At 45.2% G+C, this 143558-nt stretch overlaps 2 protein-coding genes and 1 long non-coding RNA gene across 7 annotated transcripts; 2 read left to right on the top strand and 1 right to left on the bottom strand.

Moving 5' to 3' along the window:
* Window positions 1–24271: 24271 nt before the first annotated feature.
* On the top strand, window positions 24272–28498 carry P2RY1 (purinergic receptor P2Y1). 2 transcript variants are annotated; one of them, XM_069865264.1, is made up of 2 exons: window positions 24272–24294; window positions 25440–28498. In XM_069865264.1, the coding sequence occupies exon 2, from the start codon at window positions 25508–25510 to the stop codon at window positions 26597–26599; it is 1092 nt and encodes a 363-aa protein (XP_069721365.1). In that variant the 5' UTR covers window positions 24272–24294; window positions 25440–25507; the 3' UTR covers window positions 26600–28498. The 2 variants fall into 2 exon arrangements, with proteins under 2 accessions (XP_069721365.1, XP_069721366.1); XM_069865265.1 differs by lacking the exon at window positions 24272–24294 and adding an exon at window positions 24379–24395.
* A 2926-nt stretch (window positions 28499–31424) lies between these two features.
* LOC138724914 (uncharacterized) lies at window positions 31425–82176 on the bottom strand. 4 transcript variants are annotated; one of them, XR_011338126.1, is made up of 5 exons: window positions 82145–82176; window positions 81413–81475; window positions 59880–59973; window positions 46160–46274; window positions 31425–31463 (listed from the first exon to the last, which is right to left on the bottom strand). It is a non-coding gene; the product is annotated as an uncharacterized lncRNA (long non-coding RNA). The 4 variants fall into 4 exon arrangements; XR_011338125.1 differs by lacking the exon at window positions 31425–31463 and adding an exon at window positions 32953–34065; XR_011338124.1 differs by lacking the exon at window positions 31425–31463 and adding an exon at window positions 42546–42847.
* A 544-nt stretch (window positions 82177–82720) lies between these two features.
* On the top strand, window positions 82721–85048 carry RAP2B (RAP2B, member of RAS oncogene family). Its single transcript, XM_069864574.1, has one exon. The coding sequence runs from the start codon at window positions 82853–82855 to the stop codon at window positions 83402–83404; it is 552 nt and encodes a 183-aa protein (XP_069720675.1). The 5' UTR covers window positions 82721–82852; the 3' UTR covers window positions 83405–85048.
* The last annotated feature ends 58510 nt before the right edge of the window (window positions 85049–143558 follow it).

Here is a 143558-nt window from a genome sequence, read left to right as displayed (position 1 = left end):
GGGCATTTGCAGGTGTGGTTGCCAATTGTGTGGAGGCTGCAAGCTTCTTTTTTTATTGTTTAAACAATAAAAACTACGTGCTTAAAAAAACAAAAACCAAACAAACCACAACCCCAAACAGATGCCATTAAAAGCCCTCCACCTGGGTAACAGGGAGATCAAAGAGCAGAAAAGCACAAAGACTCTGGTTTGGCTTGGCTCACCCCTCTGACTTCAGAGCGCCGGGAGGGAGCGGGTTCTTCTGGAGCAAGAACTGGTGGGTTCTCCACTGGCTGTAATTACAGGTCAGATTGAGCTTATATGCGTACGTAACGCAGTTCCCAGCATTAATTATGCGTCGTCACAACCAGCATGTTTAGCAGAAAAGTGGTTGGGATCCTGAGGGTCCTGGGGAGAGGGATGTGAGGGGAGATGCCCTGGCAGGGGCCTCTTGTCTCAGCACGTGCTGTTCACTGAGGCTGGCGTTGGGCTGCTTTGCTCCTCTTTCTGCATTCAAACTGGGCTGAAAACATTGGTCTTTGGTGATGGTGTTTTGAGCGAGGGGACGGTTGGGGTCTAATTACAACCAGACTTGCAGAAAGCTTGTTTGCAGTGGGTTGAGTGCCATGGAGTTCATACGCCTTGGCCAGGCTCTTCTCTGTTAGATGCATATTAAGTAATTGCACGCTTGACTATGTGCTGCTTACTGGTGTAATGCACTGCTGAGGATTGATTTTGATCCCACGTTGAAGGACTACATTCATTTTAGGGGAATATTTCCCAAGGGTTTTTTGTTTGGTGCCAGCTTGAACAGAGAACAGAGATGCTCTGGAGGGACCAGGCTCCCTGGGGGAGACCTTGCCTGCCCTCCTTTGGTGTTCTTCCATTTCAAAGAGCAGAAAATAACTGTAAAGCAGTTGTGGTCAGGCTCCAACGGCAGCAGCAGACGCCAGATAGAGTCAAATCTGCTTCCTGCCTGGTGCCACCCGGGGCAGCCCCGCTGGCTCCGGATGCTCCTGTGGCTGGAGGAGCCGTGGGGTCTCTCGGTCTCAATCTAACCCAGCATCCAGCTGGGTGCTGCAGCCCTCATCCTGTCTCTCGCCCCTCCTGGCACCCGAGTATGATCTCCAGGGAGAACCCCAAAGAATTTGGCTACACACACTCTGAGGACAGCCAAGAATGGTTTGAATGAGCTGATAATGCTGCTTTGGTTTAGTGGCAGGTAGGAATGATTAGACTCGATGATGTAAGAGGTCTTTTCCAACCTAGTGACTCTATGATTCTACAATTCCTTGTTTTCAAGCTGGTCTTCTGATAGGTTTTTCCTCCTCTACTTCTTTTTGACTTCTCCTTATTGATCTCATTTGAAAAGTGGAGAGTATCATGGGCTGCTTGGGTGGTAGGTGAAACCCTACCACTCAATCCCAGTCTACGTTTGCAACTCTTAACTCTTGGAACATAAATAATAACTATTGATTGTTAAAGTTCTACTATCCCTCTGCATTAGATTTAGCTCTTTTGCAGCACATTTGCATTTCTAGAGTTCTAAGTGTTTTACCCGGGTGGTTAATCCTGAGTATCCTCATTTACTGTTGGGAAATGGAAGGTGGGACAAACTTACGGACTTGTTCCCTGTCAGAGCTGGTCCCAGCTGAGCTAGAGGAAAATCCTGGGCTCTGGTTGGCAGCTTCCTGCCCTCCCACTCACGATCTTGCCTCCACTTTTCTCTCAGAAAAGCCCCGCATGGCCAACCACACTGGCATTAAGTCTTCTTTTAAATGAATCATGCTAAGAAATTCATGGCTTGGGAGCAGAAGGATTAGTTTTCAGAAGCCTTGCCTGCAGGAGGCATGGGTCCTGGTAAAGTAAACCTTGATCTTCCCAGCCTCCTGCAGCAGGTAGAACCCATGAATAATGAAAAGCCACTTCTGCTCCCCCCAGGCAGGGCTGGGAGCGCCCCTGCCGTGGCCACAACCTGACACGCTCGGTGGGGAGAACGGCCTTGGGAAGGGTCAGATCAGCAAAACTCATGTTTTTTTATTGCCCACGGAGTATAAGTGGGAATGAAAGGAAAATCCACCTGCCTGCCAGCCCCAGCTGCCCCCTTCGCCTGCACACCTCGCTGCTTTAGGTCCCTGCCCATCGTTGCGCTTAGCTGCTTTCCCTCATTGCGCTCTATAACTACCTGAGAGGAGGTTGTGGAGAGGAGGGAGCTGGGCTCTTCTCCCAAGGGACAGGGGACAGGACGAGAGGGAATGGCCTCAAGCTCCACCAGGGGAGGGTCAGGCTGGACATTAGGAAAAAGTTCTTCACAGAAAGGGTCATTGGTCCCTGGCAGAGGCTGCCCAGGGAGGGGGTAGAGTCCCCTTCCCTGGAGGGGTTTAAGGGACGGGTGGACGAGGTGCTGAGGGACATGGTTTAGTGTTTGATAGGAATGGTTGGACTCGATGATCCGGTGGGTCTCTTCCAACCTGGTTATTCTGTGATTCTATGATTCTATGAAACGCAAACCTGGTTTTGCACTCCTTGTGGCCGAGTGCTTCCCTGCCACTCTCGATGCTGTAAGCCTTGTTGATATCAAACAACTCAGACAAGACCTTGAAACAGAGAGCTGAGACAAAACCAAGAGCTAGTTCGGTGGGAACAAGTGCCAACTGAGAGAAAAACCAAAGAAGAGAAGTATCAACATAGTTAATCTTAGCGTAACTTGGTTTTTTAGCACGCACAGCAGTTTAGCCAATAATAGTAATAGTAATAATAATAGTAATAATAATTATTAATAATAAAATAATAATATTAGTAATAATAATTAATAATAAAAATTAATAATAGTAGTATTAATAATAATAGTAGTAACAATAGTTAGTAGTAGCTTTATGGACAGCTACCTTTAGCCAATAATACACTGTAGATACCCCTGTGGGCACCCAGTTATGTAGCCAAAAAGGGTATATAAAGAAACAACTAACTCAATAAAGGGTCTTCAGCCCTCAGGTTGAAGTCCATGCTTAATCCCCTCAAGCAGTAGGAGCCCCTCACTGCTCCTGTTTATTGGCTTTTCAACTTAATCGTCCTCCAGCCACGGGGGGAAATGAAGGGAAGCGCCACTTGACAACCCGTCGGAGATACTTCAGCAGGGAAGCACGGGGCGGCTGCACGCCAGCAGGCATTGGGAGGGATGGACGGGTGGGCGTTTGGCTCGGAATCTATAGGTGACTCACAGTTGCAATGTATGCACGGAAGGCTGTCCGGTTCCTTCCTTTATGTCATGCTCGATACGTTCTCTGCACCTTGGTGCCTCGGTCTTATCTACTAAATGCACCCTCCTACAGCGTACGGTGAGGCTGGGGAGTCAGCAGTGGAATTCCAACAGCAGCATTATCTTAGTGACCACGTTGCTCTATTTCTTCGCTGCTTTGCAAAAATTAGGGCAGCCAAAAGGCAGGCTTGCTGAGTGCTGGCTGGCTTTCCCGGGGCTGCAGCCCATCTCCAACACGTTGCCAAGGGAAAATGTGGACTGTGTGATTCAAATACAACTTTTTCCAAATCTGCCCTAGGAAAGAACACGGGCTTCTAACCTTTCTTTTGAATCGAGGCTTAAATGGTTTCTCCAATAAAGCATGTTGTCTTTAAGGTAAAATAAAGAACAACAAAACCACCTCCAGAAATCCTCTTGCCTAAGGGGTAAAGAGAATCATGTAGTGGTTTGTTTTCATAGGAAAATCAGTCTTTGTTTGGCAAATGAATCAAACATGCAGGGACGTTGACTTGGATGAGTTAACCAGGCGTTTAGCAATACAGTTTTGTAATATTTGTGTGATTTCTAGTGAACTGCATGACAAGAGGTGGCCAAAACTATGACCAGCAACAGCAGGACTGTGTTTGGTAAAGAAGGTTGGCTTCAGTATTTGGCATGGTCCTGCCCATGACTTGAGACTCACTTGCTTATTTCAGGAGCTTATATGACTCTAAAATATGTAGATTTGTGCAGTAAATAACATCATCTCCTTGGAAAAAAGAAGATGATGTCTGTTTTATATTTACCTCAGATGTTCCCACCAGTATTTAATGGGAGATTGCTGTATGGATGTGCCTCAATTGGGTTGCACGCCACCTGATTTGAGGCTCGTGTGAAAGGTTTTTTGTTGGGTGTGCTGCTTTTGGAAGCCACTGTTGGAAGGTGTCTGTGTGCTGTTACTCATCACCGCAGCAGGTCCTACCTGCTGTATTTTGATCCAGCTGGGAGGACGGATCTGGTGGAGCTGGCACCCAGCGGGAGGGCACCTGGGCAGCTCTGGGTGTATTTCTTGGTGCTCTTCTGCTATGAGGTTAGTTCCCCTGTTTCTTGGCTGTGAAAAGCATCTTCCCAGCAAGGCTGTTGCTATGATTGCAGTCCCTTTTCTGCTCATCCAGACCCTGGAGATTCCTTTTCTCTCCTTGGTGCCCTGGAGATGCTGCTCCCCTTCCTCCCTGCCCTGGGGAGAGCCCACATGTGGTGCTCTGAGCTGGGTGGGTACCCCCAGGGACACCAGAAAGGCTGAAAAATTAGCTTTATCTTGGCCATGATGCTGGGGGGAGGGAGGTGAGATGGACTCCTGACTGGAAAATGCCTCCTCTGCCCTCCTCTGTTGAAAACCACCCTACTGTGAATGTAATGCTTTTTCCGCGGCTCTAGGAAATAAAATAATAGATTGCACATTCAAACCAGCTGCTCGCTTATTTTTTCAACTGCCTCTGAAAAATGCCTGTAATTAGGAAAAATCTATAACAAGAAGTACAAACAAATCAAAGTCTGTCATTAGCCAGAAAGAGTCGGCTCTCTGCCTTAGCTATGGTTTTATTAAATTAGAATAATGAAGCAGAAGCTATACAAAGAGAAACAAGCACTTTGGAAAGGTCTGAAAATATACAGCCATCAGTTTAGAAAACACATTTCCAAGTTTAAACGTGAAACTGTAAACACGTTGGCTTGTGCTGTGCTAATACCTCCTCTTGTAAGGCTGAGTGAACCTTAAAGAAACACCCTGAAAAGGGGAAATAGGAGCAAATCTTCTGTACGGCTTTAAACTGTGGAACTGGTAGAACCAGTCTCTTAGCAGATCCCTGCAGGATTTGGAGGTGGCCCTGAGTGTCCCTGTCACCAGTGGTGCCAGCAGGGCTCTGGTTTGAAGGGCAGTGTGGAGGAGGCTGTGCCACGTGGGGCTTAAAGGTGGTGGTGGTGGCATCATGCATTTTCCTCATCTCCTTTGGGAGATTTAACCCCCCTGCTCATGCACCGGGGGCATCGCGAGCAATGTGTGCTGGAGCAGCTGGGACGTGGGGCAAGGAGAGGAGGGTTATCCTGGGGCAAGGGGATGGTGCCCCCAGGTATCTGCACTGTCTTACACCCACAGCCAGAGCTTCCAGATGGAAAAGTGCTTCTGTAGGTTTGATTTCTGCAGGAGGGATGTTCTCCTGGCTGTGGTGCAGGCTCAGAAGCTGTAGCCTGCGCATCTTCCTAGCAGTGCCTGCTTCTGTGCTTGCTTTGTATAGTTTTGGGTGCACACAGGAGTGCTGAAGACCTCTGTGGCTCAGGGACAAAATGCATGCAGGCTGCTTGAGGATGCTGCTCTCAGAGGACCTGCTCTCTTGCAGCCATGAGAATATGCCATTTTTTATGCATTTCACTGTTCCAAAGTTCATTTTTTCCCATCCATTTCTTCTAGTAACAGCCATATGGTAGCTTGTTGCTTTCAAAAACAAAATAAAAATGACCTTGCCACTATAAGCAGAAAAATACTTTCAAAAATCTTCACCTGTGTGTTTTCTAATGTATAGCTATGAGCTGGAAGAATAAGTCTTGCCTTTAAAGTCTTGCCTTGAGTGGAAGTGCTGTGGGGACCTCACCAGATCCTTGCCAGGGTCCAGGGTGAAGCAGGATCCCACAGGCAGAGATTTCCACGATTAGATCCAGATGACAGCCAAACTTTCCATCATTAGATCCACGTGACAGCCAAAGGCAGACATGGGGCTTGTTGGCTTTTAACAGCATCAGCTCTGAGGACGTTGGTCTCACCCTTGCACGTGGAGGCAGGCAGGCGTCCCCACGGGCACGTTGGTGCCACCAGAGAGTTTGGGTTTGAGAGGTAGTTTTTAATGCTAACTATTTCTTCTTTATTTAAGCTGTAATTTCTGAAGCTTCTGTCTGTGGAACATATTTTATTTGTTGGGAGTGGTGTTGCAACTTGCTAACAACCCATGTGCATGCAGATATCTACGATGGGTTGCAGTCCTGCTCCCTTGCACCAACAGGATTACTTTAGACCAGGGCATTTGGTGACCTTAATGAGAAGCATCACTCGTGGCAGGGCTGAACAGTAAAAATTCAGAGCCCACGCTGAGTGCATAGATCCATACACTGGGCCCCACCATCTAATTTGTCATCTAAACAATTTCTGGTTGTTTGTTGACTACAGGCAGCACCAGTCACACTCTCTCCAGTTTAGCGCTCCCGAGGAAACCTCTCTGAGAACAAGAGTAGGTTTTGCTTACAAACTTTTCTACCACTTCCCACAACTTTTTGTATCCATGCCGCCAACGCAGAGGTGAGGGTTTGCTGGCTGGAGCTGCTGGGCGAGCCCCTCCAGGCTCTCCCGTGCTCCCTGGAAAATCTGCTCAGCCCTTTCTGCTTGCCAGTTCTGCCTGGGCAGCTGGAAAAGGGACCCTGGCCCCTGGGAGCCTCCGGAGCGTGGGGCATCGCCCAGCTCCATCAGGCCCCGGGATCACACGGTTCTTGCCCTTCATCCAGCTCCCAAAGTGGAGCAAGAACTGCACCGAGCAGGGATCTGCCAGCAGACAGCACTGCTGGAGTCAGCGCTCTGAAGGAATGTTTGCTTGTTGCTTCAGCACCAGTCACAAAAAAACCCCCTAAACCCGGATAATTGAATATTCATCTTCTGTGAATTCTATTAATTCTGTGTTTTGTGTTCTGAAGAGGAAAATAATTGCCATAATTTCATTTCAAAACCTAAAGTAAATAACCACGAGCCTGTCATTTTTCTGTTTTTTTCACTGAAAGGAAATTCATCTGCCTGTCTGCTTTCATTATGAAACGATCAGTGGGGCCACTAGAAGAACAGCATATTTATTTTTACATTTATTCTATTTATTGCCTATTTATTCTAAGTGGCACAGTTAACATTGCCAGTGATTTCTTTGTCCTGATTTTAAACAGCCTTTTAAAACCCAGAATTAATTTAAACAAGATAATATAAGTTTAAGTGAGCAATTGGTGCTGTTCGGTGTTTCCCCCCTTCAAAGGCTCTGCCTTTATTTAACCAACCCCTAAGGGGTGCGCTTTAATATTCAACAGTGCTAAAAAATAATAATAATAATTTTGTTAAAAAATCAGGTTTTATCCACTAGAGAAAAGCACAGGGAGGAGATGAATTTTGAATATAGAGATCTGGGACCTGGCAGGCAGGAAACCTGCAGCTTTGGGGAGACGGGCAGGGGCTTGGGGTGGGGAGTGGGTGGAAGTTATTGTGAATCCCACCTGGAAAGGGAGGCTGCCAGCAGGTTTTCCCAGTCCTTCAGCAATGTGCGTGGCTCAGGCTGGTATTGGACAGGGTAGCAAACCTTTGCTTCTGCTGGCGCAGCCTCACCTCTGTCCCCGGCTCCCTCCGATGTTTGTTAGAACACAGGACCCCGGTCGGTCCTACGGTGGTTGGTTTGGCTTACGGTGAGAAACCCTCCTGAGCCAAATCTCACTGCGTGATGGGCCTCTCACCACAAGAAGGATGTTGAGGTTCTGGAGCGAGTCCAGAGAAGAGCAACAAAGCTGGAGAACAGGCCTTATGAGGAACGGCTGAGAGAGCTGGGGGTGTTTAGCCTGGAGAAGAGGAGGCTGAGGGGAGACCTCATTGCTCTCTGCAACTACCTGAAAGGAGGTTGTGGAGAGGAGGGAGCTGGGCTCTTCTCCCAAGGGACAGGGGACAGGACGAGAGGGAATGGTCTCAAGCTCCACCAGGGGAGGGTCAGGCTGGACATCAGAAAAAAATTTTTCACAGGAAGGGTCATTGGGCACTGGCAGAGGCTGCCCAGGGAGGGGGTTGAGTCCCCTTCCCTGGAGGGGTTTAAGGGACGGGCGGATGAGGTGCTGAGGGACATGGGTTAGTGATTGATGGGAATGGTTGGACTCGATGATCCAGTGGGTCCTTTCCAACCTAGTGATTCTATGATTCTATGACTCAGTGAGACCAGCAACCTCTTCTGGGCTCCAAACCCCTGAGAGCTTGTGGTCCTTTCCAGTGCAAACCAATGCTGCTGTTTAAGAAGAGCTGAATTTGATCACAGGAGTTCCCAGCGTCTTGGTAGGGACTTGGGACTCTTGGAGAGGGCAATGTTGTTGGGAGAAGCCCTGCGGATGCGGTGCTGTGGCTGTGCCGTACCGCACTCCCAGCGAGGAGCTGGGTGTGCAGCCATGGTGCTCTGGGGACATGGCAGCTCGCCAAACCCTTACCCTTGCTCCCTCCTTGCAGGGATGGATCCATTCCTCACGTCCATGGGCCCGTGGCTTCTGGGGAAGGGGACAAGCGAGACCCAGCACAGCGGTCTCACCAGAACTGCCACATCTCCTGGCTACAGAGCCTCTTTCCTGCTGTTGACTTTGGCATCCCCGTGGCATCCTGAGGCGTGTGCCAGGTGCAAGGGAGGGGAGTCAGCATCTTAGGGAGCGAGTCCTCGTCAGGCTGCTCAGCCCGGGCTGATGTGCTGGGCAGGGAAGCTGATGCCATTCCAGCCCCTTGCTGCTCAGCAGGCAATAAGCAGCTTATGGAGCCGGCACCAGGGACCTCTCACAATTAAGTATTCTCCTGCTGGACCCAAAGGCAGCAGGTTCCTGCAAAGAAAGCACTTGATGTGTTCCTCATGCAGCAAAGGCCACCACCATGAGACTTGTTGGTAGAAGCATCTCAGCAGGTACCTGGGCAGCCTCAGGACAAAGGGTGTCTAGTTGTTGGTGCTGGAGGACTCTGCAAACCCCCCTGGTTCTGGAGCAGGCTGCCGGGCAGCTGCTCCCGCATTTTTTTTCTGGAAATGAGTCCAGTAATTAGACCCGTCAGTTTACATAGAATTAGCCCTGTTCACTTAACCACAAAATTACGACTTCAGAGATTCAATCTCATTATTTGGCCAGTCAGCTTGGCAGGATGATCACTCTTCTCTCATTACCTTACAAAAGTACTAAGCCTTTGCCCTGGCTGCGATTTTCTCCGCTGCAGCAGAGACCGGGGGGATTTGGCAGGGTTCCTGCAGCAGCTGCCTTGGCCAAACAGATGAAGCCTCATTAGCACCTGTACCAGGGAGGTATTTATTTCCATTAAGACAGCATGGAGGGTGCCTCCCTGCCAGGCACAGCGCAAACACAGCGGGAGACAAAGTCCTGCTCTCCTTTCCTCGAGAGCTCCCTCATCACTTAGCATCTATTTAAACCGTCTGCCAAAATCAGATGGAGCCACAAACGAGCTTGTCTGCAGCTCTGCCTTCCCCTCTTGGCATCTGGAGCTGGCACTGTGGCAAGCCCAGGAGCACAGGGTGTCTGTGGTTCCTGAGGTCGGGGCTGAGATGATGCAGCCCACCAGCATCGCCAGGATGGTCTGCACGCCCTGGACACGGCTGCGAAAGTGCTGCCGTGGGAAGCCTTTGGGGCTGGTGGTGTATGTGCCGCCTCGCACGGCACGGGTGGAACCCATGGTACCGATGAGCACAAAAACCAAGCTCCTCTCTGGGGTCTTTATGCCCAGAAGGAGGTTTGCTGGCATCCTGCCACCAGAAATCATGAGTCCCGTAAGCCTCTAGGGGTTGTTTTGCATTTGCTGGAGAGAGAAGGCACAATCTTTATATTCCTCCCACACTTGCAGAGATCTGGGCTGACCGGAGCCAACCCTCTGCGCTGGGACAGGCAAAGGGGGACACATTGAGCCCCGGGGATGGCAGGCAGAGGAGCCAGAGCAGGCACAGCCAGGGATGCAGCAGGGCAAAGGGCTCGGCCTTCTAGCTAGCCGGCTGTCTTGCTGCTGGGGCTCACAGCAGTGAAATATGCCTTCTGCCTTCTTTAGAATCATAGAATCACCAGGTTGGAAAAGACCCACAGGATCATCAAGTCCAACCCTTCCTAACAAATACTAAACCATGTCCCTCAGCACCTCGTTCACCTGTCCCTTAAACCCCTGGGCTCTTCTCCCAAGTGACAGGGGACAGGACGAGAGGGAATGGCCTCAAGCTCCGCCAGGGGTGGTTTAGGCTAGACATCAGAAAAAAATTTTTCACAGAAAGGGTCATTGGTCCCTGGCAGAGGCTGCCCAGGGAGGGGGTAGAGTCACCTTCCCTGGAGGGGTTTAAGGGACAGGTGGATGAGGTGCTGAGGGACATGGTTTAGTGATTGATGGGAATGGTTGGACTCGATGATCCGATGGGTCTCTTCCAACCTGGTGATTCTATGGTTGTATGAGGTGGCACAGGGGGAGCAGTCTGCCACAGAAAGACCTGGGTGAAGGGTAAAGGCTGGGCAGAGCCACACCTGGACATGGCTTGGGGGCAGCGGCGTGTTTTCTGGGATAAAACACTGCTTGGTTGTAAATCTTTGCACCAGGGCTACACAAAATTACTCCAAATACAAAAATTACTCCAAACATCGCTGAGTTTAATCAGCAGACCTCTCTCTGTCTCCAATTATCCTTTTTTCTCAGTGACTCAGGCTGAAGGAATTCCTTTCCCTTTCTGTCCCCTTGTCTCTTCTCATGTAGAGATAAGGGGAAAACTAACCAGAAGAAATGCCTGAGCTGTTTCATAGAAAAGGAATGATCACCAGACATATCTCACTGATGTTTCCTCTTCCAGACAACGGGAATTCAGTAAATTGTGTTCCCTGTGGTTGTGCAGCAATAGGCTAGCACATAAAAGGGCACCCCAGGTCTGAAGCAATTTGTATTTTCTGCTTAGTCACATCTCACTTGTTTCCTGTAAAACCACTCAGCGTCTTAGCGAATGGACCTTCCCTTTAACATTTACAACTGTGTCAAATCAATATTTTAAAATTTGATTAGTATGTGTGGTGATGCCATTTCTTAAAGGTAAAGGATACAGAAAGGGAAAGGCAGGCAGCTCTGGGCAGTCTGGGTGCCTAAGCCAAGTCAAAGAGGCTCTAAAAGCAGGCGAAGTCCATCCCTGCCCTTTCCCTAGCTGGATGTGTCCTCCTAAGAGCAGAAATCACCCAAGCAGGCAGTGGGAGGTACAGGGCGTGGGACAGATTCCTGGGAATGGTGCTTGGGTGATCCCAGGTCCCCACAGAGCCACAGCTTCCACCAACTCTTCCCCTCTCTTCTTACAAAAAGAAGCTACAGCAGATTAGAGTAAAATAATTATCAGTGGGGACAAAACGCCAGAACACAAGTGAGAGATGTAAGAACAACTGAAAAGTATTTAAGAAGATACGTCTTTTGCAAGAGTTTACAAGAGGAATTTTAAAGGAACTTTTAAAAAACAGCTTTTGCAAAGTGGCAGTAGATTACATGGGATTGCACTGGATCAATTATATGGGATCCACCACGGCTGCACACTATCGCTTCCCAGCAAGCTCTGTGCAATGATGCAGGTCCTGTTCATGAAGGATATGTTTCTCTTAAGAAACCCCATATTAAATATCAATATATTTTGGGATCGATCCTTTTTTGAGAAATCTCTGCAGTTCTAGAGTACAGCTTTTCTATCTGCCCCCATTTATATTTGATTTTGATTTTACTTTAGAAATCAAGTGGCAAATAGAAAGTCACAGAGGACTTTTTGCCATTCACACGTTTGCTGTGGTTTAAATAGGTGCTGATCTTGCCCTCTCATTAAATGTGAGGCATTAAATCAATCATTAATAGCTTTAAAAGGTTCATATAACAACAAACATACTCAATCGTGTTTGAACATTAACGGAGGTATTTTTCCTTAACTGTGGGTTTTAGATAAATTCTAGAGATTACAAAATGGATTATATATGCCAGTGATATTTTTTTGGACTATCTCCTAAAATAAGCTCCTGAAGCCCAATTGTAAAAGCCAAAAGTTAATCCCTCAAGAGCTCAATAAGCAATCATTAAGGGAATGGAAAGCATTGGTGCAGTGGGAGCAGAAGCTGCAGGGAAGAGGAAAGAGCTTCAAACTCACCTAAGAGGAAAGAGGGTCTATCTGGCCCATGGTTTGGAAGGCTCCATCATGCTGCATTTATCTCCATCTCCCAAGGAGTCTCCGTGGCCAGCGCTTGGATTTGCTCACCTGAATCTTGGCTGGGAGCACCCGTGCCTGGAGGGGGCAAGGTTGCACAGGAATGAACGTGTGAAGCACAGAGGAAAGTGGATGCTGGGATGACTTTTGCCTAAATTTACCCTTGAAGTAATGTTGGTGTCATTGGATATGAGTGTAGCTTGTTCTGTGTAGGGTCTGTCTGGGAAAGAGTCAACAGCCGCCAGGCAGCAGAGACATCACTCAGTGTCCACCCAGGCGGGCACCTGGAAGGTATTAAAGTGCAAAATGCTTGCACGCTGTTGGTGGTACAAAATCAGAAAAGCGACTAATTTGGTATGAAACAGGAGACAAAAACAGAGACATAAGGAATGGAAACTCAAATAAACCAGATATGACGAGGGACCTGATCCCAGTGTGATTTGCTGGAAATAGGGGGTTCTGATGAGGTTCTGCAGGGGCTGATGCATTCTGTAATGGCACGGTACAAAGCCATCTGAACATTCATCAGCTGGTCTGAAACTGGTACTTGATTTCCTGAGGGAAAGTAGAAACTTGTCTGGTTTAGCCAGGGCTTCCCACCCACACTGCGCTGCGATCTGCACCTTGAGAGCAGCTCTGCCTCGTGTCCGTGTACACACATCACCTGAGGCATGGGCTAACTTTGCTTCACAGCACCTCAGAACAGATTTACATGTGTGTTTTTAATGGTTTTCCTACAGTCAACACGCCTACTGTATTTTGGATGGGGCTTCAAGCCACCTAATCCAGTGGGCGGTGTCCCTGCCCATGGCAGGGGAGTTGGAACTGGGTGATCTTTAAGGTCCTTTCCAACCCAAAACATTCTGTGATTCTATATTTGCTTCATAATGGCTCGGATACAAACTAGTTTTTTGTGTTCGGAATTTAAATAAGGACAGTGGGGACTTGAGGGCAGAAGAGTCCCTGCAGCAATGCAGGTTCTGACCCAGCCTCAATGCTTCGGCTTTTGCAGCTTGAACTGAAGCTGTTGCTTCAGCAACTGCACATTGAATTAGAAATAGCCTTAATAATGATTGCCAGGGTATTTGTTTCCAGTAAGAGCTGAGCTGGCATCTCTTTGTACTAGAGGATTAGCTTTTAATTAGGTTTTTTATTTCAGCTACTGATGTATCTGTTTATTCCTGAGCATCACCTCCTTCCTAATTGTTAATGGGAGCTGTCGAATTTCAGCTTAAGTAGTCAAACGCACACTGAAGTTTCACCAAGTTACAGAGAGAGGATAGATGCTGGGGTGCTCTGAGACACGGCCAGGAAAATGTTCAACAGGCTCAGTTTCAGCGCAGTGGCAGGACAGAAGCCAGCTGAGAGCATCCTGATAATGAGGCAACCGCAACCCACACAGCAGCAGGGAAAAGGCTCTGCCAGAGGAACAGCTCTGGGAGGAAGGAGGCCAAGGGGCTGGGAAAGAGAAGGAGCTGGAGGATAATGAGAAAGGGAACAATAGCTGGAGGAGGCATGAAAAGGGTCTGGCTGTGGAGGCATCGGTGCAGAGATACTTATTGCTCAGGGTGCTCCTACCCTGATCAGCTTCAAACCCATCAGAAGAGAATCCAAACGAAAGGGACTTCTAATATTTAGTTTGAACTCCTGACACTTCTTTGTCATTACCATATTTTCAGATGTTCATAAAATAAAATAGAGTACTGGCATCAGGACAGCTGAAAGTCCAGGATTCGTTATGCGGCAGCACTGAATTATTTCATTTCCATTTCCATGACTATTTTCAAAGCCCTTCCTTCCCCAAATTAAACCGTTTTGGCAGGAATGGGAGGGAGAACAGTTTGCAAAAGGCAAACTGCTGGGAAGAAGGGGCAGGCAGGGCCTGGGGGCACCACCACCTCCCCAGGCCCCTGGGGCTTCACCACTGACAGTGAAGCTTAGGTGAAGATCACACCTTGCTTGTTCTTGCTGTAAAAACAGCACAAAACTAGATCCTTAGGATCTATTAGAAGAACCATTGACTGGTCAGTACTGGCAACTTTGGATCCTCGAATTCAAGAACAGCTCCAGTACAGCCAGACTCTAACGTGGACCACAGTTAAGTGGAGCTTGTGCCATTAGAAGGGATCTAGTGAACAACATCAGGTTATGCTAACGGCCTTTGAAAATGCAGTCCTAGGGTTAGAAATTCAATATGTCAGTGTTTGAACACAGAAGCACGTAACTGCTGCTGCGCAGCAAAGCAAGATGGATGTTGATTTTTATCCACATAGAAACATTCCATCAGAATTCAGAAGTTATGGGCATTACTTCCATTCAGAGAAGGCAGTAGCTACAGCTCCTGAAGCAGCGAAGCCTGGAGAAATGGGTGAGCGTTCTGACAAGCCTGGCACAACTGCTAGGACAGTGCTCGCCCTCGGGCATGGCCTTAATCAGGGCACGGGCACCACCAGCACCAGTCCAAGCCCTCCAGTGCAGCAAAAGCCCAGCAACTCCCATCAGCTACTCCAGGGCTGGTGAAAGCCTCTGTCACAGGTGCCCTGAGAGGCCATCGGGTGCTCTGCACCGCAGCCCATGAGATGCCACCGTATGGGAAATGATGAGTCACCCACTTAGGCTGAGGATAATAGCACAGGGCAAGATTTCTGCAGGAAATGTAACACCTGATACGCGGCATGTTCTTCCTTTTATCTAGATCAACTAATGTAGAACTGACTAGGAAAGAAAATGTGGGTACAGAATGCAGAAAAGCAGAAGGATAAAAGCTCAGAAGGGCTTCAATAAGTGGTTTTTGCTAACAGCAGCAAGAGGTCACTTCCACAGCCATTAAATTGTGGTTGTTACTCCCTCCAGCCTGTAAAACGGCAATATGCCAGACTTTCACTCATTATTACATTACTGTTCTCTGATTTCTTAATCTTGGCTTTTAAAAATTTGTTCCAGATCACTTTTAACAGCTTCTTTCAGCATTTCTTGCACAGTAGGAAAGTTTAGCACCTGAAAACATCATCTGATTTTAGATTTCCTGTATTTTTAGCGCTGACAAAATTCATTTTAACCAAAGAGATGACCTGATCAAATACTATATTAAAATGTCAAGATACAATTTTGCCTGCATTTAAACTTGTTTATAAAGAAATGTGGGAAGAGAAATTCAATTGAAAATCCAATATTACTCTATTTTCTGATATCTGCTAAGCGGTAGCGGGTGATGTTTACCATTGATGTGATTTGCCAGTGATGCGGTTTCAGGTATTTTCTAACTAATAGTTGGCTTCTCCGTTCCAGAACTGGCCGCTGCTTGGGTGGGAGTCCAGGATTCATCCCTCCCCACATCCACAGTGCAATCCCATGGGCATGGAGTGAGGTAGGGCCAGCTCCGGCGTGTCTGGGGTTCCCTGCACAGCTCGGGGTCATTGCCAGGATGCCTCCCTACACAAAAGGTAAGTCAGGACAGTCAGCTCTGATTATTCAGCAGTGTGAGTGTGTTTTCCAGCAAACACACCATTTACCTTGGTCGCACTCTGAGGTGCCCTTGAAGATACATCACTGGCACCCAGGAAGCACAGGGCAGAGGGGGTCTGCACAGCAAACCCAGAGAATGTAGAGAGCTTTTGTTCGATCTCTGCACCCTGAAGAACACACCTGCTATGCTGATGATGCTGATACCAAATTCTTGCTGTCAGTATGGGTGCCTAACCATATCCTGAAACCTGAGCTGAAGCCTGCCCTGGAGGTGAGGAATGAGGACATATGCAAAGCGCCTGAATTCTGAAGAGCTGTTCTGAGGAAACACGGTGTTTACACCCATTTCCATCACTTCAAACAAGATCTCTGCTGGGATCACTGACACAGATCATAGAATTAACTACACTCTTGAAACCACCTAAAAACTCCTTGCAGCAGCAGGGCTGTGTGTAGGTGGTGCCATGCAGCTCCTCAGAGCTCAGGCTCCCTCCGCTCCATCCAAGTCCCACTTACTTGATGCCCTTGCTGGGCCGGGAAAACCGAACTCCCTTCTCTACTGAGAGATTTATCCAGATAATGGAGAAAAAGGCAGAGGTGGCTTAAAAAAAAGCAGCCGACCTGGTATGCAGATATATATGACCAGACATTTTATTTGCAAGCCAGCTCCAGCGGAAATCAGAGTTAGAGCTCAAAACAACATTAGGGTGAGATATAGTTCTGCCACTTGGGGCCTCTGCTATATGGGGAAATCCAGCTTTGCTGCGGTGGCAGGAGGGATCTCAGGGTTGCAAAAGGCTCTGGGGGAGCACGAGGAGAACAGGCTGCTGACCCCCATGGCTTCCCTGCTAGCCAGCTGGGTGGCCACGGGGAGACGCATCCCCGCAAAGAGGAAAGCCTGTCCCTGTACCCCACCAAGATACCCTCATAAGGATGCTTTGCTTATGGCACCTCAGAGGGGCGGCTGTGTTCATTTGCCTTCATGGATTAAGTAGCAAGTACTTAATTGAAATACTTAATTTTGTCTCCCTTGGTATGCGATCTTTACTGTTCCCTGCCTGTTTGTTTTCTTGGCCATTTGAGGAAACAGTGTAATGTGAGTATTAACACACTATTAAACCTTCTCTGTAGAATTGTCTTGCTTGGCTGGTAGCTGAACAAAAGATGTTTTCTACTGAGAATAGTAATTTCAATTTAAAACGGCAATCTAGGAAGGAGGTGAGATGCTCCCTGCTGTAATTAGAACAAGTTTTTCAGTATTCTGCGTTATCTTTAGGCTCTGCAAGTGTAGTTGCTCTACTAGGATTAATAAGCCACCTCCATTAACTCTATTTATTGCTGTGTTGGTATCACAGGGTCATCACAGTGGCAGTGCTGATCAGAAACCATTTGCATCTTCTGAAAGACAGGACTCTGAAACAGCAGTTTCGTTATTCTTGTAGGTTTATAGTACTAAAAAAGGCAAAGAAGGAGAAGAAAATACATATAGTATTCATCCCTGTGGGAGTATGTGCCAGTCATATCAGACACTTACCAAGGCCTTATGGACCACGCCCTCTGATTTCACACGCTATCCACTCACTTTAGCCACTATTGATTATAAAACTACAATCTGGTGTGTGCACAGTACTGTGTCATTCTGTCTTCCAAAGTGCACACCCTGTTGGGACTCTGGCACTCCTTGGGGCTCCCATTACGCCGTGTGACAATCAATTTAATTAGCCCATGAACAGCTTTTGTTTTCAAGACAGCAAAATGTCAGCTCAGACATTAAAAATGCACACAGGCGCATGCTTCTCTCGCTCTGGGGTGGGGGGGAGCAGCTTCTCATGCTGTAGCAGCAGGCATTGAGGGGTTCTCCTTGAGCACCATAGCACAGCAGGACTCAACACCCCCTCAACAGCAGGTTGACAGTCTTCAAGTCCAGCAATAAGCAGAGCAAATTCCACTCTGCAGGGACAGCAAGCACAGGAGGGCAAAGCAGTGGCAAAGCAGAAACTTTGCTGGCACTCTTGGAGCTTTGGGCATGTAATCCGCTGGCAGTTTTCATGAGCAGGCTGGGAACTCAGTTAAGACTTGCTTTCAACCAGCAGCACATGTCATATCTGCAACAGACACGTCTAATTACTCTTAGACACTCTCAAACTGTCATTTCACAGGTTTGTTTTCCGAGGAAAGGCAACCAGAGGCAGCCAAGGCTTGCAGCAGTGAGCAGGTCCTGTGCTGTGCCAGGTTCTCTGTGGTGAACTGGGATGGGGTGATCCCTGCTCCCTGCTCCCTGCTCCCCCACCAACCTCCTCACTCCCTTCCAGGCTCCCAGGGGGACATATGCTCCTTTTCCACAGTCGCACAGCTCCTGTGGTGTCCCTGTCATCAGGATCCCTGGGGCTGGTGCAGAATCACAGACCAGAAACCCACCCTGTCAGACCTTCACAAGGGAGAAAACTGAATACTGGGCACCTCTTGTGGGAGATTTCACACCCCTTCCTGATTTTCTTGACTGTTACAGACATTTTTGTCTTGCACACCATTTTCTTGCCAGCATTCTGCCTTCCACCTCGGTTGTTACGGGCCACAAGTTCTTGCAAGAAGGTGACAGGAATTGCTTATTGCACAAAAGCAACTTTGCACATACCTGTCCGCTCGCCCTCACATTTGCCAAACAGATTTTCTCACAAGTCGAAGCCAAACCTGGGCATTTTCAGCATGTGAAGCTAAAGCTGGAAGGAAAAAAAAACCAGGGTAAATAGCCATTGTTAACAGTCCATTTACTATATAATTTTAAGTAATAAGTCAAAAAAGAGGTTTTTTTTGTATAAATGTTTAAAGCAGTATTACCTTGGTTCTCATCTGTGTGCACGTGGCCATTGGAAGTCCAGCTGAGGGATCTCTTAGAGCTTTGGAGGTGTAGTATTTTAAAATAAATTAATATTTCAGGCTCACTGTGGGAAGTCTGCATGGCGTATAAGGGTCTCCTCTTGTGACAAATGAAAAAAAAAGAAGCTACAAAATTGTAGAGCCTGGAGAAAGAAAACACAATGTGATAAAGCATTGTTTGACCTAGAGAGTTTCTAAATGAAAAGAGGAAACGAAGCTCACCAGAAGCCAATAGGGAGATCACAAGCCAATTCAGGTAGAATGTGAACTAGCCAGTTTTGCAGCAGATAAGCTGTCCTGCAGCAGGGAGCAGCTCTCCCTCCGAGCTCTGTGCTCACCCGTCCTTTCCTGCAGGACTCCCAGGTGAGACATACAGTCCCTTATCTACATGTCTATATACATCTATGCATTTCCCTTCGCTTTGCTATGATAGATTATGGGTATCCTTTCTACTATCTATCTACTAGGGTATCCTATCCACTCCTCAGTCTGCAGCCGGTTTGGGTCCGTTGTTCATAGCAGCAGCCTTTGAAATATCAAAATCTGCTTTTAAGTCTTCCTGATAACTAAAGCCAACAGGTAGGAACAGCTGGATTTATGTCCAGGCCATTCCCTTTGCACACCCACACGCTGTAATAGTTCAGCACTAATTGGACTGACTGGGAATTTCCATTCGCTCTCAGGCACGCTTTCCTTTCTCGTTAGGGATATATCATCCATTTGAGTTAAATCAGCTGTTAACAGAACAAAACATTCAGTTTAAAGGAAATCAGTGGTACAAAATTCCAGATTTTTTAGCAAGTGCATTAAGAGTCAAAGCTGAAATGAATTCACTCTCAGCTATACCAGACAGAAAGCTATTCATCTACAAGGCATATGCTGGAGCTATGGAGGAAAAGGTGCTAATCCAACGCGCTTCATGTTTGTGGTCCAAAATAAGAACCAGATCGGTGAAACAAGCAGGAAGACAATAATTTGCTGGCTGTGTATGAAGGCATGTAACAGTATGGCTGCTAAAAAACACGCCTTGTTCTTTACTCGTGTAAGTGCTCAGACCTTGTGCAGCTGAAGCGTTGCAGTCAGAATGCACAAACTGTTAAAACCAGTATGTGAGATTTCCATTTCCAGTACTGGCAGGCTCCGAAGGGCGGTGCTGAGACTGATAAAGCATCAGGGACATAGCTGCTTATACAGCACAGGCTGCACATGTCTGGCTGCAGCAGGCAGGCGCTTTCCTTGGCAGGTCCAAAGTGCCACTAAAGCAGGCAAGGAGCGAGGGTCCCTGCCATTCACATGTCCCTTCTGCTCTCCATCAGCAGCTCCTTGGCTGATACCAAGTTGTAGGAAGAGGGGAATGTAGTGTAGGCAGTGATAACAGATGAGATTTGCAAGGTGAGGCGAAGGATGAAATATTGAGCAGTCACAGTAACTGGGGTATAAAAAAGGAAAAAGGATGCCTGGATGAAGTGAAGTATGTGAGGCAGGAGCAAAAGGAGGCAAGAATGCTAGTGATATAGAAAATGTGCATAAAACCACTCTTGTCAGGAAAGTTAAGTGTGGTTCAGGTACGATGCTGCTGTTTGCAGCACCAGATCTGATAGTGGAGAAGCCAGGAGACAACATATGAGTGTGATGTTACACCCATGAGGGGCATCATCAGAAACTGCTGGGGCAGCGAGGCAGCTTGGTGCTTGTAATCCAGGCCAGCAACGTCGCAATGGTGCCTGCTTTGGGTGGCCGTCCTTCCAAAAAGCCGCTGAAAAATGAGAGGTCACTCAAAAAAAAGGTTACAGGGATGATTCAGGTATCTTGGAAAATCCTGCCCTGGCACAGAAGACTGAATTAATTGAAGTCTCTCCGAACAGATTATAAATCTGACCTTGGAGCCTTTAGTAACGGATCAACAGGACTGCAGCCGAAGGATGTGAAGCATGGGTTTGGTACAGATTCACTGCTGCCTGCGGATATTTAGATGTTTATATTCAACCTTCAATGTGCGCATTAGACCCACAAGAATGTTACGTCAAACGAGGTGCCACGTCCCTGTGCAGCTGCGGCTTCATGTTGGATCAGGAGTTGTCTCCAGCCAACGTCATGTCGGCATGAAGCCTGGAGCTGGTGTCAACTCTGCCAGGGGAGCCTGGGCAAACCCAGCACATGCAGCCGCCTGCTCCTGCTTGTGCTGGTGAACTCATCCTTCTCCGGGTCCCACATTAATGAATTGCAGCCCTGTTCTAGAGAAATAACCACCGGCCCCTGTGCCTGGTGTTGCTGCCTGCATTTCAGCCTTTCTCAAGCATGAGCACACATCCTAAGAAATGCCTCCTTCCTGGGCAGCTATGGGCTCCCTGAGTTACTGCTCCAACCTTTCATCTCCGTGGTTCAGATTTACGGCGCTGCTTAGGTAACCAAGGAAAACAGGCTGTAGTTCATAGTGCATATTTACTGATGCTATCTAACGCTGCTTCGACATGACTCAAAATTTGCTCAAGACAGGAAATTCAAGGAAGCTGCCAAGAGAAGTTACGTGTCAGCAATGGCTCTGAGAAAATCACTAATGAAATAACAATTGTAAAGGTAAAGATAAACTAAAAGACCTCTCACATGCTAATAACGTTGCTTTGTATCTTTCTCTTTTTTTGTTGTTCACAATAATCCAAATCCTTAATTAAAGGAAACTCTGGGTTTGGGCCACGCAGCCAGCTCTCCAGGGAGCAAGATGGCTTTTTCGTAAACCAGTACGGTGGCCTTGATATTATTATTCTGTGTTCACCAGACGTCTGGTTTGTGGGTTGAGTGTTTTCTCTTGTGGGAATGCCAACGCTAAGGATTAATTTTGCTCGCACTTTCAAATCCTAGAGGGCACCACTGAACAGTTTTGCAAACGAGGCTTTGCTTTCCAACAGATTGTACAGGTGTTGCTATTCCTGTCTCATTTTTCACTTTTCTCTCTTTTCACGTTCAGTTTGTTATTAAAACTAAAATTAAAAAGACTCTACTAAGTAGTAAATATGCAGCTAGTGGGTAAGTACAAAAAGAAAAAGCCTAACATACAGGAATACAAGATCTTATATTTACAAAATTCAAGCCGTGGCTTCAAAGTTTTAGTCTGAGTAACTTGCCTTGAAAGAGACGCTAAGCTGGCAACTCCATCTGCATCCACTTGCATATTCCTACAGGGGTACAATATGCAGCTGATTTCCCAATTAAGCTTTCCCAACAAAGTAGTTTTATAATTTAGCCAGACTCAAAAGTTTGAGAAATGAATATTCATGAGGTACTGATAATCCTCCGTCTAGAACACAGCTTTTCGCTGAGAGCAGATATGACTCGCTCGTGTATCACTCACCACACAGCCGAGCGAAAATGTGAGCGGGGAAGAAATGGCTGAAACCAGCAGATTGTGTTTTGCTAAGACAATAAATAATAATCGTATTCTGACTCAAGTGCCAAATGTATAGCGCTTAATTAGAGGTCAGTAGAGCATATTTCTGCTCAGCTGTTTCATTTACAGCAATTAACATGTTCGTGTAGCTTAAACTGGGTTGCAGAGCAGATTTCAAAGGGCTGACTGAAAGCAGAATCAGGGAAGCGTTGCTCAGCGCTCGCAGCAGCTCAGGCACAGCACGCTCGGCTGTGGGACGGCGCTGGCAGCCCCCAGGGAAGGTGACAGACAAAGGGGGCTTTGGCATCCCCCTTGTCCGTCGTCGTTGCGGAGGGCTGGAGGGGGCTGAGCATCCCGCAGCTGGTGGGGGCTGCCGGGAGCATACAGAATCAGAGCATGACTTCAGTTGGAAGGGAACCACAAGGATCGTCCAGTCCAGCTCCTGTCCCTACATAGGACAACCCTAAAATTTACACCGTGTGTCTGAGTGTGTTGCCCAAATGATTGTCGAATATTGTCAGGCTTGGTGCTGTGACTGTTTCCCTGGGGAGCTGTTCCTGTGCTCTAGCACCCTCTGGGTGAAGAACCTTTACTTAATATCCAACCTAACCCTCCCCGGCACATCTTTCTGCCATTCCCTCAGGCCCTATCATTGGCCACCAGAGAGAAGAGATCAGCGCCTGCTCCTCCTCCTTCCCTTGTGAAGAAGCAGTAAACTGAGGTCCTCCTTCAGTCTCCTCTTCTCCAGGCTGAACAGACCAGGTGACTTCATCCGCTCCACATACAACTTCCTCTCTAGACCCTTCACCAACTTCGTGGCCTCCTCTGGATGCTCTCCAGTAGCTGTAGATCCTTTTTTTACTGCAGCACCCAGAACCACACGTAATACTCGAGGTGGAATCGCACCAGTGCAGAACAGAGCAGGACAATCCCCCTCTCACCCAGCTGCAAAGCTGTGCTGGAGGCACCTCAAGACACAGTTGGTTGCCCTCTTGGCTGCTAGGTTGCACTGTCGGCTAATGTTCAACTTGCTATGAACCAGAACACCAAGATCCAGAGAAGAGCAATGAAGATGGTTAAAGGGGAGGAGAACAAGGGTTATGAGGACGGCTGAGGGAGCTGGGGCTGTTTAGCCTGGAGAAAAGGAGCCTGAGGGGACACCTTATCACAGTTTACAACTGCCTGAAAGGAGACTGTGGTGAGGTGGGTGTTGGTGACAGATGATAGGGTGTGAGGAAACAGCCTCAATTTGCGCCAGGGCATGTTCAGGTTGGACATCAGGAACAATTTCTCCACCAAAAGGGTCATTGGTCACTGGAACAGGCTGCCCAGGGAGGGGGTTGAGTCACCTTCCCTGGAGGGGTTTAAGGGACGGGTGGATGAGGTGCTGAGGGGCATGGTTTAGTGTTTGATGGGAATGGTTGGACTCGATGATCTGGTGGGTCTTTTCCAACCTGGTGATTCTATGATTCTATGAATCATAGAATAGTTTGGGTTGGAAGGACGTTAAAGATCATCTAGTTCCAACCCCCCCTGCCATGAGCAGGGACACCTCCCACTGATCAGTTAGTTCACTAGACACCTCCCCAGTTCTCTCAGCCTGTCCTCCTACTGGAAGCACTCCAGCCCTTGGATCACCTTTGTAGCTCTCCTCTGGACCTGTTCCGACAGTAAAATCCCTGGAGGAGTTTAAAAGATGGGCTCGGGGGGGTTAGTGATGGGTGGGCACGATTGGACTCGATGATCTTGGAGAGAGTTGGGGCTGTTCCGCCTGGAGAAGAGAAGGCTCCAGGGAGATCTTAGAGCGACCTTCCAGTGCCTGAAGGGGCTACAAGAAAGCTGGGGAGGGGCTTCCACAAAGGCTTGGAGTGACAGGATGAAGGGGAATGGGGATAAACTGGAGAGGGGCAGATTTAGACTGGACATAAGGAGGAATTTCTTCATTATGAGAGCGGTGAGGCGCTGGAAAAGGTTGTGCGAGGAAGCTGTGGCTGCCCCATCCCTGGAGGGGTTCAAGGCCAGGTTGGATGGGGCTTGGAGCCCCTGATCCTGTGGGAGGTGTCCCTGCCTATGGCAGGGGGTGAGGCTGGATGGGCTTTGGGGTCCCTTCCAACCCGACCCCCTCCACGACCTCAGGGGCTCCCGCCGAGCCGCAGGGGCCGCTCCCCACGTGCGGCGGGGGGGGGGGGGGGGGGGGGCGGGGGGGGCGGCCCCAGCACCGCCCGCCGGGGAGGGCGGCGCGCGCGGGGCTGGGCTCGCGCCTCGCGCCGCTCCCGCCATGGACGGGCCGTGAGGAGCTGCCCCCCGGGGGAGCCGCGGGCCCCGGCCCCGACCCGCAGGTGCCCGAGCGGGGACCGAGGGGGGGAGGTGCCGGCTGGGGTGGGATGTCCGAAGGGAAACGGGAGCGCTCGGGTGCCCGCAGAGAGACGAGAGGGATGAGGTGAGCTGCCGCGAGGGCTCGGATCGCCGGAGGGAGCCGCGAGGGCTCGGATGCCCGGAGGGAACCAAGAGGGTTCGGATCCCGGAGGGAGCCGGGTGGGATGAGCTGCCGGGAGGGGTGCGGTGACCGGGGAGAACGGGGAGGGCTGTGGGGCGCGGAGGGAGCCGCGGAGGCGGCCGGGGCGGCGGCGGCGCTCGAGCTGCCTGTCCTGCCGGTCCCGTCCCCGCTGCCCCCCGGCACGGTCCACGTGGCCCCTGGTCCCCCCTCCGCAGCCCCCGCATGGTCCCGCTCCCTCTTTTTCTCCCCAGTTCCTCTTACCTCCTCCCTTCCGAGTCCCTTTTCCCCCTTTCTTTCGCCTCAGTCCTTCTTTTACCCCCTCCCCAGTCCTTCTTTTACCCCCTCAGTCCTTCTTTTACACTCCTAGTCCTTCTTTTACACCCCTCCAGTCCTTCTATTCCCCCCCCAGTCCTTCTATTTCCCCCCCCCAGTCCCTCTTTTACCCCCTTAGTCTCTCTTTTTCCCCCCCTCAGTCCCTCTTCCCCCACTCCGTCTATTCTCCCTCCCCAGTCCCTCTATTCCCCCTCCCCGGTCTCCTATTCCCCCTCCCCGGTCCCTCTATTCCCTCTCCCCAGTCTTTCTATTCCCCCTCCCTGGCCCCTCTATTTCCCCCTGGCCCAGTCCCTCTTCGCCCCCGCCCCAGTCCCCCTTCGTCCCCCTCCTGTCCCTCTTCATCCCCCCCCCGTCCCTCTTTGTCTCCCCCCATCCCTCTTTGTCCCCCCCATCCCTCTTCATCCCCCCCGTCCCTCTTTGTCCCCCACCCCGCCCCTCTTCGTCCCCTGCCCCCAATCCCTCTTTTCCCCCCCAGTCCCTCTTCCCTCCCTCCATGTGCCGCTGCCCCTTCTCAGCACTTGCCCCACACCGCACACTCTGCCAGCTTGTGCAGGCGGGCGAGGCTCAGCTCTGCCCCTTGAGACCCCCCCCCAAGGTAAAGCAGTGTAGGTTTTACCATCTAGTGAGGTTTTCTTTGTGCTTTTCTTTCTTTAGATGCATTGCTATTCCTGCAGAGACTTTGTTGCTTCACGTCGGACCTATGTGACTCTTCTGGAAGGATCATGACCGAAGTCCTCTTCTCTGCTGCTTTGAATGGAACTGAGCCCAACCTGTTATCCAGCAGTGGCTGGTCTGCTGGAAATGCCACCACCAAGTGTTCCCTGACTAAAACTGGCTTCCAGTTCTATTACCTTCCCACCGTCTACATTCTGGTCTTCATCACTGGGTTTTTGGGCAACAGCGTGGCCATCTGGATGTTTGTCTTCCATATGCGGCCTTGGAGCGGCATCTCGGTTTACATGTTCAACTTGGCGCTAGCCGATTTCCTGTATGTCTTGACTCTGCCTGCCCTCATCTTCTACTACTTCAATAAAACAGACTGGATCTTCGGCGATGTCATGTGCAAGCTGCAGAGGTTCATCTTCCACGTGAATCTGTACGGCAGCATTTTGTTTCTCACCTGCATCAGCGTGCACAGGTACACGGGCGTTGTGCATCCCTTGAAGTCGCTGGGGAGGCTGAAGAAGAAGAACGCGGTGTACATCAGCACCCTGGTCTGGGCCATCGTGGTGGCCGCGATTTCTCCGATACTCTTCTACTCGGGAACAGGGATAAGGAAAAATAAAACCACGACGTGCTACGACACGACAGCCGATGATTACCTGAGAAGTTACTTCATTTACAGCATGTGCACCACCGTGCTGATGTTCTGTATCCCATTCATACTGATTCTCGGTTGCTATGGGCTAATTGTGAAAGCTTTGATTTACAAAGATTTGGACAATTCTCCTCTCAGGAGAAAGTCGATTTACCTGGTTATTATTGTGTTGACGGTCTTTGCTGTGTCTTACCTTCCCTTCCACGTGATGAAAACCTTAAATCTAAGAGCCAGGGTGGATTTTCAGACTCCACAAATGTGTGCCTTCAACGATAAGGTTTATGCTACTTACCAGGTGACGAGGGGTCTGGCTAGTCTCAACAGTTGCGTCGACCCTATCCTTTACTTTCTGGCAGGTGATACCTTTCGAAGGCGGCTTTCCAGGGCGACCAGGAAATCATCCCGAAGAAGTGAACACAACGTGCAGTCCAAAAGCGAGGAAATGACTCTCAATATTTTAGCTGAGTATAAACAGAATGGAGATACAAGTTTGTGAACGAATGCAAAAGATTTGGGAACGGTTTGGAAAAATCCTCCGCTTTGAGACAGTAGGATGCTGTAGTGCTACAAGCGTGTGAGGAAAATCTATCAGTCTCTCAAATTCCTTTTAGGCAAAGCCTCATTTTCTGATCCTAGAGAAAGCTTAACAGAGTAAGTGGAAGAATTTTAATGGAAAAGAACGTGTCAAAATCAACTTTCCTTCTCCTTACAATATTCTCATTCCTTTCTGACTTGCGTCAGATGAAGTAAAATGAAGTAAATCCCCTAAAGGAAGAAAGCAATCCAAGTGCTTCTGTTTTAATGACTGAGTCTCCCACATTCAAAAATGTTCTCAATCAGCCTCTCTTTAAAAATAGGAAATAAGAGAGAGCAGAATCTTCTCTTCGGAGGCCCACTAGCCCTTCGCTCACTTACTGTTGTACACAAATGTTTATATCAAAGTCACGATGCAGTTATCTCACCTTTACAGTTTTATTATTTCTTCATCTACTTCTGGTGTTGATAATTATTTGATAGTTCGGTAGCATTTATGATTCAGTCTTGTTCGAGTGCCTGTGTTTTACAAAAGGTCGTCTTACTGGTGTGTGCATGATTATGCTTTCGGAGTGCGACGGTTGTTCATGAAAAATACGGAGCAAAAAATAGCAAAGCCAGAATTGGGCAAATGGGCTTCCAGGTGAACTGGCCCTCGCCGCTGGCAGGCGGAGAAGCAGGTGTCGCTGGGAGCCGGAGCAAGCTGGCGCGGGCTTTGCACGTGCACATGGCAGGGCGTTTCGGGAACAGATGTCAGCGTACAAATGCATGCGGCGACGATTTTGTGGTGAGCAGCCGGTGGTCTGATCCTGCCTTCCGTGCTGAGGAAAAACGGGTGCGTTGTCAGCCGGCAGGATGGGGCTGAGCAAGGACGGGGCTTGCCCACGGAGCACCTCGGCGAGCCCTGCAGAGCCAAGGGCCGAGTTGCCTTTACTGGAGGCTGCCCACGGTGCCAGCGCTCGACTGCCGGCGTTGGGAGCCGTGCTGGAGTTCTTTACGGGTAAAACACGAGAAATGTGTGTGCTGAAAATAACTGTACCTTTCAGACAAGTAAAACTACAGTTGCTCGAGTTACTTGCGTTCCCATTTGGTACAAGAGTGTTTCTATTCCTGGCAGTCTTCAGAGATAGCAGAAGAGTTGTTTCCCAAGAAAATAGTTATTAAAAAGGATAATATAAATGGATTATATATTATATATATATAAATAATTGGGGGGGATTAATATTTTGTACTGTGATGAATAAATTACTGTATTAACAAGATGTTGCAATATACTACAGACTAAATCCAGCCCTTTATTATGTGTCTTCTCCAAATGTGGAATAGGTCATCCAAAATTAGCCAAACTGCAATATTGTGTAACACAAGAGCTAGTGATCAGAGCACAGATGAAATCTGACATGGGCAGCCTTATTAATTTCTCATATTTTTAAGAAATGTATTTGAAAATATTGTGTGCTAGAAATGGTATGAAAGCATGCTCTAAAATTAGTGTACGAAGTTAAGTTCTGTGTAATCCTAAGGGTGATTTTAACAGATCTTTGTTCCTCTGGTCTTCATGGTAAAATATTTATATTTTACTTATGAATTTCCAGTGATTGGTAACAAACAAGAATAGCTCTAGTTATTTTTTGATGACATCGTAAAGCAGCTTCTGTTCACACGTACAGCTTCTTAATTTGCAAAATCCCTATTTATTGAACTTATTTATTAGAAAGCTAAATGTAAAGTATGTAAAGTGTGGTTCTCCGTGTTCATAGTCAGAATTGGGCATTAATGGAAAATTTAACAGCATGTTTCGATCACTGTAATACTGTCTTCTAACAGAACATCTTTATAATAAACTCAATTCCACCCTGACTATTCACTGTTGATTTGTAACCTAGTGATAAATTAAACTACTGATTTATAGCCTAAAGCTAAATTTAACTGCTGCTTAGAAAGCGTAGCTTCTTAAAGCAATGTTAGGATCTCATTTAGCCCTATAAAATGGAAAATGTAGAGGTTTTGAAGAAATCCCAGCCAAGGGTCAATTCCTAATTAATCCCTACTGACAAAAGACTGTGGAACAGCACAGCCTATTTATATCACCAGAGAATGAGCCTGATTCATAATAAATTACTTCCATTATGTGATTATTTGAGACTTCATTCAACTGAGGCACGTCTTGTTTGGAATGGTAGATTAATTAAATGGAGAGAGAGCATAAAAATAGGATATTCTCTGAATCTTCTTCTTTAGGTTTAAGATCGTATTCGTTTCCCAGCATTTCACAGTCTATTTGTCTGTTTCAGTTAGGAAATAAAATGTTCCGCTAATCCATGTCTGAAAAAAGATCCTAAACAGACACGGCAGAATGTAAAACCATACACCCAGGTTGGTCCTTATGCAGTTACTTAGAGTCTTTTTTGCAATATGTCGCTCTAATATGGCAACATTGACTGGTGCGGCGTGTATGGAAACCCACATTCAACCAAATCCTCCGAGTGTGCTGTGGGAGAGACCCGGCGGCTGAAGAGCCACCCTGCCTGGGACATCCACCTTCTGGAGCCCGGGACGGCCACCGCTGTCCCAGCATCGGCCTTCTGGGTCTTGAACACCAGCCAAGTTTTCCTGCTTTCCTCTGAACCGTTGGAAGCTCGTTCTGTTCCATCTTGCCTCACGGAAGAGAACTGTGCGACTGGCCAGATTATTCACCTATTTCATCGCTGAGGTCTGTGTTTATTTAATGAAGATCACTTCCACATGGCAGGCAACTGCACTTGGCGTCTTCACCTCATGGAAGCACATGACAGCCTTCCGCCAACACCAAGAATATTCATCAAACACATTTTACACGTTGTTTATTTTCCATCTTTCAGATCCTAGGACCTGTAGAGCTAACACCTCAAATTGCATCTTGATCCAATTTGACACATACTGGGATGTCACAGCCTACTCTGAATCCAACAGGAACATGAAGCTGAGCCTCACAATCTCATGTAAAGTTCCTCCTCTTTTTGTGAACTTTGCTATATTTGACGTGAGGTAGTTGGAACCCCTACAAAATCGCACCAAGGTCGCATCTCCTCCCACACGATTACTTTTACCAGCAACAGGACAGACGCGTATCTGTTGGGACATCCCATCAGTGAGGAAGCTGGTCGGATGGGGTCCTTGGGCTCTACCAGGGCAAAAGCCAGGTAGGTCTTCTCCAGACAGCGATGGAGCCATTAGCTCCTGGGGAACTTGGCAAGACTGTTGTTAAAAATTTGCCTTTTGGCACTTTATCACTTAGAGGCCCAAGTGATCCCTGTGGTTACACATAAACCTCTGTGGTGGGTGTAGTCGAAGAAGCCTTTCCCTAAGCCACTCGGTGGAGTTTCTTCCTGACCTGTCCCCATCTCACCTGCAAGCTTTGGGCTTGCCATTTGTAAGCAATGATGACAATGGGTTGTGTTTACCAGGAGGGGGATTCAGCTCATCGTCTTTCTACAGGAAGACCACCTAAAAGATCCATTTCCCCTCATGCTGCCTTTGACTAGCAAATCAGATCAGTCACTGTAATTTTGTGATCGTGTCTTTAACCTGTTTTTCCTCTGGGTATATTTGAGAATCTTTTAACAACTACAAAGCATTCACTGGAGGCACCAAAAGGTTTGAGGTAAATCGTTATTTAGAGCTTAAGTTTTGCTAAAACATTCTACAATGATCCACACTGAAACAAAGTATTATTCATTAGTTATGTTTTGCTTCCTCCAGCTCTCACAGGGTTAATTTTTTTTCCTCATTTATGCCCATTATCTCCCACATACAGCAATCTTCAATACAAAATGAAATCAGTATGAAACCTACACATGATCTGCTGTCAGTTTGTACATTTTCATAGCAGAGCACCTAGGATTTTTTCTTTTAATCCAGTTCATATGACACCAAGTGAATGAAATAATGCTCAGACACAGGGAGCCAGCAGAATCTTGTCTGACCCTGGCTCGAGCAGGAGATCGCACTGGGTGCCCCGGTAAGCTGTTTTCCAACCCGCATTCCGCTGTGGGGCCGTGTCTGTGGCTGATGGTCCACGAGCCAACGCCGCAGAGCATCCCACTGCCTTCCTCCCCATGGCCCAGGGCAGAAGCTGAAGATGTGGTTCCATCGTGTGGGCCCATAGACTAAACCCTCAGCATCATACTCGCTGAGCATAAAGACCAGTCATACCAAGTTTTCTGGAGCCTGGCATCCTCCTCTTTCTGGATGAGGCAGGACAAGGGGGAACCCTGGGCACCCCGGCTCCTCTGGCACAGGGTGAGCAGCAGCAGCCCCAGCCCCAGGCGCTGCTCCAGCTGCAGGAGTGACTCCGGCTGCAGCCTGCGGAGCGGAGCACGTGGTTCTGCGAGCTCTGGTCCCACCGAGAGCCGGGTGAGATGCATTACGGAAAGGGCTGTTCTTCCCGCTGCCACCCACGGAGAGTCCTGCTGGAAAGTCAGGTCCATAGCAGTTAAACATGCTGGCTCATGGGGTGACAAGAGACAGAAACCTCCTAATTGCCTTTCTAGGACCTTTTTTCATTATTATTAATCTCATTACAGTTTTTTGTCTTCAGATTGGACCAGAACAAAACCATTGATAGGGATGTTTCAACACAACCTGTTATTGTTCAAGCCTACGCATTGGTATGTGTTACCTGCAGTGTTTAGTCTCCACCTCTGGTAACGTTCTTGAAGGAAGCTGGGGACCTGAAGTTGAATTTGAAGACCAAAACTGTATTCCAAGCTCCTGAGCAGCCGTGCTCAGCGACTGCTGGTGGCAAACTGGGACTGCTGGAAGCGCTGGGGTTGGTGCATGCAGAGCTGGTGGAAAGAGATTTGGCCTCACACTAAAACCCTTTAAAAAAAGCCCCAATAAACCCAATCAAACCAACAGTAAGAGCTGCTTGAATAGGACTGTGCCAGCCTACCTACATTTGCTGGATCGTTTCTAACTTCAGGGGCTTTGCACTGAATCAGAACCTACTACAGAATATTATTTCTGGAGCCTGACTATACTGGCACAATAATTTCAAATACTTTGAAGGCCTATTACTTGTGAATTAAACCCACTTCTTATTTTGTGGCTATGAGTTATGGTGTTTTTCAAGGATATACATGAAAATGTTTATTTTTTTCTCTCGTACTGTGATTTTAATACTGTTAAGTTCAATTTTTGTGTAAATACTAGTCAACTTTGACTGCGATATCCACAGAGACAGCGTTCCTTGGTATTTAAGCTCAGGCTGTGTAACTGCTTTAATTAAATAGTAGTAAAAAAATATCCTTTGATTTGTCTATAATTTTAACAAATAAAAAGATTTTGATATTTAATAAAGCATGGGGTTGTTTGCATGTACATTTACTGTTAGGCATGGCTTTTTGTAACTATTTTTAGTGGCAGCAGACCTGCAGCCACAGAGTTACTGGCACTGTACCTAGCAACCTCCTATTGAAACTGCTCCAATAAAATTATGAAACACTTCTGCCTTTTGTATTGTTGCAGTTAATTCATGTTTCCATGTGATTCTTCAGGCAGTGATAGGTGCTTCAAAACAGATAAGGAAAGCTTTGCAAAAATAGGTACAACTTCGAACCTTGAGAAGAAGCAGGTGGATGAACCAAGAATCAAAAATAAGTGAGTACGTGAGTGATGCTTTATCTTGCAGCCTGTTGGTGGGTGAGCAACCACCTCCAAGCACAGGTAACAGTCACACCAGTTCCCTCAGGTATTTAATCCTCCAGCTACTACCATCCCAGAGTGCCTCACCTGGTCCATCCAGAGCAAAAGCTACATCTGCCTTTATAGAAACTCTTTTCTTCTCTTTGGCAGTGGCTGACTTGGTTGCAGGATGCAGGGTGACTGTTCCTTCCTGAATGGCTTAGCATTTAAATACAAATTATAATATTTAATCCCCTCTTTCAGCCATACCTTGCATGACAGCACAGGTATTTCAGATTTTATGTTGACCTCCATTTTCATGCCACTGACTTGTTTCACTGCCTGCAGCAGCGCTAACTTCACACAGCATGGAGTTTCGTTCTGCTTACCTTTTTATTCATGCGGAGCTAAAGGGCAGCCCTGCTCCTGGAGCCCAGGGCTGGGGATGCTGCTGGGAGAGCTCAGGTGCTCCAAGCAGCTGGAGCGCTGCCTGGCCAGCCCCTACATTCCAGCTTCATGGAGCAGCACAGCTGCACCGGGTGACCAGAGGACAATTCTTACCATCTTCTTTCTGTTCCAGTAACTGTGTGAGGCAAAACCCCGGTGCAAGGACCAAGGACCCAGACTCTCAGCTGTCATTGCAAGGGGAGCGAGAGATTCTTGGTTTTAAAGACTTTAATCCTTCAAGCTGAAGGTCCAGGTGTAGGCAATGACAATGATGCTGTGCTGCAAATTGCAGGGGCACGGGATACGTGGGAGAGGGGCAGACTTAGTCTTGACAGTAGGAGGAATTTCTTCATGATGAGAGAGGTGAGGCACTGGAACAGGTTGCCCAGAGCAGGGGTGGCTTCCCCATCCCTGGAGGGGTTCAAGGCCAGGTTGGATGGGGCTTGGAGCCCCTGATGCAGTGGGAGGTGTCCCTGCCCATGGCAGGGTGGGACTGGATATCTTTAAGGTCCCTTCCAACTCAAACGATCCTATGATTCTATGATTTCATTTATTTCACCTGCTTTATTTTACATGTTTTCCCTATTTTATTTTCATTTATTTTTGCTTAACTTTGTAAGTCATGAAAACTTCCTAGCTCTGACGTAACATCCCTTCAATAACAATGATTTTTTTTCTTATCATGAAATGGTTTCCACTGTCAACAAATCCTCATGTTTCCCTTTCCCATCCCACACTCACTAAGACCCGACAGCCTCGTCCTCCTGAGCACATGGCTGGATGAAGCTCACACAGATCCTGCAGGTCCCTAAGTGAGGCCACAGACTTGGATCCATGGAAACCTTTAAACACTCCAAGGTCCATCAGGTCTAGAGGTGCTGGGGTTTGAAAAGCTCTGCTCTCGCTGGTTATATTTAAACATAAACAGTAACATTAAGTATGTAAATATCATATTTCAAAGCTTGAGCTGATTGTGCATTTATTTCTGGCTTCCTTTAACCTTTGCCTAGGTGTGGTTTGCTCTTACCCTGACAGATGAAGGTAGCGTGAAGCAGCACGTGAACATAAGGAAAATTTGTTTAGAAACTTCTTTATAAATTATCTGACAGCATTAGAGAATAGAAGAGATGCTTGTACGGGTTGGCTATGGGCTGGTTAGATAAATAATTAAATAAATAAGGAGTTTCAAACCGTGCAGCTCAGATTTCTGCGTCCAGCACCCAGCTCCTGCTCCGACGCAAGTGGGAGGGAAATGCTGGGAATGCTGCTGCATGGTTGGGGCTGAATTCAGATGAGAAGGTCAGAGCTGAGAGGTTACTGGGAGAATCACAGAATCACAGAATGACCAGGTTGGAAAAGACCCGTCAGATCATCTATTCCAACCATTCCTATCAAACACTAACCCATGTCCCTCAGCACCTCGTCCACCCGTCCCTTAAACCCCTCCAGGGAAGGGGACTCAACCCCCTCCCTGGGCAGCCTCTGCCAGTGCCCAATGACCCTTTCTGTGAAATATTTTTTCCTGATGTCCAGCCTAAACCTCCCCCTGGTGGAGCTTGAGGCCATTCCCTCTCGTCCTGTCCCCTGTCCCTTGGGAGAAGAGCCCAGCTCCTTCCTCTCCACAACCTCCTTTCAGGGAGTTGTAGGGAGCAATGAGGTCTCCCCTCAGCCTCCTCTTCTCCAGGCTAAACACCCCCAGCTCTCTCAGCCGTTCCTCATAAGGCCTGTTCTCCAGCCCCCTCACCAGCTTCGTTGCTCTTCTCTGGACTCGCTCCAGAGCCTCAACATCCTTCTTGTGGTGAGGGGCCCAGAGCTGAACACAGGATTCGAGGAGCGGTCTCCCCAGTGCCGAGTCCAGAGGGAGAATAATCTCCCTGGACCTGCTGGTCACACCGTGTCTGATCCAAGCCAAGATGCCGTTGGCCTTCTTGGCCACCTGGGCTGGCTCATGTTCAGAAGCGATAGATTCCCGTGGGGTTTACCCCAAACCACTCCTGGCAGCAAGGTGGGTAACCAGCGCTCAGCCCCACCAGCCTCGGGGCGTCTCCCAGCCCTGCTGCCCATGCCAGCAGCCCCGCAGCCGCCTCCCTACATGCAGCTGCCTCCCTGCATCCCCGCAGGGCTTCGAGCAACCGAGAGCGAGGTGTGAGAGATGCAAAGCTGTTCGATGCCATTGAGACTGAACCAACCATGTCTGCTGGCAGAAATATAAATACCCAAAGACTTCACGAGGTACATGGCAGCTGAGTGTGGGTGTCACGAACGCCAGCACTGCCTCTGCGTGTGATACCAGGAGGGCAGTGAAGCATCAGGTGGTTTCATAGCCCCTGGGGTGCACAGACCAGCCCAGTGCTTCTTGTGGGACAGTGTCACCGCCCTGTGAGGTGGCAGTGACCTGCGGCAGGAGGGTACTGAGGAGCCCAGGGGAAGAAGCTCCCAGTCCTGCCTGTTCATCCACTGCTCCCAGCCAGAAGCTGGGCTGCACAGTCTCACTGGCAGGACAGGAGCAGGCGCGCAGGAGGTGGACAAACTCTCTGTCCCTACAGCACCTTCCCCCCAGCTGGTGCCCATGCTGGGCAGCACACGAGGTCCTGAAGCCCAGGCACACTCTGGACTTCCTAGCCAAGAATCGTGCAGGAAAATCTACAACCAGGGTCCTGCGCAGCCGCACCTCCTGTGCGAGCACTGCTGGGCTGCTGCCTGCCTCTGAGAGCATCTTTGTGTCCCTGAGTGAGGACCACCAGAAGATCCACTCATTGAAGTGCTCCAAACACCATTTGCGCTTCCTGGCATTCCCATATACCCAAAGAACAGCAGAGCTATTTACATGAATAATTCATAGAAGTTCTCCATTTGGCTTATGGCTCTTTTTTTTATGCAGCAGCACCAGCAGCCGCCCTGCACACTCCTTCCGGAGTCTGAGGCAGAAACCCAGAGCCAGCCTGAAACCCATCTGCAAGGCCCTGGCTGCTCTCACGGACCTTACCCAGCTGGGTGAGTGCTTCAGCTCTGCTTTAGCAATGTTAAGAACTGAAACCAGGTTCTAATACACGTCACTGGGCATTGACAGGACCTCTTCCATGCTTGTAGGCAGAAGGGACTGACAGAGGCGGGGAAGGGATGATGCCACATAGAATCAGAGAATCATAGAATCACCAGGATGGAAAAGACCCACCAGATCATCAAGTCAAATCACTCCTATCAAAAACTAAACTAAACCATGTCCCTCAGCGCCTTGTCCACCCGTCCCTTAAACCCCTCCAGGGAAGGTGACTCAACCCCCTCCCTGGGCAGCCTCTGCCACTGCCCAATCATCCCTTCCATGAAAAATTTTTTCCTAATGTCCAGCCTAAACCTCCCCTGGCGGAGCTTGAGGCCATTCCCTCTCATCTCCCATGCAGCTGAGCCTCCTGAATTGATGCACCAAAGTCTCGGGGCACAGCCCTGACACCAGTGGATGGGGACTCACTTGTTTGGTCTCCCTGGACCCAGCTGGGGAAAGCTTTTCGGGGTTATACAGTTTTCACACCAAATATTATGCTATTACAAATTTCAGAATTAAAGAGTACTTTTGAGGAACCATGTAGATTTAAATCTTTGCAGACTACTTGCATGGTGGAATTTAAATATCCTCAGTATAAACACCCAAGAAGTTCAGTCATTTATGGAACATACATAAAACTGTGCATTGCAGAGGAGAAATATTTATTTATTTTATATTTATTTATTTTATATATATATTTATTTTATATTGCTAGGCCTTTTTTTATGGGAGATTCATCACACCTCACTGCCCTTTCAAGAGGCTGTTGGTGTTTCCTGAAAGCCTTCTACTGACCCTCCCATGAACAAGCAGTGTCAGTGCTGGCCCTGGTGACCAGGAATAACTCCACCATGGCTAAACCTCTCCTGTGCTGAACCAGGACAGGGTCCAGACCTGCCACCTCCCACCTCACTGGGCAGGTGCCACAGTTCCTGGAGTTAATGATGTTGGACTTTGGCAACCCAAAGTTGATCACTCCCCCTTTGAAGGTCATGCCTGACATTGCCATGTGCACATCTGCAATTAAAGTGAAGAAACAGCCCCATTGGCATCAGCCACCCTTTGACTGGCTCTTCCCATGATCAAAATACACCAAGCAGCGGTTCTGGGTGTCCCCAGCATGGCCAGAATCCACTTCAGCCTCACAGAAACTGGGGATTCAATTCACTTGCCACACTGAGAAACCTTTTTTCCACACCGAGAAAGTTTCAGTAGCAGAGAAAACCCCCTCCTGGCCCGCAAATGCCTGCAGAAATGTAGATTAATGCAAAATGAAATCATGCAGCTTTTGTCTCCATGTACAGCCAGACCAGTGTGTCCTATGTAACCAGTAAGAGCAGTACATCACTTGGATTTTGATCCTGCAGCACGTCTGGGGGGCACACAGAGCTTTGGCAAGAAACTTGGGACCAGTGTGGGTAGAGATTAGGAGATCCCAGTTAAAAATAATGAACCACTTTGCTATAGGGAGCGGACAGTACCTACAAAGTTCAGTTTACAAAGTTTAGTTTACAAAGTCAAATGTAAATTTTGCAAAAAGAAGTCACAAATCATCAGCCCCTTAGGATAATTTTGTAGGTGCTGTTGAGCTGCCAGCAATCAGAGGAGCCGGCGGAGCCCGTGGGCAGGGGAGGCAGTGGGACAGGTCGGCGCTGCTGGGAAGGGCCCAGGTTGAGCTGGAAAGGGGCAGGAGCCAGGACAGAGCGGGATGTGCAATCATATTATTTTTTCCCATCAGGAGCCCCCATTTCCCTGTTTTTCATTAGATTAATTCCATGACCATAGAATCATAGAATCACCAGGTTGGAAAAGACCCACCAGATCATCGAGTCCAACCATTCCCATCAAACACTAAACCCTCAGCGCCTCATCCACCCGTGCCTTAAACCCCTCCAGGGAAGGTGATTCAACCCCCTCCCTGGGCAGCCTCTGCCAGGGACCAATGACACTTTCTGTGAAAATTTTTTTCCTGATGTTCAGCCTGACCCTCCCCTGGTGGAGCTTGAGGCCATTCCCTCTCGTCCTGTCCCCTGTCCCTTGGGAGAAGAGCCCAGCTCCTTCCTCTCCACAACCTCCTTTCAGGTAGTTATCGAGAACAATGAGGTCTCCCCTCAGCCTCCTCTTCTCCAGGCTAAACACCCCCAGCTCTCTCAGCCGTTCCTCATAAGGCTTGTTCTCCAGCCCCCTCACCAGCTTTGTTGCTCTTCTCTGGACTCGCTCCAGAGCCTCAACATCCTTCTTGTGGTGAGGGGCCCAGAACTGAAGCCAGGATTCGAGGAGTGGTCTCACCAGTGCCGAGTACAGAGGGACAATAACCTCCCTGGACCTACAGTGACGTCCTGTAGTGCATAACTCGACAGGAGCTGCAGCCCAGCTGCTAAACCAGCCTTTCTCCATCCCTGTCCCCATCCTGATTGCTCCAAGAGCTCCAAGACTTGGCTGGGCAGAGCAGAAGGTGGCATTTGCCTCTCCCTGCTCCCCTCAGCTGCAGTCAGGCAAATAAAAGATGAAAAATGGCTTTGCAGGTTTTTTTGTAGCAATTACCAACCCAGCGACAATAACCAAGGCAGATAAAAGCAGCGCACCCAGGCTCTGCCTGTACGTTCTTTTGAGCTGCAGCTTTCATCTGCCTCAGCAATGTGTCAGGACACGTTTGGCACAAATAAAAAAGTAAGTTGTTGTTTAACATTCTTGTGTATTACTGAGAAGTGGCAGTGATGCTTCCTGTAAAACATATCAGCAAGTGTGGCAAAGCTGTTTGATAATACAGGCCTTATTTAAAACAGCATTTAGATAGTAAAAGCAGTCATTTCCCTCCATCCCCACATACCAGCTTCCCATTAAAATTCCTTCTCATGCTCTTGCACAAAGACTAATTTTGGCAAGAGACTGACTTGCCCTAGATTTTTAAAAGAGTACTTGTTTTAAAACAAAGTCCTTCAGGGAAGGGAGAGAGCTGGGAGAAGGATTGCTTCCTCTCCCTGCCTGCCCGGTCCCACGGTGGCCCCAACACCCCCAGCCCATCACCCTCCAGCCCTGACACCTCCCAGCACATCATCCTTGGACCCATAAACCCTCAATCCTGTCTCCCCCCAGCCCATCACTCCCTTGACCCATCACCTTCCAGTCCCATCACGTCCCAGCCCTGAGATCCCTCGGTCCCGTCACCCCCCAGCCCATCACCCCCTGGTCCATCACCCAACCAACATCACCCACCATCTCCCAGCCCAGGTGGGTGCAGCATCCTCCTTCACTGAGGAGGGTACAGTCCTGCTGGAGTGGGGCACAGAGCAGGAAAAACAGGGGGAAGATTGAAAGGCTGCTGTTCGCCTTGACATTTACATGCCAAAAATAAAATTTCCAATGTTAAATGCTTTAAAAAAAATTTATGCCAATATTCAGGTATTACTTAAGGGACTCGATTCAGACTGAAAACTCTGAGTTTATAAGGCAGTTCTCACTACCATGAGAGCAGCTCTTCACAAAAACGATCTTTTGTTTCGGAGTTGCTTCCTCTCCTTCAGACGCTGGGCAAAAACGTCCCTTGACAGTGATAACTGAGCACAGCAAAAATCAGAAGAAAAATGACCTACAGGTGTCCAATGTAACGCCACAGAAAATAGGTACAGAGAGACCCACAGAGACAAATTAACAACTAAACCCCCACTTCAAGCAGATGGAGAAGGCTGACTTGACTGTTTGGATGCGATTCAATGAAAATGTTCTCTAGCCTTCCCTTTCTGCATGGGGAATAAATCTGCAAAGAAAAACATTTCTCTTTGCTGTTTGCTGGCAGGACTGATATCATACCAGCGATATCTAGCATTGCTACAGCCAGCTTTATATGCATTTCTTAATAAGTACACTGAGAAGCTTCTGTGGCTGGTTCTGGGATCATCAACAGAGTACTAAAATGAGGAGAGGTTAAATACCAGTGAATACCAGTCAATACCATTCCCCAGTAAATGGTTGCATAAGCAGTCACCCTTAATGCACGTATGCAAGGAAGCAGACCTGAAGTTTGGCTGTAACGCTCCCATCTCAAGCCAAAGTGCCCTGCAAGGGATGGCTCCATGGAGAGATGCTGCCCTTAAAACCTCGGTGGGAGCCCTGCCTATAGCGGGGATTAAAGCAGCCCCCACACGCTCAAACTGCCCCCATCGTCCTGCACCAGGCTCCGACAGCAAGAAGGGGCCAGAGCTGTAACCTCCCAGGGCTGGGTCCACGGCTACTGATCACAGAATCATAGAACCACTAGGTTAGAAAAGACCCACTGGATTATGGTGTCCAACCATTCCCATCAATCACTAACCCATGTCCCTTAGCACCTCGTCCACCCGTCCCTTAAACACCTCCAGGGAAGGTGACTCAACCCCCTCCCTGGGCAGCCTCTGCCAGTGCCCAATGACCCTTTCCGTGAAATATTTTTTCCTGATGCCCAGCCTGAACCTCCCCTGGCGGAGCTTGAGGCCATTCCCTCTCGTCCTGTCCCCTGTCCCTTGGGAGAAGAGCCCAGCTCCCTCCTCTCCACAACCTCCTTTCAGGTAGTTATAGAGAGCAATGAGGTGCCAGCAGAGAGGCTCCAGGTTGGCTTCACAGCCCCAGCACGTGGCCACGAACCTTTGCGGGTGGAGTTGGTCACCGGCTCTGCTCGGTGAAGCTCTCCTGCAACTGATACTGGAAAGGATGACTCAGCCCTAAGTATAGTTTTCTCTCTCCCCAAAATAGAGGCAAGCTCTGCCTGCGGCTCGCCTGGTTCGCGTGTCAGCTCGCCAACGACTGGAGGTGCGATGCAGGGTGGCAGCACAGGAGCTGCAGGCAGTGCAGCCTTGTCACCTGCTCAGGAAAAGCCACCAGCCACCCTGGAGTGGATTTGGAAGTAAACCTGTGAAAATCATTTTGAGTTCAATTTCCAGAATTGCATGAGCGCTTTACGTTTTTATAGGAACAAAAGCTTTCAGTTGGTGCTTTTCTTAATCAATTTATACTGACCGGGGAGCGCATGAACAGGATCATTTTACGCTGCATCTAAAAATACACCATCAACTACATACACACATACATGGGGGGTGTATAAATACACGCGTGCGTGTGTACCTAAAATGCTAAGATCCAACTGTAATGAATACTATTTTTTTCCATTTCGAGTGACACATTTGAAATTGCTGCTGCAATACCCAGCCCCACAGGGACAGACATTTTACAGCTTCAATCTGAGGCGGTTCCTACCACTCTCATATGGTAGGGGTTGAAGAAACATGTACTATAACCAGCACAAAGCCTCAGGAATTCACCGTGGTCGAGAGCACGTGGCAGTAAACCCAAGCCCCGTATGTAGAACATCCCTCTTCACCAAAGGTCCAGTATTCCAGTGACCAACCTGCTTTGATACAGCCCTTGCAGTAGGTACTGTAAATATTTTATGATTTCAAAGTTAGAAATTCCCAATATTTTGCTGTAAAGGGTGGGGAGGCAGAAAACACGATGCACTGGCAATGAGTAAATGGTGCTTCTGTATTTTGTACTTTGCCCAGCACATCGTGAAGCCCCCACACCCATAGGAGTCAAGAGCAGATCTAGAAGCACTGCTCAGTTCACATCGGTGGGAAATCTCCAGGAGAGAACAGAGGAGCCAGAGCTTCTTAGCTCCATTGTCCTTTCCATCAGCATCCAATGCTGAGAAGATAGGGGACTGCGTTTCAGGCTCTGCTTTGCCTTTACGATGGAATTGTTTAAATTATCAGAAGAATTCGACTCTTAGGCTAAGAGAAATTTAAGTTAAGTGGTAGCAGGGTCTCCCAAAGCAGACCCCGGGACTAGTTGGCCCATATTGCACTGACCAGGCTGCTGTCTCGCCTTCCCCACCACTGGGTTATGCCTAGTGGCAGCGAGCAAATACAAACCTCGGCCTTAATTACTGCATCATGACTAACCTCGCTGTCATCACCATCTGTAATTAAACGGCAGATTTAATATTTGAAGCTAAGCAGGTGACACGGCAGGAACAGAGGCTGCCAGGAGGAGCCTTGCTGGGGCGCGGTGTTTCCCAGCCAGAGTTCGCTTTCAGTAGCAGTCGCCAGCTCTTCTCCTTCACAGAATCATAGAATCACAGAATCACCAGGTTGGAAGAGACCCACCAGATCATTGAGTCCAACCATTCCCATCAATCACTAAACCGTGTCCCTCAGCACCTCGTCCACCCGTCCCTTAAACCCCTCCAGGGAAGGGGACTCAACCCCCTCCCTGGGCAGCCTGTTCCAGTGCCCAGTGACCCTTTCCGTGAAAGGATCCTTTCCTTTCCCCCAAGGCAGAGGTGGGAGAGGCTGAGCCTGTGGGGCAGCTGAGGGGGCCTGGACAGGCTGCAGCCCCCAGCCCTGGGGGGCTCTGGGTGGCGAAAGGATTTAGGAAGAACTCGTCACTTGGCTTTAGCCCAAATGAGGACAGCAGATTCATTTTACCATAGTAAAATGCAGTGAATTACTCATTTTCTACAGTTTCGCTCCATCTTCTGAGACACCCTCATCCCGCTCAGCATTGCCGAAGCAGTAGGTCCTTGGTTTGCCCCCGCGGGTGCCTCTCAAGCAGGATGAGCTGCACCTCACCTGCACCAGCAAGGGCACTTTCTCAGCACGAGGGACTGAGGGGTCCTGGGACACTGGGGCTGAACTAGGCTGTGCACCCCAAGAAATCCCCTGGGATGCTGGGTTTGATCTGGTCTGTGCATCTCCAGAAATCCCATGGGATGTCGGCACCCTCAGAAACGCCCAGCTGGGAGCTGCAGCTGCACACCCGCTGGGCCCGTGCTCCTTGAGAAGCTTTTGCTTTTCTTTCCTATTAATACTTTTAAGGGTATAAATATGCATATGAGATCACTCAAAATGAGTCATATTTCAGTGTCATCTAATTATTAGTTATATTATATGATATTTGCCAGCTCATATTGTAAATAGTTACTTTATATAACATATGGAGAAGTGTGTCAGGCTGCCAGTGGTTTTCAAGATCTCTGCTTTGAAAATCATTTGTGTGTGATGCTTGTTTTCATCGGCTCCAAACCTGTAAAGTTGTTAACACGTTTTAGCCAGTAAAATGAGGTGTAATGCAGATGCAGCTGTCAGGAAACTTTTTTAACTACCCTCTGTGCATGAAGTAGCTTGTTTCCCAAATACTTAATGCCTTTGCTAGCACTGGTGCTGTGATTTAAAGGAAAGTCAACAGCAGCAGCAGCAAAAAAACGTCCCTGTAATGCTTTTCAGTTTTATGCAGAAAGAATGCATCGGGGCTGGCACCGCTTCCATGGATCTTGCCATGGATCTGCCTGGACTCCGTCAGCTGTTGGCTCATCCTGAAGACTCCTGCTCTCTCACTGGATACAGTTTGTCATATAAAGACTTTGTAAAAATAGGTAGGTGCGACCTAGAGATGTGCGGTGGCAGGTACTGAGCAAGGAAGGTCGCTCCAAACCATTTAAGCAAGGGCACTGATGGCAGATTCCTCACCGCTGCGCACCATGCACCGTCACACACAGACAGCAGAGAGCAACTTAAATCTCTAGCAAGGCAGGAGAGCAGCGTTTTGGTTCCTCTTTGAGAAAGGACATGGGGTTTGTGGTAGGCAGCTGAATATTGCAGTCATCATCTGCCACTGCCCGGACACAGGTGGGCACCCACAGAACCACCACCCCTGCACCCATCACGGTAACGCACGTGGGTGCTGCAGGATGGACCAGATCTGGGCTCCCAGCCCTGGAGCTCAAATGCTGGACCTCCCCACTGCCTTCCCACCACTCAGATGGGTGGTTGCCAAGCCAGCCCCTCTGCCATCTGGTTGTGTTCTGCAGCGGCTCAGCCCAGCCTCAGCAGCAGCACAGAAGCACAGCCCAGATCCCAGTTCACTCCCACGGCTGGGCTCGATGGGAGCAAACCCCAGAGAAATGCACCAGTTACAGAACATGTGGCTCTGCCTGGATGGACACTTTTTGGGTCGGAGTGGGCTGGCGAGGGCTGTGGCACAAACCCCGTGCCCCCCATGCTGTGCCCACACCTCTGTGTGCAGGGCTCTCCCACTTGGCTGTGCTCACCAGCTGCTTCGAGGCAGCAGGAATTTATCCTTAGCCCCATGGAGAAGAAAGCAGCCTTGTTACAGGAGAGAACTATGCTCGGTGAGGAGACTTCGTCCCCTTTCATGCATGCGTTGTCAGAGGAAGCTGGCCAGCCCAGTGCTCTGCATTCCTCCCCGCCACGCTGGGCTCTGGCAGCCAGGACAACGACCGTGGGAGTGGGGAGGGAAAAAAAGGAAACTTGGGGGGGCTTTGGGGAAGCTGGACAGAGAGATGCACATCACGGATTTTATTTTGCAGAACTCGCACCGTGAGTTCAGACCTCAACGCACACAAGGCTCACACTGCACACCCTGCACACGCTGCCACCAGGAGAGAAGGGGCCGAGGAATGATGGGGATGCCCCAAACCATGTAAAAAGTCTGAATGAAAAGCACGAGCTGCTGCACCAGCACATGCATGTGCCCAGCACACACAGCGCGTCCAGCACGCAGGCAGCTCAGCCTCTCTGGAGGCTCAGAGGCTGTGACACACATGGTGCCTGCAGAATCCAGCACGTGACAGTGCACTGGCCAGCAGAAACAGGGACAGGACTTATCCTTCATCACCTCTGAGCCCAGACAAAGTTTATGCCCTCAAAACAAGGTGAAGATGTGCAGGGGAGGCTCTAGGGATGGCAGGGACACTGCAAGCATTCAAATAAGCTTTGCTGGGGCTGGCAAAGGCTTTCTGACTTGGCAAAGGGAAAGACCACAGTTGTTATTTCCCCTCAGACTTCTGGGTTTTTAAAACTAAAAGCAGTTCTGCTCCAGCCCAGTGCTGTAATTAGTCAATCCCTGGGAAAGTTGGGAGGCTGGGAGACAAGCGGCACATGCTCTGATGAGCTGCACTCAGCCTTTTCCTGGTGACTTGATGTCTCATGGCCTGCAGAGAGAGAGATGTATGCTATTATTTCAACCTTGTTTTAACTGATGATGAGAGGGAAGGGCATTCTGGAGGCTGCTGGCATTGATGTAAGTAACTTCAGAAAAACTTAGTGCTTGTCTTTGCTCATGTAATGACCCACGGTGCTTCATTAAGTCCCCCACGCATCTGGCATGTCAGGAGCTGGTTATTTGGGAACTGGGGCAGGCAGTCTCTCTGATCACCATTGCATCTGAGCCTCGGTACCTTTAGCATCCGCTTCTTCACCGAGCTCTCCCCTGAGCGAGGAGAACGCTGACACCAGAAGAGAAGGGGACGAGGAGTGATGGGGATGCCCCAAACCATGTAGAAAGTCTGCGGAGCAGCAAGTTACTGAATGAAAAGCACTAGCTGCTGCATCAGCTGGAACTATAAAAGCTACTTAACTGGGATATAAACTTTCTCCAACAAAGCTAATACATTTGTTTCAATGCCAAGTTACCATTAAGTGAACGTAGTCCAAAAATCACATTAGCACATCCTAACCAGCGAGCCCCGGGGATGCTGAGGGCAGCTGGAAAGAAGGGCTGCAAGTTCCAGCCCAGCCTACTTGAGCTGCAACCTCCCTGGTGCAAGGGTACAAGCTGGTAGTAGATGGACCAGGGTCACTATGTTGGAACAGCGACTAAGTCTCGTAGCCAGGAGCTTCAGGACTGGTGACACAAGGACTGATTTGTCCAGGCAGCACCAGCGGTTGTCCCCAAGCCCAGGGTGCAGACACTGCTCTCCATTTCCCCAACACCCACGGCACAAGTGGGCGCTCAAGGTAATGTCAACAGACACTGCGTAAGGTAATTGATTCTTTGGACAGATCTTTACCCAGCTTCTGGAAAATAAGCAGAGAGGGGAGCTGAGGATGAGAAGCGAGAGCTGCTGGCACACCCTGGGAGAGCTAAGAGAGGAGCAACCCCTTGCCCAGCACCTGCTGCTGCCTCTTTCGCTGCAGTCTGGCCCCTTCCTCTCCTCACCGCTTCCGCTCCCAGCACGATTCACCTTAGTGATAAACTCCACAGAGCTTTCAAATCAGTGATAATCTCTGCTGAAGTGTGTTCCCAGCTGGCAGTGCGATAGAGGAGCTGCATTATCTTCCCTGGCTGCACTTTCAGCTCAGGCAGCGAGGCGTGAACCGGTGGACGCCCCCCTCACCAGCGCTCCCCAGTTTCCCAGCCTCCCGTCAAAACCTCTTCCCAAACCCCGCTGCTGCCGCCGCTCCAGAGTTATATTTAGCCACTGGCTGTCATGCTCTCTATTAACTGTTTGGGTTAAAACGCTCAGTAAGATTTCAGCGCTAGGTTTACCGAATGTGGTTGGTACCTTTTGGATGGCCCATCGCTAGAAATGCTCACCCGTAGTGGCAGGCGCGTGCCCTCCTCTGTCCTGGAACAGCCCTGGCATGTTCATCCCTTGTGGGCTGGAGGCTGTGGTTCTTCGGGCTCGCTGTGGTGGGTGGTGCCTCCCCAGCTTGATAAGGAAAAAGAAAAAACCATGATCTTTCTTAGATGGCTTAGTATTGGATGGAAGAGCTCTGCACAGCTCAAAACCCACCTGGACAGTCCTGGAATTGGAGCTACTTTGTACGAGACACTAAAGAGATAAAGAACAGTTGCACAGGTGGAAGCCAGGGCTCCCTCTGCAGCTCCAAGACACGACATTTCTGCTGGATCTTTCCTTTCCACCACCATCACTGCAGGACCAGGTGCCTCTGGGACCCGCTACGGGGTGACAGAGCTGAAGTTATAGAATCACAGAATCATAGAATCACCAGGTTGGAAAAGACCCTACAGGATCATTCAGTCCAACCATTCCTATCAAATACTAAACCATGCCCCTCAGTGCCTCAGTCACAGGCATTTTGCCTTCAGTCCTCTCCCCATCAATGCTGCCCTGCCAGCAAAGCACAAACCTGGCTCCCCTCTCCTGCCAATGCAACAAACCAACAACAGCAGCATCGCTGGCTTCAGACTGTCCGGTTCACCCAAATCCCAAGCTGTGGCCCCCCACGGTGAGCCCTGCAGGACCCCACCGCCCCCAGGCTGCCTCCAGCCCCCCAGAAGGGCCTTGCCCCCCGCTGCAGGTCCCGCAGCCCCAGCTCATTGCGCTGCTGCTCCGACAGCAGCCAGCTGCACATGGAAAATGATTAATTGCTGAGCAAATGTCCTTCGCGCTTTGAACATTTAGCACTAACCTGGTACTCAGTGAGCATCAGGCAAAGCCAGAAATACAGAGAAAAAGGATTTCCTGTAAAACGCAGAGGTATGGCTGTCCCGCGGTCATGGTCATTGACTCCAAGGCTTGATTTTGAAAAGGTATATAAGCACTGATACATGTGTTCTCTCCATTTTCAAAGCCACTTCAAACACCACAGTGAAAAAAAAACCAAACTCAAAAAAACCCCCACCAAAACCTAAACATGAAACTAAAGGTATTTCTTTAGCATGGATTTAATTGAAGCACAGACGATCAAGTGCAATCCACTGCATTGCCAACCACTTAATTAGAAAAAGGACACTGCAGGAAATTATCACACCACATAATTTCAGTAAAAAGCTTTTCAATAAAAAGACTAAACGTATCTACAAGGAGTGAAGATATGAGCAGGTTATAATTACTATTGACCTCACCTCATCAGCAGTATTTAATTGATGTCAGGGTCTTTGTCTGCTTGTTCAAGTTAATCAGCATCCTTGGTCCTCCCAAGACCCCATTTGCAAACATTCTAAGGAAGCAGAAATCCTTCTGGTTTTTTTTTCTCTCTTTTCTTCAACACATTTGTCTGAAACGCTGGCATCTACAGCTCTGCCAGGGGCACTCACTGCCTGTGTTTTTAAAATAAAGCACTAAAATAGCTGCTCAGAGCCACCTCCTGCCACTTGTGCTTCCCAGCCACTTGCAGCATGTTCGGTTTTTCTGAAAATGTAATTTTACACTGTCGGGGGTGGCAGCTGCCAAGTAGGTGTCACTCCGGGCTTTTTCCACACCTGCACGTGCTGCCCTGGGCTGAAGCTTCTTCTCACCCAGTGGGTGCCAGGGCCCAGACCTGCTCAGCCTCAGCCGCATCAAACTGCATCATCATAACCCACCAGATCCTGCATCCCGGCTGAGGGCCGGCAGCTGACCTTGCTTTTAGAGCTAAGCACATATTGAAGGTTTATAAATACCCAGGAGCCGGGTATGCATATGCATGGGCTGTAGCAGCACTCCGAATGGAGGTGGGTTGGCTCCTGCGGGCTTTTCTGCTCCCTTGCAGGCATACATATTTATATTCGAGGGTTATTTTAAATATCAGATACTTTTTTTACCCTGCTGGCCATCGAGGAGCTGAACGCCCTATATAATGGGTGCTAAAGAGCAAATCAGTGCACAGACTTGTAAAAGAGCGATGCTACAGTTGAAGAAGCATGGATTTACGCTGTGCTCAAGCCCAGTTAGTTGGAAGCACATCAAGTGTATGAAAGCTCGTGTCCAGACTCCAGGCTGGAATAATCACGAAGTTTTTTTTTCAAATGCAACAGATTATCTCATTATACCAGAATCAAACAGAACCAGGAAACCTCCACTGGGACTGCTGTAGCTTTACTGTTAATAGAACAAAAGCCAAACACTAACAGTGAAAGATTGTCTCGTGGCCTTGAGCATCAGGCTCGGCTTTGATTAAATCCCCAGGCACAGGGGAGGGTGGTGGGTGGGAGCAGAACCACCAGACACTGGGTGCTGACTTGGCTTCCCCACATCCCTCAGGGACCCTTATCCAGGGGAAATTACAAAGCAGTTTCTCCTTTCATTGTTTTAAGCTGATTATCTCCATTAAAAAAAAAAAAGAGTAACTTAATTCTATATTTTAGCAAAGTTTCTTTCCCAAATGCATTCAGGAGAAAAATGCATCTTTTCAGAGGACCATAAACGCTTAGGAGAGATTTGCTGCAGGTGTTTGCCCTCTGCCCAGCGCCTTACAGCCTTCTATGTGTCCTGGGTTTTGTTTAGCTTTTTATTTATTAAATACTCAGGAAATATATGTCACAGTTGTAAAGGGCTGAAGTAAGGGAATGTCAAACAAGTTCTGTATCACATCCATGAGAGACAAATCCACTGTTGATTTAGGCAAGCCCCACTTAGCATAACTGATGTTTTTTTACTCTCTTCTGCTTAGAAAATCTCCTTTTGCCAACCTCCAGTCAGACCCAGTGAGAAGCAGCATCTCCACCAGGAATCCTCTGCACTGGAATTAAACCTCACCTGGGTGCTGGACTTCATCCACCACAAGCAGCCCCCAGTGCTCACTGGACTTGACTGAGAGTTGGTCCTGGCAGCTCCCTGGCTCTTCTCAAGCAATTCTATATCAGACCTCTGCTGCAACATAATCACGATGACTATTAGAGGCTTTCGTTATTTCCTAGAGGTAAGTATTTGGCTATAACCCACGTTTGAACCAGCCCTGCAGCCTCTCGATGGAGCTGAGGTTGCCCTCGACGGACAATCACATGTTATTTGTGAGCACACGGATGGGCTGTGAGCTGTGACTTGCACCCTGTACGTTGCACCAAAACTCCAGCACGAAATAAAACCCTATAGCGGGACACCATTTCTTCTATTTTTGTGTTTGCACAAGCTGCGCTTTCAGCCAAGGGCCACAAAAGCTAAAAATAAATAAAGAAAGAAACTATCAGAGACTGATTCTTCTGCCAGTGCTGGAGCACCAAGCATGACTGGTAGCACTGGGAAGGCTAGGAGCATGGAGAGCACTAGGAAAGCTGGGAGCAGCAGCGCTGCTGTTGGGAGCAGAGCAGCTCCTGCCCCGTTCTGCCTGCAGCAGGGAGCAGTTCACCCCCAGGACCTGACCCCACGCATCTGCTGGGCAAGCATCTCGACGCGAGCAGTCCCAGCAGTCCTTGGTGCCAGCCTTGAAGAGGAGGAGCAGCCCAGCTACGCAGCCATGGAACAAACTGGCTGTTCAGCAGCAGCCCTCCAGCTTGAGCAGCTGCTCCTCATCCCTTCGAAGCAGCCTCTTATCACCACTCCCTTCAGCCTTCCCCTCTTTTTCCAGCTCCGCTTGTCCCAGCATTTCTTTCCAAGCCTCATGGCATCAGGTTTGCACCCCTCTGGGCGCAGCACCCACGGCTGCGCTTTGGGCTCCGGCTGCACTTCAGCTAACATTTATTATTGCACAGCAGACAAGGGAAAATGTTACCCAAGGGATCCCACACTCCCACGGCTGCTTTTCCTGCAGTTAACACTGCATTTCTGGCTCCTGCTCAGTCCCCACGCTGTGGCAGCCTCAGCCCCCTCCTGCCGAGCTGCTGCCAGCCAGGGCTCGGGATTCTGTGCCAAAGCCTCACTTGGTCACGCTGAGCATCGCTGACAGCATGGGCTGGGTCTGCTTGCAGTCCAGACTCCATCCTTCCCTTCCAGCCCCTGGAAAAGGAGCACATGGAGGGAAAACAAAACTTTCAACTACTTTTATGCTCTTCTGGTTTGGCTGTGTGGGGCTGATCCCGTTTAAGCTTGGCTTCCTGCAGCCTCTCCAAAGAAGATCACACACAGGCTGCAGCCCCAGCCTGGCTGGAGAGGCTGGCAGAAAGCAGCTTTCTTGTAATTAAAAAAAAAAAAATCAAGCTGTGCAGGTTGTAATGAGCAAAAGGAGAAAAACCTGCCCCACTCCCCTGGCAGGGCCTGATGAGGTTTGTGTCCAGCTACAACGTGCCACTGGTGTCCAGCCGCGCTGGGGCAGGGGACATTTTTTCATTTCAGACATTGTTTACAGCAGGCTGAAGCAATTCCAAAGCCAGCAGGCTTTCCAAAGTTAATGTGGGAAAAAGAAACTGCTGTTGATTTAGAAAGTTGGTTTGTGCTTAAAGCCAGAAAGTGGATTTTTTTCTGCCAATTACACTTTTATCACAAGCCTGTCATTTATCTCACTATACTGTGACTTGGAGATGCGCTTGAGGCTCAGGTGCATCCCGACGTCCTGTACCCGGGACTGAGCCTTCTCTCACCATCTCTGACCCCCTGAAGCGTGGATGAAGGCTCCCAACTACCTCAGATATGGTAGGGGAATGGTGCCAGCCCAGGCCCCTGGCAGGGAGTGCTCCGGTCTTCCAGCTGTGCTCTCCTATTTTCACCTCATTGGACACACGGAAGAAATTGCTATGGGCCTGCACTGGGCTGTGCGGGAAGATGGATGGAGCGGAGCCTGAGATGTGGCACCAGCAGTTTCCCAAGGGATATTTTCATTTTCCATAGGGCTAGGGCACATAGGAAAAGTCAAACAAGATTAGATGGGATTGTACACTGAAGGTACAGATAGGAAGCTAGTGGTGAACGCCTTTGTCCTTTGAGAACTGGATTTCTTAAGCCTTCATCCATGAAGGCTGGTCCAAAAAGTGGAATTTCAGACTAACCATCCCTGTTAGTGCAGTCCTGGACCTTAGATGCCCCTTCACCACCCCAAGGCCAGGTCACATTCCCCAGGGGCAGAGTGCCACAGGGTTTTCTCTGTGGTTCCCAGTTGGGGAACTTCCCATCAGCCCTATAGAAGCAGAGTGAGATGTTCTCTCTTGCCTGAGAAGGCTGCATGTCCATTTGAATCACAGCATCACTGTGCAAGCCCTCCAAAGTGCTGCACCCTTTCTGAAGGATGCTCTGCTCACCCAACGTGTCAGCAGAAGCCAGCGCAGGGGAGCACCAGGAGATGAGCAGGGGCTGTAGACATCAGCTGCCGTGGTAGCAGAACACAGAACGACTCAAGTGCATTGGGTTAACATGATCCAACCAGAAAGGGAAGGGATAGAAAAGGTGCATCCAGATGACAGGGGAGCGCCAAAATTAAAAGCGCTTCTATATTCCTCGCATAGCAAGAGCATAACCCTGCCATCACACGAGGCACACTGAACACTGCCATTCGGGACTGGAGCAAAACAAGGTGGGTGTGAAGAGGCTAAGAAAGGAGTCGTGATGTTTTGGTAAAATGTAAATTAGAGCTCTAGCAATGTGCTCGGCAAACAGAGATCTGGATGTGAAAGCAAACACGTTCGGATGGAAGCAGGGTAAATGAAAATGTCTTCTAATAACCCCAGCAGTTTAAAGGAGGAGCGCTCTGGAATTAGTCAGTTAAAATGTGTCAGTAACAAGAAGTCACATTAAAATCATGAAGTGTTTTATGTTTAGAAAGATGATGTATTTCTCCTTTTGAGCTTAACAATGTCCTAATCCCACTAGAAAAACAATGGTCTGTTAATGTGAGCTCCCAAATAATAGATCACAGGTCAATTTAGAAATACACTAGAAAGCATCATTTAGCACTGAAGGTCTTTATTCCCTTTAGGTACAGTGATGCATTAGTTGCATCCCAGCTTCCTAGGCAGTGCAAGTTTCTGGGTGTCTCTGCCCACCATGAACAAACAGGCTGCTTAGGCTTATTGTTTGTAACGGGCCCGTGTCTTGCAGAGCTTGCTGATCTCTGTCTTTGCAATGTGTGATCTGAAAGGACAACATGTATTTTGCAAGTGCCACTTGTACACCTGTACTTCACAGAAATGTGAGGAGCAGGTCAGGTGCCACACTAGGCAGGTTAAGGCAGCGTTATTTCTTCACCAAAGGATTGACAGCGAACAATATCTTTCACTGTAATATGGTGTTGGTCTCATCCTGACCCAGATTCTAGCTGTGTTTAGTGAAACACATTTGTTTTCCTTCCAGATCCACTGTAGATAGTGCTTATTTAGGTATCGTGGTACTGGTGATTTAATACAACCCGCAAGACAAGCTACCTCACTGCCTTTGAACAGGGGAAGTACAGGTAGAGATGTTGAATGCCACTAAACAGGTCCTTGCAAACAGAGGTAATTGCCATGAAACCTGTTTTAAGAGATTTATCTCCTTTATGGGAACTACAAACACATGCAGTGCCTGTGAACAAATTCCTGCTGGACTTGGGTGTTTCATAGAATCATAGAATCACCAGGTTGAAAAAGACCCATTGGATCATCGAGTCCAACCATTCCCATCAATCACTAACCCATGTCCCTCAGCGCCTCGTCCACCCGTCCCTTAAACCCCTCCAGGGAAGGGGACTCAACCCCCTCCCTGGGCAGCCTCTGCCAGTGCCCAATGACCCTTTCCATGAAAAATTTTTTCCTAATGTTCAGCCTGAACCTCCCTTGGTAGAGCTTGAGGCCATTCCCTCTCGTCCTGCCCCCTGTCACTTGGGAGAAGAGGCCAGCACCCCTCCCTGAGCAGCCCCAAGGCACCTTGTGCTCCCCACTGCTGCCAACATCCACCCACTGCTTACGGAACGGCTGCGAGGGACAAGCCCCAGGCAGAGCGGGCCAGGAGGTCTGAAGGACGGGCCACAGCGGAGGTGAGTTTGTTACCAGCACAAGCCTGGTAACAATTCCATCCTGGAGGTGAGCATCGGCACCACAGCTTGGCTGATGGACACGGTTGGGTTTGTGCTGGGCAGAGCAGCCTGGCTCCTGAGGGGTTAGCCAGGCACCAGCACGGATATTCAGCAACAGGCGTGAAGAACAAGAAGGGGATAATTGCAAATAATAGTTCGCTTTTCTGCAAAGCAGCCTTTCTCTTCCTCTGCAGATCCATGGAAGGATAGACCCCAGAGCCACAGGCATCTCCATGGTTACTGCTCAGCGCAGGCTCCCGCAGGGTGCTCAGGCAGCACTGGCATCTCCTCTGAGCCCAGGGAGCCAGGCAGGATCGGGAGGGAAGACACAGAAGGATGGGGTTGCAGTTGACAACGGGCTCCCTTGCAGAGCCACTTCGGGGTCGCATCCTGGTCTCAGTGCGCAGGAAGGCTCAGCACAAACTGAGATGTATGAGGGCAGAGGCTGCTTTGGTGCTGGCATCACACCAGGTCATGGTGATGGGTAACACACCCAACTCTGTCCTGCCCCACAGCCTCTCTGGTACGCTCTGTTAGCAATTACTGCAGGCTCATTCATGCCTATTTTTAAGTTGGTGATATTGTCTCTGCACTGGCTAAATATATAAGTCCTGTAGCGAGTGGTGAGTAACGTTTGGCGAAGAGCCATGGCAAAGCAGCATGTGGCTGGGCTTTAAGAAAGCTGCAAACGTGGTGCGGTGGGGTGGAAGCAGATGAGATAAAAATTACTGAACAGCCACAGTGTTGCTTGTCACATCCTGGAAAGACATGTGAGATAAAGGGCAGTGCTCATGGGTTATCTGGCGGTGCAGCACAGCCCATGATGAGGAAGATGCGCTCAGCAGCCTGTGCGGGAGCAGGTCTGGAGCAACGTCTGTCTCCACAAGGGCAGCACATGGGAGATGCTGGTGCAGGTGGGTCCACAAGACCCTTTGCATTTGCAAGGAGGTCCCACGATCTGGTCCCAGGCCGGGGTGTTTGGCATCGTGCTGCAGGCTGCATGGTGCTGAGCTTGTCAGCTGCCATCTCCCCACGACCCTGCACGCTCCACAGGAGCTGAGCCATCCTGCTCAGCCCTGTCTGCACCTTGATCACTCTGCTCCCCAGGCAACTGGTGGGTGACACACCGGGTCCCATTGGATCCCCACGCGAGCCTCAGCTATGCCACACTGCTCACAAAACCTAACCCACCTCTACAGACTGTTTGCCAGACAATTAACATACTCCTGCAGCCCTAATTATGTCCTCCATCTCCCAACACCAAAGCCAAAATGGGCAGCACGGTCAGGCTGCAGGTAAGGGGAGGTCAGACTGTGGTTAGGGGAGGTCAGGCTGCAGACAGAGGGGTCAGACTGCAGGTAGAGAGGTCAGGATGCAGGTAGAGAGGTCAGGCTGCAGGTAGGGAGGTCAGGCTGCAGGTAGAGAGGTCAGGCTGCAGGTAGAGAGGTCAGGCTGCAGGTAGGGAGGTCAGGATGCAGGTAGAGAGGTCAGGCTGCAGGTAGGGAGGTCAGGCTACAGGTAAGGGGGGTCAGGCTGCAGGTAAGGGGGGGTCAGGCTGCAGGTAGGGGGGGTCAGGCTGCAGACAGAGGGGTCAGACTGCAGGTAGAGAGGTCAGGCTACAGGTAAGGGGGGTCAGGCTGCAGGTAGGGGGGGTCAGGCTGCAGACAGAGGGGTCAGACTGCAGGTAGAGAGGTCAGGATGCAGGCAGGGGGGGTCAGGCTGCATTTAGAGGGGGTCAGACTGCAGATAGAGGGGTCAGGCTGCAGGTAGGGGGGGTCAGGCTGCAGATAGAGGGGTCAGGCTGCAGATAGAGGGGTCAGGCTGCAGGTAGGGGGGGTCAGGCTGCAAACAGAGGGGATGAGGCTGCAGGCTGCTCTCACCACGCTGCAAGCACCAGTAGATGGCGGCAGAGGAGCCTGCTGGGTCCCTCCCGGCTGAAACACACGGAGAGAAAGAAGGTTCAGCCTGGAAGGGGGGAGGATTGGAGGGGACAAGCGGCAGCGTGGCTGGGAGGTGGACAGATTCAAGGCTCATGAAATGCCACCAGGTACTGGGAGGGAGGGGAGAAGGAGCTGATTCAGGCCATGATAGCTTGGGTTGCTGGAAAACTGCTGCAGCACTACATCTGAATCATAGAATCATGGAATCAGAAATCATAGAATAATTTGTGTTGGAAGGGACCTTAAAGCCCATCCAGTTCCAACCAACTGCCATGGGCAGGGACACCTCCCACTGGATCAGGCTGCTCAAGCCCCGTCCAACCTGGCCTTGAACCCCTCCAGGGATGGGGCGGCCACAACTTCCCTGGGCAACCTGTGCTACTGCCTCATCACCCTCATCATGAAGAATTTCTTCCTAATCTCTAAGCAAATCTTCCCCCTTCCAATTTAAAGCCATCCCCCCTTGTCTTATCACTCCATGGCCTCGTAAAAAGTCCCTCCACAGCTTTTCTGGAGCCCCTTCAGATACTGTGTGGCTGCTCTAAGGTCTCCCTGGAGCCTTCTCTTCTCCAGGCTGAACAACCCCAACTCTCTCAGCCTGTCCTCATAGCAGAGGTGCTCCAGCCCTCTGCTGGTCTGGGGGCAGAGAAGGGGATCTGTGAAGTCTTTTTGCCTCCTTGGGTTTCAATGTGAGAAGTCTTTTTGACCAATTGCTCCATATCTTGATGATTTGTTTATGATTCAAGTGTGATTTCTCTGTGGTGACATTAAAACACCATCCTGACCAAGGACATGATTCATTACATCTTGCACAAGGTGGAGCAATGTTGATCCAAGGCATTTGCCTCCTCTCTACGATAAATAGTGTATGACACTGTTCTGTAATTTTCAATAACTGTTGGTTAATTATTCCTATGATGTCTCAGGTATTCTGGTTTGCATTTCACAGGCTCTGCTCGCTCTAGACTTACAGTCTGCATCCAAGGAATCCAGACCCAGAAGAAATCACTGTAATTTTCCAATATGACCTTTCCATACTATAAACTGCAGCACTCCCCCAGCCACATTCCTGCCTGTCTGCAGCATCGCATGTAGGAGACAACTATCTTGTTTTAAAAAAACCCACTAGGGGTAGGAGGTTCCTTCCAGTTTTCACAAAACTCTTCCAAATCCTGGTTATCCTGGCTCTTCACATTTGCCCTGCTCTGCTTCCATGTGCAGTCACTGGATTTGAAAACACATCTGTCCGCTAGGCTAGAGACCTAAAAATGGCACACTTTTGTTCTCCATGTATGCCTTCATAAGCTGTAATCAAATTACTGTAATTACTTCTTGGTTAAACTAAACAGGTTAAGATCTTCAGTGCTGAACATTAAGACTGGGTCTTCATTTTTGATTCAACTTCTAGCTCTGAATGAAGGGCAGCAGGTGGTTTTGTGGGGTCTTGTTTTCATTTTTAAATATAACTGGATCTAAAACCGATTGCACACCCAACCTAAATTTGGGAAAGGCAGAGATGTATAAAATAAACACGTATACACTCATTGTATGGCAGCGCTGAAAATACTCAGCAGGCTGTCTGTAGGCTGTTAGCACTGACCTGCCAGAGAGCATCCTGCCAGTTACCCACATCATCAAGAGTCCATTCAAATGATATCACTGAATATAATGCAGCTTCTTGTGCTGTGCACTGTTGCCTTGGAGATATTTTTCATACAGCAGTAGGTATGAGGATTCCTTTGTGCCCAGGTAAGTCATTAAAAGCAGCGTATTTTTCTTCACGTGTTGCCATTTGCAGCATTTGGACCCTTTGAGGATGTCCATCGCGGGCAGCACAGCAGCCAGGCTCTGTGCCAGTGGCCTAGGAGAGGAGCACGAGGGAAAGGCTGATGTGGAAAGGATGAGGAAACAAGGTACAGGTCACATTGTGTGTGAGGTGCCCAACACCTCTCTCCAGCAGTTCTGTGGTGCTTTTGGGTAGGAAACAGAAATTATTTGAGACAAAGCACGTGGATATAATTACTGGTCATCTATTGAGCTGCTCTGGAGCCTAGAGGAGAAGGTGCTATTGAGCGTGAGTTGCTGCTGGAGCAGGGCTCTGCGCCTGGACCCAGCTCTGTGTGTAGCCACCCATGGGCTGGGAGTTCGGAAACAGCGAAGCACCAGCACTGTTTCCTCTTCCCAGCCAGCAGGAGCAAGCAGTCCCCAGCCCCAGCATTGTTGCCAGCCTCGTGGGGAGCCTGAATAAGTCAGGGAGAGTCCAAGCCACAAGGTGTTTCAGTGGCTGCTCTGATCTCCAGGTCACAGTAAGGAGTAGTGGCTGCTCCCACCGTGCTGCGAAGCAAAAACTCGCTTGAGGGGTCTTCCTGTGCATGCACACCATGCTCTGCTCCACCAAGACCCCAGATGAGGTCTCCCTGTCTCCAGTCCAGCAGCTCAGAACCATCCAGCTGCAAATGCAGGGAGCTGCGATGTTTGGAGTTCCGGCTCTCTGTTTGCACTGTACACGACTATCTAGACAAGTCTGACTCCCTGTTAAATGACAACCCCTCCTCCTTAATGCACAGCAACTCCAATCGTTACGTTTAAAAATGATGAGTGCAGCAGCCTGACAAATATTTGTTGGTTTGAGAAGCAAGGAGGGAGAGTCAGACCTGGCAGGCAGTGCTTGCAAACCCCCTGGTTCACACTGACAGAGGAGGTTGAGGAAGGATTGCTCTTTCTTCCTCCCCAGCCCTGCCTTCAAGCTGGTCTCCAATGACTAACAGCATGTGCAGAGCTTAGCTGGGTGCAGGTCACGGTGCTCCCTGAGCCAGCATCCAAGGCTGAAGGTGATAAGAACATGGGTACAGGCAGTGAGGTGGAATGTTGAACTTTCACGCTAGATATACAGTTATTGCAGGATTTGTATTCTGTGGTTATGCAGAGTTTGAGCCACTGGGTGAGGAAGCTGGGCAGTGTTGCACTCTGCCTCCAGCAAAGTCTGCAGCTGACTGCTGTCACAACCTGAAAATTCTCTCTCCTATACTCACATAAATACTCCAACTAACAGCTCAGCTAAAAAAATATACCCTTTATTCACATAACTGGTGGCTGTGATCAGCCACTAGACCTGTTAGGAGAGAGGTTCCAGTTCAGGAGGTGTTCAGAGACGGGGTTACAGTCTTGCCTGGCTGGGGGTGATGAAGAAGAGTTGCTTTTAAAGCTGGTGATGGCTCATGTACATGAGAAGAAATTGTGGTCCCACAACACAACTGAGGCCAAATCTGTTAATGAGTTAAAAACCAAACAGTGGCAAACATACCAATAAGGTGGCATTAGGCCATAATCCCCAGCGCTTGAAATTCTCCCAGGACTCAATATTTTTACTCAGTGGAAGCCAATGGAACAGCAACATTTTCTACCAGCTGCTGACCAAGTCCTTGAATTCTTCGCACTTTGTCCTCATTGTTGGGATATGGTTGAACCGGGGCCAAAATGACCAATTCCTGTCAAATTCACTGTTCTTCATAGCACAGACCAAGGGATGCTTGAAAAGCAGCAGCAGTGCTTGTGTGAATGAGACAATACTCTGTGTGCGTCTCTCCTTCCAAGAGCATTCACTTGCATGATGGGAAAGAGGAGCCTCTCCTAAATCCCCTTGTAAGCTCCATGATTTGCATCTGTGTCCATCCTGTAGGTTTGGATGCTTTCAGCCCTGGTCTTGCCTTAGCAGTTGACAAGTTTCAAGTACATACCTATAAATGTGGTGCTCAGAACCTAAACAGAGGTGGGCTGAGCACTTTGGTTGTTCTCCAGAAGACTAACCCTGTTTGTTTGTTAATCTGACTCTTTTTATCACCTCGTTTGCCTACGAGAACTGATTTCAAACCAGACAAGACTGTAAACAAGAGCAGCAAATGGTACTTGAAAGCTCCCGATGGGCTTTTTAGCCTCAATGTTCCCATTGTTCCAGCCTGTGAGGAAGCAACTGGAATTACGGCTGCATGTGTCAGACGGGACCTTCCCAGCTTCAAACCCTCAGGGCTGGGGAGCCTTTTGTTTACAGATGTAAAACCTCTGCCTGCCTTTGGCCTTCCTGCTCCCCTCACTAGATAACCTTGTTCAGTACAATTTGCTTAACTTTGTTCTGAGCTGTCAGCAGTCCCCTCTGCTCAGGAGGGATCCTGAGGGGATTAACGTTAACACAGAGGCTTTGACAGACCTTTAAACTCAATACACAGATGGAGCTGAGCTTGACACTAACAAACCGCTAAAATGACCCATCTATTTGGAACAGACGTTTATAAGAGTTTACGTATTTTCAAATCATTAATAGCTTGCATTGTGAAGAATCATAGAATCAAAGAAGCATTAGATTGGCAAAGACCTTTGAGATAATCAGTTCCAACCATACCTGTCCATTACTAAATCATATCCCTAAGCACTTCACCCACCCGTCTTTTAAATACCTCCAGGGACGGGGACTCGACCACCTCCCTGGGCAGCCTCTGCCAGTGCCCGATAACCCTTTCTGGGAAGAAATTTTTCCTAATGTCCAACCTAAACTTCTTCTGATGCAGCTTGAGACCATTCCCTCTCGTCCTATCACTAGGGAGAAGGGACCAACACCCATCTCTCTGCAACCTCCTTTTAGGTTGTTGTTGGGAGTGATAAGGTCTCCTCTCAGCCTCCTCTTCTCCAGGTTAAAACAAGCCTAAAGGACTTTGGGAGGGATGGATGTGGCTGACTTACCCACTGCACACAGCAAACAGCAGTAACTCCTCAGTCCCTACTGGAAATCCATCTCCTTCCCAGTTCTGTCCAGCCTGGCTCCAGAGGAAAGAGGCTGAAAAAACAAGGGAAACAACTATAAATTCCCACGAGTGTCCAGTGGGGTAGAGGACTATTTAAGATACTAGGGAACTTCAACGTTTTTCTATTACAACGGTGCAAGGAGTTTTAAACTGTTTTCTGCAGAAGCTCTCAACTGTCTGCTCTAGAGACTGACTTGATTTTGGCTAAAATCACCAGATCATGCTGTATATGGAAATGCTGTGCAGTGCCTGGCCACACAGGGGCTGATCAGCACAGAATTTACCCTAGTGCAAGCAAACCCAAGTAAAGCTGGGCTGGATTTGGAAGCCATTCACTGAAGTAAATGAGAGTCTTTATTCAGTAAAATAAAGTTTAGCTCCACATGATTGAGCAATCCCAGAAGTGCAAAGACAAGAACAGCACAAACCCAAACACTTCTCAAGGGTAGATTTGCTAATGGCCTGATTGCAGAGCTAACGCTAGAAATAGCAAATGAAGTACAGTCTGTGAACTTCCCTATGTTTCTGGCTTATTGACATGCTCAAATCAAAGTCTGAAATTGCCACCCAGCCCTTCACAGGCTGCGGTTAAAGTAACCCTGCTAAATCCAGCTGACACAGCTTACGTGAATCAGCCCCCACAAGCATCAGTCATCAGGCAAACCCCTTCTTCATCCCTTGGATATATGAAGCGTCTAAGGTTGTTTTCTGGAAACGTTCCTGCACCTTCACTCTTCTCCAGAGGTAGGTATTTGGGCTGGAAGGTCTCCAAATAATTTAAATAATTGCCTTTCTAATTACCTTCTCTGTGGGAGATGAGGGGAGCTGGCTAGGGACAGCATCCTGCTGGAACCGCGATGGCTGCTTGGGGAAGGTGACAGACATAACCTGCCCTCCTGAGCAACCCCAGCAGAACAGACCTGCTGTCTGCAGGGCCAGGGGACATTGCAGTCTGAGTTTTCTGCTGGGATGAGCCATTACAGGAAAGCTATCATAAATACCAAATGGATCTGTTTTTTCTTATATACTACCAGCTATAACCTTTGCTTAAGCAAAAAGCCTGGAGCACAGATATTACAATGGGAGACAAAAAAGACAAAAGGCAGTTCATAGAATCATAGAATCACAGAATGGTTTGGGTTGGAAAGGACCTTAAAGCCCATCCAGTTCCAACCCTTCTGCCATGGGCAGGGACACCTCCCCAGGCTGCTCCAAGCCCCATCCAACCTGGCCTTGAACACCTCCAGGCAGGGGCATCCACAACTTCTCTGTGCAACCTGAACCATTGTCCCACCACCCTCATTGTGAAGAATTTCTTCCGAATGTCTAATCCAAATCTTCCCTCCTTCCAATTTAAAGCCATTCCCCCTCATCCTGTCACTCCATGCCCTTGTAAAAAGTCCCTCCCCAGCTTTCCTGGAGCCCCTTCAGGTACTGGAAGCTGCTCTAAGGTCTCCCTGGAGCCTTCTCTTCTCCAGGCTGACAGTTCAGTTGGGTTGAAGGTGTTTCAAATGCTGCCTTTTCCCCCTCAAACTCAGAGCCTCTTGCCCCACCAGCTCCCCATGGAACTGCACCGTGTCCCAGCACCTGCACAAGCACCAAACGCCTACATCTCTGGCCTCTTATCCCAAAAGCACTAACTCAAAGGTACTTAAATAGCCACTTAATTATGAAATTTCAGTACATTTAGACTGGCTTTGTCAATGCACTCTCATTTTTTATTCTGTAGACATGTCTACGTGAATTTAGCACCACATTAAAATACGAGCCTTCAGATTTCTCAACATCCATCACAATTATTTATTAAGCGTGAGATCCAGCACTGCGCCAAGACCCACGTTCAGCTCGCAGTGACTGATTAAGCTCCCTGTGCCTAACTCCCACTCGCTTCATTCTCTGCCTCGATCACGTGAAAACGCTGCTCACCGAGATCAGTAGGGCAGCAGTTTATATTAATATCCAAAGAACTTTTATAAATGGTAGCTTTTAATTAGTTTTAAGAGCTTTGCTTATTATTTTTGTGTGACTTAATCCACAAACAGCGCATGGGGAACTAAAAATGTTCGTTTGTCTCCAGGTGAAACGTGGCTAGATTTGTAAGACAAGCTGGTTTGTACTGCTCGGGTAACACTTGCAAATGCCTCCCCCTGACAGTCACCCTCCTCAGTGTAAAGATGGAGCTGAACTGAGCCAAAGACTTGCATTCTGTGAGACTCATCTGCACCGCAGCAGCTCTACAGCTGCACCTTTGCATAGATACGTACACCTCACACGTCAGTGAAAATGGGGTTTCTATGCTTTTCCCTTTTCTGGCAGGGGTGGCTTTGTTGTTCAAAGGGGAATTTCACCTTTGATAAGGAAATTTTCAGATGGGTTTCTTCTCACTGATACAGACACTGATGCCTCCTCTTCTCCCAGGTGGGAGAGCAGGGCCACATCCCTCGCTGTGTCCAGCACCTGGGGCTCCATCGCTGGGGACTACACGCTGCAGACACCCCCTCCCCACTTCACCCAGCTTTTAAAATGCTCAGATTCAGGTCCAGGAGATGAATTTACAGTGCTGGGTGCTCCTGGGTGCTGGTTTCCACAGCACCACCACAGCACCTTCAACAACAGCACTCGGATACTGCTGGAACCCTGTACTGCTCCTCCCCCTGCTCCCAGCCTTTGCCTGCCCCAGGCAGAGAATTTTCTCTTCCAACTGTGCCACATCACTGGTTTTTCTGTATAATATTTGCACCATCTTGGAGCTGAAACCCCAGAAAACCCCAGATGAAAACCCCAGCTGAAACAAGCAGTCTAAGTTTGATGTCTTAATTAGATCTCAGGCATTTAAAAAGCCCACAAAAACAGCAGAGAAACATTTTTACAGGGAATTATTTCAGATTAAAAGTAAATAACAAGACAGGAATGAGCTTCTGTACATAAAGTCAGGAGAATCGTGGAGAAAGACAAGCCCCACATTGCTGTTAAACCAAAGCTGCACCTGAGGTGAAAGGCCAGAGCTTTTATCCACTTAGTTGCCAAGCCTCTGGTCTGATGCACAAGTATAAACCCATCTGCTCAGCAGGCAGCACGTAAGAATTGAATCCATTAGTGCTACATTCTGTGACTTTGGAACCTTTATGCATTTGGAGGAAATCATCTGCATTTATTACTTGCTTAAGAAAATAATACTACCTCTGGCTCATTTTCCTAACAATTAATTCTTCAGTTTGCTTCTGTAATAATTAATCAAAGCACTGCCTTCTTAATGGAATGCAAAAAAGTCCCACCCGTTTATCTATCCCATAGCAGCAAAATGGCATTTGCTGTCTTAAGCAGGAAATGAGCAATTTAAAAGGCCACAGGAGGTTATTTTTTATTTCCCTCACTCCTCTGGAATAATAAACATATCAGGATGCATGTGTTGTGCGTGTTGATTACTTGGACAATTGGATGTGAGGCAAATAGTCATTAAACACAATAGCTATGGATGTGTCCTTTATAATTTGAAAAATTCCATTAGCTTTTCAAAATAACTAGGTTTATCTCTTTTCCAGAAGCAAAGGGCAAGGAAAAACCTTTTAAATTAATCAATAAGAAGCAAAATAAGTTAATTTTCCCAGACTGCTTCAACATGAAGGGATGCAACAGCACAAATAGATACAACTGATCACTTAGCTAGGCTAAAATTAACAGTTGTTAATATACAGTATTCATCGTATTAATTCCAACCTGTTCAAAATCCCTGTCAAAAACACTAAGTGAAAAAGACTAATACCTGAGATATCACAAGGAAAAGAAACCAAGTAATTACTGAAAATTACAGAGCATGCATACAAAATAACAGCAGATAAATGGCTGAGACTAGCAAGAAGTATGTACTTGTACTGAAGTATTAATATTGTTTGGCTTGTCAAGGACACTGGCACAATGGAGGTTGTCTGCAATAAAAACAAGTACTTGGCAGGGCCTTTTGAAGGATACGTGCCTAATCTAGGGAGTGAACTTCAAGAAAACCGTCACAGCCCAAATAATTTCTCTGCTGCACCAGTGTTATCTTGCCCTACACATGTTTTTGGGTTCATAGACCTCTTTGGCTCTAAGGGTCATCCCTGCCACCACTGTTAGTGATGCTCCTTGCAGCGCCTGTGTCTTGATCTTCACAGCACCACGGAGCATCCCGGGGCAAGGGCACCCAGTGGGTCATCCCTTCTCCACACCCACAGCCTGACGCAAGAGACAAGAAATGCCCAGGGCAAATGCGGTGGAGATGGAGAGCCACCAACTGTTACTAGATAACTGAAATAGGAGCATAGCCATAAATACATCCCAGCATTCCTTTAGGAAGGAAGTAAATCTAAGATGGTTAGATTTCATAATTTATGCTATCGGGAAGCATTAACATAATCATTAGCAAAAAACCATATTCACAATCTCTACTAGATCATTATTAAGAAATATATGAATAAAATTACAACTATGCAGAGCAAGTAATTTTATCTGCATTTGTTCTTGTTGCTGGGCCTTGGACATAAACAGTTTAAAGGCATCCATATTCAGTTTTAGCAACAGTGAAACAACATTCAAATGGTCCAAAAATTAATGAATTAATGAATCCTCAACATAAGAAGGATATGGAGCTGTTGGAATGGGTCCAGAGGAGGCTACAAAGATGACTTGAGAGCTGGAGCACCTCCCATATGAGGACAGGCTGAGAGAGTTAGGGTTGTTCAGCCTGGAGAAGAGAAGGCTCTGAGGAGATCTTACAGTGACCTTCCAGTGCCTGAAGGGGCTACAAGAAAGCTGGGGAGGGACTGTTCACAAAGGCTTGGAGTGAGAGGATGAGGGGCAATGGGTATAAAGTGGAGAGGGGCAGATTCAGTCTAGACATAAGTAGAAATTTCTTCATGATGAGGGTGGTGAGACACTGGAACAGGTTGCCCACAGAAGCGGTGGCTGCCCCATCCCTGGAGGGGTTCAAGGCCAGGTTGGATGGGGCTTGGAGCAGCCTGATCCTGTGGGAGGTTTCCCTGCCCGTGGCAGAGGAGTTGGAATTGAATGATCTTTAAGGTCGCTTCCAGCCCTAACTATTCTATGATTCTATGATAGATGCTCACAGCACATAACAAATCAAACTACTTCTCAGTTACATTTTAGACGCCAGTTGTGTTGCTTCTGCTCCGGCCACAGTAGCTGAAAATCTCGCTCATTTGTGTCCCTAACCAAAACAATTAGCCTGCTCTTTGCTCCACCTGAACCGCAGCCCTGCTTCACGGCAACAGCAAGGAGGGAGGGGAGAAAAGCCTGTCAAACAGGATTATACATGGAAAAAAATAGCTAAGTGGATTTAAAATTGCAACCTGTCACTGCCTCCTGCAAGACATTTAGGAAGAGCTGGAAGCTAGAGTAACAATTTTATCTGAAACACAAAACCTAAGGAAAAAAGAGAAAGAAGACTTGTGGGAGGAGAGAGACGGACCTGGCTGGGGGCAGAAATGGCCTCAGCAGTCCTGAGAAATGGGGGTGATGAGAATGATGCCTGTAATTCCCAGAAAGAGAATAGCAAAAGACACAGGGAACAGAGATTTTATATCTATACATCTATAAAATAGGCCATGTATCCATATAAATATTCAATATATATTGTTATATATTGAATTATATATAGTAGAATATAAATGAATATTACATATATAAATATATAACCTGTAATATATATTTAAATACATATTTAATATTTGTTTATGTAACTATATAGTGCCCTAGTGTGTATATATATTTTATACACATCTAAATGCACATATCTATAACTTCCTTAAACAGAATAGTTCCTATGATTGCTCCTGTGCTGGCACAAATAATGATGCTTCCTTCCTCTTGGCCTCCTTCCTTTCCACCCCAAAAGGCACTTGCAGGCAACTTTAGGACATTTCAGAAACCTCCAGAAATAACTCACTGAAGATAAACACAATTTAATTCAGTGCTCAGATTCTTCCATACCCTCTTAAAATCAAAGCAACCTCTTGTGGCTGGTCCAGGAGGAGAAGGCAGTTTGTGGACCAAGAGTTGTCCTTGACTGCAGAAATGTTGCCCCCGCTCGTGGCTGTGTTAGGAGGAGAAGTCTGAGGACTGTGACTCCCCATACTCTGTGTCCCAGCCACTACTATTAAAATAGACTAGAATATTGTAAAAATCCTTAAAGTGTCTTAAAATGTGTATGATGGGGAAAAGATGATGCTTGAGCAGAAAGAATATGGACATACTGGCAGTTACGTGCTGTGGGGAAATAAAGTAAGAACTCTTGTTTCCAAAGATAACACGAAGTGGTGATAAACAGTGAAGGCTCATGTTTTACATTCTCCTTCCATGAGGTTTTCAAAAGAAAGACATAGTGACAGCACTGGTGTTCTTACAAAATACAATTAGAATATCTTTATCCTGGTCAATGTGCATATGAACTTTTATCTTTTGAAATTTGTGAGCTTCAGGCAATTTGAAAGCTTCCCCTCTCGGCCACAGCCAGGCATTCTTGCGCTAAATGAGAAAAGAAAGGATGCTACCCTTCCATATGAAAAGTAATTAAAATCCTATTAGAAAATGAGAAAGAATTATTAAACCTACTGTTCAGAGACAGGAAGCATGAAAAACTCTCAGCACGTTGAAGGTATTTCCAGGTTAGAACTAAATAATAGTTTGGACAAGCTCTATAAAACCACAGTTCAAGCATGACGGAGGTCTCCTATCTAGACTGTGGATGAATAAAATTTGGAAGTCTATAATCATAAATGAGCATGATCCAGGCTGATTTGTAAGGTAGGGTAGATGCAAGACCACCCTGAACCATCTGCCAACTCACTGTTCAGCGGAGAGGTGTCCCCTCTCCCATGGCTAAAACACAGGTTTTGGTAGCTCCATACACTGCTGGCCAGAGCAGGAATCCCTGTGAGGCTTTTGCTGGGCTGGAGGCACTGCGGGAGCAAAAAACCTCTCTTTTTCCTCTGTGCAGGTACTTAAAAGGTTCTATTTTCTTAATGATGTGGCCCAATAATGAGAACATGAACTGGTAACAGAAATAAGAACATGAGCAAACCCCGTGCCAATGCTTATTAGCCTGTGTTCTTCTACCCCCACATCAGGATCTACAGGAGAAAGCCTGAATCTCTCAACCGAACCCCACTGAAGTAAACAGGGTTGAGCCACATATATCAGATTACAGGATATTGGTCCTGAACTAGTCTTGAACCAATGATCTAATCCCATTACCAATCCTGTGAGTCATCCAGCTCCACCAGGAGAATTTAAAGTATTTTGTATTTAATTAAAACATACAGGAAAGGCATAGTGTGTTTGCAATACACCCTCATTACCTCTGCAGATGTACTGATAGCGGAAAGAAGTCTTACAAGTCTCGGACCTCTCTTGCTCAAACTGAAGATGTGAGAAAAGAGCTGTTGGTCCTCCACTAGACTGGGTTCTAGCTTTGAATTCTCTCCAGGCAAACTGGTGTTGAGAGATAGGGTTTCACTCAACTGTTCAAAATCCCTAGAAACAGTGGTATCTGACCAGGGTTCCTCATGGCTTTGAGGGATCTACAGGGGATCTGCACTGAAGAAGCATAAAACTGGAAAGCAAAGACAAAATACAGTCCTCAGGAAATAACAAGTACCAGCAGCTCCTGGGTCTAGTTTTACAGCTCTCTGCATGAAATCTCATGGATTCTATCCAAAACAATGAAGGACGAGAGCCCATTCTGTTACTCTGTGTATTGCAATAGCTTCCTCCTTGAGCTCAAACTGTCATCTTTTTATGAGCAAACATCCCAGATCACTGAAAACGAGTCTCTTGAGATACTCAGTACAGAGGAAAAAAGGAAATTTAAAGAAGCATTTAGTTATTTCGGCGAATACTAATGCTATTTCATAAAATAACAGCAGAAAAATTTTCTGCATTAGAAATTTCTGGATAAATCAGTTTTAGAAGCTATTATGCAATTATTTTACCACAATCACCTGTTTTTCATTGGTAATTGCTGTGCTAACGTTACACTCCATAATCGCCATCCCTGGTAGTTTTCCTGTCTCATCCCTTCACATGCATTTTGTTGGTAATTTTGCTCAGTGGCTGAGGCTCCAGCTCTGTTCAGGCTGCTGCCCTTTCCGTGCAGATTTTTACAACGTATTAAATGAAACAAGTTACAGGCACAGTCTAAGTGGTTTTATGTCAGACCTTGTATCCCCTCCAAACTCAAGGCTGCTTACAGCTCCTTCAAGTGTGTTACACAGTACTGCACAAACCTGCTTCTTGCTAGTCTCAGCCATTTATCTGCTGTTATTTTGCATGCACTAAGAGTGTGGAATCAAGCCCTAACAACTCTGACATCATCAAAAGTAGGAAAGAAAAACAAAACCAGAAGCTATAAGCACTTTCTCACTTTGAATGTTAGACAAAATTACTGTCAGCCACTGGAATTTGGAAGGACGATGCAAGCACTGATGCATCTGCCACACCTCCTCGTGCCTTCATCCTGTATAAAACTGGCTGCGCTCAAGGGCAGGGCAGGACCAGCTCTTGTTTTTACTGTTCAGCTGAAAGTGGTCACTTTGACTTTGTGTTTTGCGCTATGAGCTAAGTGGACAGTGTGTCCTCTGTCCTCTGAAACGGTTCCTTTGTCATTAATCAAATTCAAATGTATGCCTCAGCTGCTCTCTTAAATTCTCATCCATGAACTATGAAGCAGCAGTGGTTATCTGCTGAATTAAGTAGTTCAGCTAAAAGAATCACATATATTGTTTCCAGTCAATGAACACTATGAATAGGTTTTGTGTAAAATTACTGGGAATACATAAGCCATTCCATGTTATGGAATTTCTTATCCCAAACCCTATGTGAAATGAAATTTGTGTTCAGATACTGACAACTGAATCATAGACTGCATTTATACAGTATTTTACATATATTCAAACTGCCATAAAAGATTAGCTAAGCAATAGATTTCCTAAAAAGTGCCCTTACAACAGGCTCAGCATGTGAAATGCTCAGGACCTGCTGTCAATGTTTAAATATTATTTTCAGGATTTCATTGCTTATGAGTTCAGATACTGGCATAGCTGTAACATTCAGTAGCTTTTTACATAGGGTAAGTAGGCATAGGAACAGTGGCTTGGTCTTTAGCTACGCTGTACTTTTAAATGTTAATTTTACTACTAATCTGTTATTTAAAATACGAAGATCACAGAGTAGGATCATGGTACATCTGGAATAATGAGACAATACTACAGTTTACTAGGGTTTTGTCAACATTCCACTGGACTCTCACTCCTTTTTCACAATCTGTTCTTTCATACTTGATGTTCAGCAAAGGAGAAGCATCAAGAAGCCCCCTCCATCCCCCAGCCACTACGCACAGTCCCCACGTAATGGCCAAACTGTTTGTGTCACTGCTGCCTCCTGACTAACAGGCAAATCAGGGGAGATGCAGCTGCTGGTGGGCTCCGAGGCTTACAAGGGTCAGTCAAATCCAGTGAAACTCCTCCTTGGGGGAAGGTTCCGTGTACTGTTAGCTGAAGGCCACTAATATAAATGGGACATGGAAATATAACATGAATTCCTTTGCAGTGAAAAAAGACATACTTTGAGTGTTTAGCTGTACAGCAATAGATAATCTGTCCTAAACGAAACTTAAAGACCCTCTTGCGTCCAGGGGAACTCAAACTGCTCCTACAAGAAAGACACTGAGGTGTTCTGCCATTCTCCACAACTCCAGTTAAAAGCAAAGGCAGGTCAAAGCATCAGACTGTGTAGAGGCAACAGTGACAGGGTAGGAACCACAGAACGCAGCCAAGTTCAGGGGAAGCACCCCATCCTCTCCTTCCACCACCCAGCACAGCTTCCAGCTGCAGCTCTTTCCCTCTGCCTCTTGCGGGATGATCTGATTTTTGTAACAGCATCCAGTAATCACTTCTACCAGAGCTAGTGATAAGCAGACTTGGTTTAAATGCAATCAATTTATTAATAGATGCCAATCTTCTAATGACTGAGCGTGACAACTACATGCTGAGAACCAACACAGATCTCCAAGGCAAAGCCTTCCAAAGCCACAGGGCACACGTTTGTCAGTGTGCTGAGTTATTCTCTCCTTGTTCGTTACTGCAGAAGAAGAGAACTGCATTGCTGGGGGGATTCCCAGTCCCTCCAGCTCCCAGCTCTCTCCTCCTCCCGAAACAGGCTGCTTTGGTTTGGTGCTCAGTGACCTTACGTGGCACGGCAGACAACCACTTCGTACTGTTGATGTTTAAGTCATGGTGCTTTGTTGTTGTTGTTACTGGTTAATTCTGTTTATTGGTCCGGAAAATCATAAGATGTGGCTGTAGCTAGCCTGAGTCAGCACCACACCTTAAAAAATGTCTCAGGTATTACGTGCTCTCGCCTTCTCTCCGCTCCCTGGAGTCCCAGAAATGGCTTTCAGCCCTACACAGGAGGCATGACTCATGTTTTCGGGTTGGTATTTATAGCCTGCTAACTGCAGCACCCAGGTACTGACATTTCGGCACTCACACCAGGTACGAATCTGGCAGACAGAAAGCAAATACGATGCGCACTCGCTAAACATCGGTAGCTGCACTTCCTAAAACCCTTTATCCCTTTGCTGTCAAGCCTTGCCAAGTCAACCAGCTGAATAAGCCCAGCCAGGAACGGCCGGATCAGCCCCTTCCCCAAAAGCCGGAGCCTCACCCTAGCTGGAGGGGAATGCCTGGACCAGTCACACGTGGAATGAGGATCACAAGCCCTTTTGCTTCCAGTTAACTGAGAGTAAAACTAAATGGGAAATTTTTATAGTTACCTCTTCTTCGCCAGCCTGCCACAGCAGCCCTGCCAGGGTGAGGGAAGGACTCTCTCTCTCTCCACACGAGAGCCTTTAATCAAGAGGACTAAAAGGCGACTTAAAATCATTCTTTTAAGCAATGACAGCGCAGAACGTGTTCATGATGCAGAGAACAGGCATGCTGGTTCCAGATCTCAGTAATCATGAGACTCCAAACCCTCCTCCAAATGCTTTTCCAGGCTGTGTAGACCCTAAACGGTTCTTGCTTTAGGTGTTACGCACTACAATGCCAGATGACTTAATTAACAAAAATCAACAACAGAAGACTATTTTTAGTTGATTTGTCACTGAAGCCATGAATATCACACAGAGCTTACTTGCCTGTTCTCACGAATGTATTTGCTTATATTTGCAGAATGATTTAATCTGATGTAAACTATGACATTTGTTGTTTGCTGCACAAAGACAGACACCCAGGCACTGGTTAACAATGAAATCAAACCCGACTCTTACACATGTATTTGCATTAGTCAGTCACCCCAGTGTCAGCATACCTGGCTGAATCCTACAACGCTTCATTAAACAGTCTGTGAAAGCGTCTAGAAGATAATAACCTGTTGAGAAACTTCTTAAGTGAATCCAGACATAGATATGACCCAACCACAATGCACACAGTTTCCATTTTTGTTCGAATAAGTGGCCACACACTGTGAGTGGGAGCCAGTGGATCTGATATATTTTTAACCATAGAAAAGCTTCTCCTGCATCCCCTCTTTCCCACAAGAAAGCAATGTTGATATATTATCAAGTCTGCCATAAAACTGGAAGACATATAAAAAGATTTATAATGCAGTTCATATTTGTATAACGCCCTGAACACCACAAGTCCAAATATGAAGACTGCCGATGCTACCAAGTTGGTTGCCAGCACTCTGGAGAACAGAATTGGAATTTCAAGTGATTTTGATAAACTGGATAACGGACAAACACCTGAGCCTTGGATCCCATCTTTAATGGTGCATCCAGTTTTCATTTACAGTTTGCCACCACACAAAAAGAATCTGCTCACAGGGTGACGTGGCCCCACAGGTTTCACTAGTGAACAGAGTGCATTAATAAGATGGAATAGATCCTAGGACCAGATCTCTTGTTTGCTGCTTGCAAGTAGGGTAAACAACTAGAATTCAATCCTATCCTGGGGAATATGCTCCTTGTAAATAATATAACTTGTAAATAATATACCACATTACTGCCATTTAGACACGATTCCCAGGTAAGCCACAATCCACTTGAAGAACCATCAAGAATCTGTCTCTAGGAGCCTACTGCAGGTCCCTCACCCTTGTTAAGCGATGGACTACAAACAGAATGAATTGATGTTTAAAATAAGCTTTAGGCTGGTCTTCCCAGTGTATTTTTCTCCTGTGATGAGACTGGTTTGGAGTGTGTTTTACTGATACATAAAGCAGTAGAGTGTCACCAATGGAGGCAGTGACACCGATAAACTGCCATCAGCACTCCTGCAGTATCTTCTGGGTGCTGGTCTCTTCTCCCAAGTGACAGGTGATAGGACAAGGGGGAATGGCCTCAAGCTGCACCAGGGGAAGTTCAGATTGGACATTAGGAAAGAAATTTTCATTGAAAGTGTCATCAGGCACCGGCAAAGACTGCCCAGGGAGGATGGAGTCATCATCCTTGGAGGTATTTACAAGACAGGTAGATGAGGTGCTTAAGGATATGGTTTAGTGGCAGATAGCAATGGTTGGACTTGATCTCAGAGGTTTTTTCCAACCTGGTGATTCTATGATTCTTCCTGGAACTACCCACAGGAAAATAAAGTATAGAGAAGTAGAAACACATCTGCGTTCAGTGAGTGATAATATTCTGTGTTTACTGTTGCAGTTACAGGCCTACAGCACCGCAGCCCCAGAAAAATCAGAGCTGTGGGTTTCCATGATGGGGCCAGGAGTCTGCCTGCCAAGAGCCGGCTGGGGGATGAAGCCCTGCGGGAACAGTGTCCTGACAAGGCGTGATGATAGCCAGCCTTCAAACAGATTCTCCAAGGGCTTGTGATCACATCAGCATTCCTGACTGCCCTGGCTGACAATATCGAACATGGCTTACAGATCAAGTAGCATCAACATCATTCTGTCTTATCTGTTCATTCTCATGAGGTCATCTGTCAATACCAGAGAGCTTCTTTGTGCCGTGACTTGGCCAGAGTCAGGCTGGGTGGGGTTATCTGCAGAGGCCAGGTGTTGCAAGACTTCCTTTGCTCCCACATTCACACTAATCTGGCCCAGCAGCTGTAGGACTGAAAGATGAAACGGTATTTAGGCTGGTGACACAATCAGTGGTCAGCCACAATGATCCCTCCAACCTTGACCAGCCAGAAACAACAAAAGTGTTAAGTAAGCTATGAGCAGCAGCCCTTTTAAAACAATCGAGAACCCTGGCATTTTGTTAATGTGGAGGACTTCAAGAGATTTGAAGGCTATTGAGGATACAAATGGCTTATGTCAGTCTGAGCCTATATTAGGTCTTAGTTTTCTCTCAAAATCCTCTTATCTCCTTTGTTGATGTGCTTACCCCCAAATTACTTCAAAATACTCAAATGCAAAATTCCACACACAAAGAAAGTCAACAAATGTTTTAAACCCAATGTTTTCAGGTACCCAAGAGGTAGCAAAAGAACTGCTGGTTACATCAGAAGTGTACATACAATATAAAGATCAGTGCAAGCTTCAGAGCTGAAGTGACACCACCCGTTCTAAAATCTGGTCTTACGTATTCTTTGCAGATGACTGAAGAGTGAAATTATACAGCTCGCATTGAAATGGTTTTCACTGACCTGCCATGTGGTCATCAGCAAGGCTGCCAACTCTGGCACAGTTGTTCCATAAACCGCCGTTGCCCATATGGCCACAGAGCTTGCAGAGATTTGCTGACCTTGCAGGCTGCCTGTGTACTACAAAATAAAGCTCAACTGAGCAGGCAGTGCCTCTTGTCTAGTTTAATCTCTTTTCTCTTGCAGTCTGAAGGACTCAGTCAGGGCGAGGCCATGGGATCTGTGGCTCACCCATCTTCCTGAGACCTAGAGATGCTCAGTCCCTGAACGCCTACACTGTAAGTATTTTATGAGTTCATACCAATTTTTGGTAAGCTTCTGCAAGTCATCATTCCTGAAAAGGTCATGTGGGGATAGATTCAGAGAGCAAAATGTGCTTGTGGAGCAACTTTATCTTACCACAAATACAAACCCAAAAGCAGGCAAAAGGCCTTGATGGTAGCTCTGTAGGTTTATTTGGTTTTAAGCTCTGATTGTTCACTGATTGCTATGCGGTCCTTGCTAAACCTGGACACACAAACTGCAGCTTGTCTTCTACAGCCATTGCCATCAGAGAAATGCTATTTTAAGTCTCCATCAGCACTAACTGATTTGGCTTAGGACCCTAAAGGATAAAATATGGTAACAACCAGTCACTCAGCTAAACCTTATTGACCTGTCAGGAGATGCGAATTTATACAAATGTCCCTGGAAGTTGGGTAAAGGAAGTTTTTCCATAATTTGATTTGGTTTGTTGTAACCAGCGTTCCTAACTTGACATCTCCACTTTGCAGTCAGCATAAACATTCACAGTGCATTGTATCAAGCAGCCAGAAAGGAGAACTTGGTTTAAGTACATTCACTTTGCAAACACCTACTGTGATTCAGGGCTTAGCTTCCTCCATTCCTCTTACAAATGAATCTACACTAGAGGCTACAAGAAAGCTGACAAAAAAATAAAAAATAATAAAAAAAAAGGAATCTGTGGGCAACCTCCTCGTAGCTCAGGCATTTCTCTCAGTTTCAGCTGCCAAAGGGCGTTTGGGGCAAAGCTAGCTTGCTCTGGGCAGCCGACACGCAGCTCACGGCACAGGGCAAATTGTGGATGGAACCAGGGGTGCTCTAGTCTCCAGGTGCTTGATCTGAATTCAGGAACAGATGTATTGTTCACACAGTTTTTAAAGTGTAAGAGAAATAATGTCAGGAATAGAAAAGAGTTTACCTTGACAGACCTGTCATGATAAATTAAACTAGAAGCAAGCAAGCACTGGCAGCTATTAACGTCTTATTTGCTATTAAGGTTAATCAAAATGTGCCACAGAATGCTGTTCAACAGACAGGGATTTGGATTAAATGATGTTCTGTGGGAAAATGCCATGGTGTCTATGGAAAACTACAAACACCTCTAAAAATGAAAAGCTTTTGTGTGTTGTCACTATGATTAAATCACTTTTTCTGGTTAATGAATGGAGTAAGCATTTTTATTTATCTTGCTCTGGTACAGAGGCTGGACAGGTCCACTTGCTTCACCCATCTACCAGCCCGTAGCTTACGCCAGTTCCTCTAATCTACTTGATGGCTACAGACTCGCTTGTGGGAATCACCTCCCACTGCACAACATCCATGAGAATTCCTGGCAATGAAAAGGGAATGGAATACAATTCCAGTTGTATCTAGGAGACTTCTTTCCATAGATGTACTCTCATCTTTTAAAATGAGAATGTGTTTCTCTATTAGTTAGGGGAAAATATCCCCAGACCTCAATAACTACTAGTACTTACAACCCCACTTTTACACCACAGATCGGAGAGCAAAGTCAGGCTGTTACAGTGATTCCTTGTGTGGAAAAAAAAAAAAAAACCACAACCTGGTGACCTGCAAACTTCACTTTCTGCTTCTTTAGGACTTGTGGAAATCTCTCACTTCGTTTATGAAATATGATATGACCACAGTGGGACGTGTTCATTTCTTGCTGCCATCTGACAGAAGAGTCTGTTAGGTGAAGCTCTTTGTTTCTGGTCAGGAGGTGGAGGATTTAAACAAATTAAACAGTGAAAACTCTCCAAATTCTAACTTTTTTTTTTTGAGTGTCTGAACGCTATTGCCAGCAGAGTTAATACTACAATGAGATATAATACCACGAGTCAATGAAGAAACTGAGTTTTTCCACAAAGAGCCTTTTGCTGCAGACAGGAAGTTTATTTTTTGAGTTAGTCACCGGTTTCACTTCATGCTGATCGTACCATTTTCATTAACATACAATAGCGCTCTTTCCCTGCAAGTGCTATCAAGATTTCATTTACGGTTCCAGCGGCTGTTTCACTACACCTACACACAACTTGACTGCTGCACACGGGAACAGATAAGTTTCTCCCTTTGTTTCATATGCTTACCTAAAATCCTAATCTTTATCACCCTTGATGTAAACTGCAACTATGGTAAATAGAAAGGGGTTGATTATTAATAAAGAATGGGGAAACGGATCTGAACTTTGATAATTATGCATATTTTTACTAGAAACATCACATCTGTGAGTGGGATATAAACATACCATTGAACGTATTCTTTACAAAGAAAAAGAAAGTGGCATTATTATACCAATTCAAGTGAGATGATACGTAATAAGTTCTGGCAGCACAGGCTATTTTTTCAATAGTGCCAAGATGTCTCACAGAACTTTTGGTGGAAATAATGAACTTTTTATTCTCTGTGTGTGTTACTTTTTTTCCCCTATTTTATTTACACCCACCAGCAGCTGCTACCATTTCTTAAAAAAAAAAAAAATGAAATTTGAGGATTCTCCACATGAGAAACGTTTTGCAGAGGAAAGCCATGGTGGGGCTCAGCTTTCCGACGACATGCACACTAGACTTGCTAATACAGACAGGCAGGAAAAGGATGACTCCGCGTAAATCAGTTCCTCCTCAGGAAGTAGCTGGCAAACGAGAGACTGCTCAGGTGGTTGAGTCAGAGGAGAAACCAGCTCATCCGACTACAAACATATCCAATTTCAGCATTAAAGCAGTACCTTTGGCCTGAGTCACTTAGCAATTTGTCTTATCAGTTTCTTCCTGATTATCTGGGTGTTGAGCAGATGGAACAGTTTCACTTATAATAAAACTAGTCTACCCACAGAATTACCCTAATTGACTCTCTCATTTAACTCCATATGTAGACATTTTGATCCGAGAATAAGAATACCTAATACCATTGGATTAAGATAAACAGCCATTAGGCAATCTTGTTTCAGATACCTATTCACAAATAGAATCATAGAATAGTTTGGGTTGGAAGGGACCTTAAAGATCATCCAATTCCACCCCTGCCATGAGCAGGGACACCTCCCACTGGACCAGGGGCTCCAAGCATCATCCAACCTGGCCTTGAACATCTCCAGGGATGGGGCAGCCACCACTGCTCTGGGAAACCTATTCCAGGGCCTCCCCATCCTCACAGTGAAGAAATTCCTCCTTATATCTAGTCTAAATATGCCCCTCTCCAGTTTATCCCCATTGCCCCAAATATACAGAATTACCAAGAATAACTCACAGCGCACACAAGTTATATATTTCATTATGTTCTGATCAGTACTTAGATTTACTGGCCTGGGAAAGAGGAAGGATGAAGAAGAAGTAAAGATAGGAGCACAGAGGTCTTCAAACCCCCATTGCCAGGATGTGGACAGATTTTCAAAAGCAGTCAGCTGCTTCCACTGTTATTCTTAAAATGAGTTTATACTGCCATGTAAATCTTTCTTGACAATTTTTTGCTTAAAGCTTGCCAGCAAATTGTTAGGCCTGAGGTCTGAACCTCTCTCTTGTGCAGAGCTCAATGCACTATCACTACTCAACAGGAGCAACTCAAATTAAATAAAGGAAACCTAAGTATTTGTTTCAGAATAAGAGAGAAACCGAATGTCAGTGCCAGTGTTATTGGATACCATTATGACAAACATAAAAAAAAAAGGAGAAAGAGGAGGCTTCATTGATCAAATAGCCACACAAAATCTTAAAAATGCAACTGCTTATCAAGTAGTTATTAAAACTTGCAAACATTCAAACATGCGATTAATTCAGTTGTTGTACTCAAGTCACTTTCTCCTTCCCCAGCCCCTGCCAAGGGATCCCCAAATCAACCTACAATCATCCTGCTGTTGAATCCGAAATAAAGACTTCTTTGATTACCACTGATTTAAAAACTAATTCATGCCCAGAAATCTTGTTCCATTTGATATGTTGAAAATGAATAAACATGGAAAAATTTCTCCAGATTTGTCCCATGCCAGAAAAGACTTAGTGTAATTCTGTACTTCGAACTCTTGGAGATTTCATCATCCTAGTTTCCCTCAGTAATTATTCGCCCTTTACTTTCAGGTTTATTGCTAATATTACTGCCACGTGCTATGGTAACAGTATGGGAGTGACAGAACAGCATCTCTGCCCCAAAGGATTCTGAATCTTCTCAGTTTAACTGTTTCATAGCAGATTATGGACCATTTAAGCCACTAAAACTCAAGTGAATTGTAACATCTCTCCTTTACACCCAGGGAACATTTCAGAACTATCTTTGCCCATGACTTCCCTCAGGATTTTCTCAGCAGCAATGATGAATTAAGGCATTCTCAGATCTTTTAGTTCTGCAGAAAATGAGGATCAATTCACTGTTCAGCTCTTTGCACTTGGCCCCTGTGGCCCATACATAAGGGGTGGGAGATGCAGATCATTTGATTGTTGTAGGGTCCACTTACACCACGAACCTTAAAACTACTGCTGTACAATTAAGAGCAAAGAAGAGCATCAGGTCCTTTAATCACCATTGCCACAGAGGAAAGAAGGGGAAAAAAAGCATACAGAACTGCATCTTCATGTTGAAATGAAAGGTGTTATATAGATACATATTATGAAACTATTATGAAAAGCGCTTTTACCTCAAACATTAAAATATGACGTTTAGTATTATTTGTAGCCTTAAAATTCAATTATCACCGTGCCTTGTTAGTGCATGGCGGAGCGCTATGATCTCAGAAGAGTCTCTTTTACAGCCTCAACAGCTTCCCACATACTAATAAAAATTATTTAAATGAGTAGGCACTAACAGAAGCCAGGGAAAATCAGAATGAAGGCTATCACCTCTTCTCTCTTGAGCATTACAGACTTTCAGATTTGCGATACAAGCACATTCACACCTCACCTAATTCTGAGCATATTTACAAAGTGCCTGTTTTAATCAGAGCCACACATTCCCTACAGATTCCAGCTCCGTTTCATTTACAGAGCTCAGCCTCTCCAAAACTCAGCAGTGTACAGCCGCTGGGCAGGACGTATCTTGCAACTCACCCCACTGCTCTCATCATTGTTCTGTTCCATGGGTACAGAACATATTTTCCATAAAACACTCATCCTAAACAAGCTCCACGGTACTTAATGAGATCTCGGGAAGCTACACAGCCCTTTGCTAACACTGACCTTGGCTGGGAGGTAATCCCATAGCTCTAAGTGCTTTGGCTTTGCTTCTTCAAAGTGGGAGCACCAGAGGAGCTGGTTAGAAGATCCTTTCAATAACACCAGAACATCTTTACCTATTTTTATTGTGCTAAAACTTGTTGTTACCAGACACTGAGAGACTTCCACGGTCCTGAATTTTTGAGTATCATATGTTACTGATTTAAACCACGCTTAACTTCAGTCTTTGTCTATAATAAGTGAAATACATTTTTGGAAAAACACAAGCCACCTAACCCCAGGCTGCTCTCTAGTTCTACAATGCTGATACTCGCACAGACCATAAGTAACCATAACAGGAGCAGCCAGTGAGTAGATCTTTCTAAACCACGCCAAGAAACAATCTTAGCTTGTAAGAGTAGTTTTACCAAGCAAGAAGAGCCACTGAACACAGTAAAAGCTAGTTACATATGTAAATATTGTCTGGCAAATTGCTTAGTAACCAAATTCATACTTTTCAGCTGATTTTTATTTCAACATTTTTAAGATGGCATCAAATCATCTTGAAGCTGCTTTTCATAGAACAACCAGGTTGGAAGAGACCCACCGGATCATCGAGTCCAACCATTCAAAAAAAATTTTAAAATATACTTGATAATTTTGAAGATCACATTAATACAGCCAAATGTCTGATAATTACATTTTGCCTAGATTCTGCTGTATTGTAATGTTCTCATGTCGTCTAAACAGAGCTTTTTTCTGGACAATTTTCATTTATTCCTGAGAGTGTCTAAACTACAGCACCATTCATGAAGTACAACAACCCAATATAATGTGTGCTTCATAATTCAAAAATGAGGCACTGAACACTTGTGATTTATTTAACCTAAAATCTAAACCCTTAGCCAGGGATTTTCAACCTTTTCAACTCACAGATCCCCTTAGGGGTTTGTAGACATGCACAGAAAATTTATTTCTAACAAAACCAGACTTGCTGCTTTTAGTACTTCCCACAGACTCCAAATTTCTAAAGCAGTACTGCAGACCAACTAATTACCTAGAGCTGGCTGGTAACAAGAGAGATTAAATTAATGTGTAATATAGGATGGGGACCTGAGAAAATATATTCCATATTTAACAGCATAAAAATAATTTGTTGCTTTGAACACAATACATTTCCTTCTTCAGAAATAGCAGCAATTAATAGTGTAGAATAAAAAAATATAGAGTAAATTTATTCCATCACTGAAAAAAACCCCACCATACCACAATTCAACAGTGAACTGGGATTAAATAGACTGGATTTAAACCAATGTCACCACTTTCTGGTCTTTACAAAGCCAGCTACTGCCATGTCAGGGGGAAGTGCAATATAAGTAATTTATATGTGGGTTTGCCACAGAAGTGATGAAGATAAGCAAATCCACATTGTACCCAAAACTTCCAGTAGCATAAGCAAAGTGCGTCAGCAGAAGAAGGAAGTCAAGTATTTTTGTAGTGATATTGTAGCCTTTCAACCATTTTTTACAGCTGTTTTGAAAGATAACTTTGCAAACGTGACTGGGTTTGGCTGGCTGACACAGAGGTGGGACTGTGCTGTCAGCAGTGATGTGCCAGCTCTGCCTCTCCACTGCTTGTACAGGGAGGGGATCAGAAGGACAGCCCAGAAACGAGAAAAGGTGCAGAAAGAGCTTAAAAGCCTCACAGAGAGCTCAGTTATTTTGTTTTGAAGCCCAACATCCATATGTAAATGTCTATGCATGAGCTGAGCAGTCACTGTGAGGAACCTCATTGATGGAACATGAGGTTAAAAGTACTCTTGGAGGTTATCTTCACCTTTTCAAAGATTTTTAGTATTGCTCTGGAAAAAGATGGCCTACAGGTTTGCCCCAAGTTAAGGGTTAGCAGGCAGAATATAGAACAGAGATACAGCAAAAGCCCAGCCCTAGGGATTCAATTTCAGAGAAAGCAACTGAATGGTATACAGACTGATCTGCGCGGCACCTTCAACTCACTTGGAATCAGCCCGCAGTTGACAAATTTTGCAGAACTGCACCTGGGAGACCAGCATCAACTACAGGGCACGATCATGCCTACAAACTGAATGCAGAGCGTGCTGCGTTTCAGGTACGCAAAATATTTAAGAAAGTTGTGGCCTGCCACTTCAATTCCATCCAAAGGGAACATGCCATCCTGTATTCAAGGTCACAGGAAGATGCGGGGTCGGGTGTTTTCAGCAGAAACAGCTTAAACCGTCGACCACTCTGCAGCTGGGTTGTTGGAACACAACTGTTGCATTCCTTGGAAGAGGTTTGTTTTGCAGTGATGGAAGCAGTAGCAGAGGGGTTGAGTTTAAGCTCCTGAAGACAGGGGATCACCAGAGATGTGGTACTCACCGCCAGATGACCACAGGGATGCAGCACAGCCAGATCTGGCAGAGCAACTCCCCACACTGAACTCTGGAAAAATAAAGTAAGCAGAACTTAGTCTCTGTAAAGACTGTTCAGTAACAACAGAACGCTGCTTACAAAACTTATTTCAACTCCCTTTGTGTGCCTCAGCCCATTTCCCCAGGTACTTTTAAATAAGGCTTGTGTTTAAATAAGGCTTGTAGGTTCTACCCCAGGAAGGTGGGAACCAAGAAGGTGGGGTAGAAAGGACCTACATGCTCAAAATAGTTCAGCAAATACCTAGAAGAGTGGAGAACTGGGTGGGAAGTGAAAGAGAAGTCTCGAGGGTGCCAAAAGAACTAACGATATTTTCTTGAAAGGAATGTCTGATTAACAGAAAGCAAAGGAAAGCTTCTACAAACAGTGGCAAACAGCCAGTCCCACGAGTCACTCCCAGCGGGCTGAACTGCCATTTGCGGGCCACGAAGTGCAAACACCGCCAACTGGGAGATCTTCAACCTGAGAGATCATAGAACAGTTTGGGATGAAAGGACCTCAAAGCCCATCCAGTCCCACCCCTGCCATGAGCAGGGACACCTCCCACTGGATCAGGGGCTCCAAGCCCCATCCAGCCTGGCCTTGAACACCTCCAGGGATGGGGCAGCCACAGCTTCCCCGGGCAACTTGTTCCAGGGCCTCCCCACCCTCACTGAAAAGAATTTCCTCCTAATATCTAACCTCAGTCTTTCCCCTTCAATTTACAGCCAACGGGATGGGCAGTAGGCGGGGCCCAAGCGCTGCCGGGTAATTTATAGGAGAGGCGGTGGGCGGGGCCAGAAGTCGGGGGCGGGGCCTGGCGCCGCCGTAGCCAATAGCCGCGGGAGGTGGGCGGGGACAAGGGGCGGGGCCTGGCAACTATGGGAGAGGGTGGTGGGCGGAGCTTAGACGCAGGGGCGGGGTCGAGCAACCAATGGGAGCGGGCGGTGGGCGGGGCCAAGAGGCACGGGCAGGGCCTGGTAACTAATGGAAGCAGGCAGTGGGCGGAGCCAAGGCGCAGGGGCGGGGACGAGCAACCAATGGGAACGGTCGGTGGGCGTGGCCAAGACTCAGGGGCGTGGCCACGCGCTGCGTGTCAGCCAATGAGCGCGGGCGGCGGCGTCCGCAGCCAATGAAACGAAGCGCGGCGCCGGCGGGGGGCGGGGCGCCATGGGCGGTGGCAGAGCCGCGCCGGGGCCGCGAGCGCCGCGTTCGTCTCCCTCGCCCCGCGCAGCCGCCGCCATCACCGCCCCCGGGGCCGCCCCCTTCCCCGCCCCGGCGGCGCCAGCGAGCGCCCGGCGGGGCGTGCGCGCCCCTCGCTCGCTCCCTCCCTCTCTCCGCCCGCCGCGAGGGCGGGAGGGAAGCGGCAGCTCCCGAGCGGGAGGCGAGGGAGGCGGCGCGGCGGGAGCCATGCGGGAGTACAAGGTGGTGGTGCTGGGCTCGGGCGGCGTGGGCAAGTCCGCCCTCACCGTGCAGTTCGTGACGGGCTCCTTCATCGAGAAGTACGACCCCACGATCGAGGACTTCTACCGCAAGGAGATCGAGGTGGACTGCTCGCCGTCCGTGCTGGAGATCCTGGACACGGCCGGCACCGAGCAGTTCGCCTCCATGCGGGACCTGTACATCAAGAACGGGCAGGGCTTCATCCTGGTCTACAGCCTCGTCAACCAGCAGAGCTTCCAGGACATCAAGCCCATGCGGGACCAGATCATCCGCGTCAAGAGGTACGAGCGGGTGCCCATGATCCTGGTGGGCAACAAGGTGGACCTGGAGGGCGAGCGGGAGGTCTCCTTCGGGGAGGGCAAAGCCCTGGCCGAGGAGTGGAGCTGCCCCTTCATGGAGACCTCGGCCAAAACCAAAGACTCGGTGGACGAGCTCTTCGCCGAGATCGTCAGGCAGATGAACTACGCCTCGCAGCCCAACGGGGACGAGCAGTGCTGCTCCTCCTGCGCCATCCTCTGAGGGAGGGCGGGGGGCTGGGCAGCCGCGAGCACCCCCCGAAAACGGGGGAAAAAAAAACAAAAACAAAGGACCGAACAAAAAACACCCCCCGCGAAAAGAAAAAAAAAAAAAGAACTCGCACAAAAGAAAACAAAAAAAAAAAACATCGTGTTGGAAATGTGGCTTTTTTCGGCTTGTACGTTGTCGTCCAGTCTCGGTCGCTGCATATTTGCTGTCGGTGTCTGCCGCGGGGTGCGGGGGGGACCAGGGGGGCGGGGAGGCCGGCCCCGTCCTGCCCCGGAGCGAGGGATGCGGCCGGGAGCGGCCCCGACCCATCCCGGAGGAGCGAGGGATGCGGGGCAGCCGGTCCCATCCCATCCCGGAGGATTGAGGGATGCGGGACAGCCGGTCCCATCCCATCCTGGAGGATTGAGGGATGCGGGGCAGCCAGTCCCATCCCGGAGCATCGAGGGATGCGGGATAGCCGATCCCATCCCGGAGGAGCATCGAGGGATGCGGGATAGCCCATCCCATCCCGGAGCATCGAGGGATGCGGGATAGCCGATCCCATCCCGGAGCATCGAGGGATGCGGCCAGGAACGGTCCCATCATCCCATCCCGGAGGAGCATCGAGGGATGCGGGGCAGCCGGTCCCATCCCACCGGGAGGAGCATCGAGGGACTCGGGGAGCCGCCCGGGATGCGGGGTCCCCCCCGCCGCCGTCCCCAGGATCTCTATGCAAAGTTGGGAGGCTGTGCTGGGGCGTCCAGCCTGGAATTGCACATCTGAACTGGGACTTTAAAGTTAAACACTGATGCCAATACAGTGCGGGGTGCCAGGACGTGTCTGCTGATGATCCCTGGAATCATTTTCTATTTTGTTTACCTGCTGTATGGGATGGGAGTTTGCGGGAGAGTGGGAGCGTGTTGGGGTTTCCCTGTTTGTGGTTGTTTGTTTGGTTTTTTTTTTTTTAAAAATCAGCTGTGAACATGTTACAAATCTGCACAATTTATTTTTTAGGTGCGTGCGTGTGTGTGCGTGTGTATGTGACTTCGTTTTTAGTTGAATTTCTCTTGGGCGGGTGGTGGTGGTTGGTTTTGTTCCGAGGGTTTTTCTTTTTGGGTTGGCAATAACTGATTTTGATGACTAGCTCTCTAAAAAGTGCAAAGACTTCCTATGTGTGATGCAGGGCCAACAGCAACCCTGTGTCTATAGAGTGCCTTCAAAACTCAGCTGTTCCAGCCGGTGCCAACCTGTGAAAGCTCCACAGAATCCCATTATCTGCTACTCCAAAAACTACTTAACAGTTTCCTTGCAGTAATCCCACCCAACCAGCCAGGACAAAAGGGCCTGTTGTTAGCGGAATTTATTTCTTATTTCCATCTGAGCCTTTTAACTGTAATTTCCATGTCTTGCAAGTTTGGGCTTCATTTACTTCAAATTTACAAGAATTTAGCCTTTTGGGATTTTGAGGGGTGGGCTTTTTCTTTTTTTTTTTTTTTTTTGTTGTGGGATGTACCTCCAGCCAGCAAAGAAGGAAATCTTATCGTTGTGATGTACCAAGATAATTCTAACAACTGTCATTTTAATTCTAGCCATTCGTTTAAGAAATGTCTATCCATTTGAAAAAAAAATTTAATACAAATGCTGTTTTTTAGAAAACAACTTTGTGCTCTTTTATGTATCACATGAAACACTAACTTTTACGTAGGTTGTTAATCCTGGTTTCTATCTTAATAGAAGTGAAAGGCATGTGGGAGAGCTCGATTTAGCTAAGGACAGTGTTTGAAGAAAAGAGATAAGCCACAAGATTGCTGTTTTACGTAGTGGTTAGTCATTTGTAATGCAGTTTTTCATTTGTGTTTATGTCCTGACCCTATGTGATGCCAGCATGTGAGAGGAGGCTGCATTCAGTAGGCAGCTGTAGGGAGGTAGCTGGCTTTAATGCAAAAGGACTTGCAAGATGAGGCCCATAAAGATTACTGGGAACAGTGGTTTATTGGGGTAAAATTCTAAAGGTCAATTAGTTATAAAATTTAAGCTTTTAATCCCATTGTGTTATAGCTCTTTAAAATTATGCATAAGACCATTATTTCTTTCCTGGTTTGCAGAGGGTTTTGGGTGGGAGGAGACCTGTACCTTTGTCATTTGGAAGATCTAGGGAGTTTTATCTTCCTCTCTTAGCTCCTTCTATAAACATTTGCACAGAAAGCCCGCAACTTGGGGTTTTTTTTAATGCCCCCCCCATCCCAAGGAGGCTGGAAATGATCTTACCACATGAAAGCAAGGATTGAGCAATGCTGTGTAAAGGGGTTTTTAATCTGGCCAACTGAAAACTAACTGCCGTGGTTCCTCCTGTGAATCTGATCTTTTCTTCTATTTTAAGAAGGAAAACTTTCTGCTTCAGCCCTGGAACAAGAGTGTTAAGTATTAGTTTAATTCTATGGATGCAATGATGGAAATGAAAATTATAATCATCTCTTTTAGCTGAAAATCGGATACTTATTTTAGCAACATCTGGTATCTAATGAAAATTCGGGAAAGATTATATACTTAAGTATTGAACATATCTCTTCCTCAGAAAACAGCAAAGACCTGTTCTGATTCAATCAGTGGGATAGTATCAGACTGATACAATTACAGTTAAAAACAAAGACAGCTGGAGAGGGCGACTGTAGTGATGCTCCCTCAGCTTCTGCTCGGGGCCTTCAAGTAACAGACAAATTGATCCAGCCCCCTATTTTGAAGTGAAAATGGAAAATCTCTTTTGCAGCTTGTCTTTCACAAATGGCTAAAAATGAATTTAGAAGCCAGTCCATCTAGGACTTTTTGTTAGAGGGGCAGGGGAATAATAATGCTTATTAATAGCAGGGGTTTCTTTTAACAAAAATACTGTGTTGAAAACCAAGAGAGCGTGGCTGTCACCATGTCTGCAGTTTAAAAGAAATCATGTCTGAACTTTTAAAAACAATGCCATAAATTGACATTTCGGCTATTGCTATGGTTCAGTTTTGCCTTAAATTCAATGGGATTATACCATTTTTAGCACCCCATCTGGCCTTGCTCCGGATCAGTGTATTGAAAGCAACTTGTTCAACTTAATAAAAGCAGATTTTTATTCTGTTTCCCCCCAACAGACAGCAGATTCTTCATGTTCTGTAGTGCCTCCTGTTCCCCTACTGCCTGCGTTGTGATTGAGGAATGATGCAAAAGTGGGTGTTTGTAGCACCCAGTGGCACAGAAAGTCCAGTTTTCCTCAGCCTGGCAGGGCAGCTGAAGGCAGCCTAGTAAGTTCTGGATTATGCTGGTTTTTTTATTTTAAATATACTCTGCCAAAAAGATGAGTTTGCTAAACAGTGAAGGATTTAAGAAACCATGGCATGGGTCTAACCAGAGTTTTGAATGTATTTAGATGTTCCGTGTTCTCTGTGACTCGGTGAGGACAAAAAGTAGAGCTCAGTAGTCTGATCTTCCGAATACTCCGAAGTGTTTTGGTGCTTGTTAAACATAAGCCTTGTCTGAAGTAGAAAAAGGTCATACTGCTTTAACTTGACTGAATAATGAAAGCTATATTAGCTTCTACACTTGAGGAAAATGTATCAATATAAAGGTACTCTTTTATTCCTTTTTCCCTGTGGGAATATGTTGTACCCGTGTCAATACAAAGGTGGTATATAGCTCTTTTCACAGTGAGAGTTACAAGTATTTAATTGATTTGGAAGAAAAAAATGACATTCCCAGCCCAAATACTTCCTGACAGTGCAGAAATTGTGTAAATGAGGCCTTAGTTTAAGGCTGGTCTTGTGGCCACATATTTTGCTGTACGTAATGATTGTATTTTTAAAACTCCAAGCTTGTTCTGTTGCAAGAAAGTGTGTCTTTGAAATCCTAGTCTCTGTGATTGTAACTGCAGTATTCTCAACCTCATTCTCGATACAAGTGTGGTTCTTCTTGACATGATGCTCAGGCTTTTATTGATGCTTATTGCTCTGGAGATGATGTTGAATTCTGTGGCTGTCGGATTCCTGATGGTTCTGATTCTCTCAAAAGAATGTACGACAAGTTTTTTGCAAAGGGCGTTTTAAATAAAGGGCAGCTGGCTCTTTATGGCCTCTTCTTTTGGACACTCATTGCGTGCAGGTGTTGTTAAGTACCAGATTTCCTTGAAGAGTGACAAAATGCAGAAACTCCCATTTTACTTTAAAAATTTTGTATGAAAAGGAGTGACATGTGTATTCTCTGGAATCTCTTCCCATTCCAACTAAAGGACGACTCCTATGACTTCAACGGAGAGAGCGGCTGAACCTCAGCTGTTGTGGGAAGCTGTTTTACTCTCCAGGTTTGTATAGCAGGCGACCCAGACCCTCCTCTTGAGAGACCTTCACTGTATCTTTGGGAACTATTTTCTGGAGTGCCCATTCACATTATGTGGAGATTTGGAACTTGCTGTGGAAGCGAGGATGTGTATAAGTTCTGTTCAAAGGTGAAACGGTTCTAAATAAGGTTCTTCACAGCTTACTGCCTGCTACAGTGGTGTTTATGGCCTCAGGCTAAATGTCTGCGTTAAAAAATTTCTCCTTGCTGTTACAACACGGTGCTCTAGAATCTAGATTTTGTAGCAATCCAGCATCTGCTCAACTGCTATGACTTATTATTTGGGGCTGGCAATCTTTGGTAAATGTGTGCGTAGCAGATGAGAGTGATTCAATCACAGATTTTTAGTGCAAACTGCTAAAGATATTACAGTGAGTTAGTGATGGGAAATGGGGTGAAAATGTGTTTCTGGGTCTGCCTGGGTTGGATATGTTTTTTTTTCATTGTTTTTGTTTTTTAATTTGAGTAGACTAAGGATTTGTTGGTCTGTAATTGAGAATCTCTTCCCTAAGTAAGAGTCATTGTTTGTATGTGTGTATTCTTCTGACTTCATTGGGGTTGGAATTGGAATTCTTGCCCTTAACACGGATGATCTCAACCTCTATGATCTCAGTGTCGCACTGAAGAAAACACCCAATGAAACCTCAGCTGGTTGACCAGTAATAGGCTAGAGCAGAGACACTTAATGTGCAGAAAGCTTAAGAACAGCCATTATAATTTCCCTATAGCTATTTTATTTTTTTTGAAGGGTATGATTGCTCTAATACATATCAGGTGCTGCTTTAATGCTGTTGATGCTTGGGCATAGTGATTCAGTAGATGACAAATTGTGCACAAAAGTAAATACTATGCTTAAATACTGAATCTGCAATATCTAACAAAGTCGTAGATAAAACACTGTAAAGCTAGAAGTCAGTTGACCAGAACTTGTAAGTTGTTCAAATAAGTCTTAGAATATTAGAAGCAGATGTTCTGTAATGACTTTATTTTATTTTGGCAGTGCCTGGGTCTTTTGGAGAAAAAGGAGGGATTTGCGCAAAGGGGAGACTAAGCAACCAAGAATTCATAGCTTTGTTTTTGGTAATCCTCAACAGAGAGGTATTTTTAGGTAAACGGTCTCTGACATGTGACTTCAGCTTTAGTGATTTAAAACCCGTTTATTTCTACAAAGGTCTTTGAGGGAACCTTTTAAGAAGCGTACAGTTAGGGGACCTGATGTGCAGGTAACAGATCCCAGGTGTCTCTGCTTGATTGACTGATTATGATTGTGCAAGAAGTGCTGCAGCAACTAGGCTTCTAAGAATGATGTTGCTCAACTCTTTGCTTTTTGATGTAGTCCTGTTATCCTGCTCTGTTATGAGGCTAGAGTAAAATGGGATGTGTGAGGTTGGTTTTGAGGATGGTTGTAAATGGACTTTTGGGTGAAAAACTACTCTGAAATGGATATTGTGGGGTTTTTTTTTGTCTTTGAATTGAGTATTGAAAACTGTACAGGTCAGCAGTTCTATCACTATTCCCTAACCAGTTTCTCATTTATGGGGATATTCATCTAATGCCTTGTTTCTGCAGTGTTTCTCCTGTTATCCCAATTTAAATAACGAGGATAAATACTTAACAAACCTAAATTATTTTATTACAGATAGAATTGCGGAAAAGGCAGAAAGCACTGAGCTGCAGTAGAATATTTGTTTGCTCTGTTATTAGCAGGCACGGTATTCAGGTGTGGAGCCTGATGTGGGTATCTGAAAAGTCTTGTTTTAGCTGTTAGCAGTGATACACCTGGAAGCGTTCCTGAGAAATGTGACTGTTGATACCCTTGTGATTGCATTTGTTCTGAGGGTTGAGAAAAGTCAGAAGAAGAAGATGCATTTACCGTTGAATTAACTTGTGTCATTTCCTTGTCTTGCCAAGAGATGATGGAACTGGTCGTGTTCTTTCTAGCCATGGTGTCAACTGTCCTGAGGTGAGGAAGAGAGATGGGAGAGACTGTTTAAGTTCCTTACCATCTTGCTGTTTCCAAACAGTTTACTACATCTGTGACAGAGTTAGAAATGCAAAGGAGGGAGCGAGATGTTCCTGACTTGGAGAGCTGTAACAGGAGTGTCCAGCTTAGCCCTCTGTCAAAGCCATGCCCTTCTGTTTTCCAGCTTCAGTGCTGATTTTGTGTGTTTCCAGCAAATATCTAAAGCTTTCTACACCTCAGTTTCTTCAACTCAAGATTTTTTTTAAATCTTAATTTTAATGCAGATGAACTGATTTTGCACAAGCATTTGGCTCTGGAATTGCAGTACCAAATGAAGTGAAGGAAGAAGCTCAAGAGAGAAGGATTGAGGACACAAAGTATGCAGAAAGGATGCTGTCACTTAGAAGAGTATGTTGACTGTTTTTCCCTCTAATACAGAACTCAATATTGGAAGTAAGTTACCAGAAAAGATACCTAAAAGCCTTTTGAGATGAAACTATGGTACTTGAATAATTTCAGAGAATTACCTTTGTAATTTTTCACCAATCTGGATTAATTTAAATGTTCTGAGATTGATTTATTATTGTGATAGTTCTCACTATATAGAGGATGTGTTTAAATATGATTCAATATTTATATTAACTTAGTACTGTAAATATCTCCATGTTGCATGGTTTGATAGTCACAGTAGGCGAGAAGTGAAGGTCTCTTTACTCACTGAAGGCCTTACTGGAGGTGAAGAATCAAAACATCCAGGCTTCTGCTTTCAAAAAAAATGATCATGCAAATAAGAATGTTTAGTGTAACTTTTTGTCTACAGATGGCTTCTCATCGCTCAGAATAATAGACAGTCTTTTAGACAGGCGATGATTATCCCTTCTCTTTGCTGCTGCATAAAGAGTTGTGCCATTGTGGGTTTTTTTTGCCTGTAGTGAGGAAAAACTGTGTGCTGCTTCTGCCACGGGTGTTTGTCAGGCGTGAGCTGACTTTGTGACTTTGCTGCTCACTTGGAGCTCCAGATTCTTCTTGTAGGCTGCGTGGGGGGGGTGGGAGCCCAGATGAGGCACCTATAATGAAACAATTGCTTATCAAAGCCCTGGGATGGAAAGGTGGTTCACATTGAAATGTTTGAGAGGGTTGGAAGTTACACTTGACACTGAGCATCCCTACAATACGTGCAACTCTGCGCTTGTCAGAGTTACGTGGTTGCTGTAGGTTTGTTCTGGGAAAGCAGAGGCAAAGAAAGGTTTCCGTCAAGGTGAACTGAGACCTTGCATCATGCTTCTTTGGCTAACGAGTAGCAGTGGTGTCCAGCGTGCTTGGAGGAAAACAGCTCAGCATTTTGAGAAAGAAGTATGCACGTGCATTGTATCCACTCATCATCTGGAAACGTAGTCTTAAAGAGGAGTCTTCTGCAGGTATCTGTTCTGCAAATACGTTCTGTAGATGCATAAACCAGATATATTTTAGAGGTCAAAACAGTGAATCTTCTTGTGTTCTGTAAAAAATTCATAATGTGACTTCTGTACATGTTCCTTCCTCTTGCATCCCCCCTCTAATGCTGCGATGAGGGCTGCTTCTTGAGGCTCTGGGAAGGGATCAGAGATTGAATGAGTGTTCAGTGTTTTCCATATCTGTAACAAAAGTGAGTTTATAATGGTGATGGTTAGAATGTGGCTCAAGGCAGTTGGGAACGAGGATGAGATTAGTGAGAATTTCATTCCTTGATTGAACTGCAGTAATGTTGTGTATGTCAATTTAGTATTGGGAGTTTGCTGCCAAGTTTACTTGATGATTAACAAAGTTAAGATGAAAGCATGCTAATGAAGTACTTGAGTAATTAAGTTTCTGATGTTTGAGATCTCTATTTCCCTCCTTTTTGGAATGCTCTGCCGTGTTCCAGATTGGCTGTCTATTTTCTTCTGGGTTTCTTATTTCAAATATTATGTTTGCTTTAGTGTGGGTTTTGCTTTCTCTTTTGTTGTTGGATCTTTTGGTTTTCCCTTTAATTAAAGGGAAAAATAGAGAGGAGATTCACATTTGAATTACTGCATAGCACACGCTGCCTACATTCCAGAAATATATGCCATGCACTCCACGTAGTTTTGCAATAAAAACAAATTTAAGGAGAACATTGTATGTTTGAGGTCTTTCCCAGGCCTGGATTCTCAGCACAGAAACGGCTTGAAAAAGCTTATTTAACAAAGAATTAGGTCAGTCTGGGTATGAATTAGAGACCACTAGCTATTTATTCACTTACAGTACTACTGTACTTCAACCTCTGGACTGAGAGCGAAAGTTACAGACTTCTGAGCATAAATATTGAAGCATACATTCAAAGTCTTATTTCATATCCACAATTTGGGAAACATCCACCTTTTTCTGCTCTGAGCATAGAAAATCAGGAATTGGATGCCTACACTCACTGAATATCAGACCAGTAACATAGAAACTTAGGTACAAATTTATTTAGCCAATTATAAGTGCCTAAAAAGAGTTTTCTCGTTTCTTTTCAAGCATTTTTGACCTGGCACATATTATTTTTCAGCATTGCTAAACCAGAAAGTCATTGTGGTTATTAAACATGTGCAGCCTTTTACCAGATGTGGGGATAGCAACCTGTCGAACTTGTTTGAATTGTTTGTGGTCAGTGCTGTCTGCGAGTGAAATGTCTGTCTTGTGTCTTCCCTCCGTATTGCTGGTGATAAGGAGTTGGAAACAGAACCCATCCAGACTGAAATACCGTGAGTTAAAAGGATAGATATTCTTGGATTCTTTACAGACGTTGTGATAAATTGGAGTTGCTCAACGTGCATCTGGTCACAGCTTGTTTCAGGTGTGTGTAAGACACCAACATCCTTTATCATCACTCAGGGGTTTTCAGCACTTAAAGTAGTTAACAGAAATTAATTGATGGGTAACTGGAGTTCATTTGGCAAGTGTGTTTGTGCATACTAATATGAAGACTTAAACTGTATTATTCCAAGATGTAAACAAACTCAAAACAAATGTGCTGGGTATACTCCTTACCTACAATAGAATTTTTAATATAACTTCATGACTGAAGTTGTATTTGGGTACTGACCTATGCTGTTAGGAATATGAACTTAACTTATTCTCCGATTCCATAAGTGTATGTATGCTGAATTCCCTGTTCTTTTGTAACCCTAGTGAAATCAGAGCCTTATTTAAGCAAACGAATTTAACCCCAGTCTGCATTTTAAATATTTTACATGCACCTAGAAGTGTGATCTTTGTCCTTTTGAGAAGTTGTGACTTCATTTTTTAAAAAAGCCTTCTCCTGTGCCTTTGGTTGGATTTTCAGATGTCTGAAATGTGATCTAATTTGTTTTGGGCTTTTTGTGGTTTGGGTTCCCCCTCCCAAGATGTTTCTTATCTTGAAGTGATACTGGGCTTATGTAAATGGCGAATGCCGTCTTGAAATGGCAGTAGATCTCTCTATATTTATTTATCTTCTTTTATATAGTTGTTTCTTTCCATTCTGTCGGGAGTTCGTTTGCATTGTAATATCAGTAAGGTTTGTTCATACTTGTAGTTCACAGCCATAGGGCAACCTTTTTATCCTTGTAGTGTTATCTAATCGATTCAATGTGCAGGAGATCCCAGTCACTGCACACTGGTGACCAGCAGGCTGGGGCACTTACAGTGCAAGACCCCATCTAGGTCTAGTTTGCATTTAACAGCATTTTTCTTGTGGAAATCATAGAATCATAGAATAGTTTGGGTTGGAAGGGACCTTAAAGAGCATCTGGTTCCAACTGTCTGCCATGGGCAGGGACACCTCCCACTGGATCAGGGGCTCCAAGCCCCATCCCACCTGGCCTTGAACACCTCCAGGGATGGGGCAGCCACAGCTTCCCTGGCAACCTGGGCCAGTGCCTCACCACCTTCATTGTGAAGAAATTCCTCCTTACGTCTGGTCTAAATCTGCCCCTCTCCAGTTTATACCCATTGCCCCCAGTCCTATCACTCTCAGCTTTTGTGAACAGTCCGTCCCCACCTTTCTTGTAGCCCCTTCAGGTACTGGAAGATCTCCTTGGAGCCTTCTCTTCTCCAGGTTGAACAACCCCAACTCTCTTAGCGTTTCTTCATACGGGAGGTGCTCCAGCCCTTGGATCATATAGAAATGATGGAAGAACACATCTTACTTTTCCCTGTGCAGCCCAGAGGACGTCGAGACAGGCTTTGGGGCACAGTGGTTATTTGCATAGCTGATGGCATGCCTTGACTGTAACAGAAAAAGTTCTTTTTGGTGGCAATTTGAAGAAGGCAGGGGGAGAAAAAAGAGAGAGGAAAAAGAGGCAGAGATATGGTAGAAAACTTGTGTTAGCGGCCAGTCGGGAAGAGGAGCACCTTGCGTTCTTTCTGGATGGAGGTCGTGCTCGGTGTGCAGGGGTGTAAATGATCCCTTGTCTGAATGTTTTCAATTTGTGTGCCCTGGATGGGTTGTGCTGCAACCTGGGGGGTGAGCAGGGTTGCAGCTGGAGCCGTCCTGCCAAGCGTCTGTGATGTCTCACAGCAAGTACTGAGGGTACGTCCTAAGCATTCTGCTCTGCAGCTGCTCTATGCTGCATCAAAAGACTGTAAGTTAGATGAAGCAGTCACTTTTTTTTCATTTTTTTTTTCCTCTTTTATTATTGTTTTTATTTTACAGCTGATGCCAGGAGCTACATAAGCCCCGGAACTATGTCAGAATTGGAGGGACAACAAAGGTGCCCTGAGCTTGCCTTTCCCTCCTGCCCTCTCTGCATTCAGAAAGGATGAACTTTGTCAGCTTTGGAGTCTATGGGTCCCTGCAGAGGTGTGTGGTCCACATATATGAAACTGTGTAAATTTAAGTTGCAGTTCTGTACTTCAGGAAGCAAAACTGCTGTGTTGCTTTGGCGTAAGTGCTACCTGGTGCTGCAGAAACTTTGCAAAGAGAAGGATTAGTTCCTTTGGTTGGCCCCACCCTCCACTCTTTGAAGAAAAATGGAAATACTTCTCAGATCCAAAGGTTAGATGTAAAACATGATTTGAGTAGGCTTGAAAGTGAATCTATTTCAAACCGGTACAATTTTTATTCACTTGAAACTGGGTCGTTTTCAAATCAATCTCTCTGAAAGATTAAACACGCATACTTCAAAAAGGACTTTAGTGATGATCCGTCACAGTGCTCATAAAATTAACGAAAAGAGTTGATCCAGTAGAGTAAAAAAGGGGAATATTTCAGTCCTTCATTACAGCCTGGTAACAGGGCACACACTCAGTTGTGGCTGTAGCTTTCTGTCGAGGGTAGATACTATTTTTAAGTCTAATAACAATCCTTATGGAAAAAGAAAATACTTCTTCAAATCCTCAGGGAAGGTTCAATCTAAAAAATAGTGATTGCAGGACTCAGGGAGGATTATGATAATTTATTTCAATTACCAATGCAAAACAGATCCTATATTTCTGTGCTTCACCATCTTGTGGAAAATCTAGCATTCAAAATGTAGCGTAATCAGATTTTAATTTATGCAAACTCTCTTTGGAAGACAGTATGCCAGTCTCTTGTTTTGCTGCTCATGAGGTTGCAGCAATTGTTAGGAAGTTTGTTTCCCTGATGTTGGGCTTCTAGCAAGGCTTGTCAGAGACCGATGGGGTGATGCTCCTGCCTGCTACTGTGGCTTTTGCAGGGCCATAATTCCACCATATGGCCTTGTTGGCAGCCCCTGGGGAGCCCCCTCCAGAAAACCTGGTGCTTTAGAACCCTTCCCTGGGAAGGTGATGGTCATCTTATGGGACTCTTTTCTCCTGGAGGTGTTCCACACAGTGGGCTTTGCAGATGCCTGAGCTCACGTTCTTTCCAGCAGAAACTCGTGTGGCTGAAAAGCTAAGAAGCCTCTTCCTTGTTCCCAGGGCCAGCAGCCCACCTCTCCCTGTCAGAGGGGTCTTGCTGGAGACGCTGCACTTGTTCATCTTTCTCCTTGGTAGATGATTGTGTCTTTTCCCTTCATTGGTGTAGAGGAAAAATTAAGATCTTGGCGCACTTCCCTGTTCTCAGCTTCCTCCCTCTTTCCTTTTAAATACACACTTCTGCTTCTTCCCATTCTATCCCAACAGAAAAAGAAGTGGTTAAGCTCATATTTGGGGATGCTAAGAAGGAAGCACATGTTATTGTGTCTGGATTTGGAGCGGGTAAATGCTTTGTGCAGCAGTTCTCCAGAGATGGGTGGCTGCAGAGCTGATGGTTTTTCATTGTCCAGCGCCTGAGGGCAGAGCGTCATCATCTTCCTTGGCATCATCACGGAAAATGCAGCGAGTGCTGCAGCACTAAATGACTACCTCGAGAGGTTTACACAAAGGTTATAAATAATTTAAATTTCCAATCATGGGTTATTCCAGTCGCTGCTAATTTCACTGGGTGTAGAGCAGGCACCACGCGACAGCAACTCTGCCCTGATTTGAAAAAATAGCCTGGCTAATGAATTGAAATGCACTTGCTCCGAGTGTGGCTGGAAGGCATACGGTCTTCCAGCTCTGGGCAATAGTAATGGAACTTTCTGATTTTAAGCAATAAATGCTGATTAATGTTCAGAGCTTAAGGGTCTTAAACGTAAAATGGTTTGTTCTGATTCAAAGCTGTCACTGTGCTACTGACTTCCCTTTATCTGTTAAAAGGTTTATATCTATTGAATTATTTGGAACAAAGGTTTATATCTATTGAATTATTTGGAACAAAATTATAGATTTATTGTTTACGGGCTACTGATTTCTGCCATTCATCAGCTGGGCATCTTGAATATGTGTATCTTCTGTGTGTTTGGGGCATGCCAGAGGTAGCAGAAGAGGTGCTGTGGCTCTGTACTTGGGTTCCATTCCTTTACACGTGCAGGTCACTGGCGATATCTTTTGGCCACGTGTTTGTAGCTTCTTCTGGGTCTGTACATTCACCAGGTCTCAGATGTTAGCAGGAGGCGTGCAGGTCTTAGCATAGAATCATAGAATTATAGAGTGATTTAGATCAGAAGGGACCTCAAAGCCCATCCAGTTCCAACCCCCCTGCCAGGGGCAGGGACACGTCAAGGATCAAGGTGCTCAAAGCCCTCTCTTCATACAGTGGTGCTGTTTGTAGAACTGTTCTAAAATGATCGTGCCAGGGGATGTTGGTAGTTCATGGCTCTTTAAAAGAGCCTCAGTCAAGAAAGTCTGAGCTGCCCAGCACGCTTGCAATTTGGGAAGTGCCTGATGGAGCCTGAATATTTCGCTTTCCTCCTGTCCATGCACCGGGACCACATGGCGCTTTACAAAATACAAAGCTACCGAGGTACTTGCAGGAGGACACGGCATCACGTGGCTCTGGGTGATGAATGATGCTCGGTGTGGCCTCGGGCAGTCAGGCCACAGTGGGGTCAGCTCGGCGCTGGCGCGGGGCTGGCATCTCCGCGCCGCACTCCGTGGTGTGGAGCCGGCAAGGGAGCAGACAGGCTTACGGGAGCAGCTGCTTGCTGAAGGTTTGCAGCTGCTTCATTCAGGCTTGGGAGCGGGAGTAATTGACTTTGGAAAAGAAAATCATTGTGTATATTATATCCTTTCTCTCAGCCATACAAATTCCCTAATATGTTTTAGGAGTTGGCATTTATGTTTCTCCGTAACAGGGTAAAACAGAACTGACTAACATTTCAATGCTTGTTTGTGGAAAAACTGAGAGTAAACACACTGGGGTTTTTTTGTTTTCTTTTTTTTTAAACTTATATTGCTGTCTGCTTCAAGTTGTATTTGATCAGACAAATTCCAGGTTTGATTCCTGAAGGGCACTAAGTGCGTTAACTCCTGCCATTAGCCCATCCCCTTCCAAGGTAGCCGTGGCTGTTGGCAGATAATAATCCTGGGTGCAGGGGATTCTACTTGATACTGGTTAGCACTTTTCCCTTGAGAAAGTGGCTTAGTCTATCACGATGAACAAGGTCTGTCTTGTTGCCGTGCTCGTTTTTATTATCCACACTTTCCTTTTGGGAATACGTAAACAGATGGAATCGGTGCTTCTGCCTCAAGTGTGTGGCAGTCAGGGACTGAGATTTGTTTTTCAGCTTCATAAAGACCTGTAAAAGACTGACACTTTGTAAAGACTGGGTTTCATGCCATTAGTCGCAGGGAGAGTGAACATCAATCCAAAAGCCTTCTACGTAAGGTTATACTGTCAGCTAATTACAAAGTATGTGAATTTTATTCCTTTTTACCCTTTGTCTTTGTCCTGTTATCATGACTGCCGCTGATAATTTCTGTTGGAGGTAACTGTCGCATACTTAGATGTTTCACGAATGTGAAGGAGTCATGCTTGTTTTAAGGGGAAAGAAGTCCCTCACTTAGCTTCAATTTCTTAAACTAGATCTTCATAATAACTGCTCTCTGCCTGGCTGTTCATTGATCGGTACATGTATGGAGTTGTTTTTCTGATATGTGTGTGTGTGTAATAAAAATGCTAATTCATTCTTTCCATTCCTGCTCTTGACAGCCGTGGCCGCCTGGCTCTGCCGGGGGACGCACGGAGCCCTCTGCTCCGGAAAGCCAGTGGAGCAGGTCATGGGGAGAGGAGCAGCAGTTAGAGGAGGGAATAGAAGCCATTGCATCAAAACCAGTATGGTGTGGAACTTCGGATTTTATTTATTTATTTTTTAACACTTAGTTTCCAGAGAATGGAGTGGAAAATATTTTGTGCTTAGGAAGTGTCTGGAATTTTACTTGGAAATTAGTAAATATATTTATTCACCTGAAAACTGTATTTACTATCATAGAATAGTTTGGGTTGGAAGGGACCTTAAAGATCATCCAGTTCCAGACCCCCTGCCGTGGGCAGGGACACCTCCCACTGGATCAGGGGCTCCAAGCTCCATCCAGCCTGGCCTTGAACCCCTCCAGGGATGGGGCAGCCACAGTTTCCTTGCGCAACCTGGGCCAAGGCCTCACCACAGTCATCGTGAAGAAATTCCTCCTTATGTCTGGTCTAAATCTGCCCCTCTCCAGTTTATACCACTTCCCCCTAGTCCTATCACTTCAAGCCTTTGTGAACAGTCCCTCCCCAGCTTTCTTGTAGCCCCTTCAGGGGTTACAATCATACTTCTGTCAAGCATACTTGTTCTGGGATTAAGGCCAGGATAGAAATTCAAGGAAATTAAGATACCAGTGTAAGACAGCCCTTTCTGCTCCACTCCAACTTTTCTCTTTGTGTATAGGTGATGTGTTTAATTAAAGAGACTGGCAGAATATCAGACACAGGTGCTTCATTAGAGCAGGCATGAGCTTCACTAAAGGAATTTCACCATGTCTCCAGGGCACCTTTTTTTGGCTTCAGATCTTCTAACAACCATTTCTGTCCTGTGTTGCCTTTTCTCAGTAGTAATAATGATAATCTCACTTTGTCAGAATTAGCGTGAACATCATTTTTAAGGCCTCTAAAAACTTCATCATCAAATTTTTGTAGTGTAAGATCCTCATTTGCCTTTTCTTTCTACTCCAGATGAAGGTTGCTTATGGAAACACTCGCGGTAAGGTTGGATGGGGTCTGAGCAACCTTATCAAGTTGAAGATGTCCTTGTTCATTGCAGGGGGGTTGGAATGGAAGGGCTTTTAATGTCCCTTCCATCCCAAACATTCTATGATGCTATTAATGTGAAAAGTCCTCCTCATCACTACCCTTACAAAATATAAATGGTCAGCACCCTCTATGCTGGTTGGTGGAGCCTTTTGTCTTTATCGGGATAGATGGCAATCATTTTCAAGGCACTTTTTTTTTTTCCCCCCCAAGAAAAGTGTAAAACAAATACAAAGTTTAAATTCCTGACACTCCTTCTAGTGCCTAACAGCCTCCAAAATCCCAGATGGAGCCCAGCAGCTTCTCCAAGGTCTCACCTCCCAGTTCTCTCTCTTTCTCAGGTGCATCTAGGGAGTATCACACCCCATGGGCATCTGCGATCGGCCGATTTTCATCTATTTACAAGCTACTATATAAATCTATGTTTCAGATACACAAAATTTTGTGTGTATTAATATTTTTAAATTATTATATGTATTGTAATTATTTACTGGTAATTAATATTATGTTTTCTTGAGTTTTTTGTCCTTTTCTGAGCTATCACCCGACTGTGCTGTCCCACGCTAACGCTACTCTACCAACAGAAATCTCCAGCTTGGTAAATAAGCGCTGGGCTTTCTGTCGTGCAGTGCAGTCCTCGGTAGCCTGACGTGGGGAACGGTTTTCTCTGCATAGAATTTGTGGTTTCTGAAACGAATGGTTTCTTTCACACACGACTGGGCAGGCAATTTATGTGCTGATCACCATAGAAACCTACAGATACATCACTTGGTCAAACTGTTTCCATGTTGTATCGGCGAGCTGGCATCAGAAAATGCAAATAAGGGATGAGAGAAAGCATTGGGGAAAACAGTGCCTTTTGTCTTTATTTTTACCAATGCCAATGTTTATTCTAAACTGCCCATACTGCTTCTTTTACCTCAAACTAGGGCTCTTCCCTTACTAACCTTTTTTTCAGGTTGCACCAGAGGTTGCTGCTGTCCCTGCTGCCCAGGATGAGGCTTTTGTTTCAGACCTCCCTCAAGCCACAGAAGCAGTTTGATCTTTCTCGGTTCTGCTCCTGGGCTGGGGCTTCTTTCCTGGCACCTTGAAGTGTCCTGGCTCCACCAGCTCTTCTCCTGCATGGTGAGGCTGATGGATTTTTGTAGCTTATCTGATTCATGAATTGGCTGCATAGGGCTGCAGGTAGTTGCTTTACTGAACAGTGAGTCTCTGTTTTTCAATGCTGTGCTGTTGGCAGTAAAAGCAATGGATGAATGAATTTAAATTCTCAAAAAAGGAAAAGGCAAGGGAAAGGCTGATTTACACTTGCATAGAGTGGATAAATAGTCAAGGTATTTGTGATTACAGCTGGCTTAAAAATTATCACTGGGAATTTTTTCTTTGCAACTCACCCTGGATGCTCTGTGCATCCCACGGCAGCAGGAGTTACGTTAAATTTGAGAGGTGAGGATGACACTTCGAGACAGGAAGGTGTCGACTGCATTAAAATGCTATTTATGCAGGAAAACAGCAGAAAGATACAAAAGGAAGAGGAGGAGGTCTGGTTTAGAGTGCAGTACAGCCCCACATATCACTTACACCAGCTTGGGATCTTACCTCCCTAGATGAACTAAAGTCAGGTTTAGGTCCACAGAGATTTCACTTAGCTTTTAAGCATCCCGATATCCCAAGTGCCAACCTTGGAGGGATGTTGAGGCCATGGACCTCTCCCAGGGTCAGCAGGAGGCTCCTGTGGTCCAAATCTTTCTTAATTTTTACCTTCTGGGCACCTGTTTGTCATACTTGTGACTCCTCCTTTTGAGGGTTTTTCTCTAATTTAGAAAGGTGACAAACGGCTCGAAGCCACCTGTTGAAAAAAGGGTGGAGAAAGGAAATGATATTATAGCTTGCCAGAAAACGGTGAGTACTTGAACAAATGGGTAAATGCTGAGTGAGGGCAGGGTGCCAGGCAAGAGGAGGTGAGAGGATCCAATTATAACGTCTGATGGGTATTTCAGAGGGCTTAATAATTTACTTTTCTTTCAGTAATATTGCCATTCACGGTAAAAACTGGAATCCTTTTTCATACAGCACTTCCCATGACGGTGACCAATTTAGTCTCTTTTATGGTTACCGCTGTGAAAGGACAATTCCTAATTTGGCTACTGGGATGCACGTTCCATTCAAAACCAAAAACCTGTGCAGCTGATGGGAGCATTTGTGTGTGGGAATAACTGGAATATGTTTTGTAAATGCTGAATGCAATAAGTTTTAGTGTAACCACAGAAGACCTGGCATAAGAAAAGTTCTTCTTTTAACTTCTCTTTTGACTGCAGGGGTGAAAAAAAGCACCAAAGCTGTTCCACAGTCTGAGCTCAAATATACTGAGCCTTTTGCATGGGGTGGGGGAGGACACTGCGGAAGTGATCAGGAGCATTGTTTCATATATTCAAAATCACGTTTCATCTACAAATTGCTAAAAATATTTTGCTTTGGCCTCTTATTTTCAATTCAAAATTTGATCAAAATTAAATGTGAAGGTGCTAGAACAAAAATCAAAATCGTGCTCATTTTGATCTAATGCACCAGTTTTTTTCACTTGCTGAGCAACCTCATGTTACAACTCTTCTTGATTTTTTTTTTTATGTTATTTCCTATTTAGCTTTAGCTAAAGTTTCTTCCAACACAATGCTGTGATCATTTTAGGATATCTGAGTCCTTTGCCGTAAACTCGATAATAGCAGAGTTTTTAAAGAATTTGTGGTTGGGATAATGTGCTGCTGTTTTCCCTCCAGACTCAGTGCAATGTCCTCTGTTAGATACTGTCATTCAGAACCAGTGGTGACTGGTAAGTGACTACGGTGCCTAACCAGTTCATAAAAACCAAGTTAGCATCTTATCCCTCACTAGGTTTTGCATCTGGATTTTTATCAGAAGTGCCACATTTCTAAAAGTTTTCTTTGTTGCTTGTTTCATGGTGTTTCTTTTTTTGTTGCTTTACTTATTTTGGGCAGAACAGCCTTGAACTAAAGCTAGAAGCTCATATTCTGAGCTAATCTGAATTATCCACTGGGAAATCTGTCATATATAGGGTTACAACTGGGCTCTGGCTCTTAAGACACAGACTGGTTGCTGGTATAATCCTCCTGAAGTTGGCTTAAGGTTTTGTTTAAGCTGACTCTACAAATGCTGTGATATAGCCACAGTTTGGTAAAGCTTGCATGAGAGATGAGGCAGTGATGGCAGTTTCTGGGAATGCTGCAAAGGAGTGCATCACCAAGGTAATTTGTTCCAGAAGAGGACACTCCCATTAATTTGTTTCACGTGTCTTCCAAATCGCAAATGATCAAAATATTGCAAGTTAATATTTTTCTCATTGTAAGCCCTCTCCTCCTTTTTTTTTTTATTATTTCATTTATTTTTATTTGACTTGGAGCCTAAAATTTTAGATTTGGGTTTAGGATTTGATGTGTAAATCCCAGTATCTGCAATGAAGAGATACAGCTGTTAATGTCTTTCAGAGAGCAGTATAAAATAGTTTTCAACGTTTTTAATCGGACTGGAACATTGCTAAGGTTGAATTATTTAAGACAATGCTCTCTTAGTTAAGATTGCATGAGACTTAGTAGCAACGCAAGCAGCGTGTGCTGAAATTGCTGATGAGCTTTTGATTTTAAAGTAGCAGCTCTTGATAGGGATCCTGTATCATGGTCTTTGGGTCCTCCAGGACTTTTGTTAGTTTTTACCCTGGTGATTGCACCTTTTTTGTTCTCTTCAGGAAAACCATGAAGTACATCACCAAATGTGATAGCAGGAAATGAAGAGGGGTTCCTCTGCCCCAATATCTCCTTGTCCACTGGCACCCATGTGGAGCAAAGGAAGAGGCAGTTGTTATTCTATTGTCTGTCCTTGATTCACAGCTCCCCATGCTCCAGCTCCTGTGGCCGGTGACTTGACAGGGATGTGTTTGTCTTCTGGAGCATCAGAGCATCTTCTGTATTGCTGCAGGCTAGCAGCAACTTGGAAGCAGAGCTGAATTTTAGTGCTGGGCCCTCGGTGGCATCTCTGGACAAAGCATCTGCTTTTGAGCTCACCACAATTTGAAAGCTGTCTCTTAGAATCATAGAATAGTTTGAGTTGGAAGGGACTCCAAAGCCCATCCAGTTCCAACCCCCCTGCCATGGGCAAGAACACCTCCCACTAGATCAGGTTGCTCCAAGCCCCATCCAGCCTGGCCTTGAACTGGGCAGCCACCACTTCCCTGGGCAACCTGGGCCACTGTCTCACCGCTCTCAGATGAAGAAATTCTTCCTTATATCTAGTCTAAATCTGCCCCTCTCCAGTTTATACCCATTCCCCCTTGTCCTATCAGTCCAAGCCTTTGTAAACAGTCCCTTCTCAGCTTTCTTGTAGCCCCTTGACCCATCCCAGAAGAAGTTGCAGGGTATGCTGCCTCTAAGGCAAATAAATCTTAAATGACTGATGGCAGGTAGGCACTTCCTAAGTGGCCGTTGGCATCAGAAAATGAATTGAGGCTGCGATCCAGAAGGATGTCGTGTCATCGGTCCCACGTTGTAGAGCCAGGGCGAGGGCAAACCAGTGACATAGCATCACTCTGTGTGATTTACTGATTGCTGCTGGCATGATTCGTGCTGTTTCAGCTGCCGATTGGGCTGGGCTGTGCTAAATGGGGGAAAAAAAGCTGGCTTGTGTTACCTTCCTCTCCGACTGCTCCAGATATTCAAGTGGTGTTGCTGCCGTTCTGACTGATTGTGTCTTTGTCAGCGTCTGCCAGATGTTGGGAGTTCGGAGTACGCCTATGTGACAACTCAGAGATTTGCTTTTTGGGTAGTGTAGCAAATCAAGCTGGAAAAAGCTGTTATAAGAAAAAGATGTGACTTTTCAGTCTGCCTGTAAATACTAAGAGCAGCGGAGTAAACAGCCAAGAAAAATATACCCTCGTAGCTTGTTTACTTTTGCCTGTATTGCTCCTGCTGAGCTAAAGAATTTCACATCGGTCTTTATAGACCTAAATCAGTCTCATCAGGGATTTGAATAAAAATAGATCCTAAATGATACCATTGTAAAGCAAAGAGAAATTTTAGAGAGAATGAGAGCCTTGCCAATTTGCCGTGCCTGCAGAACCTCTTGTTTGCTTTGCTGCCAACAGCCCCACTGGGTTAAAGAGCATCAAGCTTTATTTAATGATTCAATTCAGCCCCGTGGCCTAGAACTGGGTACTCTACCATACAATGCAGCCAGAGGGTTTTTTTGTTGTGTGGGGGTTGCTTTAGGGTGGTTTTTTTTTATAAGCAGCAGAAAGAACAAACACTTTCGAGGCACTTTGTATAAATGCTGCTCTACTCAGAGTGAAAAACGGGGGCTGCAAATTCCAGCCTTGCTTGAACTGGGTCTGTCCGTAGGAAATACCCAAACACGGTTGCTTACCCAGCAAATGGAGAAACGGCCCCTGGGGTGGTTTGCTTTTTGTAGCTTAAACTCTCAACGTTAATTATGAAGAAAAAATCTTAGTCACCATTAAATGCATTGAAGAAGTTTCCTTGCTAGAGGTAATGCTGTGCAGGGGGTTGTGCTGCCTCTTTGTTCGTGTTTGTAATGGAAAAAGAGTTAAAAGATGAGAAAGTTAAAAGTGTCGATCTGGGTTCTTCTCTAGGAAAAAATCTCTCTGCTTCAGGGGACCAGCTGTTGTCCTGAGATCTATCGTTTGCTGTGCCAGCTTTACTGGCTCAGGCTCTCGCTATGTTGTAACACCCAGAGAGCAGTTTTGTGATTTCAGAGGTTGGTTGTTCTTTATAACTAACTAACAGGCTTCAAGATTTGTGTAAATTTGGGGCTGTAGTTTCCTTAAGGTCAAGGTGAATCCAGAATTAGAAAACTGTGATGAAAAGTCAAAAATGTGGTATTTTACCATGTATTGTCACATGTTTTGACTTACCACCAAGGTAGCTTTTCAGAGATTCTGGAAACGGTTGCGTTACCTGAGAAACTCTAAATTTAGTTGCAGAATGCTTGTTTCGGCTTTCTCAGTGCTGAGTGAGCTGCCCTGGGGTGTGTGACGTGGCTGGGGAGCACAGGAAGGAAGGGTGGATCTGCAGGAGGTTTCCTGTCTTGCCGCGAGTGCTGATGCACGCGGCTGTTCTTGCACTTTGCTTGCTGCTACCGCAGTGTCACAAATAGGGCCCGGAGATCAAGGCAAGGGTGATGGGTTTGTATTGCATTAGGCACATTGGCCATCAGTAAGGAGCAAGGCTTCTCTTTTTCAGGAGAAGTGCTGCTTTCTCCAAAGAGGAGTGATGGAAAGGAGACCCCTGAAAGTTTGCTTTGGCTTCTTTTCTGATTTCTTGCTAGAAGTACAATGAATGAACAACCTATCATAGAATCATAGGATAACCAGGTTGGAAGACACCCACCGGATCATCGAGTCCAACCATTCCCATCAATCACTAAACCATGTCCCTCAGCACCTCATCCACCCGTCCCTTAAGCCCCTCCAGGGAAGGGGACTCAACCCCCTCCCTGGGCAGCCTCTGCCAGGGACCAATCACCCTTTCCATGAAAGATTTTTTCCTGTCTCACTGGCCTCACTCAGATTTCCCTCTCTCCTGTTGCAGGACTGCTGTGTACTGGTTGTTTTGCCTGCCTGGTGCCCTGTATCCAGCATAGCCCATATTGGTAGGGTCCAGGCTTATGCATGTTATTTTCAGGTTTACATGTATATTATGAGTCACGGTGTTTGACAAAGTGCAGAAGAAACCACAGAAGAAGCAGAGAAGCATTTTATATGTGTCCAGTGTTAAAGGTTCTCCTTATGACTTTACCATCTGCAAATAGTTCAGAAAGGTCTTGCTTAAATACAGCTGAAGTTCAAGCTGGCCAGCTGCCCCGAGTGCCCTCCTTGCTGCTCAAGAATGGGTTGGGGAGCTGTAGCTGTGTCCCTGCAGCTTCTGAGTGTGCCCCTGAGCCCAGGTGGGCTGGAAGGATAGGCAGAGTCACATAAAGTGATAGCAGTTGCCCATGGGGAGAGACAGAATTCACCTTCTGCACCGGGATCCCTGCCAGCCACACTGACTCCCTAGTAGTGACCACATCTGACCGCTCAGCTTCCTATGCTGCTTTTAACTTGCTACATTACTGAGTTTATAACACGACTGATGTAATTGCGCTGGCACAGCATCTGGGTCTGGATCACAGCTGTAGCATCAGCTGTTCAGCTAGAGTAGCCTTTGGGTCGCTCTAATATGCTCTGGATATAAATAACTACTTGCTACTGAAAATACAGAAAGAAAGAAGGAATAATGGACTGCTGCAATCTGCTGATCACCTTGCTCTTTACTCTTCTGCCTTCCTCCAGCTCAGCCCATTTTTGCTGTTTCACCTGCTGTAGTGAGGGAGAGTGAGGTAGGACTCCAGGCTTATGTCTTGGGCAGATCCTGCCTGCACACATGCTCCCAGGGGCAGAGACAGCCACACGGCACTGATGAGCCTCACACTGGATATGTTAACATGTTGAATTCCTCCTTTGCAAGAAAAACACTTTTTGCTGTCTCCTTGGAGCCCGTGATCTTCCTCTGGCAAGGTCTTTCTCTCCTGTTGACTGTGATGAGGTCCATCTCTCCTGTTGGCAGCTGCACGCAGAACAACCGTAAACTTTTTAATCCTGTAGCCACTGCAGGAAGGAGATTGAGTTGCATGATGTTGTACGGTGTCTGCTGGCTCTCCAGGGTGTGCATCGAGCATGTCACTGTGGCTTAGAAGTGTGGCTGGACTGAGTGGCCTGGGATCTTGTGTTTAAATATCTATATACTGTATTTATTGTATAAACTATGAATACGTATTTATGCATGTTTCTATATAAATAAGTATATGTCCCTGCCCATGACATAGGGGTTGGAAGTAGATGATTAAGGAGTCTTCCAACCCAAACCATTCTGTGATTCTCCATAAAATTGCACAAAAGGTACTGCCCATGCTCTCAAAGAAAGAGGGTTGCTTGCATGAAATGGGTTGTTCTGGTAGCAAATAGGATTGTTGATCTAAAAGAGTGTATTATTCACAGAGGGTTTCTTCTGCAGAAGGGAGGGAAAGAGGCAGGGGTGGAAATACTTCTGTTTTTCTGAGTTAGTTCACATTTATGCCGACAAGGGGAGATTCTGTTAACTCTACATTTTTTTATTTGCCTGGTGCTATGTGGCTGTTGTTAGTCACATAGTCACGTAGTCACATAGTACTGCTCTTGTGAAATTGGCTCTTTGTCATCTGCAAACTTACTTCAGGCTCAAATAGAGTTCTGGGGAAGGGTATAAGGTCATACAAGTGGGAAAGTGAGCTGCCTATGAGCAAAATGTGATGTGAAGGGCCGTGCTTACTGATGTGCGACTGGTGCTTGAACAATGAATGAACCATGTAGGAGCATCTGGTTAGTACTGTCAGCAACTGAAGAAATAGCCACCTTGTACGCTCCATCTTTTTCTTTTTTGTAGGGATGATGTGGAAAAATGCAGTTTTCATTCAAACAAATATGTATTATGTTGCTATAGTCACAGCATTCAGCACTTTATATTCCATACTGAAGAGTAAATCCCCTAAATCCACTCAAAGCAGAGAAATGCAGAGATTACAAATGGTGATAAATGTTTGAACGCTCACACTTTATGGCATCAAACGTGGCTCACTCTTGCAGTGGTCTCAAGCTTGGGAAAGCAACAGATAAATGTGGCTGGATGAATTTCACATGGATGAAACTGCAGTAAAATATCCGACTTGGACACGTGAGTCAGCAGTGATTAACCCCGGCACAATGCGCCGAGGAGGAAGTTGGGTTCAATGCGGGTGAAGTAGGGCAAATCACTAAGGCTAACACTGAGCTATGAGTTTATTTTGTCATACTGAACTATGATATTATTTCCTGATTTGGGATTCCTTTGTGCTGTCTTTCAGGGATGCCTCTGAATTCATCCTTCAAATGGATTTCCACCAGTGTCTCTCGGTGACATGAGCAGACCATGTAGTTCGATGTATAAATATAGGATTTGGTATTGAAAATTATTGTGGCTCAGCCTGCAAATCTAAAGCTGGAGAGCACTTTTTACTCTGAGGGATGCAGGTACAGCTTTAGACAGATTGGCAAGCGTGACCAGGTCCTCAGCAGGCTGTCTGGCAGCGTGCTCTGTCACTTGCTCTCATTTCAGGGTGTCCGTGTGTTAATGCAGCTTTGTTTTAGGCTGAGCTGCTCTGGTGAGCCTGCACCATCCCTGCCCTGGTGCAGTGCAGGGTTGCCCTGTTTGCCCTGAGCACCTTCTGTCATCTCCCAGCAGTGAGCTCAGGCAGTAGCGTCTTCTCTGGGCAGCTCTCTGCAGGCTGTGTGAGTGCATGACACAGAAAACCTGCCTGCAGACCTTAGCAATGACAGATTATATATAAGGGAAGTGAGAGCTACACCCCAAGGGATAAAGCACTTTTATACCTTTACAGCTGAGCTTTGTGGAACCTTGAGTCTGTGGCGCTCTATAGGCTTTAAAAAAGAATGATGTTGCAAAACTGGCTAGACGGTTGATTTTCTTGCAGTTGCAGTGAGGATCTCCTAGTGCAGCTGAACTGGGACAGTCAGATTTCTAGCGGTTCGCGTTTCTGACTGGTGCTGCTTTCAGACAGTGATTCTCATTTGGTTTAAATGCTGACTTGTCTTCACTCCCCACATCAAATCGCTGAAATCATATGAGAATCACATGCCAGAGCTGCAGAGGAAGACCACGTCACGGTTAATTTGCATGACCTTTAAAGCTGCCTTTGAATTCTGTCTGCGGACAGCAGCGTCTCGCAGCTGCACACCCTCCTAACGCACCCACTGGACCCCAGCTCTCTTCCTCACTATTTTGGCTCTTTAACCCAGTACCACTGCACAACAGTCCATTTTCTTAACTTTACTGAAAATTGAAAAAAGCTACTGCCCAGGTAGTTTCTGATGGGAGCAGATAAAATCTGGCACCTGGGACAGGGAGATGGGAGCTGCCAAATGAAAGCGATGGGGAGAGATGCTGTGGCTGGGAATTCTCTGACTCAAAGGAAATGTATTCAAAGGCTGTAGGGGGTATCAGATAGAGGGAAGGACTGAGGCAAATGAGCTTTCCATCCAACAGCATTGTCTGCCTGGTGTAACCCACCCCCATCCTTGGCTGTGCTGCAGCTTCCAGCAGGGAATCTGCCTTGGACATCTGCAAATGGGCAAGTCTTAAGGGCTTTGGGCATCTTGCTGGGGCTGGTCATACCCTTCTCTACCAGCTTCCAGATGGGTTGTCCCTGAGATTGCCATGAGCTTGTTACAATTTCTGTTGATCTTGGTCTGGACCTAAAGGTGAATTGCTAGATATTCTCATGGTATTTGTGCTCTTTATCTACTTATGATAGGTAAGAAAACATTCAGTGGTCAGTTTTTATTTTAGAGCTTTTAAATCAGTACTATAGAATTCAACTTTCCCTTTTCTTTTGGAAAACTTTATGGATACCTCAAATATTTCTGTCCACTACTAGAGATATTTTGGTTTAAATAGATAATTCAAAATATAACAGTCACGATCAATTCCTGGAAGCATGATTTTGTCTGGGGATCTGAAGAAAGGTCTTGTCTGAATGTTTCCCATCAGCTCCAACTTTTCCTGCCTTACTTTGTCACAGACAGGACAATCCCACAGACCACACAGTTTAGTACTTTTTTTTTTTTCCCCCTATAATACTCTTTTTTATAATTTTCTTTTAGCGGCTGGCTAGGGGAAGATGGAGATGGGATTGCAATCCTGCCGACAGCCTGTTTGGTAGGGTAGAGCTAGGGAATCTAAACAGCCTCTACAACAGTATGACACCTTTCCCTTTTACCTGACAATTACGTTGGGATAATAAATAAATCAAGTGTCCTCTTCTCCAGGGGTCTGTAGCCAAACAACCATCCTCTGTGTTCCCAAGGCCCTGTGGCTCCCGCTGCATCACTGTGGAGCGAGCTTCTCTTGTTCCTCCAGCTCAGCATCTCAGGCTTCCTGCACTCAGCCTGTGTGTGGGAATGAGATGCTCCACCCAGAATAGACCTGGACGGCTCCGAGGAATTAGCTTGTATCATTGCTAATTGTTTCTATTCCTTCTGGTTTGGGTGTGATTCTAAGGAGCAGGGAGTTCCCGTTATTCCCAGGCCCCATTAATTGCTTCTGGTGATCCTGTTTGATAGCTCTAGGTTTATTGGCTTTTCTCCAAGCTTGCTTAACTAACACTACTGATCAGAACAGTATGTGGAGCTACGGATGTGTACTCAAGCATTTTCAGATCTCATTTAATTTCTGAGGCTTAACAGGATTTGTCAGGCCAACTCATTTTCACCAAGATGAGTGACAATTACAAAGGACATAGAGAAGGGCTCATTAGAGCAGCAAATTCAGAATTATGCATAAGGAAGCAATAACTGGCCCTGCTAAATTCCCTCAGCACTTTGACACCAAACAGGTCTCCTAATTGAATGTCGGAAGGGAGTACTTTTTACTTGTCTTTCCGAGCAGAAAATGGGCAAATACCTACCAAGCAGGGCTGGGCAATTATTTTCCAGTCCTCACTGCTGTCTTATGCTAAAGTACTTTCCAAGCGCAAAGACTGCGTGCAGACTTCTCCAGCAGCCTTTGCTCCATGTGTAGGCTGGAGATGTCATATTTGTATTTGTATTTTTTTCTCAGCCTGAGTGAAGACTTAGCAAATGAAACAAAGGATTTACGATTATGCTTCTGGCTATTTGCAGTATGCATCAGCATGCAACCCGCAGCAAACTTTACACACGCAGTCTTACAGAGCCTAAAGTACTCGCCCTGTGCTCATCAGGCTGTTGGGCTGGGATGTATGTTCACCTGCAGTCACAGGTGGATGGATTATATCCTTCTCGGGATCCACCTCCCATTCACTTTAATAGAAAAACATCTTCAAGATTAGTGTTTTATGCACTGATTTTTATATATTGGGCAAAGGTTCTTCCCAAATCCATGAGATGAAATAAACAGAAGATACATTTTGCGTTGACCAAAGTACCGTATTGCCTCGTTCTTACTGTTGCACAACCTATAGCTTTCTTCTAGTCAATGAAAAAAACATTTCATTAAAGGTCAAATGCTGTCTGCACTGCCTCTAATCAGATGGTCAGCCCCCACTTCTGGGAAGTCTGTGAATGTATTCTTTGGATCTCGGTTTTCTGCAAAATCTAAACAAGGTTTTGCCTCTGACTGTACAGGTGGGAGTTTCTCTGTCTTCCATCATTTCTGATTATCACTGGGCATGAATTGAAGAAAGAACATTTTAATATAAATCCACCTGGTGGTTGCCTCTCCCCATCTTTCTTGCATAGTCCCTCTCTTTTCCTCCCCTCAGGGATTCCGGTTATGAGGATGTGAGTGGGGTGCCTGACTTAAACAAAAAAATAATTAATACCAGTGAGCTTCTTCATGATGCAAACTGTGAAGCAGCTGAACCACAAAGTCCTGTTTAGATGTTAGTTAGGCTAGTTAGTTAGTCATGATGTTTGATTTACTTTTATAAAATCAGGTTGTTTTCTGTCCTAAACCTATTAAATTTAACTAACTTCCAATTATATTTCTATTGGTTTGGTTTGGTTTGTTTTTTTTTTTTCTTACCAGTTGAGTAATATTTGAATTTATGCTGTTATGTTCAGGAGCCCACAGACCTCCTCTGGTGAGGATGATTTCAGAAGACTACTACTGTTACTAGATGTGAGTTGTGACTCTTCCTGCTCTTCTAATCGATTGGCATTCGTCTGTATTACACCAAATTTATAGTTAGATAAAATCTTGAAACCAAGAGCATTTCGTTTCTATTCTGAGAAGGAAATCTTTTTCCGCTGATGAAACAAACCCAAGGGAAAGGACTGTTTAAAAAGACTTCTTCACATTTATTTCTTGGATGAGTTTTCTAAGAATAAGGATCATGATTTATCACCTCCCTGACTCAAAAATAAAAGCAGGCGTTGTGTGTTAGAGAGGAGAATGCACAATCCTTAGTCTCTTTTTTTTATTCTACAAACTGTTATAATAGAGCTCGCATGGAGGGAAATAAATGAGGCAGAGAATTCAGTTTTAAGTACATTAACTAAACATGAGTAATGGCTGGAGAGGCACCGAGTCAGCCTGGGGGTGGGGAGAGAAGGGTTAACAAAAACTGTGGTGTTATGGCCTGGTGCAGACAGAGTCAAATCTCTGCTAATGAATTCTAGTAATGACACACAGCCTATAATTACCAAGCAATGCAAGTAATGAGTGCAGAAAGGCAATAATGAAAGGGGAATTTGGAGAAATCATTTCAGTTACAGCTCCAAAAAGAGGCAAATCCCTTAATTCAAGCTACTCGGCTGTCTGGCTTCTGCAGTTCTGTATGCTGGAAGGCAGCAGTTTTTAAATGGACTTTTCATCTGCAGCTGTGGCTTTGACCTGCTCTGCATAGGTAGAGGTCTGTAAATGAAACGAGACAGTAGTTCTCAGTCCAGAAAGAAGCTTAAATTGTGATATCGTGTTGGTTTTGTTGCTGTTGAACTCCTCAAAACCGCTGCATGGGCTGAGACGTACACGATAAAAGTGAGCTGCCATCTGGCTGCATTTTCAAATAACTTACCCTGTGTAGAAATGCTCTTGTAGCCGTGGTGTGGATTTAATGCTCGTGAGCAGTTATTTGTCTGCCAGCACCACAAAGCGTGGAGCCTGTCTGCAGGCTTGAGCTGGGGTCTTGCCTTCTGGAAGGAAAACATAACATTGCTTAAAATACTTTCAGTGTACAGCAGCTGTCACGGTCCGCTTGTTTCCAGTGGGCAACTTCTCTTATTTCTTTAATTTGCATCTTGTTTTCAGTCAGCATTCCCACGGCAAGAGAATATGCCACGTGCACAGTGCCCGGCCAGCGAGGGCAGCCTGTGCACAGAGATCCTCGCTTTCCTATTTGCTGTTTTCACAGAAAGGAGCAAGGGAAGAACACAGAGCTGCCACACTGCAAACTCATCACAGAGACGTAGGTGTAGAAATAGTTTTGTGGAGAAAGATTGATGGGGAGAAGAAAAATGCCTATCTGCCAACACGGAGACATTCTTTAAATTTACATTTCTTCCTCCTAGCTGAGTTGGGAAGAAGAAACAGTTGATAGTTTTTCGGAAAGAACAAATAAGTTTTAATTTTTTTATTATTTTTAATTAAGACCGGCTTGCTTGGCTTGTAGCACTTCTAATTTTTCATAGTTTTCTACAAATTAAAACTAATGTTAGAATAGGAAGACTACCATCTGTCACCTCACATTCCTTAAAATTAGATTTGTGGTTCATTTTGGTTGAAGAATTCCCCTCTGAGCTTTATTTGTCAGCTTCTTTCATAAGCCAGAGACGTGCCTATGAAAGGTGTACTTATGTATAAGGCTGTCAGGTCTTTGATAGGAATTTGACTACAGTTTGTTGATTCAGAGAGTTAATAAATAGCTCAAAATTATTCTACAAGATCTTCGTGACATGTCATTAACTGAGCCAAGAAGAAAGGTGGGATCTGTGGTTTAAAAGGCTAAAACTAGGAAACACCAACAATACTAATTTCCATTGAAGTGCAGTTCCTTTGTCTGAAATACTTATTTCTACGTTTCTAAAAACCTTCATGTTTAACAATAGGGTAAATATCTGTTGGGAGCCAGGTGAGCTGGATCGTTTCCCAGTGCACTGGAAAATAATGAGGATGCATTTTATATCCTTGAAATTTGCTTTGAATATTTGAAATCCTTATGTGGGTGTGCTCAGTACGTTTTTCTTTCAAGTAGATCTTTTGTTGCTGCTATATTGCTGTTAAAATGCATCATCTCAGAAGTTCACAAGTAACATGGTCTGTCTAAAATGTTGCTGCTTTTTCATATGGGGAAAGTGTCTAATTAATCTGAATGTGCTTGTCCTAGCTATAAATACATGTTTGCCAATACACACTGTTGATTGCAAGTCATTTAGATGCCATAAATTGGTTTCTTGTCATTTCACATTTGGCAGCGTGGCACCTGAAGTGCTGGAAACACTGGAAACAGAAAGGATGTATCCATTCCTTATTTTTATTTTACTGGTTTTTTTTAATGTAGAAAAGCAGGTAAAAAAGCTTTAAAATTCAGTATCGCTTTCCTTTTCATTCCAGTGTTGCAGGGCACTGCTGGATTTCAGTGTTTGTTTTTGTTCAATGGGAAGCCAATGGCTGCTTGCTAATGAGAGACCCCTTTTGGCTGCATGTTTTGTTTTATTAGACAGTTTGGAGACTGCAATTAACTATCAAGGCAGAATAAGGCTGTATATTTCCAACCCTACTTAATCAGAAAATGTGCCTTGGTTGCTATTCAGTTTTTGTTTTAATCTGAGGCTGTCCGTGTATCGCAATTGGAGTATCTGCTAGGTTTCCCTACGGCAATTTTTCATTTAATCTTGTTGTTTTCTTTTCCCAGTATCACCTGTAGAACTAAGGGTGACCGGAGTGGCTTGGCTGGCATTCTCTGGAAGTCCAGGCATGGTGCTTTTACACCAGATGTAGGGATTTCAATATTCTCCTCATTAGAGTTAATGGAAGCAGGATTGGGGAAAATGGTCTCCCTTGGAACATCCTTTCGACCTTTCACTTTGTCATATCAATCATGAATCTCATAAATAAGACAACACTCAGAGAAAGACCTGGAGAACTGACTACCTTTGTCAGTCGTGTTTATGGATCTTACTAGACCAACGCAGGGAGTTCTTCACGAGGAGAGTGGTGAGGCTCTGACCCAGGGTGCCCAGGGAAGCTGTGGCTGCCCCATCCCTGGAGGGGTTCAAGGCCAGGTTGGATGGGGCTTGGAGCCCCTGATACAGTGGGAGGTGTCCCTGCCCATGGCAGGGGTGGGACTGGGTGATCTTTAAGGTTCCTTCCAACCCAAACTATCCTATGACTCTCTGATTCTGTCATTCCAGAAATAGATGTAAAAAAACAGAGGTGTTTGCTACTGCATTTCACTACCCTGATTCTCCTTGCCGTACCAGAGAACAATGACTCCTGGGAATAGCGGGAAATGCTGCTTACTTCTTTTTTTCCTGTGTCATCTGCTTCTCAAAGAAATCAACATCTTGTTTGTGGTTGTGGAGTCCATAAAGGCTGATCTAAAACTTCTTTGGTTTGAACAAAGCATTTTGTATGGCACAGTGCATTTCGCCAGGTTTCAGCTGTAGATGCACTAGTTGCTCGCGGAGCAGATGTGACGATTGCTGCACCTACGTTTGCTTTGGAAGTTGCTGGCAGCCGGGCAGCAGCAGGGGAGAGAAGGAAAACATGAGTTCTTGTTTCCATGGCCTTCGTTTGGATCTGATGGCTGCTGTTTATCTTTGCCTTTTCTAATCAGCATGCTTTCTGGCAGCTTTATTTTAATGTTATATAAAACAGACGTGTTTCTGCTGATGGAGCTAAAATGAATGCACCCTCGGTATACTCATGCCATGACAAACATAGCCGAAAGCTGAATTTCCCAGGTTTATGTAAAGAATATTTCATTGAAAGCTATCTTTCCAGTATTAGCTAAAATACAGGATGTTAAATAAGCAACCAGTTCTTCACTATTTTTGCAGTCAAATCTGTGTTTGGTGTGTGGTAGCACAGCCTGTTCATTAGGAAGGATGTACACGCACAAAGAGAGAAATCTGCTGGAAGCCACTGAAAAGAAGGGCAGCTTGATGTTTCAGCGTGGTAGGGTAATTCATGTAATACAGCTTGATTATCATCGATTTCCTAGAAAGAAAACAACTTTCCTGAAAAGCCTCAGTCCATTCTAGTGTCTCCCAGTATTTCTGAGAAAACAGATTTCTCATCTGTGTGCTACATCCATTACTCCATGGATGCCCCATGTGAAAATTCTCGGGCACTGCACCGCTACAGCTGAGACTGGTCAGTACTGGTGCTGGGAACTGGAGAGAGCCCGGTGACTAAAGATTAGAACACCGGAGAGTCTGGAATCTCAGCCACCAGTCATTTGTTTTTACAAGAAAGACATTCACAGAATCACAGAATCACAGAATAACCAGGTTGGAAGAGACCCACCGGATCATCGAGTCCAACCATTCCCATCAAACACTAACCCATGTCCCTCAGCACCTCGTCCACCCGTGCCTTAAACCCCTCCAGGGAAGGGGACTCAACCCCCTTCCTGGGCAGCCTCTGCCAGTGCCCAATGACCCTTTCTGTAAAGAATTTTTTCCTAACGTCTAGCCAGTAGTACCAGCTAAGAGGAACTGTTCTGGGCTGGTGCTCCCACACAGCCTCCCCGGGGTGGGAAAACCATCGGTTTGGCTGCTGTGACCCCTGCATCCTCACAGTATCCTTGTACTTCGCAGCATCTCCAGCACTTTTGTTCTCATCATTCATTGCCTGATGGGGTCTTTCTTCCATTTTGCATAGCTCTCTCCTTTCTCTTAAGTATCTTGTCTTGCTGGCCGGTTGGTCCAGCTCTGAAGCCCACTGAAGCAGCTCTTCCCTCCCACACCCGTGAATCCCCCCCTTTTGGGAAGAAAGTACTTTTTGCATTGTGGACTAGAATAAAAAAAAAATGTGGGTCTTCCTCCACGTGCAACTCCCTTACCTGCTGAGTTCACTCACTGCTCCCCTTAAATTCTCAGCAGTTTTACCTTATAGAATATTTTATTATCTGTTTGCTTATTTGTTTTAACTTAACTTTTCATTTAAATGCATAAGCTGCTCACGGTCCTGTAATTGTGTTTCTGTAGATGACTCCTCCTCTGCACCTGCAGCTCCTTAGGTTTCTGTACAGCATCTTCATCCACTCCTCTGTCACGTCTTAATTTTTCTATCATTTATTTCCTAGATGCATTTTTAATCCTCTGATTTTCTGCCCTGTGAGCTCTGTCAGAGCTCATTTCACACATAAATAAATTCTACTAGGTATCTTTTCATGGCTAATGCGTGTCCCACAGCTTCTACATCCAGTTGGCTGTGTTTTCTCCTCCATTGATGGAGCTGTATTGCATCCCCGCTTTAGTAAATATCGTGATTTCTCACTGGTTTTTTGCTATTTTTACACTGTAAAGAAAGGTTTAAAGTCCAACCAACTCTTCTGTTGCTGTTAATTCTTTCTTCAACTTCTCTAATTCCTGGACTTGTGCCCAGCTCAGCTCTCCCTCGCTGTTCCCCCTCCCTTTTTCTGCACGGTCCCTTGCCAGAGCTCGAAGGCAGGAAGCCTCCCCACACCCTCCATCTCACTCCCAGCCCCAAGGAGACGCCACAAGCTCCAGCAGACCTGAGGTGCTATAAATTGCCTCCCAGCAACACAAGCGCAAGTCCAGCTCGCTTACTGGTCTCCCTCTGCTGTGGTCAATAATTCCCTGTGTCTGTCGTGCTTGCCCAACATCATTTTTCCATACCGAACGGTGATATTTCTGGTGTACTTCAGACACAAACAGGAAAACCTTCCTTCCGGACGTGGTAAATAACATTACCTCATCTTCTGATACTATTCTTTACAACGGTGTTTTGTTATAATGGGATGTTGGACACAATACCAAGAGGTTAAGGACTTCAATCCAAGGTCTTTGAGCCCTGGAGAAGAGGGAGGAGTATCCACACCACGACTGCACTGTGAGTCAGGACCTGGCTAGGGAACGTAAAAGCCATAGTTGTGAAGTATCAGTTCTTGTGGAAAGGTTGATCCTTTTTAAAGGAATGACAGTAGAGGATTACTGCTCTCCACCATGTGGATCTACAGAACACACATCATATTATTTTGAAAATGTCTCAGTTTGGGCAGTTTTAATAACTTAATTTTCTTAATCCTTACAGACGTCCCCTAAGGAGATTGCAAGGTTGCTTGTAGTTGTGTAAATGAAAAATGCTTTTTAAAATATATTAAATTAAGTTTCAGGAGCTGACCTGATAAAAGCCAAGATGGAACCAGGTACTCTGAGATATTCAGAGCCTCTACCTCTGATAAAGAAACCTTTTAGATAAACATTTTCGCCTGCTGCCTTTACAGCATATGCCTCATAAATGTATTTATAGTCGCTGCTGAAATTCAACGGAAAGACCACGAGCACGAAACCTGTGTCTATGATTTCTCCCTATTTTACCTCAGTTTGCAGGTGAAAAGCCAGCACCACTTTATTGTCTTGCTGAGATCTGTTATGAAGAAACCCCATTTAGGTCCCAACAAGCCTCTGTCTTGACAGCAAATCAGAATGCTCAGTGGTACTTAAGTCATGATCTAGGTTGTGTCAAATGCCTGTAATTTTATGTGTGAGGAGGTAGATCCAAAGCCTCTTGTCAAAAGTGATCACAGCATAGAGTATGTTGTAAAACAGCCAGCACGCTCGATCCTGCAGGTGTTGAGAGGGTCACGTCCTGCAAAGACATCTTTCAGTCATGAGTGATCGGCTCACATTCCAGCACTGGCAAACAAGAAAGCGGGGAAGGCAGCTCAGATATCTTGTTTTCATCTTCTCCCTGCACCATGCATAAAGATAAACCTGCATGGATTCATGGCAAATATCTTCTTGAGCTCTGAGGTGGTGAGAGGGGATCTTTCCAGGGTAGTTCGACGACTTTTTAAAGTTGAATGCAGTGTTGGTTAAATAAGGGAAGTTAAATAACGAATATGTGCTCATGTGCAACAAAGCTGGGGAAAGGGCTGGAGAACAGGCCTTATGAGGAACGGCTGAGAGAGCTGGGGGTGTTTAGCCTGGAGAAGAGGAGGCTGAGGGGAGACCTCATTGCTCTCTACAACTACCTGAAAGGAGGTTGTGGAGGGGAGGGAGCTGGGCTCTTCTCCCAAGGGACAGGGCGAGAGGGAATGGCCTCAAGCTCCACCAGGGGAGGTTCAGGCTGAACATTAGGAAAAAATTTTTCACAGAAAGGGTGATTGGGCAGTGGCAGAGGCTGCCCAGGGAGGGGGTTGAGTCCCCTTCCCTGGAGGGGTTTAAGGGACGGGTGGACGAGGTGCTGAGGGACATGGGTTAGTGTTTGATGGGAATGGTTGGGCTCGATGATCCGGTGGGTCTCTTCCAACCTGGTGATTCTATGATCCTATGTATCATCTTTCAGTGATTCTACGTATCATCTTTCAGTTATAAATATGCTTTGTTGAAAATGCATTTAAATTCTATACAACCTCTCAAGTCTATTATATATAGACTGGCATTTTCAGCTTGCCTTCCATGCCCGCTCAACACAAACCATCTTAGCACTAATTTGATGTGCATCCCTTCAAACTGATGCCAGAGGGACTCCTTAGGAGCGGACGGGCTGTCCTGGTGCAGCAAGACACATCCTGCTGCTGCCAGGGCCCTTCTGCAAGATCTGTGGTGACTTCAGTGGGAGAGGTACTAAAGCCAAGGAGGTTTCATCAGATGTAGCCAAACTGAAGGAATGGGAATTTCTGGGGAGTGGAGCTGGGCTGGGGGCTTCAGAGTATATTTAGGAGGCATGGCAGCGTGACGGTAAAAAATGTCAGCAAATGTCTTGGTTGATAAGCCTTGATGATTTTCACGACTGATATTTTAAAGCCTGGCAGCAGACTGAATCTTACCTTTGGATATGCGTCTGAGGGGCATGGTTTAGTGTTTGATAGGAATGGTTGGACTCGATGATCCAGTGGGTCTCTTCCAACCTGGTTATTCTGTGATTCTGTGATTCTAATTTAAACAAATGCTTTTTACATTTTGCTTTTGTAGCGTTACCGCATGCAGATGTGGTTGCAGGGCTGGGGAGGGATGCAGGTAGGTGTGTGGGTTCGTCTGCTCCTACGCGAGGCCCTTTTTGTGGCACGAGTGGACCATGCTGTGCTGCTACAGATCAACTGCCTTTGGTTTCCTGTAAAAGAACCTGAAACAACTGGAAGAACAAAAGGGGAACAAATGAGACAGAAAGCAGCAATCAGCAAACACGGGCTTCCTTACTGGCTTTCTAGTTTTAATTATTGCTCAATGCAAAAGTCGTGGTGATGAAAATTGAGACCTTAGCAGTCTTGCAGCTGCATGTAGCAAGAAAGATTTTATTTTAAGAAAGGCATGTTTAATTGTTTCTAAAATGTTTTAAAGGTTATAAAAGTCTCTAGACAACAATACTATTTCAAAATGCACTATGAATGCCAATAAAAAGCCCAATGAGGTTGGTTTACTGTGCTTAAAAAAAAACCCTTTCACTTTAAACTTAATAAAACATGGATATATAAGGCAGAAGGATGTACTAGTTTGCTAATACTCTAGCTTACTGAGTAATGAAGCACATTTTCATTTATTAAATTCCTGCTTCAGAGTAACGGGGATCTGATGGAGAAAAATGCAAGAGAATAATACAAGTACAGAGGGTTATTTTTATTAGAAGTCATAGCTGAAGAAAACTTCTTACCCCTTTTACGATACTGAAACTGAAAATACTTTGTAGCACTTCTCATTTTCCGAAGTGTATGTTTTGTTATAGAGAATTCAATAGAGATTTTGTCTGTTTGTAATAAAACAAAACTAAGCCCCACTATTTCCAGTAGGCCACTTCCAACATTTGAAATGAAACAAGGTTTTTTCACCACTGAAACAGTGATCTTTCAGCACCATTAGATTTATCTAAGACACCTCAGGCTTCCCATGAAGTCTCAGAACTGTAGTCATGCTTTTTTAAAAAAATTCTTAGGTTATTAAAAACTATTCCAAAGAAGAAAGATTCTACTACTGATTCTCATAAAGCTAAAATGTCTGTTCCTGCCGTAAGATTTTCAAATTAGAATTAGGACAAAAGCGTGGTGGGATTTTTTCTTTGTCGTGTCACTTAATTTAAATAGTGTTGATTAATAGTCCTGATGGGAAAGATTCTAATTTGTTATGGCTCTTTAACTCTGTAATATAAGCAGTCCTGAAGTCTCTGTATGAGAGTGCTTTTACAGAAGTTGTGATTGCTTCTGGAGTTCTTGCTCATTTACGCATCAAGGAAAATTCTATCAAGTTTATTGTAAACCATATAATCACAGAATGGTTTGGGTTGGAAGGGACCTTAAAGACCATCCAGTCCCAACCCCAACAGATACTTCTCAGCCTCCTGGTCTGTACATTTGCCCTCTGGTGCATTCTCAAGCAATGGCTTCAGCTAATTCTTCCTTTTCCCCTCTCTGTCTCCTTTCACAGTATTCCATGGGGTTGAACAGGGGCAGCGGAGGCTGCATGGGTAAGAGGTGGAAGAGTGGGTGCTGTGGCTCCCTGAATCCCTCTTCTGCCACACTCCCACACTCTCAGCTTGCTCTCCAGCTGGCGTTGTGCCCTACCAGCAGCGAACGATGCCCTGTAGCACACATCATGCAGCAACTGACTGCCTGGACCAACCAATAAATAAACTCAGGAAGGCTGTTGATCTAATAATATATGTTAAACAGCATGAGAAGTGGAAGAGGAACTGTGAATTTGTTTAAAATCAACAATTCCTTGGGAAGTACCCTGACAGGATCTACTATAGTCACTTGCCTCGACCAAATATACACTAAGTGGTTAGTATAGCTGATGGTAACAGCTCAGCAGGAAGGCGTCTCAAATGTTGTACCTCTTTTTCCTCCGGTCTGTTTCCCATTTCAAATGAAAAGTGAATACCTTAAGATGAGAATATACTGTTCTTTCATCTGCGCTTGACTGCCATGCCTCTTAATGTTAGTCTACTCAACACAAAAATCATCTGAAAAAGCATCAAAGAATTTAATTTTTAATGTGTACAGTTTGTACAACAAACCATTGGTTTTGAATTAAGTCAAATTAATAGTTTGGCTGAGAATTATGTTTAAAAAATAGATTTCAATGATTTTCAATTATACATTTTGATATTTTCTTTCAGCGCTGAATTTAATAGAAAAGGTTATAAAATTAAAACTTTTACTTAGTAGAAACAGAAGCTTTTTTTCTGTTTTCCTGGTGAAACCAAGAGGTTTTACTATGGAGTTTTTGCCTCTAAATATGTTCTCCTCACATCTGTGTTGGAACATACAGAACGGGAACACAGGTATCACCTTCCAGTACCTCAAGGAGCTACTTGAAAGCTGGGGAGGAACTGTTTACAAAGGCTTGGAGTGACAGGACACGGGGCAATGGGTATAAACTGGAGAGGGACAGATTTAGGCTAGACATAAGGAGGAATTTCTTCATGATGACGGTGGTGAGGGACTGGAACAGGCTGCCCAGAGCAGGGGTGGCTGCCCCATCCCTGGAGGGGTTCAAGGCCAGGTTGGATGGGGCTTGGAGCAGCCTGATCCAGTGGGAGGTGTCCCTGCCCATGGCAGAGGGGTTGGAACTAGATGATCTTTAAGGTCCCTTCTAACCCAAATTATTCTATGATTCTATGAGGATGCTACAATTCATTCCCATGAGCAATCAGACTTGCTAAGAGTAGGGATTTTGACAGTATGTATGCACGTCTGCATTATTTAATCTCTTTTTTTTTCCATTTATTTATTTTGCAGTACTTTGCAAGTCAGGAAATGAAAGATAAGATGCAAAAGACACAATCAGCAAACACAATCTTGCTGGTTCTTTGGAGGAAGTAGAGAAGCCAGAATAGAGAAGGGCAGAAAACCAACATAATTTTGCAACTGCCTTTGGATCCACTGAAAGAAGAGAGCTAGTATGGCCAAGATTTGCACAGGAAGAGAGTTGCAGGGAGTGAGGCAAAAAATTAACAGTGCGGATCGTTTTAGCAATAAAGTTGAGGAGGAAAAATTTTTGAGAGATGATGTTTAAGACTAAGGGTGGGAATTGGCTAATGCCTGGCTGTAAAAAGAAATGGAGAAAGTGGAGTCATAGCTGATTAAGAGGTGACAAACTCAGGTCAGGAAAAGGACAGCGGGTGTTAACCGAGAGTCATCAAGGGTGGGAGAGCAGGAGATGAGCAAAGATAAAGGGGTGGACGGGTCAGACTGAGGAGCAATGGGATTTTGGGTTGCAGCTGAATGGAGAAGGAGTAATTTGAAGAAGAAAAAGGGAAGTAGAAAAGGTTTAGATATAAATCCGGATCCTTCAGGGATCTGAGCAAGAAGTAAAACAAAGAGAAGTCAATTCAAGGAAGTAAAGAAACGTGCGAGGCACAGAAATACGCTGTGTGGCGGGGTGCAAATGCTCAGCTACAGAGTGAGAACACCACAGAAGCCTAACAGAAATGCATCAAAAAAATGTATTTCCTTAATTTCATTTAAGAGGAGAAAGAATTCTTGATATTTTTCAGGTTGTTTTGGTTTCTGGGGTTTGATTGTTTGGTTTTTTTTCCCAGATAAATATCCTAAAAGCATAGAGAACAGGATTCTGCAAATGCACTTAAATGCTTTCACTTGACATGGAAATCACCTATTTAAGTCTGTGCTGAAGGAGACAAAGTTGGGTCTCGTTCTAAAGTTAACCCTCATGTATATCAATCCTAATGAGTTTATAGTCATATTTAAAATGATATTAATATCACTGGTAACAAGTATAGCTAAGGCTGTTGTAAGGGCTTTGTAAAGCCATAAGCACAAGCTGTGCTGCATGTTCCTGAGGCAGGTGGGAAGGAAGAAAGCAAAAAGGTACCCATCAAAAGCTTAAATTTTGTACTTTCCAACAGAGTTTCAAGTAAAATAATAGATTAAAATGAAAACACAAACTCAATCATTAAATTTTAATTCATCATCCTTTTTGTTTTACATTTTGAAAAAGTATGGGGGTTTTTTTTCAGGGAAATGTTTCAGTGGTAGAGAGGAAGGAAAGTAGCTACTAGAAACTTCCAGTAGTTAGCAAAAAAAAAGTATATGCAGGTTTAAATACAAATATCTATAAAGTTCATGAGGGACAACTCTAAATTGGTGGTGGTTTTTAACTGTTATTAGACTGCTAACAATATTAATGGAAAACTAGGCTAGAGGCAAACAACTATGGTAGGTAACAGAAAAAGAAGATTTCCTAATATGTTGGTTAATTATTATCAAACCGATTAAAAAGTGTCTGTGGTATTTGCAAGTTTCTCCTCAATGCCAAGGCTGCAGTCCCCACATTTAAGATCAGCTGTCGTGCCCCTTGCCTCCTGGTGAACCTGGGAGTGAGTTCTTCAAAGTTAATGGCATTTGACTCCTTGGAAATCAGCATAAACCAACTGAAAACTCTTTGTGTGGCTTGCTGTTTAAGTTCATATTGCTGCTATGTTTATTTTTTTAATGTCAAAAAGTACAAACAATTATGGTCCCAGCTTCAAGGCGCAGGGTTTAAGGGCTTTTCTGTTTTATTATTGGTTCTACCAACTTCAACCCTCATCCCATGTGTTAACACAGCTTTTGCAACACTGTCATGGATATTTATCTTTGAGCCAAGCAATCACTGTTAGAAGTAATGCAGATGACAGCTAAGTTATTTACAATTTCATAGGCACTGGTTGATTATACAGCTATTCCTTGGTGCTCCGTGCAATCCATATACCCAGCAAATAGGTTTTCTTCGTATTTCTTTGCAGCAAGACCAGTCAAAGGCCAAGGCACATCCGTGTTTTGTTTTGAGATCTCACATCACAGACAATGTGCTTTGAGTGACAACACAGCTTGTTGCAATAGCCTTCAGGCACGATGCCACGAACGATGGCCAAGCACGGTGACCATCGAAAGCAAATTCCGCACCACTGCTGTGGGTAAGTGGATTAAGGAAACAGAGACTAGAGGAAATTGTTACTGTAATGGTCTGTGATATCCAAAACATTTGTTTTAGTGCAATTAAGATAAGCTAGCAGCAATAAAATTAATGAAGCTGTGGTGAACTAATGAGAAGAAGTGTGAGAAGACCTGACTAATAAAAAATGGGAATTGCACATTTTGTGAAGAGCAGTTACCACTCTAGCTTTCTGCATATTTATCACTAGAAGATATTAATAGACCACCACTTTAAACTGCTGCAGTTTATTCCTCTTGCAACCGTTGCCTTTGTGGAAGGAAGGCTGCAGTTTCCAGTCTGGGGCAGGATCCACCCTCAATTTCCATCCTTTCTCTTTGCTACAAACAGACCTGTGTGTAAGCATTACACAGGAAACAGAAAAGAGGTATGCAAACCTAACCTTCTCCTTTAATCTTAAATATATTCATTATCAGTTTGTCAGCATGCCACACTTTGTATGCAGAGTTGGCTCCCATTCAAGCGATATAAGGGGTACTTACGGCAGCTACGCGGTAATTTGTGTTTACACAAGAAAATTGATCTGAGGAATTGCTGTGGGATAATTGAATCCGAGATCAGTGCGGTGATGACCTCTTCCCACTCTGAGCAAACTTCCTGTGCTGGAGGAAAAGTTATCACTTTTGATTAACTAATGGAAGTTAACTATTTACCCCCGTGGGCATATCAGAATAAATACGTGTAAGCAGCATAGTTCCATTTGTAGGATTTACTATTTGGAAGGAGGAAAGTTTTAAGTACCAGGAAAATCCAAATACATTTTGAGATGGCAATGTAATCATAGAATCACTAGGTTGGAAAGGACCCACTGGATCATTGTGTCCAACCATTCCCATGCAACACAATTATCTTGGTGTCTGTGAAATTTATTTTGTAAGATATACGTGGTATTGTGAATTCACAGAATCATAGAATCGCTTGGTTGGAAAAGACCTTTGAGATCGTGGGTTCAGTTTTGGGCCCCTCACTACAAGAAAAACATTGAAGAGCCGGAGCACATCCGGAGAAGGGAACGGAGCTGGGGAAGGGGCTGGAGAACAAGGGTTCTGAGAGGTGGCTGAGGGACAGGGGGCTGTTTAGCCTGGAGAAAAGGAGGCTGAGGGGAGACCTCATCACTGTCTGCAACTGCCTGAAAGGAGGTTGTAGCGAGACCGTGTTGGTCTCTTCTCCCAAGTGACAGGTGATAGGATGAGAGCAAATGGCCTCAAGCTGCACGAGGGGAAGTTCAGATTAGACATCAGGAAAAATGTCTTCACCAAAAGGGTTATCTGCGCTGGCAAAGGCTGCCCAGGGAGGTGGAATCTCCATCCCTGAAGGTGTTTAAAAGACAGATGCATGAGGTGCTCAGGAATGGTTTAGTAGTGGACAAGTACAGTTGGACTTGATGATCTCAAAGGTCTTTTCCAACCTAGTGATTCCATGATAAGCAGGTCAGCCCGTGCTTTTGTCAGCCACAGCTTTGCACTTGCTTCAAAGAGCACAGGTGCTGGTAGTTGCATGATCCCAGCTCAGGTGCAGCTGCCCAGCCCCTCTCATCACCCCCAGGCACCTCCCTCTCCAGGCTGTGCTCTGCCCCAGAGCAGAGACAAAACTCGCCTGCAACAACACAGTGGGATTTTTGCCACTGAATTGTCACAAAAAGCAGATGAGCTTTGAAGGTTGTTTCTCCTTTTCAAGTGAGGAACACTCGGGGTGCCCCTCACCTGGCTGCAAGTCCCTCTGCCAGCTTCCCTGTGCTCCTGCAGCACCACGTTCCTGCAGCACCTGAGAACTGGTTTTCATGGACAGCTTGCACGGTTTGTATTGAAGCAGCTAACAGGGCAGGTGCCCTTCTGTAGGACTTTCTTCATGTTTTATTAATTAATCTCAATAGTTTTGTAATTTAAATTCCTCTCATTTATAGGAGAATGATACTGTAATTATTTTGTTTTAAGTTGCACAGTTTATATGTAGCATTAGGACCTAGGGTTCATCTCCTAAGTCTCATTTGATTTGGAACAGCAGTCCTTGTTAGTTATTATCCATGGTAAGAGGATTTGGGACCTTACTATGAAACTATTTCCAGCTTTCCATGGCAGCAGGGTTGGACCTAGATGATCTTTAAGGTCCCTTCCAACCCTAACTATTCTATGATCCTTATCCTGATTCAGAGCAGGTAAAGAGGTTTTCATCCTCAGCTGCTTCCCGTTCCCTTCCACAGGTGGTTACTCAGTCTAAATTGTCACTGGGCTTCAGCTGGTGCTGCTGTTTGCAGCAGAGGAAATCAGTCAAATGTTGCTACGTCTATCCTGTTAAACTCTTTGCTTTAAATTACGTTATCAAAACTGCCTTGTGAACAGTGTGGTAATAAACCTCACTGAGCAGTTACCTGTTGAAGAGCTGCTCTTTGCTACAGGCTTTCAGCTACTAGGCACCACCGAAAAAATCGATCGCTTTTAGGTAAGACTCCTCCTTTGAAGAAAGGCTTCTGGATGCCTGTTCTCTCCCTGGTTTGTGTCCTGTTTTTTTATTTTGCATGTTGGCCAACTCAAGAATGTATATTTATCTGTCATTCAAAATATTTGTGTAGCTAACGCAATTTTAGCTGTATTCCTTTTATAGAAAAAGTGTTTAACAAACCTATTAACAGCAGAAGTAAAGTTAAATGATTTGCTTTCTTGCCTATCATTTCTAATTATTTTCGGAAGTTGAGACGCTAGGAAATAGCTGACTCTTGTTAGTAACTCAGAAATTTGGATTATTTAGGGTGAGGTGCAGGTGTCCATGTGGCTTTGCCCTTTTTCCTAGTGGTTGTGGCTGTAGGTGGTCTGAAAGTTGTACAGCTGTGTCATGCAGTGCTTCTGTCCCACCTGCGTCCCTGGACGTGCCAGTTGGGTGCAATTTTTCCTTCTGTTTTCCTTCTTTGCTGTTCTTTGCACTTTTTACATTCATCTTGTATGAGGGGAGACCTCATTGCTCTTTATAACTACCTGAAAGGAGGTTGTGGAGAGGAGGGAGCTGGGCTCTTCTCCCAAGGGACAGGGGACAGGACGAGAGGGAATGGCCTCAAGCTCCACCAGGGGAGGTTTAGGCTGAACGTTAGGAAAAAATTTTTCACAGAAAGGGTCATTGGGCATTGGCAGAGGCTGCCCGGGGAGGGGGTTGAGTCCCCTTCCCTGGAGGGGTTTAAGGCACAGATGGACGAGGTGCTAAGGGACATGGTTTGTGTTTGATAGGAATGGTTGGACTCGATGATCTGGTGGGTCTCTTCCAACCTGGTGATTCTATGATTCTATGATTTTCCAAAGTTTTCCACAAAGCAGTATGTGAAGTTAGGCAGTGAGTGAATTACAGTGAATGTTAAAGAGAATATTGGAAGCATTTCTGGGAAACTTCTTGTTAATATCAGAACTTTGAGTGGAAATGGGAGTTATGCTTACTCGGCCAGGAGACCCAAAAAAGTGCTGTGTGGTCTGTGCATCAAAACGCTGTTTCTAAATATCTAGGAAGGGGGATAACGTGTTGCCTGGGAGCAACATTAATCCTAAGCAAAAGAAGTACTTGGAGTTATTTGCTGTGAGAATTCAAAATGAATGGAATGAAGAGGCTATCTCCATTTAAATCCTTCGCTAGGAATTGTTTGTTTCCATCTACAACAGAAGTGCGCTGCTTATGTAGTATCAATATAAGCATTTTGGAAAAGAGGTTACTCAATGACAATTAACACTGTGGTGTTTATCTTAGTGTGTTTTGCTCACAGCTTTAGCACACAGATAAAGAGATAGTCAATATAAAAACGTGCATTCTGTTTACTAGCTCCTCAGAGCTATTGTTTTACTCTTGCTGCGCAGACCTTGCTTTTGTTTCTCCAGTCTGCTGTACCAAAAAATAGCTGTAATAATTATAATAGTTGTAAGAACACAGAAGACCCCGCAGAATTTGAAAGCTGACTAAATAATTGTAAATCTGTTCGAAATCGTATTGTATTCACAGTATCATACCACATATCTAGGGCTTCTCCTTCAGAGTGCAATACTTGTTTAATTATAAATTTATTTATTTATTTGAATTTCCTCAAATGAAAGCGGTGGGCACAGAAAATGTCCACGCTGTACAGCTCTAATGAGTTCCAAAGGTAGTTGCACTCACAACCACTCCAAAATTTCTGTGTTTCTCCTTCTGCTGTCTAATTTACTGAGTGGTTCTCCACCGCAGAAAAAATAACTAAGTTTAAGAAATATATCGAAAAAATGCGAACTCCAGATATGGTAAATTAAGTTGCAGACACATTAACATTTTCATATGATCATAACTCTTTGAAGGTTCTCTGGAGGTGCTTTTTTCACAGGATTGTTGCTGGGGATAAAACTTGAGGAAGACTGAGATCAGGTTTTATATTTGCTTAAATCAGGCTGTTGGGGAGAATTCAGGGGTCAGTGTGGCACAACATTCATCCGCTAGTAGCTTGCTCGGGTAGCTCACAGTTGCAGAATGGAAAACACTGATATTATTTATCCAAGTGAACCTCTCAGTCATGAGGACAACTGGCTTGTTTGTCATCATTTTATGCTCTGTACTCTTCCCATGTTTCTTGAGTGCTAGACACTGAAAAGAGGAGAAACAACTAAGACACGAAGGGGAAGGAACATAAATTCTTGTTCTGGAGAGATTTTTGGTTGGTTGTTTGGGTTTTTTTGTTTGTTTTTTTTTTTTTAAATTATGCACTAGACCAGTGCTGAAGTGCTTCTGTAAGTGCTGCAGGAGACTATTTGAACTTCAAAGAGAAACTTCTTAATGATTGTTTGGAAATGTGAAAGAGCATCGCTAGTGTAAAACCATTCAATGAACGTAGCACCTCTGCTTTTTGTCAGCTATCTTAAGTGCTTAATTTTTCATGTTTGCAGTAGACCTTTTGACACAAAATGGAAAAGCTGCATTGGATCATCATGTGTTGTATTTATACCATTATTCTGTTTAGTATCATTTACTCAGTAAAACAGAATTATCCCCCTCCCAAAGTCTTATATATTTAGAGAGGAATAAATTACAGAATGTTTAAGCATGTGTTCTAAAGCACATAGAAAAGATTTTATTCCTTAAATATTAACGCCTGAATGTAATCTGAATATTTTTCTGTGAAGGCTTTAATTGCAAGTTAATAACAGTGAGTCTTTTGTGGCAAGAATCATTCCTTGGGTCATGATGAGAAAGCAAAGGATTAGAATTGTGAAGAAGAGAAACCGATTCCCTCCTTGCTTATATTCCCTCTTCTGCTTTCGGGTAATTATGACATGTTTCTGCATTCCAGAATTTATGGAAAAAGAAGAGGGGGGAGGGAAGTTAAGCCCTTTGGTAGTTTTGACTCACAAGAAATGCGTTCTTAGTCAAAGAGACCTCTGTCCCCATCCCTATTCAGACACCAAACAATGGCCGTGCTCAGCAGTGCTGGAATGAGCTGTGGGCTGGGTCTGGTGAGCTGTGTGATATCAGAGGGACATTGGGGGTCCCTCGTGTGGGTCTTGGGGGACAGACCTTGCTCGTTCCCTGGATAAGCTTGGACATGTTCTCCTTTGCAGGAGTGGTGTATATTTTGACTCTAGGAGCACTTGAGGAACAGATCATGTCACTGTGGTCCCCATGGGCTGAGGGAGAGAAGCCTACGTGCTTTGACGCATCCTGTGTTCGTCAGGCTGATATTAGTGTTTTACTCACCTAGCCATGGTGGTTGTATTTTTTTAGTTGTGTGATTGTGGTTGAGTGAACGAAACGTGTGCTGAAATAACTTAAAGGTACTCATAGCTACCCAGGGGCTTGCAAATCCCACCAGTCACTTGTAGAGCATTGGGGATCTTGAGTGACTTAAATTCCATCTTCTTGTTGAGGCTTCTAAACCATCAGGGGTAATCTGGCCTGTAATTCTAGTTTGATAGTGAGATATTAAAAAAACCCAACAGTTGTTCAGGCTGGTAGCTTTATTGTGGCCGAGGGAATTCTTAACCCGATTCCTCTGGCCTGTGTAGAAATTAGTGCTGTTACTGAATGTCCCTGCATGTCTTGTAGTGTTATGAGTGTAATTATGGACGTTTTTTGATCAAGCACATTTTCCATGTTCTTGTTTTTATTTTATTTTATTCTGTTCTCAAGCCTGTTTTAACCATCCTTGATCCAACGTATTGTGATTCAGCATTTATTTTAAGCAGCATTACATGTCTGGGCATGAGCTAGAAAGAATGGGTAATCGTAGAATCATAGAATCACTAGGTTGGAAAAGACCCACTGGATCATCAAGTCCAACCATTCCTGTTATGGAGCTTTAGCTTAAAGCTGGGAATGGAATTGGACATTTTGCTAGTTCATACCAGAGCCCTTAGTCTTGAAGACACTGAACATCCTTTTATCCTTTTGACTTCAAAGTGCAGTTCAGAACTTCACAGAAAGAGGCTTTTAGTTAGATCTGTGATTGAAGCAGATCTATTAGCCTGACCTGCCTTATCTTTGCAAAGTATCTTGTGTGTAACCTCACAGCAAATGAATGTTACTCTAAGGTAGAGCATGGTCTTGTGTATAATTATTGCATCTCTTTTTAGGTATGAATAAATGCACCTTCATGGAATTCCAATTGAGAAACGAATTAAACACTAGTTTGTCTCCCAAGTTACACATGTTTTAAAAGTATTCAAGACTTTCAGAGAACTGGAAGTGAATTGATTCATTATAAAGTTTGCCTCAGCATTTTTGACATTGCCTACAGATTTAATACTCTTTATCCAAAGGAGCAAAGATTGTGATCAAAGAGCTACTACTACAGTTGGCTTAGAGGATGTGATAGGGAATGACAGTGACCTCACCCTTGTGATGTTCCTCAAAGTTCACACACGTACGCACAGAGGTGGATGAAATCCTCATTTCTTTGTGTTCCATTATAACTGCTCATGTTCTGGCAGTACAGTTGCCTCATTGACAAAAGATTTTTGTAGTTAAATGCGTAATCTAATTTAGTCTGTGTTAAAAATCATATCAATAAAACTCTTCTTATCATAGACCGGTAATCTCTGGGTTATGAGGTATTTTTTCTGGGTGTTTGATCTGGTGCTGGCTCCAGCTGGGATGGAGGCTCATTGCAGCAATCTATGTGATGCTGTGTTTTGGATTTGTGACTAAAACAGCATCATCCACCACAGACATGCACACTTAGAGCAAGTGAGACACATGAGGGCTGATGGTAAAGTAACGTGGTTAACTTTAATGCCGTGTTAGGCAGGGTGTGCAATGACAGCACCAGTGTTCTGGACAAAAAGTTTTGTTTCTAAAAGGAATGTTGGTACCTTAACCTTGAAACCAGCTGCTTCTCAAAACATAAATTGGTATCTCTTAGGGATTATAAGGTTCTATGTAGCAAAACATAAGCTTTTGTTATTTTTTTTTACCCTAGGTAGTATTTTTCTCTTGGAGGCTTTGCAGATGTCTATGTGACTCTTACCTCTGAAAGATGAAGATGTTTTGCAGGAGTTGCTAAGGTGATTTTGTGGGATGGAAATTCATTGGCAGTTTGCTGTTAAGTTGTTTACAGGAGAATATGAATGATATTTCACCGCCCACAGCAAGGCAAATATCCATGCCTGATATTATTTCGGAAAGGTTTCAGTTGAGGAGGAAATAGCTGTACAAATGTACTATTTGCAGAGCCTCCAAGGATGAAAAAATACAATCTAGATGTTTGCAGGGTAGAGGGCATAAACACTTTAATCTTGTTTCAACTTTTTGGCCTTTATTCAGAATGTAACACACTTTCATTTTTTCTCTTTTTGCGTTGTGGTGTTTTGTTTGGTTTTTTTTTTTTACATTTCTGAATGTGAATGGTTTAGCGAGTGTTTATTTGGAATATTTAGCGTTTAAAAGTATATATTTAAGCTGAGGCATTACATATAGCTTTAAAGCTATGAACTAGAGACGGTTCTTCCATGCAGCTTTCCTCCCAGGAAAACAGGAAAGGGCTACCAGTCCTTGGTGGGGAAGAAATTCCTTCTTGACTCCAGATATCAGGGCTGCTCTATGCATAGGATCTGCTAATTCCAGGTGGGGCACAAGTATGTGCTCAACATCCTGCCTTTTCCTGTGGCCAGTCGGTCATATTTCAGAAGGAAATAAAGTTCCACATCATGGGGGAAAAGTTTTGAAGAGCAAATAAGTCCTAAAGACCAGAGGCAACGTAGTATAGATCTTGGATCAGTAAATTACAGAATGGGTACTTTGGTGGTGACGGTCTGCTTGCCACTGTGACATCTAGCTTTTAACTTGGTACTTAATTTCCTTCTTTAAATTTAGTATTTATGGATGAATAAATGATTATAGTACAGTTTTTCAGTCTGGTTTTCTGTCCTGTCAGGAGGGTACAATTGATTTCGTAGATCCATTGATGTAACCTGTGCTTGTCAACAAATTGCTGGACAATTATGAATTGGCATTTTTTTTCCACTTATTTGAGGACAGACTTAATTGTCATTGACTTTTTTCATCTCACTCCCAAAAGAAGAGAAATTAAAAAGGCTGTGCAGACATCAGAAGGTCATTGGGTAGTTCACCAGCTGGACCTGATGTCTGCATAACCCACCACTGATCTTTTGTGATCTCCAGACTTGTTGTGGTCTGTTGGCTGTAGGGTTGCTGCTGCAAATAAACTGGTGCGTGTGCTCAGCTGAGAACATGCTTTTCTTCTTGTACTCTGGCATATGCTGAGAGGTGACTGAAGGTATCTCAGTTTGCAGGCCTGCAGTCTGACTGGCAGCTCATTAAAATTAATGGGACTGGTCAATTTAACAGGGCTTTCAGTCTTGCTCCTCATCAATATTTATGAAAGCAAGTACTTTTTTTGTAACTTAGTGTTGATTTTTATTAACCAAAAAGACCTGACTCCAAGTGGAAATATTCAAAATAAACAGCATAAAATATTCACTACCTTCTGCACAGTAGATCTGAGCTATCTGAAAACCTGTCAGAACGATAGACTTGCTGAATCTTTTGAGTCTACCCTGAATTCATTGTCAAAGTTACCCTTATCCACAGTCTCTGCAAGTAAATTACATTTCCAAATCTTCAGAATTCTTTGTTTTTTCTGTTGCCTTTTGTAATATCTTTGTTTGTCTTTCTGTATGACTCTTACTTTTTATACAACTTAGAGCGACAAAAGCATTCCCGAGTTTAAGCCTTGACTTTCCAGACATCAGATTGATTTTATTTCCCCCCCCAGTATTCTGGGTACAATAATATTTAGGATTTTAATAAAGATGTGAAGAAAGGGAAATAACAGTAACTTTCTGATGAGAAATGCAGATGCTGTAACTTTGCAGGTAAGGTACTAATAAGCCATTTTACTGTGTACTTTCCCAGCATGAAACAATAATATTCATTTGTTATTGCCTTTTAATGCAAGTCCTTGCCAAGACAACATGCAAAGAGAGAATGGTAGAATTTTACAAATTCTGCATTTTCTTTATGATTACTAAGATTTCATTTTTGTTTTTCCAAGGGGAAGAAGCTTTTGTCTATCATTTTCTCTTGCCAATGTTCATCTAAAAAGCATCAAATCTTGCGTTCTTAGAGTTTTTGTGTATGTTGTGAGACCAAGGAGGGTGAAAGGAAAGCTTCTTTAGACTTAATTGCAGTGGCAGTCAGACTATAGAGCTAAAAGTAATGGCATTTTGAAATGAATGGCGTTTGCACTAAATAGCAAAGCTCCAATTTCTTCACTGGAACAGAATTATAGAATAGTTTGGGTTGGAAGGGAACTTAAAGGTCATCTAGTTCCAACCCCCCTGCCACATGTCCCACTAGAGAAGCTTCTTCCAAATTTTGGTAGTTGTATTCAATAAAATCTAAGAATTCAAATGTTACATTTGTATTCTGTAGAGTGCTTTCTGCGTACATGCAAGAGGCATTCTGAAGGTAATTTAGCTTTTTTGCTCACATAGTAACTAAAAAACCGGCAATTAACTCCATCTGTTTTCTCCAGAAGAGGCAACATAAATAAGATTTCGAAGGTGCCCAAATGGTATTGAGAGGAGATTTCTGTTGGTTTTACCTGGTTCCAGCACACTGCTGCCCCAGCCTTTTCAAACATATCACTGGAAATGTGTTATTGATAAAAACAGTCTCGTACTGCTCGCATTGTTTCCAAGGACGTGTCTGCCATTTTCTGGCACAACAGCCAAGCTGGAATTATAAAAAGCAGCACAAAAATGAAGCTAAGGAAAACAAATTCCCAAAAGAAGAACAATTCCTTATCCACTGCAGGTTGATTTTTGGGGGTGGCTTAATGTTTGTTGGCTTTAGATCTGAATAAATCTACTTTTTTCTTCATTTTAAAGAGAATTTCGATACAGTGAAGCAAATGACAGAAGTCGAGTCTTGTCTGAGAAGGCTTTTGCCACTGAATGCCATAGAGTGGAGCCTGACAGTTGTTAGGAAGGAGCTGGGTTTAAAATGCTGGCTTTGGAACAATGATCTTGCTGTTTTAAGAGAACAAAAGGCTGCACAGAGGTCAGTTGCTTCAGAAGCAGAAATTGTTTCATTTTCTCCTTTTACAGTTCCTGAAAGTTGTAATGATTGTAACACAATCACACTGTTCTGTTTCAATGAAATTCCACCCTCGCTCTGTGATTTAAATATCTTCACCATAATTCTCATGGGCTATTGTTTAGGGTATTGGTTTTAATTTGAGGGATGCAGATCTTTGTTGGCTGATATGCTGTTAAAAAAAATCATGCAAATTATCTAAGAATAGCAAGTTATCTGAGCCTTAAATTTGTTATAGAGAAATCTGAAAATCCAAGTCATTTTCTTTTCCAGGTCCACAAATAGAGGAAAACATTTTAAAAAGCTTTCTTTTAAAAAAGCCTTTGAATAAATTGAGACCAGAAATGTTATTCTGGCCTATTTCCTGAGAAAATGCTATCCACCACGTGCATACTAAAAATAAAAAATTATGCTATCGTGTATATATATATTTTTCATCTTTTTAAAATATGTTTATTTACCCATCAGACATGAGTGAATGGTACTCAACAATGCATTCAAAATATTCAAGATCCTGCAGGGCTCATCTTCATGTTGCAGGACAATAAACACTGTTGTCAAAGAAAAGAGTAATCCAGAAATTACAGCTGCATGTTTTGGAGGAGTTTGGTTTTAAAGGGTAGATATGAGGGGAGCTCTTCTATCTTCTAATGCACTTTTATAGCTGAAGTAGAACCAGACTAATGGAGCAGATACTCCAATGCTTTCAATTCTGTTCATGTTTTAGGTAGAATGTGAAATAAATGTGTAGACGCATACGAGAATTTCTGAAAGATGGGCGTTACCATGGATACGCTCAAGCAACCAAAGAGCTTGTGTGAATGTGAAGCCCTAATTTTTCTGCTCGTTGCAGAAGGATTTGTTCTGATAAGAAACTTGTGCTGCCACTGTTTCTCTTCCTCTTCCCATTTGTTATTGTAGCCGTACAACTCTGGGATGTTAGGTATTATGTTGAGGGACAATTATGTTCCTCCGCACCTACTGTTCAGGGTTAGCATTTTCACACAACGGTGACAGTTGACCTAGACATTATTTCAAATAGATGATATAACTGATTAGTTTTGGGTGCTGCAAATTCTCATGTTGTAACAAAACATCTTCCTTTTAAAATGCTGGTAGAAATGGATGTCCCTGTTGGTCTGCTGTAGCGGGGTAGGTGTTCATAGCGAAAGAAAATTCTCTGCAGAGCAAATAATGGGGATAGAAATCAGTTTGGGTTCATGGCTGGTATGGGCTTTCCTGTGAGTTAGAGTCCTAAGGACATTTGACAGGAGGAAATAGTTCTTTGCAACATGCAGAGCGTTAGTATCATGAGCAAAAGGGTTCCTGAAGATGTTTAGAAAGAGGATATAAATTGGAGAGGGGCAGATTTAGACTAGATATAAGGAGGAATTTCTTCATGATAAGGGTGGTGAGGCCCTGGAACAGGTTGCCCAGGGAAGCTGTGGCTGCCCCATCCCTGGAGGGGTTCAAGGCCAGGTTGGATGGGGCTTGGGCGGATGATCTTCAAAGTCCCTTCCAACCCAAACTATTCTATGATTTCAAGTGGTCTCTGGACTCCTGCTGTAATTCTGAAATCTTCCTTTTTCCTTGCTGCTTGCCTCATTCTTCTGCAAGCTGCAGTGGAGAGGAAATTCCCGAGAAGGATGGGGAAGCGCTATCATCTCTTCGGTGTCTATCTTCCATCAATTTGACTCTTGGTTTTCTTAATAGCACCCTCTATGGTTACACCTGAATGAAGCTAAATCCAGCTAAGAAGAAATCAAGGCTGTTGCACTGGACAGATAGCAGTGCATATTGGTCTGGTCCACACCGCTGGCAGAGCAGATCTTGACCAGTGCTGCAGTAGCCAAGGAATCTCGTACTCTATGGCCATTGCTAGTAGCACAAGAAGTACCTTTGCCAACCTCCTTGTTTTACTTTTTACTGGGACACGAATTTGCTCATTGAAATGGTATTTCATCAACAAATAACCTGACATCTGAATTGAATGATTGAAGGCAAACTGTATAGCGTATGAGAGCGTGTTACTAAAATACACTAAGTAATGGTGATATTTTCAATTTTCATGGGAATATTTCTTCCTGACCCAGTAAAAAGCTGCTGAAATCCCACTAGTCCTCTCTATATTATGGATTACTCTTAGTTCAGTTGATACTAACTTGTCTGATGGACACTAAAGAGGCAGAATTTTATTCTTCATGTCCCTGCTGTTGACCGATGAGTCCATATTCATTATAAAATAAATAATGTAACAGAAGTAGTTCAGATGTCTGGTATTAAAAGCATACCGAATGCTTTTAATACCGGACATCTGAACTACTTCTGTTACATTATTTATTTTCCTATTTTGGCACAGTATTTACTCATTTGGGGATATGGCTAGATGGGCAGAAAAGGTTTGTGATGCTGAGGAAATTATGGCAAAGGTTGTAGTCACTATAAATTTCATAAAACTGGCTTATCTGCTTTAATGGTAGGTGACTCTTTGGTGTGCAGACTGGTGGAGAAAGATGGTTATTATTTTGTCACGGTGTGTATAGTTTTTGCTGTGTTTTCACAAAATATTTGAACTCTGTCAGTGTTTAGCCCACACAGATATTGAGAACCAAAATCTTTCTATTCTGAGGGTCTGTGGCCAAAGATTAGCATCTGCTAAGCAGCTCAGTAGTCCTCAAACACTTGAATTAATTGATTTCTTTCTTGCTTCAAAATCTTGACAGCTCACTTCAGCTTTTGCTGTCTTGCTGTGTGATTGTTGTTATGACAACAATGCAGAGTTTGTTCCTCACGTTACTTTACTACTTGGGTTTTACTTTTTTCAAGGCATGGCAGATATTACGTGGCATTCTCTGTTTTGGAATATGTACCAAACTGTTCTATCCCTCACGTAGACACACATTGCTGTACCGAGGGAACTTTTTTATGTTTGAAAAAAATCCTCTTAACATATCATGAATATCTGAAAGGTAAATTAAGTCATATTAAAAAGATATTTAGAAGCCTCTATTCACTGGTTTTAGTTGCTACCTTGACTTCTTGTGTGCTTTTATGAACCAGAATTGAGATCAAAATAGATACTAAGATTTAAATCCATGCCCTAGCTTGTTTTATAGTTGTTTCCCTGTGTAGACAAACCTTCCATTGCAGGATGGGAAGTGTGAGGTTGATGAAATATTAAGCCACTGAGATGTCTCAATCTGTTGCAGAAAGCTGGGTAGGAACTCAGTCTTCACATACCTTATCTCCAGCCCTGTTTCCTGGAATTTACTGATGATGCTGAGCATGCTGTGATGTCTCAGTGCTTTCAGAAATGCTACTAGAGGGAACAGAATGGATATTCAGCATGATTCTGACTTGTGCCTTATCCTCTTCTGCAGTTTTGGCTTGGAGAGTGTCAGACAAGAGAAAACCAAGCAACATATGAAAGCTGGACTATCTAGCATAATGGAATTGGACTTCCTGAGGCATCAGACCTCATTAAAAATATTTTGATTTATGCTCAGAGAAGCTATAGTGACAACTTCAAAAGAGTTTTATTCTTGTTTTCAATTTTCTTGCTCTATGAGCTGCTTTCATTCTGCTCTGTTTCCAACAGTCAAGCTAGAGCTGATTTTCTTTCCTTTGCTACTGAAGACAGAAGACAAAGCGAGGGAGTGACAAAGTCTGACCTCCACTGGGGGTGGGGAGGGCCAGTAGCCTTGGTATTCCTTAATAGAGAATTTTTTTGTCTAGGAAGGGATTTTTATTAGATCTCAAGATTTAATTTAGAAGACAACTGCTGTCGTGTTCTTCTGTGAGTGGCTGAGACACATCACAATGTAATTCATGGGAAGTTTTCAGAATCATAGCAGGAGTTAATAAATGTTGTAGATGTTCTCTTCTCACACCCTTCTGCTTTTACAGTGAGGAGCTGAACTCTTGGCAGAACTGCTACACAATATAATGCTGAACCTCTCAGCCAAGTAGTGGAGGAGTTTAGCTCTAAAAGATACAGAATTCCTTTCAGAGGTCCGAACACCTTTCTAAAAAGAAGTGAAAATAGTCATTGTTGTTGTTTAACAGAGCAAAAAGGAAACAAGTTGTTAAATATTTGCATTAGGTACAAACCTAGTGCTACCCTGTTCCAAAATAGCTCTTACTTTCTTTGTTACTTACATGTAGACCAATCGTGTGTCTGAGAGAGGAGGTGGTAGCAGTTCTGAGGTTGATGAATCACCGGCCAAAGAAGTAGGAAGTGTCATGATCTAATCATGTTCTTAACAAGCTGCTGAATATCTGCAAACAAAAAAATCAACCACAGATGTATTAGCCTGGAATGTCTTCCAGATGAAAGATACTGCTTTTTGCTTGAACACAAATTATTGCAGATTCTGGAGCAATAAACAAGAAATTACTTGGGTTTTTTAGTCTTTTTGTTTTTCTCTGTCACTTAAAATCTGTTCTATTGTATAGCTCAGTGTCTAGCTAATTGCATTTCTTGTTGGAATAAGAAAATAATCAGTAATGTAGACTATGGAGAGAAGCACAGTGCAGTTTAATATGCTCAAGTTCTGAGATCTTTTCCCAAAGCCTAGGATGGAAATAAATTTCCACCTTTGTGCCTTATTTAAGGGTCTGAGTCAAATTCTGCAAAATTACAATAGAATTTCTCGTAGCTTTAATAGGCTTGGAGTCAAGTTCTTTTCAAAATCTGAACTCTCCTTATAGCTTTTAAGTGATGCCCCAATGCTGAAGAGAATTTGAACCAAATGAATTTGTTTGTGGGTACCTAGCCAGCTCTCTGATGACCCTGTGGAGGGGGATGTTTGGCATTCAGTCCTTAACTACCTGGTAATTTCAGCAGTATTCCATCCTTGCCTCTCTATCTCTTCAGTTTAATTTATTATAACATAAGTTGTTGATAATTACCATATTTATTGTTGAGATGATTAAAATTTAACAGGAGATGAAGATATTTGTGTTTCTATGAGTACACATTGCTTGTCACTTTTCAGCCCTTGCGGAGGCATTTTTCTCTCCTCTACTTGGAATTACAATTAAGTGGAAAATATTTGAAATACTTCTGAAATTTTCAGTGGCTTCTGTTATAAGCAAAAAAAAAAAAGAGGAAAATAAAACTTCTTGAGCAAGAAATATGGTGACGAGCAGACAAGGCCTGCCACTGATTATCTCTCTGAGAACAGGACTAACTTCTTATTTCCCAGAAGACTTAGAGCCTTTTCCTTGACCTTTATTTTGTCTTTTATGAAAGTCAACAGATTTTATTTTTTATTGAAGTCCTATTTTTTTGTCTCTTTAGAAAAAGAAACAACCACCGCTCGGCTCCCCTTCTGCCCCAGGCAAATCTATTTGTGACATTTCAGTTTATGAATGTGCTTAAAAGCATACAGCAAATTGATAACTTATGTTTCTGTAAACAAGCTCTTTCATCTTATGCATAAAACTGGGGAGACTTTTATTAAGGAAACAATTTGAATCATAAAATTACATTCATCATTTCAGCTAACTCTGTGAGCTGTTATGATCCTGTTTTTTTGTTATTGATTGTTTAGGGAATAATAAAAAGAAAGAGGTATTTGTGCTCCCTGCTGTATCTTTTTATGATTTAACATTATGTTTTAATCTGTTTTCTGGCATAGGTCAAATATCTTATATGAGGGTTTTTGTCATTTAAGCTCAATGACTTTTTTTTTATCATTTTATTAGCTTCTTATATTTTAACTGTGCTTTTTTGGTTTCTAGGCAGCTCCCTAGTTAAGTCTGTTAAAGCAGCATTTGTTGTCTGGCATCTCCAAGTGTCCTTCTCTTCTGAGTTTTCTGATTTGCAGATACATTTAAGATAGAATTTGCTGAAGGTTTGTGGTTAAACCACAGGATTAATCTGGAGAGATGCACTTTCTCTGGAACATTGCTCTATGAAAGGCACTAACAGAACTTATTTTCATGGAATCATAGAATGGTTTGGGTTAGAAGGGACCTTAAAACTCATCCAACCCCCCTGCCATGGGCAGGGCCACCTTCCACTGCCTCGCCACCCTCAGGGGAAAACATTTCTTCCTAATATCTCATCAATTGATTTCCTTGCTCATTATTAGTTCATCCAAAGACATTCAGAGAAGGATTTTATTCCGCTGCAGGTGCAGTCATGAGGTATGTGTGCAGGTTGCGTGCATTTAGCTTCTGAACAATAGCAAAGGGTTTATATTAAACCACTGGTCTGAAAATGAGTGAAGGTCTGGAAGAACAGCATGGATTTCAGAAGAGAGGGGTACTTAGTGTAGACTTGTGGCTTGCAATCAAACATTGAATGCTATATAAAAAGGCATGACAAAAAAATTCACTGTACAAGGCAGAAATAAGAATGTAATATACACTTGTGGCAGGTGTGCTGTTACTGACATCTCAAAAAACAGGGTAATTTGCATTTGAAAGTGATGCTTGGGTTTGGCATGAACTGTTTATGAACTGCTCTGCTTGTTTTATGATAAAATCAATTTAACCTCATAATGCACAATGTTAAGATACAAATTTTCAAGGAGAAGAAGCTGCTTGGCTTTCCCACTACGTTTTCTCAGCTCATCTGAGGCAGTGTCCATGATTTTGTGAGGCGCGCTCCTTTAATACTGTCTGTTTGTGCAGTCAGGTTCCATCTGTGACCGTGCGGTCCTGTCCCCGTGTTGTGCCAGCGCAAGGCGTGTAAGGTGAAGCAGATTAGCAAACTGATTGGTGTAGTTCACCACATGGTGTGAGAATCAGTTCTAGTACGTGGTAAACGGTGACATTTCAACAGGGGCGTGTGGTCAAATGGGAAGATTCTTGTTGAGGCTTTGGCAGGAAAGGCAGCCCTCTGGATTCAGGGACCCATGTTTTGAGCCTCATTTAAGATACAAAAATGTAATAAAGCTATTTCAATACAGTTCTGGAACCCTCAACATAAGAAGGAGATGGAGCTGTTGGAATGGGTCCAGAGGAGGGGGGCTACAAGGATGATCGGAGGGCTGGAGCACCTCTGCTGTGAGGACAGGCTGAGAGAACTGGGGCTGTTCAGCCTGGAGAAGAAAAGGCTCCAAGGAGACCTTAGAGCAACCTTCCAGTACCTGAAGGGGCTACAAGAAAGCTGGGAAGGGGCTGTTCACAAAGGCTTGGAGTGATAGGATTAGGGATGTTGGGCATAAACTAGAGAGGGGCAGATCTAGACTAGATGTAATGAGGAATTTCTTCACAATGAGTGTGGTGAGGCCCTGGCCCAGGTTGCCCAGGGAAGCTGTGGCTGCTCCATCCCTCGAGGTGCTCAAGGTGAGGTTGGATGGGGCCTTGGGCAGCTTGATCTAGTGGGACATGTCCCTGCCGATTGCAGGCGGGTGATCTTTGCGGTCCCTTCCAACCAAAACTATCGTATGATTCTATGTTTAATGCTGGTTAAAACTACTTTCTGGTCTAGAATGGCTGAAGATGTCTGTCGAAATTGATTTCCCAATTTTCCCACCAGGGCTGTGCTATGTTTTGCCTCTGAAAAAAAGATTTTCCTGCATTGATTTCTTGCCTTGGTGCAATGTGATTATCTGCTAAGGAATTTGCTGCTGTACTCAAAGTCAAAAACTCTAGAAAAATAAAACCATCAAGATCTACACTAAAGTTAATTAAAGTCAGTAGAGTTCTAGCCTAGGGATTTTGGATCAGGGCTTTAAATTTAAATTTTAAGAATATAGATGTTCCAGTTCAATACAAAACTATTTTTGGAGGTTAAAACAAGGAGCACCTGAAATCACTGTAAAGCAGGAGAAGTCGAAAGGCTTGGGGCCAGATGGTGTTCATAGTTGTAAGGGATTTTAGACACATCTTTCTGGCAGATTTCCTGAAGGACATTCACCTCCGAAGCTCAAAGATGCTAAATGGGAACAGAAAATAATATAAACTCATTTAACATTAGCTTTCTGTGAACGCAGTAAACACCTCACCCATAGCACTCCTGCTTTCTGAGTGTGCTCAGTCTAGC

The sequence above is a fragment of the Phaenicophaeus curvirostris genome, chromosome 10, assembly GCF_032191515.1.
Source record: "Phaenicophaeus curvirostris isolate KB17595 chromosome 10, BPBGC_Pcur_1.0, whole genome shotgun sequence".
Taxonomy (NCBI): Eukaryota; Metazoa; Chordata; class Aves; order Cuculiformes; family Cuculidae; genus Phaenicophaeus; species Phaenicophaeus curvirostris.
Note: the sequence above shows the minus strand (reverse complement) of the source record. Positions and strands in the feature narration are given on the sequence as shown.

Excerpts from the sequence above, each read along its gene's own strand:
- P2RY1 (XM_069865264.1), top strand. The coding sequence starts at position 25,508 with ATGACCGAAGTCCTCTTCTCTGCTGCTTTGAATGGAACTGAGCCCAAC.
- RAP2B (XM_069864574.1), top strand. The coding sequence starts at position 82,853 with ATGCGGGAGTACAAGGTGGTGGTGCTGGGCTCGGGCGGCGTGGGCAAG.